The 102,329-nt window shown below is 39.6% G+C and overlaps 2 protein-coding genes across 4 annotated transcripts; one reads left to right on the forward strand and one right to left on the reverse strand.

Moving 5' to 3' along the window:
• Positions 1 to 8,677: 8,677 nt before the first annotated feature.
• On the reverse strand, positions 8,678 to 32,446 carry LOC139466707 (cell cycle control protein 50A-like). Of its 3 annotated transcripts, XM_071248338.1 has the most exons (10): positions 32,368 to 32,446; positions 28,820 to 28,953; positions 27,450 to 27,596; positions 26,101 to 26,296; positions 24,370 to 24,483; positions 23,273 to 23,491; positions 21,984 to 22,149; positions 17,174 to 17,202; positions 13,785 to 13,833; positions 8,678 to 12,452 (listed from the first exon to the last, which is right to left on the reverse strand). In XM_071248338.1, the coding sequence occupies exons 1-9, from the start codon at positions 32,429 to 32,431 to the stop codon at positions 13,814 to 13,816; spliced, it is 1,089 nt and encodes a 362-aa protein (XP_071104439.1). In that variant the 5' UTR covers positions 32,432 to 32,446; the 3' UTR covers positions 8,678 to 12,452; positions 13,785 to 13,813. The 3 variants fall into 3 exon arrangements, with proteins under 3 accessions (XP_071104439.1, XP_071104440.1, XP_071104441.1); XM_071248339.1 differs by lacking the exon at positions 13,785 to 13,833; XM_071248340.1 differs by lacking the exons at positions 13,785 to 13,833; positions 17,174 to 17,202.
• A 24,302-nt stretch (positions 32,447 to 56,748) lies between these two features.
• Positions 56,749 to 101,957, forward strand: LOC139466708 (ras and EF-hand domain-containing protein-like). Its single transcript, XM_071248341.1, is given in 19 exon segments — positions 56,749 to 56,918; positions 69,718 to 70,145; positions 84,939 to 85,088; positions 85,917 to 86,007; positions 90,910 to 91,005; positions 91,587 to 91,780; positions 92,236 to 92,304; positions 93,581 to 93,683; positions 93,844 to 93,870; positions 93,872 to 93,924; positions 94,682 to 94,824; positions 95,758 to 95,906; positions 96,863 to 97,087; positions 97,600 to 97,738; positions 98,171 to 98,252; positions 98,364 to 98,478; positions 99,294 to 99,413; positions 99,900 to 99,976; positions 100,763 to 101,957. Coding segments are annotated over 18 exon segments (2,274 nt in total). The 5' UTR covers positions 56,749 to 56,918; positions 69,718 to 69,804; the 3' UTR covers positions 100,863 to 101,957.
• The last annotated feature ends 372 nt before the right edge of the window (positions 101,958 to 102,329 follow it).

Genomic DNA, 102,329 nt, shown 5'->3' on the forward strand with positions numbered 1-102,329 from the left:
GAAATGGGTTTCACACATTGTATCCATGTGGGGAATTGAACTCGGGCTATAGCGTGACGAGCGAACGCCATAACCACTTGGCTTCCCTACCGCCCCAGCAAGACAATGATGGGTAAGTTCCAGTGCTTATTTCCTTATCAGAGAATCTTCATCCGAAGCTTGAGTTAGTACAAGCAGGTAGTCTACACAAGCACTGACAACACGGCACACATACAATCTGTCGATGAGCGTATTTGCCCAAGCATTGAGGGTTTCATTTGTTTCCGGATTACGAGCAGTGCGCTCAAACGGAACTTAAGGAGTCGCTGCAAGCTTGGCCGATGAGTGTAAGTACGTTCGCCCACTGTCACCGCAGCGGACCCGTTCGTAAACAACATCATCCAACAGCCAAAACAAATGGGTTCGTTTTAAAACACAGACTTGTTACTAGAGATATCCGAGTGTTATGGGCGTTCCCCAAAAATTAAAAAAAACAAGTATTTGATCCACAGATAAGTAATTTTTAAAATAATCAACAAAAAATAAACATGTTGGAAGCATCTTGTGCTTTTTGTGATTATGACGTCATCAGAGAACGGTACATTTGAATTGTGATAACCTAGTTGACGAGAAAATGTGACTGTAAACTAAATGGTCACTTCAATGGGAGAGATACAGACATCACGGTACAGACTCGATCAATCTGTCAACAAGTGAGTGAATGTACAACTGGCAGCTTGTTCAACTGACGGTTGTCACATTCCACGTTACATGCCCCGGGACGACTTACCTTCCTTCACCTTAACGACCTTTGCATCAGCGTTCGTGTGCGCCTGGGGGTCCGATGCATTTAGCCGATATAAGCGTTGGTATACCGTTGGTTTATGTGAACTATTTTTCCATAATGTATGTCATTTGCGTTGATCTATTCTACAGTAAGCTAGTGTCTTCATCAACCCACGCTTGCCGTCAAAGGCGACTATGCTTGTCGTAAAAGACGACTAACGGGATCGGGTGGTCAGGCTCGCTGACTTAGTTGATGCATGTCATCGGTCCCAATTGCTCATGATGTCAATCACTGGATTGTCTTGTCCAGACTCGATTATTTACAGACCGCCGTCATAAAACTGGAATAGTGCTGAGTGAGGCGTGAAACAACAAACAAACAAACAAACAAAATTGTCTCGCATCATTACTTACGGTTCAACCGACCCCTAAATATAAGATACACGATCTATGACACAACAGTCTCCTCATCGACTGTTACCTATATCCAGATTGCAAGTTAGGACACGGTGGCCCAGTGGTTTAGTGCTGCGAAAGTCGATGACCTAGCTCAGTTGTGTCCCTTTGCCGTTCCGGGATCCGCTGGGCGTGGGGTACAAACTCGGGTTAGGCCCAATTATGACGTTTGGTCGGTTAGGACCATACTGTGCTTGTATAGATTTAACAAAAGTTGTAAATGGCTAAGGCATGTACCTGCGTGTAAACAGAATATCATTAAAGGTCTCAACAAGCTGTATAAGTGACCTTCAACACCAACATCTAATGCACAATGTAGGCTCGTGTATGATAAAGGTCTACATCGTTGTGTAAAGAAAATGTCCATAATTTGAAGCGTGCGTGTGTTGGGATTACCGCCGCTTTGAACATTGGTTCAGCTGTATCACGGCGTGCGTGACGCAGGTAATGCAGGCTTGGCCACGTTGTTGAAACCTATGAGCACGGCCATGGTGCTGAGTAACCAAGTGAGTGAGTGACTGAGTGAGTTAAAACACGGGCTATAGGCCACCAGTACCCAAAGCTAGGCCACCTCGCAGGGGATCATTGGGACTTACAGTACCTCTGCTTCCTGCATGATACCCCAGCAGGATTTACGTCATCACTTCAGCCACTGATGGTTGTGCACAATACTAGCCAATATTAAGAAATACTCAGCGTCACCAGAAATGGGCTTCACACATTGTATCCATGTCGGGAATCGAACCCGGGTCTTCGGCTTGACGGGCGAACGCTTTAACCACTAGGCTACCCGACCGCCCCGCGAACCATAGAAACATATAGAGACGTATGTACGTTAAGAAGAGATGCTTCCAATGTGTAAACCAATTAATGACAAAACTAATAATCGTTCAAGTGTTACCATAGTGTCTTTATTTTGTCACGATATGCTGCACGTGAGTTCCAAACTTTACACGCAAATACTGCGCGAGGCAAATGGTGCATCGCGAGTCATGGATCTATGACGTCACATGTGATGCGTTCATGAGTATCGGTTCACCAGTATGTTTGTTTTGTGAATCGAACCAATCTAATATCTCTTGAATATAAGCGGTAAGTACATAATACAGTGGATCATCGAGAATGGGCATACATGGATGTATCATGAATCTGTATTAGGGGTATGGGAATGTGGGGGATCATGTGTTGGTTGGTGTGTTCTGTAGTTATGCAGATCTTTTACCATTTGGGCGAAACCGACGAGAACGGGTATAGTGCTGAAAGATATGATAGACAGAGGTGCTTGACAAAAACTCAAGCACTCACTCTTTATGTTTCCGACATTATTAAACGTCAAAAGGTGACTTGATTGCTTGTTGTCACATGTGAAACAAGTGGATCTTAAATTCGTTATATTGTTTTAAAGGAAAGTGATCAGTGGTCTTGATTGGTCAAATAGGAAACGAATTCCTTTTGCTGAGGCTGCTAAACACGGCGGTTCAGTCCAAAATGATTAAATATTTTCTAAAGTGTTGTTGATATATAAGATCGTATCGTATCAGACCAATCGGGGTTCCGGGAACCACTGCGGGTGCCATTGGGAGGATCCCCTGCACGTGCACCATGTACATCACGTGGATCACAACAAATTACGAATACATTGTGTTTTGTCATAAGGATGTCAGAAACTGCGGAGAACAGTTATTGGCTCTCTTTGCAAGTTGAGACACTGGCTGGTCACAATGGTCAGACGGGCTAAATATCAATGGACATTGGACATCGGGTATTAAGTCCCGGGCCAAGGACAACTGCCCGACAGACAATTGGTAGGGCCGTACCATTCATTCAACGCTTAAAGGGCAAGTTCACACGGAAATGAACCTTTTTTTCTTTTACTTTTTCCACATTAAAAGTGTTAACATAGAAGTGTCATAGACAAAAATATAAAAACATCATATTTAATTAACATATTTTTTGCACTAAAACGATTTATATTTTTCACATTTTCCAAGTGTTCTATTTCCATAACAAAAACACCATGGCTTATGTCCCTTGCAATATGACGTCATTGGTGCCAATTGATAAACATTATGACGTCATCATGCTTTGTTAGAGCCGCTTCACGTGGTGTAGGTACAGTTTTGTGATTCTAGCATCTCAGATGCCAGCCAGAATTGTGTTATGCTGAGTCACCACTGCGCCGGAGTGTGTCGTAGACCATGTTGTTTTACCGCAAACTGGTCCTTGATATCTTTTGCGTTGAGAATAGACAGGGACCCAGTTGAATTGGCACCAATTACGTCATAATCTAAGGGGGATAACTCAGGCCTATTTCGCTCGTAAAACGAAGGCCTCATAACGGCATATCACTTTCACACTATTGTGAGCTTCCTACTTTCACTGTGAAAAAAAATGAGTGTATATTTTCAAACACAGATACTAACTAATTCTAAAATTGCGTTTTGTTTAGAAAAAGAAAGAAAGTGATTTTTGCGTGTACACTTCCCCTTTAACATGGTAGACGACGGATCAGTGTTCCAGCATGGGCGTGGATTACAGCCATACTTCTGTGCATGGATTGAATTGGTCGGTTGGTGAAGGCCATTGGCGCTTGGGCCCACACTCTGAGAAACACCTGACTGAGTTCATCCGCAGTTGTCGGCCTTGGTCGAACGTCATTCAGTGTTCTTTGGGGTGTTAATCTGGGCTGAGTGCAGGGGACTGTATCGTTCGGGTGTCACGTTGTTGCAGGAAGTCACTTGTTGCTCTGGAAGTGTGGCACGTGACGTCATGGTTATCGTGACGTCCAAAATGTGGCACGATGTGAGGTCTGACGACCAGATCGACGTAGCATGCAGCTGTGATACCGTTGCCTCGACCAATATGCTTAAACACCACGCGACCAACTTGCTGTTGGAGAACAATATCACCCCATACCATGAGGCTGGGATCACCCAAGGATTCTCTTTCCATCACACAGCCATCTGAATAGCGTTCGCCACGTCTACGGCAAACTCTCTCTCTGCAATCTGCCGTGGAAACACAGTATCGGCTTTCGTCCGAGAAATGAACGGTTGGCCACTGTTTTGATGCTGCGTGGTCCGCTGTAGTCGGTCATGGCGGTGACGAGTTGTGAGAAGGGGATCGCGCACTGTATCAGCACTGATGCGGCTTTGGTCGGGCAGTTTCTGTAGCTCTGAAACTTTCCTGAAGATATTGTGGTAGTGTTGTGGTTATGTGTATTTTCTGTATTTTTTATATTTGTGTACATATAATGTTTTTTAATGAATTTATGTTTGGACCAATAAATGCGTTGCATTAAATTAAATAAACTCGTATAGCTGCTGTATTCTACAGCGCTGCTGTCATCAGAATGACTTTATCCCTGCGTGGAGTTTTCTTTTATTTGACTTCTACTGGCTGTGGGGTAGGGTGGGGTAGGTAGCTTGGGTCGGTCCTTTGTTTAATTCAGCTTACGCCTGATTGGCCTTGTTTAAAATACTAACACCCAGGATTGAACCAGCACACCAGTCATTACAACATTACACCTTGACCATGTTGACAACCCACAACAGTCATTTGCTTTGTGTCATATTTCATCTCTTGAGACCGTCCTAACAGGTTAGTAATATTTTAAGTCTGTCCGTAAGTTTCGGGAGAAATCAAGCACTGTATTTCTTCACCTTTCCTAAATGTTTCATTTGAGAATGAGTGAGCGAGTGCTCATGTATGCGTTTGCTTATAGCTATGTTATTTATGTATAATATAAAGCGTTCATATGTATGTTATGTGTAACACATAGTTCGTGTTTGCTAAGATTACCAGTGTTTCCTAAGTGAGTACATTTGTCTTTGTCTTGGTATTTGTGTTTAGATGCAGGCATTTTAGTCTGGTCAGCTCATATGTGCTGAACTCAGTTCTCGCCCAGTTTCACCTACAGGGTATGCTTGTATTTTCTTGTGTATTAATGTAATCAATAATTATATTTATCATATCATTACACATGTATCTGTTTGTACATGTGGTGGCCTGGTATCGTTGCTGTAGACGGCTCTCACGTGGACAATAAAAAACATAGGTAACCATTCTTGGAGTCTGGCGAGCATGCAGTCTTCCTAAAGCCTGTTTTCTGAGATGCCTCGCAAGTCTTGGCCTGGCGCTAGTATCCATACAAGAATGGTGTATCCACGTATTGGGGTCCCTTTTATCAGGTAAATGCACACGGAAACACACGTGCATTTTAATTTTCATGGCCAACAAGGTTAAATGTGGATACAGAATGTCAAAAACGAGACACGTTAAAAATGCATTGATATATCAATTGGAAACATTCATGAAGTATTTTCAAGTAGAGACGTTTCTTTTGCGGTTCAGTCCCGGAATACCTGACCAGTTAACTCTACACAAGGATGGAGTCACCCAACATGCTTCATCTGTAGTAAGTACAGGACCAGTCAACTCTACACAAGGATGGAGTCATCCTACGTGCTTCCTCTGTAGTAAGTACAGGACCAGTCAACAATACACAAGGATGGGGTCACCCTACATGCTTCATCTGTAGTAAGTACAGGACCAGTCAACTCTACACAAGGATGGAATCACCCTACATGTTTCATCTGTAGTACGTACAGGACAAGTCAACTCTACACAAGGATGGTGTCACCCTACATGTTTCATCTGTAGTCCGTACAGGACCAGTCAACTCTACACAAGGATGGAGTCAGCCTACATGCTTCATCTGTAGTACGTACAGGACCAGTCAACTCTACACAAGGATGGAGTCACCCTACATGCTTCATCTGTAGTACGTACAGGACCAGTCAACTCTACACAAGGATGGAGTCACCCTACATGCTTCATCTGTAGTACGTACAGGACCAGTCAACTCTACACAAGGGAGGAATCACCCTACATGCTTCATCTGTAGTATGTACAGGACCAGTCAACTCTACAAAAGGATGGGGTCATCCTACATGCTTGATCTGTAGTAAGTACAGGACCAGTCAACTCTACACAAGGATGGTGTCATCCTACATCTGTAGTAAGTACAGGACCAGTCAACTCTACACAAGGATGGTGTCATCCTACATGCTTCATCTGTAGTAAGTACAGGACCAGTCAACTCTACACAAGGACGAGTCAGCCTACATGCTTCATCTGTAGTACGTACAGGACCACTCAACACTACACAAGGATGGGGTCATCCTACATGCTTCATCTGTAGTAAGTACAGGACCAGTCAACTCTACACAAGGATGGTGTCATCCTACATGCTTCATCTGTAGTATGTACAGGACCAGTCAACTCTACACAAGTATGGAGTCACCCTACATGTTTCATCTGTAGTAAGTACAGGACCAGTCAACTCTACACAAGGATGGAGTCACCCTACATGCTTCATCTGTAGTAAGTACAGGACCAGTCAACTCTAAACAAGGATGGAGTCACCCTACATGTTTCATCTGTAGTAAGTACAGGACCAGTCAACTCTACACAAGGATGGAGTCACCCTACATGCTTCATCTGTAGTACGTACAGGACCAGTCAACTCTACACAAGGATGGAGTCACCCTACATGCTTCATCTGTAGTACGTACAGGACCAGTCAACTCAACACAAGGATGGAGTCACCCTACATGCTTCATCTGTAGTAAGTGCAGGACCAGTCAACTCTACACAAGGATGGAGTCACCCTACATGCTTCATCTGTAGTACGTACAGGACCAGTCAACTCTACACAAGGATGGGGTCATCCTACATGCTTGATCTGTAGTAAGTACAGGACCAGTCAACTCTACACAAGGATGGTGTCATCCTACATCTGTAGTAAGTACAGGACCAGTCAACTCTACACAAGGATGGTGTCATCCTACATGCTTCATCTGTAGTAAGTACAGGACCAGTCAACTCTACACAAGGACGAGTCAGCCTACATGCTTCATCTGTAGTACGTACAGGACCACTCAACACTACACAAGGATGGGGTCATCCTACATGCTTCATCTGTAGTAAGTACAGGACCAGTCAACTCTACACAAGGATGGTGTCATCCTACATGCTTCATCTGTAGTATGTACAGGACCAGTCAACTCTACACAAGTATGGAGTCACCCTACATGTTTCATCTGTAGTAAGTACAGGACCAGTCAACTCTACACAAGGATGGAGTCACCCTACATGCTTCATCTGTAGTAAGTACAGGACCAGTCAACTCTAAACAAGGATGGAGTCACCCTACATGTTTCATCTGTAGTAAGTACAGGACCAGTCAACTCTACACAAGGATGGAGTCACCCTACATGCTTCATCTGTAGTACGTACAGGACCAGTCAACTCTACACAAGGATGGAGTCACCCTACATGCTTCATCTGTAGTACGTACAGGACCAGTCAACTCAACACAAGGATGGAGTCACCCTACATGCTTCATCTGTAGTAAGTGCAGGACCAGTCAACTCTACACAAGGATGGAGTCACCCTACATGCTTCATCTGTAGTACGTACAGGACCAGTCAACTCTACACAAGGATGGAGTCAGCCTACATGCTTCATCTGTAGTACGTACAGGACCAGTCAACTCTACACAAGGATGGAGTCACCCTACATGCTTCATCTGTAGTAAGTGCAGGACCAGTCAACTCTACACAAGGATGGAGTCACCCTACATGCTTCATCTGTAGTACGTACAGGACCAGTCAACTCTACACAAGGATGGAGTCAGCCTACATGCTTCATCTGTAGTACGTACAGGACCAGTCAACTCTACGCAAGGATGGAGTCACCCTACATGCTTCATCTGTAGTACGTGCAGGACCAGTCAACTCTACACAAGGATGGAGTCAGCCTACATGCTTCATCTGTAGTATGTACAGGACCAGTCAACTCTACACAAGGATGGAGTCCAGTATACATGCTTCATCTGTAGTAAGTACAGGACCAGTCAACTCTACACAAGGATGGAGTCCAGTATACATGCTTCATCTGTAGTAAGTACAGGACCAGTCAACTCTACACAAGGATGGAGTCCAGTATACATGCTTCATCTGTAGTAAGTACAGGACCAGTCAACTCTACACAAGGATGGGGTCCAGTATACATGCTTCATCTGTAGTAAGTACAGGACCAGTCAACTCTACACAAGGATGGAGTCCAGTATACATGCTTCATCTGTAGTAAGTACAGGACCAGTCAACTCTACACAAGGATGGAGTCCAGTATACATGCTTCATCTGTAGTATGTACAGGACCAGTCAACTCTACACAAGGATGGAGTCCAGTATACATGCTTCATCTGTAGTAAGTGCAGGACCAGTCAACTCTACACAAGGATGGAGTCCAGTATACATGCTTCATCTGTAGTACGTACAGGACCAGTCAACTCTACACAAGGATGGAGTCAACTACACATAAACAAGGGAGTACACAAGCCACATGTACACATTTCGCGGAAGGACGTACAAACAGAACACATTCACAGAATAGATTTATTGAAAACATAACAATTGATAATTACTAAATGAAATGTATACATTGACATAAATTAAAATCACAGTGACAAAGATTGCTATGTACAACAATGTTTCTTATGGAGCAAGAGTAATTGTGAGAGAAAGGAGAGTGTCAAGGTTACATTGCCCTGAAGGATACATTGTCACCTGGCATTGCCTACAGAGCTGAACAGCTCACATGGAATGAGGAAACAAGCACTGCTTTTATATTCCTGCTTTCATATGGTGAAAATAAGGATATAATTTTTCTCTATATATGCTACAATCTGTACTCAATAATAATGTCTGCTTTTCATAACCTTTGTTTAGTTTCACATTATTAATTGTCAGGTCACAAGGCTTTATACCAATAAGGTCAATAGGCAGAAACCATGGAAAGGGAAAATAATGTTAAAATCCAAACAATGTTTACATCGATAGGGAAAACATGCTAATATAAAACAATATTTTTAATGGATAAAAATAGAAATTGATTGCCTTGACAAATTGTGACAGATCAAGTTTAACATGACCTGCATGGTGATGAGAAACATTTAAAAAGCTTTTCATGGTGTGATATTGATCACAACGGTCGAGGACACTAGACTGAGGATATGGACCAACACACAGCATATGTACCGAGTGTACAACAGTTTACAGCAGTAGCAATCTGGTCAACAATAAAAGAAATATACAATTTTACCGACATGTGCAATTGGAAACACAGACTAGCAAGATGTACAACAACGGGCTATCTTAGACAGTATATAGAACTTACATCATCATATACAGTGTTTCCATATTTGTTACACCAATAACCATGGCAACATACACATCACACACACTATTCTCACATACCTGATGTAGAGTACCATACAGATTACCATAAAGAGATTTTAATCAAACCAAAATTGTTATCTAATGAGTCAGCTTAAAACTAGCATACTTTCTCCAAACTGTGGGATGAAGTATCTCTTGTCAACAACTGGTGGAATATTCACGTTACATTCAATGTGAAACAATTGTTTCAGTGATAGATCAGAAAAATATTTATCAATGCTACAAGTCTACAACTTCAACAACATTTTTTTTAACTTTACAATTTTGGACCACTTGCTGGATGAGATCACTACGTCCAATGAGCATCAATGCACGATGCAGCCACATTAAGAGAAGTCAATATCAGCCACTCCACAGAACTGAACTGTAATTTCCTATGATTGGTCATGGAATGTAAAACCAGAGCAGTTCAATAACTTCATGTTTTAAGCCATGTTAACTGTATTTCAGGATGAGGATGCAGTACAGCAGGAAAGGATGCAGGTCACTCTCACTTACCACTTTGGTGATGCCCAAGAGCACAGGATGCTGACATACCAAGGATCATAACCAGGCTGAATCAGCAGATCCTGACGTTACTTAGAAACACAACTCCCCTGCCAACCTTATCTCTTGCCAGTCAGAAAAAACTCCAACTTTATAACCATGGTCACAAAGACCTATAAACAATTGAGTCTGTGCAAGATCATAGCACACACACAAATATCCCATCTTCCCGAGGCAAGGGAATGAACTGACTGTAAAAGTCCTGTTTCCACCCTTGCCGCACTAGGCTGGACAAGTGTCTGTTACAATTTATATTGACCAATATCAGTTGCATTTGCTCAAGTGAAGACAATCTCATCGATAATCAAGATCTATATTGAAATGAAACGGGTCTTAAGTGCATCAAATCATGTGAGCACCTTGATTAAAAGCATTAAAAGATTTAGAAAATTTCTGTTGTCACAAAGTTGGCGGTACACATGCTTGCAAATCCTGCAATCTACTGAAATCTGCACAGTAGTTTACAACCGGATGTCAACTACATTTCCAGCCTAGTTTTATAGTCAGTTAACTCCCTTGCCTTGGCAAGATGCAAATATCTATGCCATCAAAATGCGGCAATACCACATCCTCATTAGTCCCGTTACGCCAAGCATCAGATAAACTGCTTGGGCAAAGAAAGTATACACTTCTAAACAGGATTTGACTTAAGCGTTACAAATGTTATCTGGCTGAAAACAGTCGCCAGAACACTGCAAACGTAAGGTCCAAAACAGGTCCAAGTTCATCACAAAAGAATAACCATTTCTCGTTTGTTCATTCTTAGCCACATAAAACTTGGGTGCATACTTTCTTTTGCCTGGCAGTTTACTCGGCCACCATCCTAACCTGGCATCCTACACAGGCATCCCATCAGACATTGGAAAGAAAGTTTTATATTAAAGAATGAACATCACTTCTGATCACAGACAGACACATCCCGATAAAGCCAATAGCTCAACACAATGCTTGTGACACACTAAGCAATAAGAATAAACAACAATCAAGATAATAAACACCATGTCAATGCTTGGTAAGAGTTTACAACCAATTACATATGCTGACTGACATGATTAAGCTTATCCTTCATTTTTAAAGTGTTTAGGTGAAACTAAAAAATTGACAAAATTTCCCAAATTATCTAGAACAACAGAATTTTAAACAACTATTCGAAGTATACACACAGATACAAAAGTCAGCATAAATTCAGCAGTAGCCGATTAGGGAATGAGTAATTTGAAAAATATGCTTCAGTTATGAGATGAAAATGTGTCATACTTGATATTAGTAATGACATGTATTGTTAAAAGTGCTTCTTACAAAGTATAATTTTTCAATAACTTGTAGAATGCTTAGCAATTGGGAACTCTTATAAATATTGCAGAAAACATGCTAAACAAATTCAGATATTCATTTGACAGAACGTCACAAGAAGCTATTTGAAACTGTTTTAGATGATAATTTTAGAAAGGTGAAAAGTATCAATTGTTCAAAAAAATATTTCCTCGAGGAAATATTTTATTTTATGCATGCACACTAAATATCAAAGATAATTTTATAAATGAGATGTTTCATCATTATGTCAAGTACACAATGCAGAAGTCTGTGACAATACGAAACTATGATCCCTGTTTTAACCCAGTAAACAGCAGCGGAATAAAAGCATTCCAGAATTAGTGGTGATGTAGTAAAGCCAGCAAGGCAAGATGGGTTCTGTGAATTAAAAACACCAAATATACTGATGGAAAGAAATACAGGAACACCTACAGTAAAGCAGAACACTACACACTGTGTTCAAGAAAATGCTTAAAATCAAAAACCGAAGTCAGTATTTGGTATATTTCCAACACTATCTCAATGTTTGGCTACATACCAAACACCACACAAATCATGCTTCCATTCATAGCTGTTCCCTTATATACTAGTATTTCCTTCAGTATATGGTCCATCTTGGAAATACTCAGTGAAGATTCAGTCGTAAGAACTCATGTAACTTGGTCTTTTGAGCTACCAAGCAGAAATAAAAAATAATGAAAAGTCACTCGTGTTCAAGCCAAGTATTTTGACTAATTTCTGTTATCAAACTGGATAGGGAAGTAACATGTTTCTTTCATTACATTTTATATATTTGTTTATTTCAAACAGCCCATGATTCATTAAACACTTCACTCAAAAAATTAAATAAACATGCTTCCTAAATGTGTTATTTTTACCACCAACCTAATTTTAGAGAAGGGAATCTGTTCAGAAGGCTCTTTCTTACAAAAGTTGCTAAAAGACTGTGGTTGGAGATCTTGTTATAGAGGTGAAAATGTTGAGGTCATGACCTCTGGGTTCCAGGTGTTCTAGTTCCTGTTCTAGTAGGCGTCACGGTTGGTCACATTGGTCATGTCACTATGTCTGAAAACAAAAAAAACAACTTAATGCACAGGCCATTTGGTGGAGCTGTTACACAGAAATTGAAAATAAGTAATTCTTGTAGTTTTAACAAATAGTTATGAAAGTGATCACAAACATTGGTATGTGTTCAGTCTACGGCTCAATATTATTCCGAGGTCTTTAAGAATATCATCAGATTATAAATGGGATAACTGCTACAGATACAATATTAGTATAATTTTAATTGTAATACGATTAATATTAAAATAGAATTGCAATACTTCCTGACATGATCAATTATGAACATTACAATTATAAAAAGAATCTTGAAAGCTGGTTATAAACTAAAACAAAGAGCAAATCAACAAGAAAATGATAAATTGAAAATGATAAATTTGAAACAAAATCAAACCTATGAATGAACAGTTGCTACCTAACCACCAATTGTAAAGCTTGACGTGATCAGATGTACTTCTCTATGTAAACAGGACATGACTGTCATGGCATATTGCACGTCATGGCATGTCAGGCAATCATGGTTATTACCTTTTTATAACATTTTCTGTCAAAAATTTCTGCAAAAATTTAGATTTTTGGCTTGATGGATGAGCTTGTTATCATAATTGTAAAGATAAGAAAAAAATAACACATTCTTTTAACAAGCAGAAACTTTGAACATTTTGAAAGCCTCTGTTGGGGAAAATAAGCCAGAAGCCTGATTCATAAGCAGGGATTTTAAAAATAATATCATTTATATAATTTTGAATGAATTGGTGCTGCTTTTACCAAAATCACATCATATCTGCGTAAGGCACAAGGAAAGTCTAAAGTGATGCAGACTGTCAACATTTACTGCTTACGTGTATGTATATGATCAAGCTGATGAGGCCCACAGAAGGATCATGTGTTTTTGGTTTCTCACAATCAGCAAATCCTGACAACTAAGGGCCACAACTCTGCAATTTACCCTTAGTCGGCCCGGACAAAATATCACTTTCCTTCTGTGTCTTCACATCCATTAAACAAAATTTGGTCTAAAATCATAATTTTTGAAGGTTGATCTTCCTCATCTTAGTGGAAAGAAATAATTACCGGTAATGAAATTTTATTTTGTCAATTTGACGGCCATTTCTAAAGAAATTGCAGTTTGAACAAGCTACTAATCCTGGACATAGAATTACGAAACATTGTCGATTCTGCTCATTCGATCAATCAACATTGCATGAAGCTGTTTTGGGCATGCACATGACAAGCAATATATCAATCACAAACAAAGACTAAGTGTCCATGTTTGTCAAAGGGGATGTAGGCATAGCACAAGATGATACACCCAGGTAAAAATACCAAATTTACCAAAGTGAATGAACATGATGAATGAACATTCATGGACCAAACATTGTGTCTGAAATGTAAAGAGATATCTGGCTGACTAGCATCTAGAGAGGGGGGATAACTCTCTTTACCACAGCAAATAAACACATTGAGCTGATGCAGATCAGGACATTTTACAATTCCAAACGGCCATCTTAGATTTCAAAATTAAATTCTTTATTGAACTAAAAACAATGATTACTTATTGAACAATCATAATGAAACAAATTTATAAAATGAAAATAAAACAAATCTGAATTTAGTCTGAAAAATATGTTTTTTACCAAAATTTATAAAAACACAATTTATAAATTCAAGCATGAATAACATTAATTAATGTGTGTGTGTGCTTATAGACATCAAATATGTACATAAATTCTTCATGAAAATGACAGAAGAAAAATACACAAGTAAGAATGACGTTTGGGTGAAATATGCTGATTTGCATAAAAGCTTCTGCTAGATGCTGTCCCATGCCACGGAGCTTGTAGATCTGAAGCTACATCCTCTATAGGTCCCTGTGTAACATGGTCCCAACTGTCTGCTACATCCAATCCTGCAGGGACTTCTAACATACAGCCCTACAGACTAACTATCAATAGCACAAGCATATCAATTTGCATGTACAGGCTAAAACAGTTGTAGACCATATGACCAAGATGACACAGATAAATGATTGAACTTAGTACAGATATAGCAAAAGACGAAGTTTCATGCAAGAACTGAAATCAGAAAGACACATATATTTTTTATAAGAAGCAACTTTGAACTTTTTCAAAAGCATCTTTTGAGGAAAATAAGCCAGAGGCTTTATCTTAAAAAGGGATTATGACTATACAGTAAACTACGGTTATAACGAACTCAAAGGGACCACTAATTTTAGTTTGTAATAACCGTAGTTCGGTATAAGCGTATATATATAGGGAATATATATAACAAAGGACTAAAAAAAAATTTGTTATATCAGTAAGTTTGTTATAAGCGTATTCGTTATAAACATAGTTTACTGTACATGTAAAATCATAAATTCCTTTAGTGAATGAGTTGGTGCCTGAAAATCATCCATGAGTATTTTTACTAAATAAAAAGAAGCAGATGAAGCAGAGAGTGGCTGACCTGTACGGGGCATTGGATTATATGCACAGTTAATGCAGGCACTCACATGCACAGAGGGACGAGGATGCATTAACATTGCTACCGTATGTGGATATAATGGGCTTTCTAGCTCCTTCCTTGACACAGGGAAGACAATGCTGACAAATCCTACATCAGAGTGAAGCAGTCTCTATCTTATCATGTCTTTCATATAACATTTTATATTAACATCAAATAAACAAAACAAAAAATAGCTCCATGGTACTGTAGCTCACCTGGATATGAAGTCAAAAGTTGAAAATGTTGACAGCCACTTAACATTGCTTTTCAAATATTTTGTTCATCAATACTGAGGACAAATATGAAACAAGTATCTCTGTTTCCAAACCACAGGAAACAGCGATAGAAACTAACAATTTTTATCCACTAGTCCTCATAATGATAACATATAGCAAAACCCTCAAAAAGGACAAATTTCTACTTGTCCTTAAGATACTTAACTATTGGACAGTTTGGCAAGGACAATAGACTAGTGTCAATTTCTAACGCTGAGAAACTACTACCAATTACACAAATTTAATTATACTTTGAACAACAATGACCATAAAAAGCTCTTTCAATATGGCTGCCTTGGTGGCCATATTGGAAACTACATTTGAATAAATTCAGGTGACATCATTGATAGGAACAAGCATGTAAAGTTTCAGCTTCATTGGTCAAGTGGTTTCTGGGAATAAGATGTTTACAGACACGCAACTGCTGTGGACAAGAAGGCCTTGACAAAAGCTCACTTGACTTTCAGTCAGGGGAGCTTAAAAAAAAGTAATAATTTGCAACATTGTTTAAAAAAAAAGTCATTAGATAGAATTGCAGATGTTTATGATGCATTAAGAAAACACCATAGAAGAGGAACAAAATATATATAAGATTTTCAGTGTTATTTTTTAATTTCAATATGGAAAGAGGACTGCTCCAATCTAATCTAACATTTGTCTACATTAATCCAGTAACAATTGACAAAGAAGTCAAATGAAAGACACTGAAAGCCCGTATCATATATTTCAGTCAACAACATAGAGATGACAATACTTTAGCTGAAGCGATTACCACCCAGAAACATAATTTTTTCTCAGAATACTTAATTTAATACCCTCCTAATTTAAAACAAATCCAACATTTTTCAATAATGCATCATTTCTTTTACATGGTATTTTCTAAAATATCTATCACTTCCAAACAAAACATACATGACATTTACTTGAAAATACTTCAACATAAATCACAATAAAAGAAAAAGAAGACGTCTTGTGTCCATTATTCAAAGTTCTGCTGTCAAATTACTTCCTCTTGTGAATCTATTTTCCTCCTTCCTTTCTAAGTACACCTCCCACCCCTCACCCCAAGACACTGGGTTGAAAGGCTTCTTTTTTCCAAATTGAATTTTATAGAATAAAAATGAAAGGTTTTACCACCACCACATATAAATCAGTAAAAATGAACTCTGTAGAAGGTATTTCTGGGGAATGTCTGTGACGGCCTACAACTGTTACCAGCTGGATGAAGCAGGGCTGGAGAGGGCTAGTCATGCACTAAGGTCCAAGTGTAGTGTTGTAGCAGACAGTTGCAAGCTGCATGTTACACGCCCCTGTACAACTCAAAGGATGCCACGGAATTCGTGTACACAGCTACTGAAATACTTTAGGTGCTCCTTGCTCACTGACAGATTTTGAAAGAGGGTCCGGAAATCTACTTGTAAACGGCATAATTAATATCAGCATCGTAATATTGCTTCGAACATTTACTATATTAATGTCATAGTTTAATCAAATACAATATCGCCCTTGCATATTCATCAGATGTTCAAATTCAGATTATGTCAATAAGGAATTTCTCAAATTGAACTCTTTGATGGATTTTCTAAAAATTAATACTGCATCGGCAATATTTCAGCCATGTACATATTAAAATATATCCATGACTTATTTTTCAACAAATAAATTTATGACTACCACATGTAATTTACAAAAAAGTTTTCAAATTGAGATGCGCTGTCAGAAGAAATTTCACTTCTGTTTTAATTCTGGGCAAATGTTCCTCAAAGAGTTCTTTTATGATTACTTTATCTCACAAGTTATTCAGTTATGATAAAATCAATGATAATCATAATAAGAAGCAGATACATAATAACGAAACATGAAACAGATCTTTCAAAATCTGTATTGTAAAGCAGTTGTTTGCAAATAAAGCTATTTCAGTAGCTGAATTCATACTGGTACCTATTGCAAACGAAATATCTTGACTTTTTCTTCAAGTACAGGGAAAAAGAAAAAGAAAAAAATATCAATCAGTATATTGTGACATCAATCAAGACACATGACACTGCCATTGCATAAAATATGCATTTGACAATATCCATTAAATTTTGGACATGTTAATTAAAAATGAAGTTTAAACATGTGCAAAACATTAATTCTGTGTGTGTGCCTTTTCTTTTTCATAGAGGTGATATCTACAATTGAAAGGTAATGTTCAGAGATAATTATGAATTAATAAACACCCATTAGAGTGCTACATAAAGGACAGATCTATCAGGATATATATCAAAGGGGGGTAACTCTGCACTGACAGATAATACTAGGTTGCAGCAGAGATCTATTATATGGTCTCTGGTTGCAGCAAATGTAGCCATGTTTTTGTACAAAAATCTGTAACAACTCCATTCCAGTATCGCTATTAAAAAAACACTTCATTGCTAGTATCATTTAATATCATAGCCAATATCTGTATTAATATGTTACAGATAACATAATGGGCCCAATGCAAGAGCTAAAAAATTTACTTTTTGCACTTCCTTGATTGAAACAAGAGTGATACACTTTGATTTTACAAAATGAATTTGCAGATGATTAACATGATCAAGGCTGGAGACAATCTAAACATAAATAGTTGCTATTGGGTTGCAGATTCTTAAAGGCCGCTTGAAGAGTGTAGGATTATGATATATACACCATAACTCCATTGTAAGCGGGTGAGGTCATGCATGGCTGGGTTATATGTTGGGGGCCTCAGACTGTGTGTTGCTAGGGGTAACAACATGCATACCACAGTCCCATCTCCCAGCCATGTTTCCATGGTAACACTGCCATCTCAGAGTAGTCATGCCACGTGAATACAAGCAGAACTCAGGTTCTGTTAATTACCGTAGCTGTTCTTGTGAACTCCAACAGCTCTGTTCAAGAATTAAAACTACTGCAGGTAAAATCTCAAATATTAACTCACGAATACAGCATTAACCTATGGGCTAGCACTACGTCTTAGGACAAGGTGATCAAAGTCATCACTTTTACCATTCTACATTGGGTATTGTGTGCCTTAAAGTTCAAATTGTCATCTTCGGGAATCACTAGTATTGGATGTCTGACTTGTTTGTTTGTTGTCAGAGATCACACTTAGCAATACTATATGGCAGCCTTCTTATAGTCGAAACCAGAAATAGTCCTTGATATAATGTGCAACATCCCATGCTGTCAGGGTATGACAGGCAATTAACCAATTCACCAAGCCAGAGTCACGTCTTCTGACAAGCATTGATTGCTGGGGACCTATTCCAAGTCGGACTGCCCACAAGGGACGACTGACATTCACGGCTTATACTAACAGATGGACATCAGGTAGGATTGTCATCGACAGAATGGCATATGAATACAAACTGTGTCGACTATATATATATATATACATTGTATTGATACAATGTGTGGCAATGATTTATAGATGCAATGCGCGTCATATATCTATAGAATCTTTTGGCAATGCTGTATCAATACAATATGTGGAGAAGCTGTATTGATATAATGTTTGGCAAAGCTGTATCGAAACAATGTGTGGCAATGCTGTATCGATACAATGTGTTGGTATGCTGTATCGATACAATGTGTGGCTATGCTGTATTGATACAATGTGTGGCTATGCTGAATTGATACAATGTGTGGCAACACTGTATCAATACAATATGTGGATAAGGTGTATTGATACAATGTGTGGCAAACCTGTATCAATACAACATGAACAATGAATGGCAGCGCTGTATCGATACAATATATGGCAATGCTGTATTGATACAAAGTGTGGCATCACTGTATCTTTTCAATGTGTGGCATCGCGGTATCGATACAAAGTGTGGCATGTACCTATAGAATGTGTGGCAATGCTGTATCAATTCAATGTGTGGCAAAGCCGTATCAGAATTATGTGACAATATTGTCTGATACACAAGATGTCATATCCTTACACAAATATATTTTGAGCATGAAAAATCTCTGAAAAACTTGTCATTTTTCAGTTATCTTTATCATCTGTTTATAAAAAACAAATTTGTAAAGAAAAAGGACAAACACATCATGTACTGCAATCGATATCAAATCCTTCACAAACGTGACATTTATTTTCTATTTTCAAACACTGTTTTAAGATAGTCAGTCTGTCTGTTGAATAGTGTTTACAAGGTAGACACAATTTTATAGATAACAACTTCTTTAATACTGTAAAAAACGATGTTTTGTTATAGATCCTTATACCTCGCTTGACAACGGTATAAGGATCTATACCGAAACGTCACTTTTTACAGTATTAAAGAAGTTGTTATCCATAAAATTGTGTCTACCTTGTCATCCGTCAACTTCTAAGCAATTCCTATAAAAAAAAGAATAGTGTTTAGCACTTTGTGAACACTGATCAACACTAATTCATTTGAATCCAAAGGCTTACATCCGTCGTAACCCCGACAACCCTTGCAATTACTCCCCAGCAACATAAGCTTGTCATCAGTGGTGACTTGGAGGATTGGGTGGCGAGACTTGGTGACCTGACTGAATGAGTGTCATTGTACCACAGCGGCGGAGATGATATCATAATATCATTCACTGGATTGCCTGGTCCAGACTCAATTATATACCCCATGTTAGATAACTGTTAATAGATTGTTTAACAACAAACAAACAATACAAACATGTTATAAAAATATTGAAATATCACAAATGATTTTCCAGTCATATTGACTCTGTTACTTCTAATCAGACAGACAACAGTGCTTGTTAGAGCTCATCAAACAGTGTTCAGTGAGCTGATAAATCCAGGCTTTGTGCACAGGTACTTCAAAAGTGGGTGCAAAATGTTCCAATAGCAAAACTAAATGGTAATACTATTAACGTTTTGATGTGAACAGCACAGCAACTCAACGACTAGTTAGTAAGAAACAGATCAGAAACACAATACATCCTTACCACCATGCCACTAAGTGACTACCAGGCATCGAATCGGCTGTCGCATAAAACACACAGTTACTTAATGAACAACAACATACTACAACTGTAACAGAAGACAAATTCAGCCATGCCGTAACTAAAAACAGGTGCTTATTATTATCAATTAAAACTACAAAGACACAGCATGTCTCGGCAATAAACAGGTGCGTCCTATCTCTGTTCACATGATTTTAGAAACTACATGTATAATCTCTGAAATTTCAGTTTCAATTTTGAGTAATGATACCAGGAATAAAAAAGGTTAATGCACCATCTACTCCTGATTTACATCTGTCACCTCATTCATTTGAGACCTTTGACTGTTAGGATATTGCAACAGCTATTTTCAACCAAAAACGAAATCAATTGCTTTGGCAAAGGCCAAGAAAATTGCTAAAACAAGAAACATGATTGGCCTTAAATGCTTTCATGCAATAAATATTTCTGATGACAGGGGAACAAATAATAATTCAACTTCAACATAATAAAAAATTCAACAAACTGGGCCCCGTTTCTCAAAGTGATCTTAGCGCTAAGTTCATCCCAACTCCCATACCTTAACAAAGGCTTATGATAGCCGTAGCGCTAAGATGACCCCAACTCCCATACTTTAACATAGGCTTATGATAGTCATAGCGCTAAGATGACCCCCACTCCCATACTTAAACATAGGCTTATGATAGTCATGCGCTAAGATGACCCCAACTCCAATACTTTAACATAGGGTTATGACAGCCATAGTGCTAAGATGACCCCAACTCCCATACTTTAACATAGGCTTATGATAGTCATGCGCTAAGATGGCTTTGTGAAACGGGGCCCTTGGTTACTGCAAACATAACCCTAACTCTGCTAAGAGAAACTTTGTTTCAAGATTAAGAATTTCTGAACTCTCAAGTAAGCATTAGAACTGTTGGCAAAGTATGGAACATTCTTCTGAACCAGGAGGGAAAACTGCCAAATACCGCTGTTTGTCCCAGGCTGGGTGCATCATCAATACATTCACACGCCAACTGAAAACAGCATCCTCCTCGTGATCAGTTGGCAACAGAAGTTACATGATTGGCAATAGTGATGTCTGGAAATCATGGGAAATATCTACGTCAGATTTAAGTTGTGTTCACAAACATGGGATATTAGGAATCTAGTCTGCTTTTGGAGTCCCATTAGGGATGAACATGCTGAACAGAGCTGATATATGATCATAATCTAATCAGCTCAGGTCACTATATATGATACACCTCTCCTCGTATGCTTGGCTGTACATGTGTGAGTGAGTAGGTTTTTATACCGCTCTTAGCAATGTGCCAGAAACATGACAGAGGACCAGAAATGGGCTTTATACATTTCACCCATCTGGGGAATCAAACCTGGACAAATGCTGTCTATTTCTCCTGACATAACACTGTCTATTTCACCTGATATCACACTGTCTATTTCACCTGATATCACACTGTCTATTTCACCTGACATAACACTATTTCACCTGCCTATTTCACCTGACATAACACTGTCTATTTCACCTGACATAACACTGTCTATTTCACCTGACATAACACTGTCTATTTCACCTGACATAACACTGCCTATTTCACCTGACATAACACTGTCTATTTCACCTGACAAAACACTGTCTATTTCACTTTACAGAACAATACACTGACTACAAAATAACAACATGAGACACAGATCACAGCATCTATGACATCACAAACACACGAGCGTGACAACCTACTGATCTAACATACAAGTACCTTCAAAAGTGACTGTGGTGATGTGTACTTACTTTTTGCCAAACTTGAGGTGTATGATGAGGAATACAATGCCCAGGATGATGCACAAGCTGCCCACGACAAGGTAGGCGATGCCCAGGAAGGGGTTCTTGCCACCCAGCCAGGATGTGGTGGTCAGGATGATGCTCTTCCTTCCCCCAAAGGCCTCTACAGGGTATGCTGGAAGCAGATATAAAACTACTTGAAAAACAAATAAAAAAACATGAAATATGGTGGACAAAAAATATGAAACCATCAGCCTCCTTAACTCACTTGGATTGTTTTATTCCAGCTATATGAGGGAGGTCTGTAAATAATCAGGTCTGGACCAGACAATTCAGTGATTGACATCATAAACATCGATCTACGCCACTGGGATACGAGGACATGCATAAACCAAATCAGCAAGCCTGTCAGTTGCCTCTTATGACAAGCATTGTTGCCTCTTACAGCAAGCATGGGTTGCTGAAGACCTATTCAAATCCTCGGTGGGAAGAGATACCCACAATGCTCACAGACTGTACATGCTGCTGAAACACAATGTTTCTCCAAATATTTATCATATAATATGATTATAAATTTGTATAGCACACTTTTCAAGTTATAACTGCTCACAGGCACTTAGACGAGGATAGATCTTATTATAACTATGGTAACTGGATCAGAGTGCCCTTGATTTTCATTTACGGCTCTGTGGGGGGTATACAACCAAAGGTGCTAGAAGGCTAACAGTCACATTACCATATCTTCCCACCGGGTACCCATTCACTGCTGGGTGAACAGAGGCACATTTCAATAAAGTCACCTGCCTAAGGAGACACCACATGTGGTACATGTGCTTCAGTGTGGGGCAGGACCGAAGCCATGCAAACTCTCGGGAATCAACCGGCCAAACACGGTCACCCACCCAACTACTCTCCGTGCCCAACATTGCTTAACTTCACCTGATTTGTGACCTGTGTGCTGTAGACAGGACCGTGCGCCACCAAACAATTGACATAGCACTGTATAATTGACAGACAACATGGCACAAGCATACAATCACAATGAACAGTATTAACATCACAAAAATGTGCTTTCCATAGGCAGTTGATTATGGTATTAACATGATTGTGCAATTGTTGTTTTTTGAAACTGTGGTCATCACATCAAGCATGTTGCATCAAGAAACAAGCTTGCCATTGAAAATCTGAGAAAAACTAAAATTATACACATCATATACATATATATGAGTTTAATATCTTGGAAAATGACATTTTGTTTTCAGAGTCAAATAAAAGTTACATGTATGAATTGTACAAACCATATGTGATGGAAATCTCATAGTCGCCAGCGGGAAGACCGCTGTTGAATGTGCCCTTATGGTCAATACGCCGATACAGTTTGCGGAACGTGGGGAGAGCGGCAGTTCTCATCCACACAATCAGGTCTTCGTTTTCATACCCGTTGTCGCTGGTGTCATTGGTGTCAAGCTCCCATACAGGTTTGGGCCAGTTCGGAGGCTTCCTATAGCCAGACCAGGCTGAAACAGGCACACCATGTAACGGGTCAAATAAGGTCAAACAGAGGGTGGTATTCCATGTTTTTATTCAACTTTTGTTTTTGTTTGTTAGTTTGTTGTTTATCAAATCTTAACATAGCACTCAGCAATATTCCAGTTATATGGCGGTTTGTAAATAATAGAGTTTTGACCAGACAATCCTGTGATTGACATCATGAGCATCGATCCAAGCAATTGGGATACAATGACATTCATCAACCAAGTCAGCGAGCAGAACCACCCTTTAGTCGCCTCTTACGACAAACGTGTTGCTGAAGATCAACTCTAACCTGGATCTTCATGCAGGAAGTCAAACATGGTTGCTGAAGACCGATTCTCACCCATATCTTCACAGGTGTGAATTTAACTAGTATATTATGTTAATCAGAGGTCACAACATGTCAATGTCTGATCATGTTTTGACAACACCTCAAAATTTAACAACCAAAACCTAATATTGAAAATGACATTTAGCATCTTTTCTTCATAAAAACGAACAGGAATGGCCTCCCTTGATTTCCCAGTGAAAGCCTTAAGATGCTATTTCGAACCATGGGTATGGAACACCATTGCTTTGTAAATAGAGCAGGTAGATGTTCTAAACTGTAATTGGTTGAAGGCAGGCTCCAGACAAACAAGTTCCTGGCTAGGACTGTTCCTAAGATCAAAGTACTTGTTGTGGGATGATACATCGATGCATCAGTGGATCGCGATTTTAAAGTATCAATCACAGTCACACACTCAGTTAAAAATATCAATTCTGACACTTTCACTATGAAGCGAATGTCTATTCAGCTGTTCGAGGTGGTTATTATAATTTGAAACCTCTGATCAATAAATCCGAATGAACAATATCTCACAAGCGGGGTTGTTGAACTTGACATTCTTGTCAGACACCCAGGCTATTCCGGTTTTCAGCAGGGCGACATTCTCAGTTGTTGTGCTGTTCGCTTTGAAGGTCAGTGTGAATGAGTCTGCAGACATTTGAAACAGACTTGAGTATGTTAACCATGTTAAGGCACAATGCAATAAACATGAATGGCGTGGTAACGATTCACCAAGAAAGAAAGTGCAAGAAAGTGAATTGGGCTAAACTCCACTATGAACAATATTTCAATAATTATATATTATTTCCACAAAGTGTGTTGGTTGTTTAACGCCACACTCAGCAATATTCCAGCTATATGACGGCTGTCTATTAATAATCTGGACCAGACAATCCAGTGATTGATATCATAAGCATTGATCCACGCACGGATACGATGACATGCATCAACCAAGTCAGCGACCCCGACCACCCGATCCTGTTAGTCATCTCTTACGACAAGCATATTCACCTCTTACAGCAAGCATGGGTTGCTGAAGACCTATTCTGACCAGGAACTTCACAGGTCTGTTTCCACAAAGTTTTTGACTGAAACTACAGACTGTCAGATAATGCTTGTGACTCAGGGAAACTCAGAGTAAGAGTGTGAGTGATTTAGGTTTAATGCTGCTTTTAACAGTATCCCAGTCATATCACTAGTGTCAGCTTAATGTGGGAGGAAAGCCTGAAGTGATGCAGGTCTAAGACGTTTGCCTTGGTGAAACCCATGAGTACAGGTATTGTCTTGACAAACCTAGAAACATAATCGGGGTGAACTGGGATTCAAACCCATAAACATAGGCTTTTGGCATGCTCAATGGATGCAATGCTGCAGAGTAGATTGTGGCCCCTTAGATGAATAGGCATCTCGATCCCCCATATATCAACCAGACACTCATCCTAAACGTGGTACAACGCCTCCCCTATCGGTCAATAACTAAGGTATTACCAGAGAATGGATCACTGTTAGAAAGAATTTATATCCCAACACAACAGCATACTTTTGGTGGAGAGGCAGGGAACATAGCTATAACATGGCCAATCTTATTAAAATTAGAATTTAGTTCTCTCTACCATTAAGCAAAGATCGGAGGACATCCCATTACGGAGCACATCAGAATGATCTTTTCATCCAAAAAATCAGAGCATTGCTTACCAGATCAGGAAAGTGACTGTCCGAATGTGTTTTGTAATCATGCAACCTTGAAAAGGTTAACACACAACAGCTACAGGCTGCATTCAGTCAAACTCATTGTCTATCTCTCGTTTGGGATAGACAGGAGAGACTTTCCATAGCCCATGTGAAGTTCATGTACTGCTATACAATCTCGAACAACTATTCTTTTGTTCAGTTTTTAAATTTTGAATCAAGATCATTTAAAGCGTAGCCTGGAATGGAAATCACAAGTTTGAATCTGGTGCAGTAAACCTGGATAACGCTGCTTTCAGATTGGCTAATGGTGACTTCTTGTTCTTCATTTCATTGGTCGGTCAAAGGTGGTGAAAGGTCATTCTGATGGGATGACCTCAGATCTTTGTGTAGCAGTAGCAAGCAGTAAGATCTAATTTTAATGTTGCAAGAAATTGCAATGTGGCTGACCAGAGCATAAAACAACATACATTCTCAAACTCATCATACTATTAAAACGGTTATAAGATTTCAAGTCCTAGAAGACGGTTGAATTATTTCAAAAATGGTTTATCAAACAACTCTAACATTTCTTACCATTGAAGAGGCTGTTTGCAATGGCGCCACAAGGAGCGATACCTGTGTTGTTGAAAACCCTGTATGGATCGCAGTCTTGGTTCAGACTGCTATGGGCGATTGTCTGTCCATTGAGCTGGTTGTCATCACGTGATCTGACATAACGACGGTGATTCTGGTAGAAGTTGGTCAAGCCGTAGTACATGTACACATTGCCCTGAAGTTAGACGATGCCCTTGAATATATACTACACCTTCACATCATGCTTCCATAGCGCACCTTTTCAGTTATATTGTAAAAAAAAAAAAAGCATGGGTCTCTTTAGCTAACCAAATGCCTCATCAACAAATTATGCAAAGGATAAACATCATCATTGAATTTGGATCACGTGGTTACAATCCGGGTCCGAATCGGCAGTCAAGTGACAGCGGTCATATTCAGCAGTAAACTTTGTCAAATATCACGACTATAGGGTAACGAATATGAATATTAAATCACGAATACAATAACAAGTCAGCAGTGAATGTATTATTTGTCATATTCAGTGAAACATTAACAACATAAATTATTTGACATGGTTTGTTAATTATTTATATCATATATTTATATACTGCACTTATCCAAGTACTAGTATCTGCTCAAATGCAACAATGACCAGTGACCACAATACTGTTAAATTAAATATTATAAGAGTGTTGTCTTTGAAGAAATCTATGCATATAATATGTTCTTATGGATATGTTTAGGTACAGGGTATGCACATGCTTGCATATTCATAAATATTCGATTCTAGTGGCCACAAATAATGAATTCAATTCATGAATGGATACAGTTCGATTCAACGAACAGGGTTAGAAACTAACAGTTTTTGTCCACTAGTCCTTATAATGATAACAAATAGCAATACCCTTAAAATGGGCCAGTTTATACTCATCCTTGGGATACCTTTACTATTGGGCAGTTTGGTAAGGACTATAGGACTAGTGCCAATTTCTAACGCTGCCTAATACGCGAGTGAATCGTAACAGCCCTAGTAAGTATGCTGCACTGCACATGCTGCTACATATCCGTCTGCCAAGCCTCAGTTAGATTGCACATGTTGCAACCATGTGATCAAAACTCACTGATGATGACTACGACTAGCATAATGAATATCTTGAAAGGCGCACTTAGAAATTTTTGTCATTACTGTTATCGCGATATTCCTTATCGCTGGAATGGCTTGTTTTCACTTTATAAGTATTAGCACACATACGGCTAACTTCAATAATTAATCAGCTCCGTATTTTGTGATTTTATTTTAAGTTGTGATGACAATAGAGTCAGATTACATCCCTGCTACCTCCAACCATGACAGATAAAGAACTGACCTCGAACTTGTCAAGTGTGACTGTTGCCTTGCAGGTGCAGGTCATGTGGTAGGTGGTGGTGTTGGGGTCACTGAGGAAGTTGGAGCAAGTCTGGTTGGGCACATTGGAGTTGTTACAGTTTGTGTAGTCCAACACATATTCCTTAATCTGAAATAGAGAGAACACATTTTATCATGTTAATATTCATAAATTAACTGCTGGCATCACATCCATTTCTAAATTGTTCGTTTGTTGTTCAACACCGCATCAGCGATATTTCAGCTATATGACGGCAGTCTGTAAATAATTGACATCATCAGTGTTGATTCATGCGATGGGATACGATGACATGCATCAACTAAGTCAGCGAGTCTGACCACCTGATCCTGTTAGTTGCCCCTTATGACAAGCATGGCCTTTCTACAGCAAGCATGGGTTGCTGTAGATCTATTCTAACACGGATCTTCACAGGGCCATTTCCTCAAATGGATTTGAAATGATATGTATACAAGCAGTGAGGTCAGGGGAGGGGAAACTGACCTTATCATTGAGTTCAAAATTGTTGCACTTATATAGTGACTTGTATGCACATGTACTTGTGTGTGTGTGTGTGTGTGTGTGGCTGCTTGTACTTGTCGGGACGAATGCCTATTTTATAGTGCCAGCACACTGAGATATCATGCCGCAGTTTAACATGAACATCCCACTCAGACACTGCATTCTGACCCCGAGCCAACAAGTCCTTGTTTTAGCCCCTGAATGCTGAGCGCCAGAAAGGGTAACAACAAGTACCATCCTTAAATGTCTTTTGACGTTGCTGGGGATTGAGCCCCCAACCTTCTGCTCTCTGGGTATACGCTCTACCACCAGACAACGGAGGCAGTCATATACAAGAAGTGTGTGAGTGAGTATGTTTTACGTTGCTTTTGGCAATATTCCAGCAAAAGCATGGAGGAGAATGCCAGAAGCAAGAAGTGTACTTTACACATTTTGCCTGTAATGTTGATATGACATAAAGACATCCGTGTTGCTTGTAACATTCTGTGTTCTCTTTAGTCTAACAACGTGGCGGCCACATGTTCCATGAATGATGCATTATGGGACATCATATTCTAAGAGTAATAATGATGACGCATTACAGGATCGCACATTGACCTACGACATGACATCAATACTATCATGAAGAATACAGTGCGCATGTTGGGAATCGACCCCAAGACTTCGTCATGACATTTATGTAAATTATTATCTCCATGTCATTTTCATATTTTTTCTATTGCAACTGGTACTCTTATTCATTGAACAGATGATGACAGACATAGTTGTTAATGGTTTCTGAGATATTATTTTAAGTCCCCCCCACTGTGATCCAAGTTATGTATCATAGTTACATTATCTGACGTGACAAGCAGGGCTACGCCGAGAGGGATGAAGGCAATGCCGATGGCGAAGAATGCCGGGAGAACTGTGTTCGCTGTCAGGATCGGCTGCCATGCTGGAAGTTTCTGCTGCTTGAACTTTGTATCTGAAATCATGGTAAGCAAAGCATCTTTAAGATAGTTATCCGATACCTATGGCTCCAGCATTGCATCAGTCAAATCAAAGACATATTCATGCAAACATTGTCAGACAACTCATGGCGATATCATCCAAGCACCAAGGTTTTGCTGGACACAAAATATTGCATCTTGTACGTATACAAATTGAAAATGGACGTAAATAAACTTCATTGCACATCCCGGGGGACACAAAAAGGTATTGTCTGTTCATCAAAATTGCAGGTTGCAGCGATAGAAATTGGTACTACTTCTACAGTCCCATTACGGGTCATATCAGAATTGCCGTTCATCCAACCAATCAGAGCACTGCTTACCAGATCATTTTGATCATAGCAACCTTGAAAGACATAAACACAGGGTATTCCGAACAGATAAATGCTTTATGACTGAATCTATACAATCTAGGCCAGCTATTAGCCATTCCAGAATATTTGTTTGTTCCCTTATCAAATATTTAACCACGAATTTGTCAAAATATGTTTCAAAGCAAGTCACCAGTTTGGAACTAGTGCCATGAAACACGAGAAAGCGGCTAATGTCAACTTCTTGTCAGTCATTCCACTGGTCAAAATACGAGAAAGGTCAAAAGGATGTCCTCAGATCTTTGTTTAGTGGTAGCAAGGACTAAGATCTGATTTTAATGAGATTGTATACGGTGTAAGTCTTGTTTGTGCCTTGGAACCCTCCTAAATATGACTAAAATAATCGATAGACACTGGAAAATCCTCAACTGAGGACTCAGGGAGTTAACTGATTATAAAAGTCCAGTTTCGACGCTTGCGGAACTTGGCTGGTATTATGGAGTTACATTTTGGCTGGACAAATCTATGCATAGTCCAATCAAAATCTCGAAACGAAATCGACATCTGGTTCGTAAACTTTCATGCAGATTTCGGTCAATCATGTCGATTGCAGGAATTGCAAATTCGCCAATTCAGCATAGACAGATATTTTCCAAATATTTTCATGCTTTTAATCAAGGTGCTCATGGGAATGAATGTACTTTGTGAAGTAAGACCCTTTATATTACAAAATAGATTTTGATTATCGATCAGACTATCTTGACTGGGCGCTGCCCTTTTGTTTGAAGCAAATGCAAATAGTTTGAGAGGTGGAATCTGATTGGTCAATATACAATTGGTAAACTAACAAAATGATTAAAATTGTGGGGATTGAAGAATTTGGGGACCAAGCTGAAAGAAGGACCAGAGACCACTTTGCGAGAACGTGTAACCCCTGCGGCATCGTCAGCATGATGGTACTCAGCATCAGCAGCTAATCATGATGCTAAGGCATTTACTTGCATAACAAGCATGACAAATGCTTAGACTGCAAAGAGATCAATAAGCATGGAAAGACCTGCACAATAAGCAGATCACTGACATTAGTTTCTCAATTGTCAATGACAGCTGAATCAGCAAAAGACCACCTGTGTTTTTGTTGCTGCCTGTTGATTGGGTTCACTTTTCACAATCTGGGACAAAGTATTAATGATGTTATTTTTCTATTTTGTTTTCCATTTCAAAATGACCATATGAGTCCAGAATCATAATCATTATTTTTACATGCATATAGAAAAAATTTCCCACTATTGATTGTTTTATTTACACTGCAGTCAGTCATTGATATGATCCAATATGTATCACGATAATTGCATGTGCTCTTATCTGTTGTGTGTAAGCCATCTTTTTCATAGACAGGATGGCCAAATATACCTGGCACACCTATGATTTACAGTTGGCAGTGTCAAGTACAGCGCAATGGATGGAAATATTTATTTTTTCACTATTAGCTTGATCTACTGATTAGTGTTTAGTGGAACAGTTATTAAAGCATTCATCCAAGGTCAGAATCGATATTTTTTACTTAGTGTGCGACTGTGATCGATACTTGTATCTAGAAGTATAAAATTGTGATCCACCGATGCGTTGTGTATCGTCCCATCACTAATACTTAGGTGAATTTGTATTTTTATGCTGGACTAGAAGGAAGACCCCAGGTTAAGAACTATTAGTAATGATATTAGTTGTGATGCTGATGCATGCCTACTGTTAAAAATGGTTAAATATATTTGTTATGAAATGAATAAAGATACAAAACATTCAATATGTATACATTTGTATATATAATGTTGCCACCTTTGGTTTGTGGCTGTTTTGACTTTTCAGTGTGGCCCAGTTGGTGTGGCCATTTTGACGAGGGGTTTATGGCCCTTTTGACTTTATTTGTGGTCGCTTAGACCAATATGTTTCTGGCCATTGATTTAACATGATATATACCATGTTATGCTACATTATCGGGTAATTAATTCATAATGGATTATAATGGTGCATGCTTACCACCTATTAAATATGACTTTCACAAAATGTTTCTTGTTCCTTGTTTAGCTTTTATGACATTAGGATTAATCGATGCTGACTCTCTTTACTGACTTTGGTAATCAAAGTACCTGCCATTAGCGACTCAAGGACGGGCAAGTCTATATTATAACAGTATCATTATTTTGTGGTGTGATAAGTGGAATATGTGGTTTACATCACTTCCTGTTTTGGACTATTCATAATCAGTATGTATACAACCTAGGTTGGGTCAAAGGACATCATCCGAACAAATGGGATGGGACATTGACCAAACAAAGGAGTTCTTTTAAACCTATTTCGAGTGGAGGACAGGGTAATTCCACTTCAAAAACATTCTAATTTCTATCATAAAAATAGTTAACGTGTATACTTATGAGTACCCGCGACATATCACAATGAATCCTGATTCAATAAGTGATGAACTATCGTGCTTAGACTGGCATAAATAAATAGTTGACATGGGTGTGGATCATGAGAATTACCGTTACCGCGATAAATAATGTAGTCATCATGGTCATACTAGGCCTATACATGCTAATGATGCTATTCCCTCACGTAATAATGATAAACAGATAAATGGTGAAAAGATATGGTAACTGCAGAATGTGCAGTGTGCTCCTGAAATTGCACGTTTGGTCCCCCTTCTCTCCCCCAACCCCAACAAACAAAACCTACACACAAAAACACACACACAGAGACACACCCAACCCAACCAATTGGCAACTGTCACAGATTCACATAATACGGCCACTTTCCGATCATTAGATTAACAGATATATTACGAATGTACACAATATCAACAGACGACAGTTGTTTCTAGTGACATTATCACCTGATTATGCCGGAATTGCGACATCACCATCAGCCGTAAACAAAATGAGAAGACGGAAACAGAGCAACCTGGATATTTGACATCATGCTATGATCGATTTGACATGTTTAATGGACTCACAGATTAGCAGTTTGATCATTTACATCATATACAATGTACAGTTCATAAAACAATAAACTGATCGTTACCTTTAGGCTTTTTACTAGCTGGTTTGTCTTCTGTCGGACTTTCAGGTGGTGAATTCGTCGCCATCGTCAAAACAGGCCGGACTGCACTGCCACCTATGTAGTGAAGGGAGGTAACTCTCGTCCTTAGTCAAAGTATGATTCGTTTGTCGGATGAGCACCTGAATTAGATTTTGAATTATATCAAAATAATAATCAACATATATCTACGCTCTCAAACGTCGTTCCCAAATTATCAGATTTAAATGTCTTCCATGATTTGCATATGAAAATGGCAATACACTGGAACAATATTTCAATAAGATTATCATTTAAACACGACGAGTGGGGTCCCAGATACGAAAATAGGTCTCCAGCAACCAATGCTTGTCGAAAGAGGCAACTAAATGGATCGGGTAGTTAGGTTCGGTGACATGGCCGATTGCATGTTATCGTATCCCAATTGCGTAGACCGATGCTCATGTTGTGAATCACACGATTGTCTGGTCCAGGCCCCATTATTTACCAACCGACTTCATTTAGTTTGAATATTGGTGATTGCGACGTAAAACAACAAACATGTCAAACGTCCAATATGCTTGCAAGACCTGCCCTGTTTGTATGTCTGATTCTATTTTATATAGAAAGTGTCAAAATACTACATTTATTCTCTCTACCCAAGGCAAATATAGATCTGACTACGCATACACGAGAATCAACGACAGAAAAATGTTGTATTGATTCTCTGGTTAAAAAAAATAAGGCTCGGTCAATTCGCAGTGAAAGCAATTTTGATTCACGCCATTCAAACACCCGTCCGTTATCTCACCAAAAAGTCTACCCGCGGCATCCGCGATCAGTGAAGCGAGAGATACAGCCTGCGGACCCAATTAGCGCTATGAGCTGTGCGCGGTAAACTAATGCCCATATTAGCGAAAAATAATTTCAAAAAAGGTTCCGTCTCTTAGTTACTGGTATCGTACACAAGATCGAAGAAACATTAACCAATTTATTTATTTAAGATATTGCTAATATACTGTACCTGTATCGAGAGCAGACAAAACATGAATAAGAAAGAATCTATTGACAGTTTTCGTTAAGACTTGTGATACCTCATTCAATGTATTTGTAAAGGCCATGTTTTTAAGAAAACTCTCAATCTATTCTGAGGCGGCCGGGTAGCCTAGTGGTTAAAGCGTTCGCCCGTCACGGGTTCGATTCCCGACATGGGTACAATGTGTGAAGCCCATTTCTGGTGTCACATGCCGTGATATTGCTGGAATATTGCTAAAAGCGGCATCCAACCATACTCACTCACTCACTCACTCAATCTATTCTTCTTAAATTCATGTTTTGTAAACAAATTTATAAACTACTCGTTGTGTAATGATTCACGTATATTTCCCCCATATATTTTCCAGATGCTATTTTAAAAAAACATCAGGACTTACAGTATTTATAAGGTATGATTGAACACGTTTAACTGTATCTAGGGTATATTTTTAGATGCAAGACATGTTTAAAATAACAAAAATTCTTGAGGGATTCTTTGACCGAGGTACGTGAAGTCATACGCGCATTCTGATTGGTTGGTCGTATTTTCGCACATAACAATCACTGATAGGGGCACGAGTCTTCTTGCAGGTTACGGAAAGAGGCGAGTGGTGACGAATGAGGGGCACGAATTGCTATTCGGCTTGTCCAGGAATAAAACGAGTTGGTCACTAATGTTTGTTAGTCTAGAGTTAAAGATACTTGTGTAAACAATAGAGATAGGGCATCTGGATAATTTTTGTTAACTTTCATCCAGTTCTCGGGAACCAATCCAGAATCAAATAATTTGTTGAACAAGTTCCCTATTAAAGGAGTTATACTATTTTTCACAACATTTTCTCATTTCAATAACTGCGATTTACCATTTTTTAAATGGTTTATAGCTTTTTTGATTTCTGAGTCGGTATTTCTTCATGATATTGACATTCGACTTCAAGACTTTGCGTTAAAGCCCGAAATGCATCATCTACACGTGCACCTGGCCGTCACTTAAAGCACGTGCAGGGGAGAGGCATATGTAGGGTAAGCTATTGCCAACGACCGCCCTTACACTCAGAGCTATTATTTACAGATTGCAACCACGGTCGTTTCTGAAGAAATTGTGAATTTCAGTTATCCTGTCGTTTTTAACACCTACATGTTATCGGTGATGTCCGTCTTGCCCCACGAAGCAGTATATGTGTTGAAACCATTCGTGCAGATATAACACTTTGATCTACTGTCCTCGGAGTAGGGTCGTTAGTAGAAAGTGGCACGTCCTTATATTTACACACAACAATGATATAGCTGTATGACTAGGCCGCTGATAAAGACATCGCTTTATTTATAGCCATGTAGATCACTAGGGCCCAATCTGAATTTGTTATGAGACAGTCGAGTGACACGTGTGGCAGCATTAAAGTATATTCCGATCGTTGAATTCCTCAGTAATATTTGAATATGAAATATGTATTATTGAGCCTATCTATCTATGTATCTATGTATCTATGTATCTATCTATCTGTCTGTCTGTCTGGCTGTCTGTCTGTGTGTCTGTGTGTGTGTGTGTGTGTCTGTCTGTCTGTCTATCACCGCCGTGATATTGCTGGAATATTGCTAAAAGCGGCGTAAAACAATACTCACTATCTGTCTTTGTCTGTCTATCAGTAAAGTCTTTTATTTGTAAATAGGCCACTGGCCGTAAATAAATAGATTCATTTGAAATAGCGTGGTACATGACAAAAAGGTACAAGTTTACAGATTTCCTGGCTTTGAAGTAATTACGTCTTCTTTCCCAGCTGTAATAGAGGTATTTACATAGTTGTCCCAGTAATTGGTTACATGGGGATAGGACCGCCTCCGTGGTCTAGTGGTAGAGCGTCCGCCCGGAGAGCGGAAGGTCCGGGTTTCGATCCCCGACCGCGCCATACCAAAAGACGTTAAAACATGGTACTTGCTGTTACCCTGTCTGGCGCTCGGCATTAATAGGACTGGTCGGCTCGGAGTCAGAATACTGTGTCTGAGTGGGGTATTCATGTAAAAATGCGGCATGGTATCTCAGTGAGCTAGCAATATAAATCGGCATCAGTCCGGACTAGTACAAGCAGCCACACACACGTGCATGCACGTCGCTATATAAGTGCAATAATCTTGGACGCGACGTTTAACCCCATTTCACCTCACCTTACATGGGGATGTCAGCAGCATTTTAAATTTATACATATTTTGGGTTATGGCAAAAAGTTGTTGGTAAGTACAGTTGTCTTATATCATTGTGATATTAACATTCTAAAGTAAATTGATCGTCATTCTCCATATTTGTTTCACATGTAGGGCAGAGCCGTAATCGTATATCAACATCAGCCCATCTACCTTAATTTACCTTAGGGGGCACTGGTGGCTGTGCAGAGTTACGTCCCTTGGGCACACCAGGAACCAATGATTGTAGGTTCGAATCCCGGTTCGCCCCGATTATGTTTCTAGGTTTTTCAGCACCATACCCGTGCTCTTGGGTTTCACCGAAGTGGTAAACGTCTGAGACCTGCATCACTTCGGGCTTTCCTCCCACATTAAGCTGACACGCCGTGATATAACTGGAATATTGTTAAAAGTGGCGTTAAACCCAACTCACTCACTCACTCATTTACCTTAAGTTGTAGCAGCCCGGCTCTAAGCCCTATCCTAACATTTCGATAGTTTATTTCAGCAATAAGAGAAATGTATTTTTCTGTTTCCAGGAGACTTTTAAAGTCTTTATACATGGTGTACACAGAACTTGGCATGAATGTACTCTTCCATGACTGAGAGAAAAATGTTATCAAAGCATTTTTAAAACTATTAATGAATAATGGTTTGTCGCCAAGTGACTGAGACAGACTCCAAATCCGTGAGAAAATGATATGGAACGAATAGAAGAAGCAAACTTATGATGGCCACCCTTATCGTTATCTATCTATCCACCCACCCATCAATCTATTAACTCTTGCATGGAGCGTGGATGTCTATTCATGGGGGGTAAACTGGGAATACACTTTTCATCTTTTCTAACAGTGCTAATGACGAAGTGGCCTACTGGTTATAGGAACGGAGTGACAAAACACTTTAGATTGAGTTACTCACCATATATCAGGAACGCTACGTAAAAACGTACTCACTCATTGTATCTCACACGCCTGGATCAAATTCCGCTTTATATCACGTTAATGTCACATGACGTCAACAATGCCTTCCGAATGACAGAAACAATAATCTGATGCGCTAGAAGTGATTTTTGCACTAGTGCGTATACGATTTGTATGAACTTGGTTATGTCTAATTCTATGGGTGATAAAGAATGATTTCTAACCGTATCAACTCTGTACGTGAAAGCTGACATTGACAGACGAAACATTCCTAAATCATATCGTCCGTATGTGTTGCAGCTGTAACCACATTGAGGACTTGTATTACTTTGTGATAATTTGACCCTAAAATTAGAAAATATCAGAAGGGAACATGTAAACAGTAAATGGCGTATTGGCATAGTGGAAACCACCTCAATAGGTTTCTTTAAAACTTCATTTTTCCAAAATACCTAATTGTTTCAATGTTTTCAAAGAGCACCAACATTCTATCCATATAAGTTGATCTGTAGATCATTTGCTTTGCCTAATGTCAACAGAACGACGAGATGTGACGTTCTTCAACACAGGGGGCGGTGGAGTAGCCAAATGGCTAAAGCGTTCGCTCGTTACGCCGAAAACCCGGGTCGATTCTCACATGGATACAAGCATCTTCCCGAGGCAAGAACTTATCTGACTCTAAAAGTCCAGTTTCCACCCTTGTCAAACAAGGCTGGAATACCTGGGCTCGATCGTAGCGCCACCAGTGGCTATTACGAGTTATGTCCCTTCTATGCCCCACCTATAAGCCAATCAGTTCAACCTCATATCACATGCATTTGCTTCAAACAAAATGTCGACGCCCAGTCAAGACGATCTGATCGATAATAAAGGTCTATATTGTTATATTGTTTTATCTCGTGCAACTCATCAAGTCACGTGAGCACCTTGATAAGAAACACGAAAACTTTTGCAAAACATCTGTTGACGCACAGTTGACTGTACACACCCTGTGCAAATCATGCAGTCGACCGAAATCTGGACGTTGAAATTCATGTTGTTTACGAACCGGATGTCGATTTCGTTACGCGATTTTGATTGGACTATGCCTAGACTCGTTATTCCAGCCAAAATATAATTCTATAATTCCAGCCTAGTTCGGCAAGGGTGGAAACTGGACTTATCTCAGTTAACTCCTTTGCCCCGGGAAGATGGGGTACAAGTTGTGAAGCACATTTGCTGGTGTGCCCCGGCGTGATATTGCTGGAATATTGCTAACAACGGCGTAAAACCATGCTCACTCACTCTTCAACACAGTTCTGAAAACTAGAAATTGTAACCAATGATGTATGCTATCTATTTGACACGACGTTCACAAACACTAATCTATGTATTTTTTTATTTACCAGCGTTTCCTCTTGCAAAACAAAGCTACAGAAGTGTTTACTTGTGGACGTAGTGATACATGGTTGTTTATTTGTCACACGCACGTACTCTGTCTGTCTCACAGTCCCTGGACCATATTATTTTCATTTCCACCAAGCTCTTACTGTAATGCTTTAGCCCTAAAAGAAGCAACAGTAGCTTTTTCTACAAGGTTCGGACACTGGGGCTCCTTTTCAATTAAAATGGAGTTGTTTGTGGCTCTCAAAATTATATGTTTTGGAGACTAAGCGTTATAAGGTCATTTAGATGTCAAAGTTCAATATGAGACGTATTTTGATTTGATTTAGGATGCACAATAATAGATTCATTTCCTTTTAAAAATATGTGTAAGTTAAACATGAATGAATGAACAAACGAATGAACGAACGAACGAACGAACGAACGAGTTACTGAAGTGTTTACTCATGAACTTAACCTCGAGAAGAAACAAGCCACGTCAATAACGCGACCACAATTAGCGCGTTTCACTGGCTTGATATATCCCGTGTGAAAATAACAAGAAGATATACAAAGAACTATTGGCAATTAGCCCTGGGGTTTACAATCCCAATGAAAGACCGAACACATCACGGGTAGGTCCGCTCACCAGTGGTTGACACCCCTTTTCACAATGTGTACTTAACCATGACGTTCAGAGCACGATTGAAGAAGCGTGAAACATTGACAAAATTTGCCTCTCTCTTACGAAAAGCAAGGCATATGTGAGCGGCATACGGGTATGTAGAAGTCTTCATACCACGTCATACCTCTGGTTGTGACATACCATGTATATCTGACACTGACAGATGTAACTTCAGAGGCGCGGACACAATGAGACAGTGTAGTTAGCCGGCGGACATGTCTCTCGCCGTTTACACACAGAGTCACAGCGTGCGCGAAGGACGGCTGTTGGAGATGTTGCTGTTGTGGGCGGAGACGCAGTTGAGACGATGTGTCTCCGTGTGTGCCGAGTCTAACTGTAAGTACAGACTTTTGTTCCTATAGGTAGATATGTGTGTCAACAAACGCGCTATACACCTACGTACCCCGTGAGGATTGTTACTACAATGGAATGTTGTCTAGCGTCTCTGCCGATAGTATACCTGGCGATTCAAGGTTATATGCCCTCAACATAGTAGGTATTTGTAAGGGATTTTTAAATCACAGTGACAGTGGGAATAGCGACTTACTTTTTAACTATATTGTAATGTTTGCCACCGACAGAACAGGAACAGTGCATTTACTGTTTACTGCATTTACTGGCCGTTGATCTAGCTTCTTACATACTTGGACTGTCATGATTGTGTAGATACGGTTATTGGTGCACGGTAGACATCCCTTTACCACCTCACTTCTCTTCATAAGAGAGTGGCTGCCCTTGGATTTAGCTATGAGATTTGCTGATGATATGTTCATGTTCATGATATGTTCATGATGATGTGTTCATGATGATATGTTCATGTGTATATGATATGTCAATATGTTCATGATATGTTGATGATATGCTCATGTTCATGATGTCGATGAGGATATGTTCTTGATATGTTTATGCTGATATGTTTATGTTCATGATATGACAATGATGATATGTTCATGATATGTAATGATGATATGTTCATGTTCATGATATGTCGATGATGATATGTCCATGTTCATGATATGGCTATGAGGATATGTTCATGTTCATGATAAATCTATGATGATATGTTCATGTTCATGATATGTCTATGATGTTATGTTCATGATATGTTTATGTTCATGGTGGTATGTTCATGATGATATGTTCATGGTAATATATAATATGATATATTCATACATGTTCATTTGGACATTTAGTTTGCCCGTGCAGGTGCGATAGCGGGAACATATATAAGTGTCTGTGACCTACCTACATGTGCATACATACCAGCTGAGTTAAGGCAAAAGCTGAGTTTCAGGTTGTCTGTTATGTCCCGATTGTCAGAGTGTGTAGTGTACGTGTTGTACCTGGAGTATATAAAGTACAGTTGTTATGCGTACAGAGAGCTGCGATGTGTACACTGCTGTGAAACCATTCATGAGTAGTTTACGTTATACATTCAGCTCAGCTTAAAGCGCACAGTTTATTTTATCTGATAGTATTATCAACTGAATGTAATATCACACGTTACTGCTGGTTAATACAATTCATTGTGACTGAAATACAGTGACTGAAATACAGAGCTGAGTGAGATAAAATTAATTACAATGATTGATCTACTGAGTTGTGAACATAAGATCGCAACAAAGAATAAAGAACGAAGCGTATGTCAAGCCATTTTCACTTTTAATTCGGAATTACAGATATCTTGAATTGTTTTAAAGATATCTTGAATTGAATTGAAGATATCTTCAATTGAATTGAAAATATCCTGAATGGAATTGAAGATATCTTGAACGGAATTGAAGATACCTTAAATACAGATAATTGTAGATATCTGCAATAAAATTTAAGATATCACGAAATGAATTAAGGATATGGTGAAGCGTATTACTGATATCTTTAAAAGAATTGCTGATATCTTAAAGTCGATTATTGATATCAAAATATGATTTATAGATATCAAAATATCATGTTTTGTTATGATGTCAATAATTCAATTCCTGATATCTTGAAACTAAATACAGATATCAATAATTGATTATTGATATCTTCAATTTTTGCCATTATTAAAGACGTTCCATTAATGTTACTAAATTAGATAACTGATATCAATAATTGATATAAAGATATCATCAAAATTATTAACGATATCTTTAATTGGATATTTGATATCAGTAACGGTCAGAATGAATGATATCTTAAATTGAATTAAAGATATCTCTAATTGAATTAGAGATATCTCTAACTGAATTAAAGATATCTGTAATGTATTTGTTGATATGTAGAACTTATTTCAAGATATCTTGAATTGAATTTAAGATATCTCGAATTATTTCTAATATATTTATGTACAGTAGGATGGTAATTGTTCAATGATATCTTAAATGCAATAAGAGATATCACAAACTAATTTGTTGATATCACCGTAACATTTTAAGATATCAGTAATTGTATTATGGATATCAGAAATGAATTTAAGATATCTTTAATTATTTTTTGATATCTTAAAAACATTAGTGATATCTTTAGATTAAAGACCGATATCTTTAAAACAATTGAAGATATCTTCAATTCCGTAATAAATGTGAAAACGGCTTGCCATACGAAGCGTGGTTTATTTCACGATAGAACATTGTTCTACCATGACGTCATTTCTGGAGATTCGAACATGCGCTCGCAACTTGATGACGTCATAAATATAAATACTAAACGAGCACCCGTGTAATACCAATTTTATGAAACGAGTGAATAGTTCTACTGTCGTTCAACTGTTCACGAGTTTCATAAAATTGGATTTACACGGGAGCTAGTTTAGTATTTTATGTATAACTTGCCATTTATAATGTTTTTAGAAATATCGTGTCGTGTGTGAATAGGCTGACACCTTCACGTCAGCAAACCAAGAAGGTTGCTGGGGTCATCGAGTGTGCATAAGCTCCTCTCAGTGATCTATCATCTCCATTCGCAAAGTCGTTGAATAAGCCTAGGGATGTTGAGAGATTTCAATATTATTTTGTTCGTAAAACTTGTTCCGACAGTACATATGCACGCGTGTTGGTATTACCCAATGTTTAATACAGCTGTTTGTTTATTAAACGGGCGATCCCTTCACGGGCAAGTTATAATTTGGACGACGTTGTTTCTGAGAGGGAAGTGTTTCCCATAGCTGTGACTGGACAGCGCAGATGAAAGCAATGGCCGAACGGTTGCACCCAACAGTGGGAAAGATATGACAATCGGTACAATTGGTGCATGACGTGTGTGTATGTGTGTGGCTGATTGTACTAGTCCGGACTGATGCCGATTTATCTTGATATCTCATATAAGAAATAAACGACGAGTGGAAGGGCTGCGCCCCTCATGGTTTATTTTCCCTGCAGTGTTTTATTGTACGATATACAACTTCCACTTTTATTTCTTAAGTAAATGGAACCCTACTTTAAGTCTGTGTCAGACATGTTACAGTGATTGAGGTGAAGGTGAGGTGAAATGGGGTTTAACGTCGCATATATTGCACTTATACTTGTGTGTGTGGCTGATTGTACTGATGCCGATTTATAGTACTAGCTCACTGAGATACCCTACTCAGCCCCAGTATACTGACTCTGAGCCGACCAGTTCTTAGTCCTTGTTATAGCCGTTTAATGCCGAGCGCCAGACAGGATAACAACAAGTACCATCTTTTAACGTCTTTTGGTATAACGCGGTCGGGGACCTTCCACTCTAGTGCCTGCCAGTAAACGGAGACCCGCTGTAAGAGGTGAAATGGGGTCCAACGTGGCGTTCAAGATGATTGCACTCCTAAAATATGCATGCACGTGTGTGTGTGTCTGTTGATGCTTGTTCGGACTAATGCCGATTTTAAAGTGCTAGCTCACTGAGATACCATGCTGCAGTTTAACACGAATATACAGTTAAGTACAGGCACAGTATATGGACTCCGAGCCAACCTGTCCTTTTTTTAGCCTCTTAATGCCGAGCGCCAGATAGGCTAACAACAAATACCATAAACGACTTTTGGTATGACGTGGCCGGGGACCTTGAGACCTTTCTCTCCCCGGGCGCTCTACCTATAGACCACGGAGCCGGTCCACACTTTAAGCCTGTGTCAGACATGTTCTTCAGAGCTGAGTGATTGTCAGTAAACGGGGGATTATACGCAGACAGGACACTCACATGATCTCAAGACGTATTTTATATGGGTGGGCCCTAATGGAGTTGACTATGGTAAGGTAGTAGTAGGGTGGGCGTGGCTTCACCTTATATTGAGTAATGATAGGGGAAGTGAAGTAAGTGGTGAATGTTGTCTATTTACGCCACACTTCCAGTGATTGAAGGCTTGATCTCTGTCCCAAATTATTGGGGTGCGATTACATGCAGTCAGCCAAGCCTCAAAGCCTGACCACCAAATGTCCCGTTTAATAGACTCTTTTTGACAAGCTTCACGGGGCCAGTTCTTTCCCAGAATTCAAAAGAGACTTTGTAGTAATCCTTGCATATACCACCTCTGTAGTAGTTCCCGTCCGTGCATCTTGTACCTGTGTAGTAGTTCCCGTCCGTGCATCTTGTACCTGTGTAGTAGTTCCCGTCCGTGCATCTTGTACCTGTGTAGTAGTTCCCGTCCGTGCATCTTGTACCTGTGTAGTAGTTCCCGTCCGTGAATCTTGTACCTCTGTAGTAGTTCCCGTCCGTGCATCTTGTACCTGTGTAGTAATTATCTTACGTGCATCTTGTACCTCTGTAGTAGTTCCCGTCCGTGCATCTTGTACCTGTGTAGTAATTATCTTACGTGCATCTTGTATCTCTGTAGTAGTTCCCGTCCGTGCATCTTGTACCTGTGTAGTAATTATCTTACGTGCATCTTGTACCTGTGTAGTAGTTCCCGTCCGTGCATCTTGTACCTGTGTAGTAGTTCCCGTTCGTGCATCTTGTACCTGTGTAGTAATTATCTTACGTGCATCTTGTACCTCTGTAGTAGTTCCCGTCCGTGCATCTTGTACCTGTGTAGTAATTATCTTACGTGCATCTTGTATCTCTGTAGTAGTTCCCGTCCGTGCATCTTGTACCTGTGTAGTAATTATCTTACGTGCATCTTGTACCTGTGTAGTAGTTCCCGTCCGTGCATCTTGTACCTGTGTAGTAGTTCCCGTCCGTGCATCTTGTACCTGTGCAGTAATTATCTTACGTGCATCTTGTACCTGTGTAGTAGTTCCCGTCCGTGCATCTTGTACCTGTGTAGTAGTTCCCGTCCGTGCATCTTGTACCTGTGTAGTAATTATCTTACGTGCAGCTTGTACCTCTGTAGAAGATATCTTACGTGCATCTTGTACCTGTGTAGTAGATATCTTACATGCATCTTGTACCTTGTAGTAGATATCTTACGTGCATCTTGTACCTGTGTAGTAGATATCTTACGCGCACCTTGTACCTCTGTAGTAATGATCTTACGTGCATCTTGTACCTGTGTAGTAGATATCTTACATGCATCTTGTACCTGTGTAGTAGATATCTTACATGCATCTTGTACCTGTGTAGTAGATATCTTACATGCATCTTGTACCTCTGTAGTAGATATCTTACATGCATCTTGTACCTGTGTAGTAGATATCTTACATGCATCTTGTACCTGTGTAGTAGATATCTTACGTGCATCTTGTACCTGTGTAGTAGATATCTTACATGCATCTTGTACCTGTGTAGTAGATATCTTACATGCATCTTGTACCTGTGTAGTAGATATCTTACATGCATCTTGTACCTGTGTAGTAGATATCTTACATGCATCTTGTACCTGTGTAGTAGATATCTTACATGCATCTTGTACCTTGTAGTAGATATCTTACATGCATCTTGTACCTGTGTAGTAGATATCTTACATGCATCTTGTACCTGTGTAGTAGATATCTTACATGCATCTTGTACCTTGTAGTAGATATCTTACATGCATCTTGTACCTGTGTAGTAGATATCTTACATGCATCTTGTACCTGTGTAGTAGATATCTTACATGCATCTTGTACCTTGTAGTAGATATCTTACATGCATCTTGTACCTGTGTAGTAGATATCTTACATGCATCTTGTACCTGTGTAGTAGATATCTTACATGCATCTTGTACCTGTGTAGTAGATATCTTACATGCATCTTGTACCTTGTAGTAGATATCTTACATGCATCTTGTACCTTGTAGTAGATATCTTACGTGCACCTTGTACCTGTGTAGTAGATATCTTACATGCATCTTGTACCTTGTAGTAGATATCTTACATGCATCTTGTACCTTGTAGTAGATATCTTACGTGCACCTTGTACCTGTGTAGTAGATATCTTACATGCATCTTGTACCTTGTAGTAGATATCTTACATGCATCTTGTACCTTGTAGTAGATATCTTACGTGCACCTTGTACCTGTGTAGTAGATATCTTACATGCATCTTGTACCTTGTAGTAGATATCTTACATGCATCTTGTACCTTGTAGTAGATATCTTACGTGCATCTTGTACCTTGTAGTAGATATCTTACATGCATCTTGTACCTGTGTAGTAGATATCTTACGTGCATCTTGTACCTGTGTAGTAGATATCTTACATGCATCTTGTACCTTGTAGTAGATATCTTACGTGCATCTTGTACCTGTGTAGTAGATATCTTACATGCATCTTGTACCTTGTAGTAGATATCTTACATGCATCTTGTACCTTGTAGTGGATATCTTACATGCATCTTGTACCTGTGTAGTAGATATCTTACGTGCACCTTGTACCTCTGTAGTAATGATTTTACGTGCATCTTGTACCTTGTAGTGGATATCTTACGTGCATCTTGTACCTGTGTAGTAGATATCTTACATGCATCTTGTACCTTGTAGTAGATATCTTACATGCATCTTGTACCTTGTAGTAGATATCTTACATGCATCTTGTACCTTGTAGTAGATATCTTACATGCATCTTGTACCTTGTAGTAGATATCTTACATGCATCTTGTACCTTGTAGTAGATATCTTACATGCATCTTGTACCTTGTAGTAGATATCTTACATGCATCTTGTACCTTGTAGTAGATATCTTACATGCATCTTGTACCTGTGTAGTAGATATCTTACATGCATCTTGTACCTTGTAGTAGATATCTTACATGCATCTTGTACCTTGTAGTAGATATCTTACATGCATCTTGTACCTTGTAGTAGATATCTTACGTGCACCTTGTACCTGTGTAGTAGATATCTTACATGCATCTTGTACCTGTGTAGTAGATATCTTACGTGCACCTTGTACCTCTGTAGTAATGATTTTACGTGCATCTTGTACCTTGTAGTGGATATCTTACGTGCATCTTGTACCTGTGTAGTAGATATCTTACATGCATCTTGTACCTTGTAGTAGATATCTTACATGCATCTTGTACCTTGTAGTAGATATCTTACATGCATCTTGTACCTTGTAGTAGATATCTTACATGCATCTTGTACCTTGTAGTAGATATCTTACATGCATCTTGTACCTTGTAGTAGATATCTTACATGCATCTTGTACCTTGTAGTAGATATCTTACATGCATCTTGTACCTTGTAGTAGATATCTTACATGCATCTTGTACCTTGTAGTAGATATCTTACATGCATCTTGTACCTTGTAGTAGATATCTTACATGCATCTTGTACCTGTGTAGTAGATATCTTACGTGCATCTTGTACCTTGTAGTAGATATCTTACGTGCATCTTGTACCTTGTAGTAGATATCTTACATGCATCTTGTACCTGTGTAGTAGATATCTTACGTGCATCTTGTACCTGTGTAGTAGATATCTTACATGCATCTTGTACCTTGTAGTAGATATCTTACATGCATCTTGTACCTTGTAGTAGATATCTTACGTGCATCTTGTACCTTGTAGTAGATATCTTACATGCATCTTGTACCTGTGTAGTAGATATCTTACATGCATCTTGTACCTGTGTAGTAGATATCTTACATGCATCTTGTACCTTGTAGTAGATATCTTACATGCATCTTGTACCTTGTAGTAGATATCTTACATGCATCTTGTACCTTGTAGTAGATATCTTACATGCATCTTGTACCTTGTAGTAGATATCTTACATGCATCTTGTACCTTGTAGTAGATATCTTACATGCATCTTGTACCTCTGTAGTAATGATCTTACGTGCATCTTGTACCTTGTAGTAGATATCTTACATGCATCTTGTACCTGTGTAGTAGATATCTTACGTGCACCTTGTACCTGTGTAGTAGATATCTTACATGCATCTTGTACCTGTGTAGTAGATATCTTACATGCATCTTGTACCTGTGTAGTAGATATCTTACATGCATCTTGTACCTTGTAGTAGATATCTTACATGCATCTTGTACCTTGTAGTAGATATCTTACATGCATCTTGTACCTTGTAGTAGATATCTTACATGCATCTTGTACCTTGTAGTAGATATCTTACATGCATCTTGTACCTTGTAGTAGATATCTTACATGCATCTTGTACCTCTGTAGTAATGATCTTACGTGCATCTTGTACCTTGTAGTAATTCCCGTGTGTGTTTATTGTACCCCTGTTGTGGTTCTTTCATGCGCATATTCTACATCTATAGTTTTTAAATCGAAAATGCAAAAAACAGTTTAATCAGAATGATATCTCTTTGACAGTAATGATAAACAGTATTCGTTTCCAAGACAAATGGTCATTTTTGTCAATCAACTACAAGATCCAAATCAAACTCTGAGATGATAAAAAATCCCTTACAAGGCCTTTTTTTCGACCACCCGAGCAAATATTTAAATCTGTAAACCAAAAATAAATGCTCATATTGATCAATACAACTGTTAAACCAGCCCAGTACATACACTCTTTAGATGTAGACAAACATAGAAGAGGAATACAACCCAACAATACTACTGACTTTATACTTATTTCATCATTCATTCAATGGGGTCAATTGTCCTCGATATACCATTACGCTGAACAATTCCAATAAAGAGCACAAATTACCTCTACTCCTGTGTGCCTCCTACACAGGCGAGTACACACACACTGCTGTTGATACATAGTAGTGATGCTCACAGAACGTTGTACGCTGTCACAGATGGAACATATGTACTCTATGACATACATTCCACTATAATGGCCACATGGCTTGAATTAGAATGTACATACGAAATTAGATTCAATTTTGACGCGCATACCTGTTGATGCGGGCGGTTAATTACAGGTATGTCAGATCAGTACGACTGGTCATGATAGTTAGATGACGAAGGTCTGGGTGACTGAGTTTGTATGGGGTTAAGGTGATATAGTACGTGAAACGGTGTCATCCCGATCGGTCGAATATAAAATTATAATAAGAATAGAAAGTATTGGTTGACCGATCGGCACTGTATATTCAAGTGTATTGGAGTGAGTGAATATGGTTTTACGTCGCTTTTAGCAATATTCCAGCAATATTCCAGGGGGGGAGGGGGACATCTGAAATGGGCTTAAGAAATGGGCTTAAGAAATAAAGAACGAGTGGGAGTTGTTAATCGTACAATAAAACACCGTAGAGAGAATAAAACATCAGGGGCGCAGCCCCGAGTGGTCTTTACTCCCTGCAGCGTTTTATTGTACGATTAAAAACGACCACGAGTCGTTTATTTCTTATATGAGATATCAGTATTGTGTACAGTCTCATATAGGATGTTGATAAAATATGCAAGCTCTAAAAATATTTACCAAAATTTTAATAATGATGAGTATTGGAATTCTCTATTCATTCTCATTGAACGCATGTCGGGAATCGAACCCGGGTCTTCGGCGTGACGAGCGAACGGGTTAACCACTAGGCTACCCGACCGCCCCTCAAGTAATTGGAAAACAGAACAGTTCACTATTAATCAAGTAGGGGTGAAGAAAAATAAAGAGAGATTGTGGATGTCAGCACTGTTTTATTAATGACAAGTAAATTGGGTTATTTAGCTAACAGCATAGAATAAATAGGAATAATTAAAAGAGATACAGTCGCACATGGTGTTGAAAACATGCAGGTTATCTTCACACCCCCATCACCGCTGAGTTCATAACATACGATATTTGAGTTTATTCCCACACGCCCAGATCAATTTTATTCCATGTATTCAACCGACCAGGGTGTAACCAGTTTTTCTAGCTCCCCACCTGTTCCTTTTGTGCAATCATAGACGATAATGGATAAAACACAATGGAACTTTCTTTACAGTAACTCTTTTATTATGTTATGTCGCATCTCTCTTCCATCTGAAACCTATTTAAGAAATAAAGGACGAGTGGGAGTTGTTTATCGTACAATAAAACACCGTAGAGAGAATAAAACATCAGGGGCGCAGCCCCGAGTGGTCTTTACTCCCTGCCGCGTTTTATTGTACGATTAACAACGACCACGAGTCGTTTATTTCTTATATGAGATATCAATATTGTGTACAGTCTCATATAGGATGTTGATAAAATATGCAAGCTTTAAAAATATTTACCAAAATTTTAATAATGATGAGTATTGGAATTCCACCTCGGAAATGTCGGACAAGTCCATTTATCGAACAGTTGGGTTAAGTTTGGTATTTCCCGCATATTCTCACAATCCTGACGTCGATCACCTGTACCGTTTCTCCTAATACCGAGTGTCATATCTCTCCCACTTTTGCGCTTATCTGCGTAGCACGGCTACATCTATGGGAAACAACCTACTAGTAGACACTTCCTCTCAAAAATAACGTCGTCCAATACATGACGTCATCAAGTTGCGAGTGCATTTTCGAATCACCCAAAATGACGTCATACGAGAACAATGTTAAATAAACCACGCTCCGTTCTTCTTTGCGATTTATCGCGTAGATATCTTATATAATATAATATTATATTGGTATTTTTGATGTTGTTATTCATATTCATATTCATTTGTGTACAGAAGGGAAATGGCGGGCCGCAGAAGGCGTTGAAAGTAAGATTTACAAAGGGAAAATAATAGTAACAAAGGGGAAAATACGTATTACATAGAGGAAAGTAAGTATTACAAAGGAGAAAGGTGGTGTAACAAAAAGTAAAACAAGTGTAACAGAGAGGAAAGTAAGTATTACAAAGGAAACAATATGTGTAATAAAGGGGGAAGTAAGTATAACATGAGAGGAATTTGAGTATAACAGAGAGGAAAATATGCGTAACAAAGGGTAAAGGTAAGTATTACAGCGAGGAAAAGGTGTGGTAACAAAGGGTAAAGTAAGTTTTACAAAGGGAAAAGGTGGGGTAACAAAAAGGAAAATAAGTGTAACAAAGGGGAAAGTAAGTCTTACAAAGAGACAAATATGTGTAACTAAGGGGAAGTAAGTAAGTATATTACATAGGGAAAGTTAGTATTATATGAAAGGAAAGTAAGTATTACTGAGAGGAAATTCAGTATTACAATGGGGAAAGTAAGTATTACAGAGAGGAAAGTAAGTGTTTCAGAGGAAAGTAATTGTAACAGAAAGGAAAGATAGTATTACAAAGGGGAAAAGAAGGGGTAAGAAATGGGTAAGTAAGTGTAACAAGGGGATATGTAAGTTTAAAGGAAATAGTAGGTGTTACGTATTTGTAAAAGTAGGAACGTTAGTTAGACGTAAGGAGATTTTACGCCGTAGAAAAGATATATACTAAGTTGTACGACAGATATATTAAGACATGCCGTGGAAACTGTAAGTCATACGAAGTGGGTTGTACGAAAGGTAAACTATTTTGAACGAATGGTATTTGGGGAGAGTAAGAACATGTATTACATATGTTTACGTTATAAACTGGCCTGGTTTGAACGAATTTTACTCATCACATAAATTACGGAGTGCGTATTACGCGATTCCCCCACCTCCCCTGCATGTTGATGGAATGCAGTAAAGTGACACTTTATTCAGCCTTCAGCTGTTACGTTGTAATATATATACATTACACATCTCGCCCATTGGCATATGCATTGAAAGGGAGAGGACGTCGACAGCTGCACGGGACAGGGGACACTCCAGCAGTTGGTATGTATGGCCAGGTTGGGGGCTGTAGTTACACTCCACACTGTTTGGTGGCATCCCTGTGCTTCCATAGATTATTGTCTCGGATTACCCGTGGGACTGACGCATAACGCATCAGAGGTATACAGAACTAATTACATTATGACAACCAGGTACCATACTGAATACGTACTACACACACACACACACACACACACACACACACACACACACATATACATACATAGGTGACGTAAGTGAAATAATATTTCGTGAAAGTATCTTGTTTATGAATTGACAATTCTTTGCAAGTATCCGTAAGTTGAGAATAAGTCTTTAAGTTTTATCCTACTGGACCTTTTGGTATATTATGTAAATAAGATTTGTTTGGTGTAACAAACCAATAATTTATTAAACAAAATATACCACTCATTACCCATGTGCACGTCGGATTACCATGTGCCCTCTGCCAGGTTCAAATGGTATGGAACTGTTAGACCTCCTGTATGTTAATATTTCTCGTCACCACCTTTCACACAGAGATATCAGACAAAGTGAAAAAGTCACTCTACTGTAAATGTAAGAAATATAGTAATACTATTTAGTGTGTCTCTTGATCTGTCTCCTCTTTTAAGGAAGTGAAAAACATTTTGGGAAATCAAGTGCCGAAAATACCCGAGATTATCGGTTATCAGATCCCCTTAATCTGCCACGAGTATGATGTATTAACACCACTGATAGGTGTATCCTTATCGTGACGTTATGTATAGGTTAAGTGTTCAGCAAACATTTGAATGTCATAACACTGTCCCAGGTACCTACATTGTATTCTACCCGTGAAGATCTGGGTTATAATAGGTCTTCAGCAACCCATGCTTGCCGTAAGGCAACTATGCCCGTCGTAAGTGGCGACTAACGGGATCTGGTGGTCAAGCTTGCTGACTTGGTTGATGCATGTCACCGTATACTAATTGCGTGGATCGATGCTCGTGATATCAATCACTGAATTATCTGGTCCAGACTCGATAATTTACAGAACGCCGTCACAGCTGGAATATTGCCGAGGCGTTAAACAATAAACAAACAAACATTGTATTCTGAACTTTTGCCCCCTAATAAGTGAATGCATCCTCATACAAATATAGCGCCGAGAAAAGTTTCAAGACTACAGCCTAGTCCTAGGGTGTAGCATAAATCTTAAAAGAACATAGGCCTATTTGTATATGACATACACTGATATGGTCTACTGGTCAGGTTAAAGGTCAACTATCAAACGACCTCGACGGAAGAGACCCGAACCAATTTCAGTCAGCTGTGGCGGGTATTGAAATTGACAATGATGTAGTGTACATAGACATACATTGGACGAACATGCTTCTTGATGGTATGACACTGATTGGCTTTGTTAACATAGTGTGATTCGGGGTTCAGGGTTGTAGTATTTAGTTAACAATGATAAGAAAGGGACGTTGCTGGTAATTTATTTATTGTCGTTAATGGTGGAAATATATAAAATATCAGGCCTGTGTCAACTACTCGCTGTCGTTTGATCGAGGGTTTGCTAGCACAGAGGCTGTCATCGCCGGGAGCTTCAGTATAGAGTGTGAGTTTCATTTTCATAATTCGCTGTGTAAGATTATGTACCATGTAATATATCTTTTTGGGGTGTAATTGTATAGACAGCGGACACGTTCCTTCTGAATGTTCGTGGTATAAATATCCAGATATCCAGACAATATTCGACATAATGGTAGGATCTGGCATGCTGCCCTCTATATTACAGGGATGAGCGTTGCCAATCTCACACCGTTACCTGAAAAAACGATTTCTTTTCAAAATGGATATACTCCTCCAGGCAGAACCGTTATATTGTCAGAGAGCAAGTATGCTCCTCCTTGCTAAGAGACCGACCATTTCATGTCCGAAGGCTGGGGCTGCGATTGTATCGAAAAAAAATTTGTTCCCGAATGTTCTTGGAAAAAAATAATCATGCTTCAGACTGTTCAAAAATAAAACGAAATTGCCCGCATCAATAATTGAAAAATGAAAGAACTATTGTTATATTTGGTTATGTCTATTTAACCATCACTCCTTCCTGCAATACTTTGTACACAGTAATCTGTGGCTTGGTAATTTTGTGAAAAAATAAACTGGTTAAGAAGACTGGGTTAAGATGTGAAGTTGCAACCACATAACCCTTGCTATGCTGAAAGGAGATTTTAAATCAAATTATATTTTAATAAATAAAACCGTGTAGAAATATTTTCTGAGTGTTGACTAAGCGCCCGTACAGTTCATCTTTTGGATATAATATCGCCAACGTAAGATTTTTTATTTTTTTTAATGTATTGTTTTTATCTGACCTGTTCTAATTTTGAATATACCAATGCTAATGGCATTCCACATACATTTACATTCTGTACAAATTAAGTACTTGAATAATTCAGATTTTGATAAACGTACATGTATATCTGAGCACTGTAAACTTAAAGTTAGTTTATTGTCGAAACTGACAGGCATGGTGTTAAAGTATTAGAATATGACATTAAACAATATTAGAATATAACATTAAACAATGTTCATAATTCCAGGAAGAGTTTAAATAAATACAAGCAAACATTATTGATATATTATACCAATTTAATACATCAGCTAAGGCGTATCCGGTTAAGTGTCTGCCGACCAGTCAAAGTGAACGTGACATGTATTTCCGTGTGTGAATGTCAATACCTTATGTGCCCTTGACCAGGAACGTAAGAGAGGTCAATGGCGTTATAACTTTCTTTTAATAACCTTTGTTTCTTTGTGTCGCTAACTTGAAAGCAACACGAAATTTTGATACTACTCTCAAGGTTCATTTTCAAACAAAGGCCCTGTATTTGCCAAATTAAATGTACCATGCTATTTGAGTATTGGGAATTTTACCGCCGCTTCGTGTAGTAAGGCTCTGTTAATCGACCAACTAGAAAAAAACAAACTTCCAAGGGATCCCTTTGAGATTGTACACTGCCCATGCTTATCATAACACCTGGCAATTGAGGACAGGGTGGTTGCAATGTGTGACGAGGCTGTTTCTATGTTGATTACAACTTTAACTTAAAAGTCTTGATTATCTAGGTATTGGCTGCGACGGTAAACAACATGCGCTCACTCCATCCTTGAAGAGTGAGTCGGGTTTAACGCCGCTTTTAACAGTATTCCAGTTATATCACGGCGTGTCAGCTTAATGTGGGAGGAAAGCCAGAAGTGATACAGGTCTCAGGCGTTTACCACTTCGGTGGAACCCACGAGCAATGGAATGGTGCTGACAAGCCCAGAAACATAATCGGGGCGAACCCGGATTCGAGCCCACAATCATAGGTTTCTGGCGTGCAACTCTGCAGAGCGAATCGCGGCGCCTTAGACGACAAGGCTAATAGTGCCGTCCCCCATCCGTAAAGATCTACGCAATAATTCGATCCTAAAGTGATTCATCAGTTCAGACATATAGGCATATAGCGCATACATAACCCTGTAAAGATCCGAGTTAGAATTGGTCAATTATCCATGCTTGCCGTAAGAGGCGACTAACGGGATCGGGTGGTCAGGTTCGCTGACTTTGTATCCCAATTGCGTAGGTCGATGCTCATGATGTCCATCACTGGATTGTCTTGTCAAGAATCACTGGATTGTCCGGACGCGATTAGTGACAGACCACTGCAATATAACTGACTGAGTGCTGCGCTAAACAACTATTTCTATTTTTTATGCCGACGCGCTGCGCAGTGTGGTACGGCCTTAATCTCAAACCATAGCAACGAATCATTTAATTGCATTTATATGACATCCTTAAAGATTTAGTCAAAATGCGCCGGGGGGAAGGTTATGAATACACTGTAAGAGATTCAAGTCTCCGCATACATGAATAAATCTGGAAATCTAATATTTCTTCATCCGAACGAGAGTCAGGTTATTGGAAATAGATATCTGAATGACCTTAGGCTCTGAAAGCTCTCACACATTAAGAGATCAAAACTTGTTTTCATTTTGTAACGAAATGGCAGTTACTTACAGAAAATCTAAATTTTAGAAATGACATGTAGAAACATATACATACATATTCTCTGGTCGAGCAGTAATATCTGTCTAGTTTGATCAATAGCATCCTCATAAATATATATTGCAAACAGTAAGAATGAAAAAGAGATACCCCGATTCAATTGGCATATCAATGTTTACTCATGAATTGCGAGAAATGGACAAACGTCGTTGTTTAGGTGATGACGTGTGGAAATGATTGTTTTCAATCAATAAAAGCACTTTGCATTTCAAAGCTCTAGTCTACTGTATCTGTGTGGTGTCTCAGAGGGCTAGCACTGTAAATATATACACCCACCCACACATACATGAATGCACATACACACACATACACACGTGCCTGCACGTCGCTACGTAGGTGCAATACTCGTGAACGAGACGTTAATCTCTATTTCACCTCATTTCACCTCATCTCACCTTATCTCACCTCACCTCCGTACTTGACTTCATATCGTTACATCGTAATTAAGCATTCTGGAGCAATCAGTGTCTTGTTTATTTGTTGCTTATCGCTTATACTCAGCTATATTCCAGCTATATGACCCGGTTTATAGATAAACAATTCTGGACCAGACCACTCTGTGATTGACATTATGGGCCTCGTCGGGGTTCGATGACATACAATCAACCAAACCATCGAATCTAACCACCCGATCCCCTAAGTCGCCACTACGACCGCGAGGCAGAGGTTGCCGGGGTCTTAACTCGGAATCCCCAGGGGGTAGCGATCGGTTGACCAGGTCTTTTGTTATCCTTGGAAAATATTTCATGAACCGGAGCCTTAATGTATGAACTACGGTAAGAATGGCCTTCAAACCAATCCAACAGACATGGCATCCTACCTTCACAAGAGATATTGTCAATCAAAAGAAATTAAAACTGTCACAATAAACAAGTCTGCTATGTATGTACAGGTATTGCAATCGATCGCGTAAGGTATTCAAATTGACAGGAATGAAGGTAGTGGCTGGCGTATTAATCAATAACGTGTTGTATTTAAAGGTCAGGTATCTCATACGACGGGCCGATCAATCCCCTTTCAAACAAATCGTGTCGGATACCATCTCCCGCCCTTCAGCCACCTGTTGCACGCAACGACGTTGGTAACGTCTCTTGCGCCACTGCAGGGTTGTAAACAACGGCATAAAATTACCTGAACGATATATGAACGTAAAAGCGTTACAACCACGTGTTAAATACCGCTCATGAAGTGATAGCTGAATGTAAAAACGATCCGGCACATGTCATAAATGGTGGGTTGAAAAATAGGTGCTGATGTACGCGCATTGTAGTCAGTGTTGGGATGAGGATTGTTATTGTCATCAGCACAGCAAACACTACGCTCATCATCATCATCATCATCATCATCATCATCATCATCATCATCAATACCACCACAAGTGTAATTATCATCAGAATCATAACAATCATACATTTATTATGTAAAACTTATGCCGACGGTGATGATGATGATGATGATGATGATGATGATGATGATGATGATAAGGAAGCTGATCATACTCATACTATTACAAGTGTCATTACTAGAATACGAAGGGGTCATCGAAATATATTTCACCGCAATTCGCATTTTCTGAAATAAAAACCACAATCTAAGAAAGCGAATTATAATTTTCAATGTATGGTTAAATAAACTAAATACCATACTAACTTCCACGACAGTAAAATACAGTGTCAATAGATTTAACAACCACTAAATTCTTTTAAAAAATGGCTGTAAGGGTGAATTATTAGCTTTCACTATATTAATTTGCAAGGTCAGATATCCCACGGGCCCTCCATTGAATTGTAAACTAATACTGGATAACTGACTATATTTGTGATACGAACTTGTAGAATTATTAATTGTATATTAACCGCATCAAATTTCCAATTCAGCTTTATGCTGGTCATTGTCGGCCCCCCTTTGAAGTGTCTAGATAATTGACAGTTATTTTAATATCACTTACGCGTTATCTGATAAATTTCATATTGGAACATTTGCGTTGTAATCATCTGAATAGCAACACAACCTCACACAACTGTCGCACAACCACGTCATAGACAGTGCCCGGATGAACATATGCCGAGTGACGTCACGCTCACGTGACCCAAACTTATCGATTCGGCCTGTGGGACGTCGGTTTTGTATGGGGTCAAATGAACGCGTTTACTGCATGTACGCCAAGTTGATTTAGCCAGCGGGGACCTAAAACCACACAGCCCACGGACTGGTTAGATTCACACTGTGCTAGCTAGCTTACACAGCAAAATGGCGTAACGGACCGGGAATACGTTGACAATATACCTGTAAGTTGACAATCAGTAGCGGGATTTATCTACCTGTCAGGTGAATTGGAAAATGTGTGGCGTACCTGGTTTGCTCTGTGCGCCTGGTGTCCTGGTTGGGGTTTGTTTTGGTGATGGTCTGCAGTTTCAATAAAATATCCTATTTCTTTTTCCTTTTGTTTTCTCTTTGCTCTCTGTATGTGGTATGCGGTCTATTTATTACCTTAACAGCTGTTGGGCAGCGACTTTGAAGCTTGTGTCATACCTGGAATTATGTCATTGACGTGTAAACATTGCGGGTGGCAATCATTCATTTTCATATATGCTATGTAATATTTTGCATGTTCATTTTTAACATGGTGAGGAGCGTTTCACCTGCGTTATATTGAGGTAAGATATTGCATGTCGATTTTCGTGTAGCTGTGTGTGTAGTGAAAGTATGATTCATCGCCCGGCAGCGATAAGAGACAGCTGATCGGACAGAGTAAATATACAACCAATTTCGGAATTAACGATGGAGGAAACACCTGCCAAGGGAAAGTCAGTATAATTCCTTTTGCTCATCAGTGAGTGAACGAGTGAGTTAGTGAGTGAATAATATTTTGGCCAAAGTTAACTAAATCTCCGAAAATTGTGACCTTTTTTTGAATGACGGTTAAGTGAGTGATTTAGGTTAATATAGCTCTGAACATTATTTCGATTACCTGTGTATTGGTGTCAGCTCATTGTGGGAGGAAAGCCTGAAATATCTATAGCTTAGACTTGAAGACATATCACTGCAGTCTTACATGAGAATACACTGTTCGGACGTTAATATTCAACCACTATTCAAACATCGTCGATATAATAAAAGCATATTTATATTTTTAATACAAACTGCTGTTTACATTGCCTTTGATGAACAGACAGATGTGGAAATTGCGTAGTTTAAACTTTATATGTACAGATGAATAAAATTGTATTGTATGTTTTGGAAAGGTGAGCCATTTCTTGAATAATTCTCGCAAAATACTATTGGCATCGCTATAGGACCAGTGTTTAATGAACTATGTTAAACCTATAGTGCATGGCTAACACTTATGCCGGCTTCTCGAATGTAATGCAGTCATTAAAGCTTTGACTTCCCGTGTCTATGTGGCCAGAAAAAAAACAAGCGGATAGGCAAAGCATCGTTGATGGAGATCGCCGGTCTCCACATTGGAGCTCCTGCAATATATTAAAAAGAATGACATACATTAAGTCACCGTTGATATGTTAACCGGTTTGTCTGACTGGAGTGTCTTGTATTCACTCATCGTTCACATGTTAACCGACTTGTCTGTCAGGGAGTGTCATATATTCACTTATCGTTGACATGTTAACCAATTTGTCTGTAAAAGAGGGTCATATATCCACTCGTCGTTAATAATTTAACCGATCTAACTGTCAAAGAGGGTCATATATTTAGCTCATCGTTGATATGTGAACCTGTTTGTCTGTAATGTGGTATCACATAATAGCTCAAAGAGTTTACTAGGAAGGCCGCTCAGGAACGCCATATACAAGCTCATCGTTGACTTTTTATTCTGGTTATCTGTCAAAGAATTCCATATAAAAGCCCATTGCAGATCTGTAGCCGGGACTGTATATAAAAATACCATATACTTACTCATTGTGAACATGTTAACTTATTTGCCTGATCACAAGAAAAATAACAACCCTTTTGTTGAAATGTCTGTCTATGGTATCCCAGACCAGATACCCCATTTCCGATATGCTAAACTGTCAGATAAGTTATGTACCATGATATATGTGTGATATGTTTACCTGTTAACCTGCAAGTCATCACTGTTTTCTCAATATCGTCACTGGTTTCGGCAGCACGCAATATCGCTCACTCCAACATAGTTGATGGAGCGCTACAGTCAGAGTATCTGGCATGGGGCCTTTGTTGACCCTGTTAGCAACCACTGCCTTGCCTGTTCCAGTGTCCATGTTGTGTACATGCTTCATTGTCAGGGCTGGAATATTGATGATATATTGCCGGATCCCTAAGGTGAAGTCTCTGTGAGAGCTGGCTTGCATTGTCTGCAAAGTATAGAGTGATCAGAATCCCAGCATTCGAACTACGAGGCAGAAATGTACTTTGAGAAACTACTCACCACTGTCCACGTGTTCCATCTGAAGGTCCATTGTTCCATTTGAATGTCCACGTGTTCCATCTGAAGGTCCATTGTTCCATCTGAATGTCCACGTGTTCCATCTGAAGGTCCATTGTTCCATCTGAAGATTCTTGTGTTTTGCATCTGAAGATTCATGTGTTCCATCAGAAGATTCATGTGTTCCATCTGAAGATCCATGTGTTCCATCAGAAGATTCATGTGTTCCATCAGAAGATTCATGTGTTGCATTTGAAGATTCATGTGTTCCATCTGAAGATCCATGAGTTCTTCTGAAGATTCACTTGTTCCATCTGCTGTCCCATGCTTCCATCTAAAGATTCATGCATCTTAAGGTCCATGTGTTCCATCTAATCTTCCATAATTTCCATCTGAGGATTCATGTGTTCCATCCATTGGGTACACCGATTAATGGCCTTGACTTCATGTCAATTCTTCGCACTACATAGTGACAAAATCTTATCAGGATTTATTCCTAGTTCTTAAAGGGCTTTCACATGTAGTGGCACATATAGTACTACATGCCAAACGGGTCAAATGTAGCCCAGTTGTCTGAGATGCCTCCTCACTCAACTGTGCAGACTTGCGGTCCGTATATTAGCTGCCAGGATCCGCTGACAATTGGTTTGGATCCCATGTTTCACAGATTATGATCTGACAGATCCATAGCCATACCCATGGGGTTCGTCAAGGTAAACGTCACGACTTACGTCATTTCGGGCTTTCCTAAAAGTTAAAACCGATACGTGTTTTTTTCAAAGCATCCCCGTTCATAAAGCCACATCAAATGTTTTATATCGGGTTATCTGTGGTTCGACACAAACGGAGCGCAGATCTAAGGATTATGCCCACACGTTAACGTTACATTTGTTAAACGATCCCCTGTCCCTAGCAGTTTCATTGCACTAGAATAACGTCGTGTACGTTTTCAGAATTAAAAGCCCGTTAATCTCGTTTTCATAACTTTGTGAAAATGTTATATTATTGCTCCAGGACTAATGTTCGGCAAAGAATGTACGAGTAGTACTCTTGTAGTGTTCTAGTCACTGCAACAGATGCAGCACTATTGGGTTATGTCTGTATGAGCTTGAATTAAGCTACATTCGTATAATGTCCTTGAAATATTCACTACTCCATGGGTCTTGCATTCGAAGCAGATACTGTATGATCACGTTCGATGCATGATCAAAGTTTCCAATGTATCGTACATAAAAGAACCAGTTCATTTGGGTCCATTTCTATGTGTGATAATTTTTTAATGTATCATGCATACAATAAAAACCCAATTCATTATTGGTCATTTCGATGTGCCATTAATCTTTGATACATCATGCATACAAAAACAAAACAAATCCATTTCAGATCGCTTCTATGTGGCCCAATTACTTTAATGCATCGTGCATACAAGAGAACAAAACGATAGGGGTCATTTCCAAGTGTACTTTAATGTATCATGTATGCCATAAACAAAACAAACAGTAGCGGCCATTTCGATGTGTTCTAAATACTTTAATGTATCATGTATGCCAGGAAACAAAACAAACAGTAGCGGCCATTTCGATGTGTTCTAATTACTTTAATGTATCATGTATGCCATAAACAAAACAAACAGTAGCGGCCATTTCGATGTGTTCTAATTACTTTAATGTATCATGTATGCCAGGAAACAAAACAAACAGTAGCGGCCATTTCGATGTGTTCTAAATACTTTAATGTATCATGTATGCCATAAACAAAACAAACAGTAGCGGCCATTTCGATGTGTTCTAAATACTTTAATGTATCATGTATGCCATAAACAAAACAAACAGTAGCGGCCATTTCGATGTGTTCTAAATACTTTAATGTATCATGTATGCCATAAACAAAACAAACAGTAGCGGCCATTTCGATGTGTTCTAATTACTTTAATGTATCATGTATGCAAGGAAACAAAACAAACAGTAGCGGCCATTTCGATGTGTTCTAATTACTTTAATGTATCATGTATGCCATAAACAAAACAAACAGTAGCGGCCATTTCGATGTGTTCTAATTACTTTAATGTATCATGTATGCCATAAACAAAACAAACAGTAGCGGCCATTTCGGTGTGTTCTAATTACTTTAATGTATCATGTATGCCAGGAAACAAAACAAACAGTAGCGGCCATTTCGATGTGTTCTAAATACTTTAATGTATCATGTATGCCATAAACAAAACAAACAGTAGCGGCCATTTCGATGTGTTCTAAATACTTTAATGTATCATGTATGCCATAAACAAAACAAACAGTAGCGGCCATTTCGATGTGTTCTAAATACTTTAATGTATCATGTATGCCATAAACAAAACAAACAGTAGCGGCCATTTCGATGTGTTCTAAATACTTTAATGTATCATGTATGCCATAAACAAAACAAACAGTAGCGGCCATTTCGATGTGTTCTAATTACTTTAATGTATCATGTATGCCATAAACAAAACAAACAGTAGCGGCCATTTCGATGTGTTCTAATTACTTTAATGTATCATGTATGCCATAAACAAAACAAACAGTAGCGGCCATTTCGGTGTGTTCTAATTACTTTAATGTATCATGTATGCAAGGAAACAAAACAATAGGGCCCATTTCGATGTGTTCTTATTACTTTAATGTATCATGTATGCAAGGAACAAAACAAACAGTAGCGGCCATTTCGATGTGTTCTAATTACTTTAATGTATCATGTATGCAAGGAAACAAAACAAACAGTAGCGGCCATTTCGATGTGTTCTAATTACTTTAATGTATCATGTATGCAAGGAAACAAAACAATAGGGCCCATGTCGATGTGTTCTAATTACTTTAATGTATCATGTATGCAAGGAAACAAAACAAACAGTAGCGGCCATTTCGATGTGTTCTAATTACTTTAATGTATCATGTATGCAAGGAACAAAACAAACAGTAGCGGCCATTTCGATGTGTTCTAATTACTTTAATGTATCATGTATGCCATAAACAAAACAAACAGTAGCGGCCATTTCGGTGTGTTCTAATTACTTTAATGTATCATGTATGCCAGGAAACAAAACAATAGGGCCCATTTCGATGTGTTCTTATTACTTTAATGTATCATGTATGCAAGGAACAAAACAAACAGTAGCGGCCATTTCGATGTGTTCTAATTACTTTAATGTATCATGTATGCAAGGAAACAAAACAAACAGTAGCGGCCATTTCGATGTGTTCTAATTACTTTAATGTATCATGTATGCAAGGAAACAAAACAATAGGGCCCATGTCGATGTGTTCTAATTACTTTAATGTATCATGTATGCAAGGAAACAAAACAATAGGGCCCATTTCGATGTGTTCTAATTACTTTAATGTATCATGTATGCCAGAATCAAAACAACAGTAGCGGCCATTTCGATGTGTTCTAATTACTTTAATGTATCATGTATGCCAGAAACAAAACAAACAGTAGCGGCCATTTCGATGTGTTCTAATTACTTTAATGTATCATGTATGCAAGGAAACAAAACAATAGGGTCAATTTCGATGTGTTCTAATAACTTTAATGTATCATGTATACAAGGAAACAAAACAATAGGGTTAATTTCGATGTGTTCTAACTACTTTAATGTATCATGTATGGATCCTAGAGACTCTCTTCATTTTCAGAATACTTCAGTAATCTAGACTTGCCAAGCATTATAGACTTGCATGGGCTGTATTGGATATATTTGTATCAGGGTCTCAGTGACAAACTATGGGGTTTCATGTGCGGTCAGTTTTGGGTTGTGGCGCTTTATGTTGACGTATAAACCAATTCAGTAGCATATGAAATTGGCGAGTTCAACATACGATAACCATTTTTCTGTTATCTAACGTCATACAAGGCCAGTCTATCACAGAGTGAAGACAGCACCTCACACAGGGACAGTCTATCACAGAGTGAAGACAGCACCTCGCACAGGGCCAGTCTATCACAGAGTGAAGACAGCACCTCGCACAAGGCCAGTCTATCACAGAGTGAAGACAGCACCTCGCACAAGGCCAGTCTATCACAGAGTGAAGACAGCACCTCGCACAAGGACAGTCTATCACAGAGTGAAGACAGAACGTCATACAAGGCCAGTCTATCACAGAGTGAAGACAGCACCTCGCACAAGGACAGTCTATCACAGAGTGAAGACAGCACCTCGCACAAGGACAGTCTATCACAGAGTGAAGACAGCACCTCGCACAAGGCCAGTCTATCACAGAGTGAAGACAGAACCTCGCACAAGGACAGTCACATTTCCTTCAGTGGGTGTATGGGGCGACTGTCCACGCAACACACTGCAGGAAGATTAACGATCGCATGTGTAGCGGTAGACCTTGCATGTGAAACGTGTCGGCAACAGAAACATGCCCGACTTATATCTCCAGTTTGGTTTGAGTGACAGCTTTGGTAAAATCTTAATCCAAATAATTATTTTGAACACACTCGGAGATAAAGGGTCAAATATAGTTTCATTATCGGGCATGTGTTCCCAATGTAAAGGAGGTCACTGAAACCACGCCCACGACATGTTTTCATGGTGAGGCTCAACCTATCCAGAAATAACTTTTGGATAGGCACTGACATATTCATGGAAGAAATGAAATGGCTCAAAGATGTAATCAGGCTGTATGAACACAAAATTAACAAATTTCATTTCAATTTCATATGAAATAACTCGTGCCGAAATTAATGAGTTTGAGACGCCGTACAAATTGTTTGTCATACACTGTATTGTCGATGGTAGTTTTCTAAACAACCAAGATCCTTAATTTACACAAATTATATGAATTACCTATTGATATCAATAATCATTTTCACATGACCATTTTGGAGACGGGTGACCCAGTCGTCAAAGGCGCCGGAGAGTTGCGTCCCTTGGTGCGCCAGAAACCTATGATCGGTTCGAATCCCGGTTCGCCCCGATTATGTTTCCGGGTGTGTCAGCTCCATACCCGTGCTCGTGGGTTTTAACGAAGTGGTAAACGTCTAAAACATGGTAAAACGCTTCAAGCTTTCCTCCCACAATAAGCTGACACGCCGTGATATACTGGAATACTGTTCAAAGCGGCGTTAAACCCAACTCACTGACTGACTGATATGACCATCTGGTATTCGCAGTGGGCCAGTGTGCGCAAACAGAATGTACAACCACACCATAGCTCAATCTATAGTGAATGAGTGAGTTGGGTTTAACACCGCTTTTAACGGTATACGAGTCACGGCATGTCAGCTTAATGTGGGAGCAAAGCCCGAAGTGATGCAGGTCTCAGACGTTTACCACTTCGGTGAAACCCACGAGCACGGGTATGGTGCAGACAAACCTGAAAACATAATCGGGGCGAACCGGGATTCGAACCCACAATCATAGGTTTCTAGCGTGCAACTCTGCAAAGCGAAACGCGGCGCCTTAGACGACTGTGCCACCCATGTCCCCCTCAATCTAGAAACAAAACTATATGCAGAGAAGACAAGTTTAAGGACGACATGGCTCAGTGGTCTAATGCGATGCATTGCATCCCTTAGGCGTACCCGGATCCGCTTATCAAGGGTTCAAATCCCAAACTGTCCCTGGTCAATACCATTGGCATTTACGCATCATACCTTTTCTGGATTTCGCCAAATTCGTTCACTCTACGACCAGCGACTTTGGTGCCAGGCAAACCAAAGTATACACTTCAAACTGCGTTTGACTGAAGAATCATAAACATTAGGCTGAAAAGAGAACTCCAAACGTATGGTCCAAAACACAACTATGATACAGGTATCAGAAACATCACTATCGAATAACCATGTATTTTTTTTTCGTTTTTAGCCACCATCAAAAATTGGTGTATACTTGCTTTACCTAGAGTTTTATTTTTCTGTTCAAAGCAGCTTTAAACCTCAGTATATTAAGGTCTTTATCAACACTGTTATATCATAGTTAAATATATGTTGAGCTAACACATACCAAAGAAGCACTAAGAATACATCAGTTACATTTTGTGCTACTTCCATGCATTTAAACAGGAGAAACAAGCCATGACCTTGAATACAAGGGTTTCACGTGAAATGTACTATCCCTATTTGTTAGGAACATCCGGGTAACACGGTTAACGACGTCATTACCGACAAGCCTATCAGATGCGTTGCTGTTGCCATCAATCATAAGTCATGTTCATTCATAACTTGTCAGATGTCTCAAGGCTAAACACGATGACGTCTGTGGATTGCCAAACTCAAGTTCTAATCTTGTAACTGCTATCCATATCACATTAATCAATTGATTTAATGAACGTCAAATATTGATAAAACGTGTTTTCATATTTGTTGGACATACGATGCGGGGATTTTTTTCTTTCGAAATTTCTATAACATTTTTAACATCAAACTCCTTTTCTGCTGAGGACAATCAGTGTACAGATAAGTCATTTGGATGTGCTGTATGTAAGTATACATAATACATTTTAATATAAATTAAAGTAATCTTGTTTATTTGGGCGGATATACATATTGCTATAACATACATTACAATGGTATACTTAGTTTTAAGCACTTAATGCCTCAGAGTTTCTACCTTAGGCTTTTCCAACACATTAAGCTGACACGCCGTTCGAAGAGGCGAGCAAATTCACTGTAACCATTCAGAATTCATGAATAACTATTTGTTATTAATTTTATTACTGGTGTCATCGACATATCTATATGTCAATAAAAAACATTTAGTTTATTTGCTGTTATTTCAAGTTCACTGACACAAATTTATCACGGGGTGCTTGTCGTTTGTTATCGACCATATCCTAACCAGCACGAGACATATGTAGCGTCGTGCAAGAACTGATCAGCTGAATTTAATACTGATGAGTGAGTGAGTTGTGTTTAACGCCGCTTTTAACTGTGTTCCAGTTATATCGCGGCGTGTCAGTTTAATGTTGGGGGAAAGCCCGAAGTGATGCAAGCCTCAGACGTTTACCACTTTGGTGAAACCCTCGAGCACGGGTATGGTGCTGACAAACCTAGAAACATAATCGGGGCGAACCAGGATTCGAACCCACAATCATAGGTTTCTGGCGTGTCCAGGGGACGCAACTCTGTACAGCGAATTGCGGCGCCTTAGACGACTGTGCCACCCTTGTCCCCTTAATACTGATGAAACATTAGGTACGTGCTATTGTAAGTTCGATTGTAATTATACTTGGACCATGCTGCATTGATGTACCTATATTGTATTGATGTTCAAATGATTTCATTTCGGAAAACATATTTCATATTCCATTTATTGTTTAATTTATAGGTGTTTGAAGATAATGCGGTCTAATCCACTACATGTATTAGAAAGCGTGAACCAGAATGTAATGCAATGTACTTTCCCAAGAGTAAGACAGGCAGGGATGTCAGAGTAAGACAGGCAGGGATTTCAGAGTGAGACAGGCAGGGATTTCAGAGTAAGACAGGCAGGGATTTTAGAGTGAGACAGGCAGGGATTTCAGAGTGAGACAGGCAGGGATTTCAGAGTGAGACAGGCAGGGATTTCAGAGTAAGACAGGGAGGGATTTCAGGGTGTGACAGGCAGGGATTTCAGAGTAAGACAGGCAGGGATTTTAGAGTGAGACAGGCAGGGATTTCAGAGTGAGACTGGCAGGGATTTTAGAGACATGCTCGAGTTTCAAGACTAACATGATTTCACTGTATCAACTGAACACAATTAGTTTTTTTCTACATCAGATTATCATAATTTCATTCGAAAAACTAAAATTTAGTAAATCAGCACAATCAGTTTCCTATTAATGTAAGATTTATAGGATATATAAATCCAAATGCATAGTAACTCGCATAGGTTTCATGACGCGATTTTGGATCGGGGATTGCACACGCATCAATAATTTGGTGATGAATGTATTTGTTTCCAGTATATTTGCTGTAAAATGTCTTCAAGCTCAGAACAAATTCTCAGTACATCTATGTCATGTACTAAGTATTGACATACAAATCAATACTGGTAACCTTCTGGACCCGATATTATCCTCAAAACAACATTGTAGTGGTACTTAATATCTCGGCTGAATATTTTAATAGTCTAGCATCTTAGTCATTGATGTATGTAATTGATACAGTGCACCAGAGACCTACAGGGAGAACTTCTATTGTCCGGCGACTCGGCTGTGTGTATGAAGGGGTCAATACACAGACAATATATCATTTCTAATAAACGCCCCAATGACATTAATGGTCAAATACTCCCACTCAGAATAGAATGTATTGTAATCGAAGCCATGCCACGCGCTGCCTGGTCGTCTGCTTACGGGTGTAGTCGCCTCTTGTTAAAGTGAACTCGATTTATTTACTTTCCTCACTGAACATATCAGATGAAATTAAGCGACATGGTGGCGGAGAGCAGTTGCATGGGTGACTGTGTTCGGCGATCTCATTAAATTCAGATCTCAACTGCCACCGCCAAACAAAGATCTGATATTCCATTACGGGTCACTTCAGAACACCTTTCATCCGACCAATCAGAAAGTCGCTTTTCAGATCAGGAAAGTGACATTCGGAATGTGTTGGCTAATCATGCAACCTCGAAGTGGTGAACACGAGGTATTCCGAACGACAGGTACGGGCTCAAAGACTGATTCCGTCAAAGTCATCGTCTTATCTCATTCGTCACCACTCGACCCTTTCCGTAACCTGCAAGAAGACTCGTCCCCCTATCGATAAATGTTATGTGCGAAAATACGACAAACCAATCAAAATGAGCGTGTGACCTCAAGTACTTCCGTCAAAGAATCCCTCAGGAATACTGTTTGATTTTAGATATCTCTTGCATCTAAACATCTACCCAACATACAGTTAAATGTGTTCAATCATACTGTATAATACCTTAAGTGCCGATGTGTCTTAAATAGCATCTGGAATATATATGACATATGGGAAATATATGTGAATCATTACGCAACGAGCTGACAATTCTTTCAGTTATGCCCGTTTGCGCTTAGACGGAACCCAGTCGCAAAAAAATGCCACTAGAGGGGCACAAGTCGCTGTTCGGCTTGTCCCGGAATAACACGAGTTGGTCACGAATGCGTCTGATCTCTCGCTTCAACAGAATAAACATTTGAAACGGAAGAGACTTTCCATAGCTCGTGGGGAGTACCGCAATACATTCTCGGCCATCTATTAGACATTCCAGAAATTATCGTTTGTTAACTTTTCACAAATTTTGAATCGATATTCTCCAAAGCGTAGTCTGCAACTCGTGCCGTAAAGCTCGAGAAAGCTGTTTTCTGACTGGTTAATGTCAACTTCTTGTTATTCATGTCACTGGCCAATCAAAGTTCGCAAAAGGTCGTTCTGGCTTGACCGGATGTCCCAAGAGCTTTGCTCAGCGTCGAGAACTAAGATTTGATAAGTGCCCCTCCCTGAAGCTAAAGTTCAATAAAAACGACAAAACCTTTTCCATAACCAAAAACAGCTCCCTCGTACGATTCCGACTATTTGTACATAATTAACAAGCGTTTACTCACTTCGTCACTCGCTCGATCACAAAACCGACAACAGTCGTGAACAAATATATATAGATAAACTAAAAGTTTCTAAACTTTCACCACAACGTCTAAAGGCCAAGGACATTTAATGCCCACGATGCAGCACTAACTGAGAAGAAAAAATAACATCTGACCGTCATCGGCACACTCCTTTGTCATCATTGCGTGCAGTAATAGCGTCAGTGTGCTGGAGTCGGCGAAACTCGCCTACGACAAATGATCTTCAAATAACAGAGTTCTATGATTCTAACTTTCCGTGACAGCTATAAGTTAAAATTGGAAAAAAACACAATCTGTCATGGTTTCTATCTTTTTGTTTTATATTTTGCGACGCCTAGAGATAAGAAACGTAAAACACTGATGTGCGGATCTAGAATAGAAACTGTAGTATCAGGAAAAATGTTTTACAGATTGGGTAGACTTTGCAACCTGCTATTACTTGAGCTTCTTCACATGTATACGGTTCGTATGTGTATAGTTTGTTGGTATACTACTCAAAGGAACACCCAATTATTTCATACTACTGTAGTTAATATCAGAGCATGGCAGATCAAGTATAGTAATAATTAAAGAATCGGGTGTCCTTTTCTTTTCTTTTAGGTAGTATATATGATTTGTATGTTTACGGTTGTGCTTCTTGGTGAGCGGTGTTTTGTTTTCTTCCAGGAACAGGGACGCCGTGACCCTGCTGAAATACTGTTCAAAGCTATGTTAAACCCACCCCACTCACTCAGGGAAAGTCGCTGTGTCGTTAATCTTCTAACATGAAAGATACTGTTTACTGTTCCTGGAGTGTGTTAACGCTGCCTTGAACAGTATTACGGTCACGTCACGGCGTTCTTGGCCTTGTGGTGTCTAATCTAGTAACAGTGAAACCCCGTCAGTCCGGAGACTTCGATTTCTGGGCGATATGTTGGGAACGTTCATACAAAGCCCCATACAAAGACTCACTCACTCACTAGTCTTGTATTCGTTAATCCGAACGAGTGTATTCAGAACGTTGTCTCCCAGATCCACTGTATATGATCTTGAGGTTACTACGTTTAATGTGGTTTCGATTAAATATATCTGACATTTCCGTTACGGTGTTTTATTTTATTAAATGTTTTTAATATTTCATTTCAGAGTAGCATAGTCGTCGCACACCACGTAAACCAACCATATCAGAGACAACGATCGATTCAGCGCCAACTGGATTGAGAATCGCCTCCGATGGACCAAAGCGAGGCTGAGTCCAAACTGGGCCAACTGTTTCGGGCTTGCGACTTGGATGGGTCCGGCTACATCGACCAGAACGAACTCCAGGCCGTGTGTTCCGAACTATCGAAAGACGAACTAGTCGATGTCTTCAGTCAGCTCGACAAAGACGGAGATGGCCGAATCAGTGTCGAGGAGTTCGCCCGAGGGTTCACGGAAATCGGCGAGGCCCTCCAGACGAAGAGTCGAGTTAAGATGCGGGAACGTTTGAAGAGTCAGAATTCAGATGACAAGATCATTGATCAAGAAGATGACTTTGTGGGCATACTGGACGAAGGACTTAGAGCTATTTCAAGGTAAGCAAGCAAATTGAAATATTTCTTTTCTATTTCACCTATCGACAAACGTTTCAAGGAATATACTTTAACTCGTTCCTCAAATTCTCTCTCTTAACCTTGGTTCTTGGGGACCATTTTGGGGGATGATGTGAGTGATGATTTTGTGTGTGTGTGTCCGTTTGTGCGTGCGTGCATGTGCGTGTGTGTGTATGTGCGCGTGCGTGTGCGCGTGAGTGTGCGTGTCTTTACTGGGATGTTTGCTTCATATCTTTTTGAATCAATGTTTTATCCACAACATATTTCCCCAGAACATCACTATGTCAGGTAAACGATAAATTATTTTTTGCTTTTTAATATATTTCCAGCTGTTTCGAGAACAGATTATTGTTTTAAAAAGATCGATGTTCGCACCATCGTCCACTTGTTTGATAGATCCCCGGGGTACTGTGAAGCTGTTTAGATGTTGTTGGCCGTGTGTCAATGTCCACTCACTTTCACAGAGCACACCGTACCCACAGCACATGTCGCTCTGCAAAAACACCAATTCACACAGGCTTCTTTTGTTTTAAACAAAAACAGTGGCTGCTTATCAGGATGAATTTCAACAGCTGTGGTAGATAATAAATTATACTTGTGTGACATACTATCTGCATCAGCTGGCATATAGCTTTCCTTTCTCATAATTTAAAATAGTACAGGTGCTTTAATGAATATTTATAAACATTTGTCATATGCATGTAACGTGGCGTGACCTTGAATGTGTTGATGTGCTGTAATATACACAGGTTAAGTTTAATGCTCCACGCTGTCAATATGTCCTCTTGGTGCACAATTACAATAAGGGCTGGCAGCTCGATGGCGTCGTCATAAGTAGTGAGTGAGTGAGTGAGTATTGTTTTACGCCGCTTTTAGCTTTTCCAGCAATATCACGGCGGGAGACACCAGAAATGGGCTTCACACTTCATGTCGAGAATCGAACCCGTAATTTCGGCGTGACGAGCGAACGCTTTAACAATTAGGCTACACGAACGACCCCGTCATAAGTAGAACCGTTGATATAACGCTGTATGCTGTTGTAGTAGTCGTGAAGGGCATGGAGTGCCCGGAGCCGCCACTATTGTAAGGTTCATAAATTCAAAGACTGCATGTTGTGATTAAATTACCGCTGCATGTATTGAACCTACACAAACCAAATATCAATGGATTTGGAAGCGTAATTTAACAATACGAGAGTGTATTTCATCCATTATGGTATGCTGTTTTCGAATCGACTGTAAAACGTTGTTCGGAATCGTCACCAATTATTGTGATACGCTGTTCCCCAATTTCTTTTCATCGGCGTATGAAATGCATGTACATTATATGGCACGATAAACCCGTGGTCTGAGCGAGTTGCGGCCCCTATCCGAACCAGAATCTGCTTGTTGTGGGGTCGAATTAAAGTTTGGTCCCGATAATGACCCATAATCCGTCAACACAAACAGTTGCGCCAAAGTTAAGACCAGTCTTTTTGTGAGTTCACTCCTCATCAATTGTTACTCAAACATACGACTGAAGTATTGTTCAGTCCATCTTTACCTGCAGTCGTCCTTGACTCGTTATATAGTTCATACTCTTGAAATTCCCCAAATCCAAGAATAGATCAGAAAAATTACAACGAAGACTCCGCATATCGTGAGCTTACGTTAAATCATGGATGTTACGATCACCTTAGCGCTGAGATGGTTTGGGTAATATGGACTCTAAGTTAATATACGCCTTGTGGCGGCACTGGTTCCATTGATAATCTCTTGCTACATTGACGTCTGTGTTATTTCGAAGGTTTTGTTATGCTGTCATTCTGGTCATCGGTTAACAATTGCTGTCCAGAAGGTACTGTTATCCTGCCTCCTAAGTATCTAGTCGTCGGAAAACACTCGTTTTCTTGGCGCCCTAATCGTCGGTAAACGCTTGTTAACTTAGCGGCCAAGTCTTCGGTAACCACTTTTCATCTTGGCGCCCTAGTCGTCTCTAAACACATGTTATTATGGCGCCCTAGTCGTCTCTAATTATAAACACATTTTATTATGTCGCCCTAGTCGTCTCTAAACACAAAATATCATGGCGCCCTAGTCGTCTCTAAACACGTTATCATGACGTCCTAGTCGTTGATAAATACATGTTATCATGACGCCCTAGTCGTCTCTAAACATGTTATCATGACGCCCTAGTCGTTGATAAATACATGTTATCATGACGCCCTAGTCGTCTCTAAACACGTTATCATGGCGCCCTAGACGTTGATAAATACATATTATCATGACGCCCTAGTCGTCTCTAAACACGTTATCATGGCGCCCTAGACGTTGATAAATACATATTATCATGACGCCCTAGTCGTCTCTAAACACGTTATCATGGCGCCCTAGACGTTGATAAATACATGTTGTCTTTGGTCCCTTGTCCCGGGTGGCCGTTTGCTATCCCGAGTCCCGAGTCATCAAGACGTCATTGTTAACATGGCTCAATAGTCATTAGGAGTGAGTGAATGCGTATGGTTTTACGCCGCTTTTAGCAATACTCCAGCAATATCACGGCGGGGGACACCAGAATTGGGCTTTACACATTGTACCCATATTGGGAATCGAACCCGGGTCGTCGGTGTGACGAGCGAACGCTTTTAAACACTAGGCTACCCGACCGCCCCATAGTCATTAGGAAGTGCTTGTTATCTTGGTGGTCTTGTTATCCTGCACCCCTAGTCATCTGGAAGCCCTTGTAACCATGAAGGACTTGTTAGCATGGTTTCCTAGTCATAAAAAACTTCATTCTTCTTGTCTTTGTTTGTAATCCCCAACCTTCTGTGATTGAATTACGGCTTGCCTAAATCCTATCTCGAACCCCCTTAACTCGAAGGTCTGGATATTTCGAAGATCTGGTGATTGCTAACATAGGCTCTAGCTGCTAGTTATCAGCAAATGGGGTCAATCGTGTATTTCATATGCTCTGTCGGATATCGAGAACAATCAATAACGTTCATTGCCAGTGTATGTTGGTTATCATATGCACTGAACTGAAGACAGAAAGTCGGTGCCATTCAATTCAAACTGGGACATTTCAACGTCAATAAATGATTTTATCATCCTCTTTCCTGTAACCTCTCCCGGAACAACAATGGAGCATGTTCTGCCCCGTGCTCGCACTTTGTTGACGGATAGCCTACGTGATCGAAATATATGGCGTATGAATCTCCCACCTGTTGCCATCGTATTGGAATTTTAACATCACTACAATAGAACTGGCAAACCTGAAACACCATCTCGAGTTCATGTCATTTTTATAGGTATCCGTTCCTTCATATTGTTGTGGCGTGGCTCTTGTTGTGAGATGTCACCCTGGCAGTCACAAGACGTGAACATACCTCTGGATGTACACCCGGATCTAAACCAGGAATAGCCGTTGTTCTACTCACCTTCTGCATCAACGGCAGCCGATGCTACTAGCGGGAACATGCATTTATATGAGTCGTTCTGTACCAGGAATATTAACACACGGAATGAATATCTCCTTCAGCAAGATTTCACGGAATAACTTTTCAATGAGAACTTTGTACAGTGTACCATTTTGCAACCCTGCGTTATCTAGTCTTATCTCCTCGGGTCATTAACAGTTAATTATAGAAATGTCTGCGAGACATGTGATTCTAGGACGTTTGTGGGAGCGTCTAAATCATTAGGAAAACATTGGTGATAATATGTGGACGATCACCATCCTCGTTAAAAGGACTTGTGAACTGACGAAACAAACCAGGGTGTCGGATGAACTGCCATTCGGAACAATAGCCACTTCGCATTGTCCTGTGAGCAAAACTTTCTTCGTCGCGGGAGTCTGACTGTCAATGAAGATAGAGCTGTGACGCTGAGGCGCACACAAAGCCTCACAACAAGGTGTTGACATTGGGACTGTTACGTCGTTAGTGAACCGTGTCGGTATGAGCTTGTGTCTCTGATTGGGGATTGAAGGACAGATTAGAGGGTTTAAACATCAGCTATCGGCCTCGCCTCGCATCTTTACACAGCCTCCTGACGGGACCTGTTGCAGTAACCGGTGACCTGAAGCTTGTCGGATGTGGCGTTACGTGCCCATGTAGACATTTACATGTGTCTTGAGTTCAGTCATACTGGAAGAAACAGGACTTGTCGACAGAAAGGGAAAGGAAACAAACGTGAACAAGTTGAAAGCGACACGGAATAATCGCGAGTGACGGACCATTTGGAACATACAGAACGGACTCCTTGTCATACACAAGCTCAGCATTTGGTTTAACGGTTGAACTCGGTTCGCTATAACCGTACATCCACGTGCTGTGTTATAACTCAGGTTTATAACTTACAGTCTGTGTTGTGTTATCAAGAAAAGAGACTGAACGAGACATAAAAATATGGACGTTCACAAGTGGTGTCGTCTGTCTACAGTGTTTGCCTTCAAGGTGTAAGCTATTCTCGTTCGACCTGACCTCGATCTTGAGTCAGACTTCGAGAGGTTTTGATAGAATACAGTCAAGCTGAATCGTGTCCTCGTCAATAGACATACTGAAGAACTGTTTGCTGTCTGTTAAATCGATCTCATGAACGATTTCTGACCTTCATTCACGGGTGTGCACGGCAACAACGTCGCTAGCTTGGAGATATTGCATAGTGTGTAGATATTAATTTGGGACAAAACTCTTGTATTAATTTCACCAGACTGACCTTGGCTTAACATGGCAGATAGTAACTAAATCTGGAGTTTACTTTTTCAAGCGGAATGACACACACGAGGCTGAGGGAAGCAGACAACAGCAGTTTGAATGACCTGATCTTCTGGGATGGCACATGAGCCAGTCTCGCCGGAAATAAATAAGTTGTGTGGTGCTTTGAACCTTCACGATCTGAACCAATCCATTACAAAGGAACAACTAGCAGACATCTCCCAAGTATTGCGTCTTTCCTCGGACGAACTGGACATCATATTCGACGCCTTGGACCACGATAACAAAGGGCATATAACTCTAGAGGACTTGAAATTTGAAATAGCGGACAATAAAAGTTCGACCCCCACAAAAAGGCGCATATCACAAGGACATACACATTGGACAAATAGGGCATACATAAACCTATCCCCGGAGGATCTCGATGTGGGTGTCTTCTCGGAGACTAGGTGGGTAGAGAGATCATGTTGAGCCTTTTCTGTATCAAAACCATCGGTCACAGATTCAGCTACTCTACTTGGCCGCTGATTGAGGTTTGGCCATATGTTTTATTGTGCTGCTTACAACAAGCTGTCGCGAGTCATAATGTACTTTAGATATGATTTTTTCGATATATATTTATAACAAACTGCTTACAGTACAGTGTTTTTTTTTGCTATAATTTTAAAACACGTTGTTGCAACTTCAAAGTATGTGATGCTTTTAAATATTTCTAGCTCCGTCTTCGAATCAGTGTCGGCGAAAGAGTTGGAGTTGAGGATAATTTCTAATGTACACATGGCAATCAACATTAATCATTTGTGTCTGCATCCGAACCTGTAGGTATAATTCAATGTATTGCTTGTTTGGAAAAACAAAGCGAAAATTAAGGTGCCATTTTTTCTTTGCAATAGTAACCGTTTTGTCGACGTGACCGTTTTCGCCAGTTGGTTCCGTTTTCGCTCGGTAGCTATAACCAAATTGTAATTTATACCTGAACATTAGATAATTTGTTTTATTTATCACCTGTCATCTGCACATGACTTACTGTGTTATGTGCCACTGATACGTTGTAAGGTCGTAATGACATTTGCCCGATGACATCAGATTAGCTGTTAATGTTTGCTCCGACGGGTCAAGATCTGCTAAACAATGTTTGCAGGTGTTAATTATAACAAATGATCCACATGACCTACAAAGCCATATATCAACGATACATCCTTCAGTTAACGTTTCTTGTCTCAAATCACATTACCTCGGTATAAAACAACCATTGCCTCGATATAACCCAACTCATTAGTCAAACGGCTATGTCCATTTGGACTTGACCCCGGCAAGATGGCAGTCCTAGGGAGTTTGAATCAGGTCCGTAAAATCTTTTTTATTTACAATTTATGATATATATCAATCAAAGTGTTAACAATTACCATATTTATTCAGACAAATGTCTCAGTTTCAAACATGGCACTGATTCAACGTCTAAATCTAGACTAGCAAAGGACGCATGGTCGTGGAACAGAATTTCCCTTTCAGGGTATCGCTGATGGGTCTACAAGCGAGTAAAAGGGGTCCCTTCCTCCCTGCCATGACTGTAATCCTAAATTAAGCAAGTCTAGATTTACCTCAGGTTCTGAATCTCCCATCTCACTTAGGCCCCTTTCCATTTCATATGTAGTTGTTTGTTTTATTCAAAGTAATATATTTTCAGAGCCTTAGCGTTAGTCTAGGACTGCACTAAAACAACCAGTAAAAAAGGGATGTTTTAGAAGGACCTGCTAACCCTGCTGGGTTTTGTCAATACTGTCTTTCCTGAAAATTCCGCCATTGACCAAGTCGTATTATTTAACACGTGTTAAAGAACTGTTACTTGTTCAATGTACAACATTATTTACGAAGTAGCCGAAACCTGTTTGACCAGCCATAGGGCCCTGGGGACATTCATGTTTTGCAATGGTTTTAATGGTTGTATACTGTTATGTATGTGTGTGGGGTCAAAATGGAGGGGGTCAGTTTTCGAACATATTTATACCCCATAATGTAAATAGAGGAAAAGGACTCCGAATACATAATACATGAAAAAAAAACAATACTGATACAAACCATGCGTAAAGCAGATGCTCAGTTGAGATCCTATCACGTGACTGTCAATTGAATGTCACCATAATCTAAAAAAATCTGTCTAAATGGGTAGAATGTTTCACGAGCACAGAAAACCTACTGATACACTTCACTGCAAACGTTATATACTTATCAGAAATCAGATATACATTACTTTAAAGAAGTTGATAAGCACCGTGTTTTTTCATATTGTTATGATTGATCTGTCACGGTATGACAGGTTAACTACAGTAATAGGAAATAATCTGGTGTTCTTTAACTTCCTTTGAGTAGTATATATGGTCTAACATTAATTTCCATTGTTTATCTAATATTTTATCAAGAAATGTCTGAACAATAGATCGAAGGTCTAACGAGTAGTGTTATGTAATAGATAAATAAATAATAGTAGCTGACAAGGAGATATGCTTGAGCATCCCTAATTACATAACGTGACAATTAGTGCAGACATGCAAAGACAGGGTTTTTGCTTCAATAGAAAAAGCTTCGTCATGGCGTAATAGGCACATTTCTTTGTGAAACCTTGAGAAATGACACATGAGATTTCACACAGTTGAACTACACCACCTGCGGGGCATCCCAGCGCTAGGTGGTACCATGCTGGGTGGCTATATATGAGGATTAACTACGTCCTACGTCCTATGTATAGGCAATTACAATGATGACTAGATTCACGAAATCCTGTTTTTACTGTCTTTACATAAATCAATGTCATCATTACTCGCAGTACGTAATTGTGAAATAAAATTGCTCTTATGTTAATGAACGTTGAAATATGTTCTCTATTTTAAATGGTATGAGTTCACAGTAAGTATCTGTTTAATTTAACGCAGTAAAAGAGAATGCATCTGCACTCTGCATGCCATTTAAAGTCAATATTAATATCTTTGTTATGTCACTGCGTACATATTAGATTCTACATATCTGTGTTGTGACTTACGTCTTTGTAGCGCGTAGGTATTATTTATAACTTCGCTATGCACACGACAGCATAATTTCTGATAATATGTTCACTGACATAATGTTTACTGGGTTTAATATGCATACTATTTTGTTGACAGCTGTGTGACAATTAATATTGTAACAGTAAATTACCCACATTTAATTCTTCTCGTGTAATCATCCAATTCCAACCGAGGTCTGTTAGTTCAATACTTTTTTGTCAACGATCCACGGTCTATGGATCAAAGAGACAAACGCTTGTATTTTTCTAATAGTCACACAGTGTTTTGATAGTTGTATAAACAATCCCAGACATTCCACGATGGCAAGCCACAATGACCACTTAAACGGATAATCGCCGCACAAACCTCTGTATAGCAGCTTAGTCATTACATTAACAAGACGTAAGTAAACCCGTGATCCGAAACAGTAAATGTTCACAGATACATTCATCTAATTGGTTTGACCCACTAAAGCAAACAGCAGCAGTATCTCTTGTGCCCATTCAACCATACATTAAACAACCCCAGGCATTAGCATATGGCTTCACACATGGCGTGATCATGTATAAGGTTGGAGGCGCGGCAAGTAGTTGCGTTTATAACTCGGACACAGCCTATCCCTGAGTGACCAATGTAAGCCCTACAGCGATGTCCCATGCTTAGTTGAAACTGATGCAATGCTCTAGCCCTAACTGAAGCAAGTCTAGATTTTCTACAGGTTTACGGAGTTTCACTGAGGCTTCTTTTCCATTTAAATGTAACGGCTTGTCTCTATTAAAATTATATATTTTCAGCGACTAAGCGTTAGTCTAACTGCACAGGTGTATCCTATGTTCGAGGGTATGTTCATGTCTCTTTAAAACGGTGGCTATTCTCAGGGTAATTGGCTGTAAGGAACTGATTGTCGCAAGCTCCGACGTTCATACAGTTTGGCCCTCACTCTATGAAGGTTCATACTCCAATGAACTCACACAAGTGAAAGTCAATTCTTAAGTAAACGATCCGAACAATTATCGCCCCGATTGTAAGATTTCCGGTCTAATCGGTGACGAGGTGTTAATGTATAGGAACATCAACACATGGGGCACATGTATGATACGAATATAAGATATGAATCTAATGATTTCCGCTACATACCTTCGAACAGACTAAAGTGGTATCAAGTAATTATTTAGCACGGAAAGGGCCGGGGTCGATAACTAAGTTCAGTATCGCGACGCTCCGTTACAAAATATTGTCACGTGGAAATGCCACGTTGTATGCAATACTTGTACCGTGACGCATCCGACAAATATAGTTCACGTTATAGTTCAGGGGACACAGGTGGCCCAGTCGTCTAAGGCGCCGCGATTCGCTGTGCAGAGTTGCGTCCCTTGGACACGCCAGAAACCTATGATTGTGGGTTCGAATCCAGGTTCGCCCCGATTATGTTTCTAGGTTTGTCAGCACCATACCTGTGCTCGTGGGTTTCACCGAAGTGGTAAACGTTTGAGACCTGCATCACTTCGGGCTTTCCTCCCACATTAAGCTGACACGCCGTGATAAAACTGGAATACTGTTAAAAGCGGCGTTAAACCCAACTCACTCACTCACGTTGTATAACTCAGGGTTTCTGTCCCATCCGCCATTGTCAAATACGCAGTTGAGGGTAATCGTACAATATATGTGTAAACGACAGGATATAGGTCAGTACGAGATGGTCAAGACCCCCCAACCACCCCTACCTGCTCGTATACAGCAGTATTCTCTAACATTAATGTGTACGCGTGATTTATTTTAGGCCATATCAACACGACTGTCGATTAAGGGCCATTCCCTTTCGATCTCAAAAACACGGTAGACGATCAACTTCTACGGATTAGGCAAGCCGCTTTAGGTTAAGGTCAATGTGTCAGTCACGGAACACAAAATGGTTTATTTACTACGTCAAGGTCCTCTGACAATCCCCCGAGAAAGTATCCCTCGCTAAGTATGGATACTGTTGTGAATGTATTACCCATGGATCTTGAACTTTTGAAAAGGCCTGCAAACTACCGCCCTTATGTACATATACATTATATAGCTGACACGGACCAGTAGAGAGTTACGCCCCTTAGCAGTATCAGGATTCACTGGTCTTATGTTCAGTCCCTGTTTTGTCCCGATTATAATCCTTGTTTTGTAAGCACCATACCTAAGACCGTGGATTTCCACTTTTAAGTTCCTGTCTACAAACTGTGTCAATTCGGGTGCACCCACATTAATGCGACTGCACGATACGTGCAACGGTTGCACCCATATTAATGCGACTGTTCAGTATGTGCAGCGGATGGCAGAACTACAATATGCTCATAATGGCATTGAAAACCAAATACTAAGAATGATAACATTTTGAACAGAAGCTTATTTTCAAAATCCCCAGGTTCACACCTTCCTTCATTCTAGGCAGGCAATTAAATCAACCATGACTAACGGGATCGGGTGGTCAGGCTCGCTGACTTGGTTGATGCATGTCATCGATCCCAATTGCGTGGATAGATGCGCATGATGTCAATAACTGGATTGTCTGGTCCAGACTCGATTACTTACAGACCGCCGTCATACAGCTGGAATATTGCTGAGTGCGGCATTAAACAACAAACAAACAAACAAACAAACATAGTAAGGTCAAGAAAAGATAAGTGTTAAAATCAGGACGATATCAACATGGCCAGAAATAGAATTAAAACCAGATTTTTGAATCGTACAAAACCAAACATCGCACTGGTCGACCTTAAGATATCGTTGATGATGCATGAGGACCCAGGACATAATGAGAACCATTTATAAAAATATATTAACATCCCGTCAGGCCTCGTGCTCTGACTGACACGAACAGGCTATTGTGGTTTTGCTCGCCGTGTCACAATGTTAATGGCGGGATTAACAAGTTAGCGCCATTGTGCTTCTTAATGGTTCTTTCACTATGTCACATTCAGTCTTATGATACGTGCGAAACGGCGCCCAAAGCTTAGTGTTAATTACCTTACAACATCTAAATCCAACCCTTTCTGTCAAAGAATGTTGAAACTTTCAAAGAAAAGCCGCACTGGCCGAACCAAAGTGAAAATAGGTCTTTAAGAAATGCCCACTGGCAAAGGTCGTAGAAAGGAAGGACTATCATAACACAATAGATTAAGATGGCGATGTAATGTTCTCGAGGCCTACCTAACATATGATCAGCTACCATTCGTGTACGAGTAATATATGCACGGTCTACTGTACGAGGGAAGTCGGCTGTTCCTCCCTATGTGTGCACCCCCTGTACGTATACACTGACATTTACCGAGCATCAACGTGGCTGGCAGCGTGCAGGGATGAGGATGTTTGTCAGATGGGCGAGAAGCCTGCGTGTGTCACTATGTAAACATGCATACGGTAGAACCCAGGTGCGAACCACGGGACCGTGCTTGTGCAGTATTAGACTTTGTAAAAACGTCAATTCAGTCCAGTTCTGTAACAGTTCAGCATATTTCTCCGAAAATACACCAACGGTGGTACAATAGTATATATATATGTATGTAACAGTTAATCCGCAAAATGACACTTTTCACTTTGGCAATTTACAAAACGCCAAAATATTTCAGTCATTTTACAATTATTGTTCCATGTATTGTTTAATAATAACGAATTCCAAACATTTTTATGATCTATTTCATCCCCCAGTGACTGAAAGAGATAGGATTAACATAAAACGATGTATATATCTATTCAATATGGATCAAGAGACAACATACTAATGTGATTTAGACATTTTAACGTAACAATATATTCATATGTACAATGAATCTGGACAGATTTTCCAATGTGGATATATGTTTAGGTAATAATGTTTTACGTAATGTATGGCCAGATATATAACAATTCTTTGTGATTTAAAGAAGTCGTTGTTGGACAAGAGCTTCACATAAAAAAGAAAGACAAACTCGTCTCTGATAGCAGATAAATATCATAGTGTACAGACACAGTCTTCTCTCATTTACAATGGGCAAATATTGATTCGATGTACTTTTAAAATCAATAAATATATTTTTGGGGAAGAAATAGGAAATTTTCTAATTTTGGTTATAGTTTAAAGTTTTGATATAATACACGTTTTAAACCTGATAAAATATTTTCTCGGTACTATTAAAAAAACTGATCTTTAAGAATTCTTTACATCTTCGAAACCCAAAATGACGTTGAGCAAATAGATGGGTTTATGAATACTTCTACAATTCGACGTAAGTTTGTGTTTGGTTTACTGTTTCTATCTATTTACACCATATCGAGGCTATGTTTCATCATTGCCCGACTTCAAGGACCGGTGATTTGAAAAACAATAATTTATTACTAAAATTATGGCAGAAATACGTTGTCCTCACGTTTTACACCCCCAAAATATATCGTTCACTGAACATGCTGGACACTCGGAAACAATAGGTGTTGTGGGGTCGACAATACGTGTCCCCTCTTTCCAGAGTATTATTTTTTGGTCCCTAATGGATACATGTCCTGAAAGAGGTACTGGTGTCCTTTTCAAGTCCAGGGTACCGTTGTACAAACTTTAGCGCTAAGGTGATCGTAGCTCCCATACCTTAACAAAGACTTACGACAGTCGTAGCGCTAAGGTTGTTTTGTACAACGATATCCAGATCCCGATTCCGTTGGACGGACTACCGATCAGGCCAAGTTAGTGTATCTAGTTTATATTGGGATACGGACAAGTTTGTCGGTTTAATGATGTGTACTTGGTATTCGATTGAGCATGGTTGTACGCCGCTTTAAGAACTAATACAGCCACATCCTTACTGATGACTAAAGTACTATAATGTGAGGAATCGAACCCCTTTAACCACAAGGCTGAACCACCACATCACAATTTATTACAGTTTACGAATATTAAATCAAAATGTGGTTTAGTAGGTCCATATTGAATATGATCCAAGCCCTCGCGTCCATCCATGATATACTGAAGTACAGTGTAACATATGAACACGTTATGCAAACGTTATATATTTATGTACATAATAGTCATCATGGAATTTACCTTTTTATTTACTATTGTAACAAAAGTAAACAGTATCAAAATATACGAACATGCAAGCAACCGTGGTTAAGGTGTCTATAGCACTTGCACTGTTCTGAATGCATATAACGCTTTGTTTATTTATTAATTTTCTGGCAAGTAAGAATATATTAACTTATTTACTCTTTCGGTTTCAAAGGACCAACAAGTTCTGTCAATACACAATCATTTTTGACCCATATCGCACACACTCGAATAAGTCCCGATAACAGATTCAAATTCTCACACCACAAAGGGCTATAACTCCAGTGAAAGATGATATTACGATCAATAACGTATCACGCCATGTTGCTATAGTAACCTGTGTCAAATGCAACAGGTGTTGAATACCGACGTACATGAAAAGCGACTATCTATCGCCTACGTAACCGTGTCCTAGTGACGTCAGGAACGGAAGAAGTTGTAAGCAACGTCATGGTGGACTGGTATTGAATTTGTTGTTGATGACAACAACAACAAACGTAGTTATCAAATGGATAGTCACTCCCACGATAAATATACATAAGAGATATAATGTACATTGATATGCCAATAAACAATCAATTGTATACATTTCACTAAGAGTGCACACGGTATTCAAGCAACCCATTTAAAGCATGTTGTTTACTCGTCCGTTGAAGGCACCACTGTTTAATAACAATAAGCTGGTATTACACAGTGTTTAATACCAAATCCAATGCTTACATACTGCCGGAACTAGATTCACAACAGATATTGAAATCTCTCAACATCGCGGGGCTTATTCAATGACGTGGCATGTGAATATGATAGATCACCGAGAGGAGCTTATGCACACTCGATGACCCAGCAACCCTGTTGCAAGGATGACGTCATAGGGCATTGTTTCGCTGGCGTAGCTTCACATTACAGTGCAGTGATGTCAAACACTTAACTTGCCCCGTGTAATACCAATTGTATGAAACCAGTGAATAGTACTGGTCAGATACCAGCTACTCGTTCAATAAAATTGGTTTCACACGGGAGCGAGTTTTATTATTCTATATGTTCAAACACATCTCGCGTATACAATAGACATTACTCTTTGTCCGTGTCCCACCGTAGTGGACAGCTGGCTGTAATTTGACCTCAACACTCCGGCCTATACAAACGTGTTTCTAGTAACTACAAATGTATTCAGGGGAGCATGCTAAAATATTCATATATACGCAGTTTAACTTATAACGCGACGCAAATTTGATATCCATGATATTTATGTATCAGATTCACAATGCATTCAAACTAACTGCCACAGATGACAGTGATATGTGTGTTCAGGAATCATTATTATTTTGCAACCGATATCCCGTATGGGTGAAACCCGTAGGATGTGTCGCGTATGCTCTTTGATGCATCCCGTGTGTTGCATCCTGTATCTCGTACCCGTATACTGTATATTGTATCCTATATCCCCTATGTTGTATATCCTGTATATTGTATCTTCTACGTTGTATCCTTTATCTAATGTTGCAGCCTGTTGTCCTGTATGTTGTATCCCCTATCCCCTACGTTGTATCCTGTATGTTGTATCCTATATTCCCTATGTTGTATTCTATATCCCCTGTTGTATCTTCTATGTTGTATCCTATATCCTCTTTGTTGTATCCTTTATCATGTGTTGTATCCTATATCCTCTATGTTGTATCCCGTATGTTGTATCCTATATCCTGTGTTATATCCAATATCCTCCATGTTGTATCCTGTATCCTCTAGGTTGTATCCTTTATCCTCTATGTTGTATCCTATCTCCTCTATGTTGTACCCTATATCCTCTATGTTGTATCCTATCTCCTCAATGTTGTATCCTATCTCCTCAATGTTGTACCCTATATACTCTATGTTGTAGCCTGTATGTTGTATCCTATATCCTGTGTTATATCCAATATCATCCATGTTGTATCCTCTAGGTTGTGTCCTATATCCTGTATTGTATCCGATATCGTGTGTTGTACATTCAGCCAGGAGCAGGTGATCGAGTTGTACCAGACGCTGCACGCCAGCGAGAACCCCGAGTTGCTGACTCAGTTCGAGAACATCATCCTGGGTGTCATCAAGGACATCCGGGTCTACCAGCAGGAGAATGACAGGCTGGAGAAGACCTTCAAGAGGTGAGCGTCATGTTGCCATAGATACGGAGGGTAACCCTCACTGTGCTTCAGTGGTGTATATGTTAAATTAACCATGACAATCTACATTGAACGATGAAGAATGTGTCACATGCGCAGGGCTTTACGTTCCAAGAGATACTGATGTCGTTAAATGTTTTGGACAATCCGTTTTAAGACTTGCTGGTGTTGTCAGATATTCATGACAATATGCTTTGAACAACGAATATGTTGTCAACCGCAGGACAGTATGTTCTAAGAGATAGAGATTTTGTCAATTGTAAAGGACAACGGGGCTTAAGAAATAATGTTCAGGGCCAAACACTTCACGGTGAAGATGAGGTAGACAGACGTTTTGTTCACTGCTGTTGTTAGTTTCTCAAACGTGGTTTTGGAAGTATAGTCAGTTTAAAGGTTATGCATGACTTCAAGAAGCCATACATGGTTATTCCGATTCTTCTACTTAATGTACTTTACAGAGTTTGTAGATATGTGCAATCGACCCACAAAGAAAGATCGGTCCAAGCCTCGCATGGGTGTTCCCAGAATTAGGGAACTCTGCGATATGTATGAATACATTTTCTGCAAAGTATCTGTTAGTGTCTGTTGATATTCGTACGTGTCTGTTGATATATGTAAGTGTCTGTTGATATCTGTGTCTGTTGATATATATCAGTGTCTGTTGATGTCTGCACGTGTCTGTTGATATGTTAATGTCTGTTATTATATTTTAGTGTCTGATAGTGTCTGTTTATGTCTGCACGTGTCTGTTGATATGTTAATGTCTGTTATTATATTTTAGTGTCTGATAGTGTCTGTTTTTGTCTGCAGGGAGAAGGAACAGCACGAGCGCCACCTGCGGAGTCTCGAGGACGAGATGGATGTCCACACACAGAAAGTGGAAGAACGCGTCAAAAAGGCGGTAAGGATGCTCACTAACTAACCTCGTGACGCACCCGCTATAAGTTGAACAAAATGTCATAGTAGATGTCACTAAATATATATGTAATCTGGAAACCGATAGTGAATGTATTCCATTGATGTCGAACTGAGGGCCTAAACCAGAAGACATACTGCTGTCCCGTGCGACCATTGCTAAGCCAGTAGTGTCCGTGGTCGCGACCGGATCGCGAGTCTGTCGCGTCAAAATCGCCAACGAGTTAACATAAAAGTAAATATCACCTTATCCCAAGAAAAATATGACCTGCCATTTCAACATGAATGTATCTGTATATAAGCATGCACACCCCCGCGAGAGTAATTGCTATGAGATTGATACATAACAAAACTCATAGTTCAGGATTTAATTTACCAACGTGATCCGCGATGGCTGAATATGGTATATCAGTTTCCGCCTACGGGTTTGAATTACAATTAATGTTGATTTTCCACCTCCTGTTGTCTATTTACATCACGTGTTTGTCCCTTTCACGCCATATGTGACAGAGGCACAATTAGCATAATCAGTATATGTATGTTATAAAGATGACCTATATTTGTTACATGTTTTTGTTCCGCGGAGTAAAAAACATTTTCGGATACGTTGGCCATTAGCACGTGGTATTCGGGCCAACCTAATAAACAGATCATCGACCTGATTATTGTATGGATCGATAAGTTTGGTTATTATTAATACCTGAAAAGACACTATGATTAATATTATTATGGAAGTCAAGGCTAACAATGTTCTAACTAAACGTTATAAAGATGCCCTATTTTCGTTATTTGTCTGTGTTCCGTGAAGTCGAAGACATTTTCGTATGAGTTAGCAATTATCACACGGTATTCAAGCAACCTGATACACAGACCATCAACCAATTTTCTACATTTAATGCTGAGAACATGTGATAAATAGACATATACGTGTACATTAAAACTGCAGCACGTTGTTGTAATAACATATTATGATATGTTCAATAAAGACTACATTGCACATTTCGCGACAACCGAGACAAATCAATATGGATCGATAACTATGGTGATTGTTATTGTTGCCTGACGAGACCATTATGATTAATATAATTTTGAAAGTCAAGGCTGACAATATTCTAAACTAACGTGTTACCTATATATTACATATGTCAATACTTTCAAGTGTCGACGCAAGGACAAATTAATCATTTTTCAACTTACAACACTTCGACATTGTGTCATTCGAGCTATAAGGCTAATAGGCGTCCAGGAATGAAATTTCTGTACTTATTAAAATACGCAAGGTCTCAGTTAATAACAAGTTCCGGTTGTAAGTGCACCATCGACTGGAACGACATGCTATTAATTATATAATATGACTGACAGCACTGAGCAAGTGCATTTATTTCTATAAAAATAAAATGTATCAAACGACTGATACTGTAAATCAAATATAACGAAGGGGAAGCAATATACATTTGAAACGAATGAATGATATAGAATTATAAAATTATTGAATAGATATTTTGATACAATCGCAACAACAACGAAGAGAAAATATATACCTAATATTTTGGTCCATTTAATTTTAATGAACAGACTGGTTGGACATAAAAGTGATTGTACGTTTAGACAGGATCACAAACTCAGAATAAGAAAAGAATGCAATATATATTATTTGTAATCACGGCTCGATGTTGATCTTATTATAACCAAAGACATTATTTACTGTAAAAAAATGTATACTGTTACATTATACATAACGATTTATAACAAAAAATCGTTAAATTACCCAATATAAAGAGGACTGCGAAAGGCATTTCTAAAAATAATATTTCGCCTTTTTATGAATATACACTTTAATGTGTACATGTAGGAACCAGAATATAGACTTTAATATAAAAAATTAAGAGACAGAAGGAAGGAGTTGAAATGATTAATCTGTTCCCAAAAGGATTAAAACAAATAATTTGACCTCAGGATATGCAAAATACAAAACTTCGTTCACTGGCCATACATAATATTTTGAAAAATCGCGTGTTGTTTGTAATCCATGTTTTGGCGCCTCTTTCTCAGACACACAAAAATAAATGTTTGAATCGCTGACTGAACGATCTGTCTCAGACACAACTCCCAGACACTTCAATATTAAATCGTCGCTCCATGATAAAAGCTACAATTGAACATGCCGAGGCTGCCATTTTGACCTGGCGAAGCTCTTTAAAGTAGGCCACAACGCCTACACAACGCTGGTCACTCGACATAGCCAGTACCCGAGGCACATGGTACCACAGGGACAATAGACCATGTTAGACATTATAGGAATTAAACATGGAGTCCAACAATGTCAGGATTCTATAAGATCATTTAGTATATCAGAAGTGTCTGGTCAGCAGATTTCAGCAGATGGCAGTCTGTCGGTGTTTTGTCATATCAGATCGATACTGAAATCTACCTCGAATAGTTTCTCGAAGGACAGTTTCAGGTCACTCCTCTCTATGTTACACGTTCAAATATGTTTTGTGAAACTACTTTGTCCTTACAATTACATGAGATAAAGAACATTGTCGTAAGTTCCATAGACATAAGCCTCTATTCATATTTAATAAATAATTACATCATATAAAGGCCTGTGTTACCGATACAGTAAACCAAGCCGATAAACTCGGTATCATGATCCGATAAATATGTAAATGAGGAACTACTTTCAAGCTCCAAATATCAATTCGATGCCTTCTTTCTCAATAAACTATTGACTAACGTTCCCAATATGCTTAGTTATGGCTTGTCGACGAAACATGGCCGTAAGTCATTTGACAATAATACATTGCGCGGTTCACTCAAACATTTATATTCATACGAGAATCATAAAATGTAATTTCTATCAAAGAAGTAGCTTTAGAAATATAGCTACTTGTTTGAGTGGATTTACATCTTAAACATCAATTAAATAAAAAAAAGATGTTATATGATGTAGAGATTATTTTTCTTGTTTGTAATCGTAGCCTTGAGATAAGCTCGCATTATACAATACATTTTTTGACATTTACCATACGGAAACACGCTCGGGTAATAATTACTATAAATGGTTAGTTTCTTCAGTCACTGAGATCGCTGATATACATTAGTACAAAATCACATGGAAGGACATCAACATCTAAAAATTGTCATGGATTTTATCAAAAGTATTCAAATGATTACAAGCTGTTATGATTAATAATATACAAACGGTACTTTTCAAACTTCTCGAAAAAAGACAATGAAGTGCGTTATAGAAATGAAAAATTCAAAAATCCGTTTTGTCGCACATTTTGTCACAAAATAAAATCACAATGATTGAACTTTATATAAAAGTCATATGCAATTTTACAATTTTCATTACAGATTTGTTTTAATTTTCTTTTTCAATGAAACAAATGCGAGCTTGGTGCGCCAGATAGAGCCCCTGCCATAGTGTGGATGCTCCACCCAATAACAGGTTGAAAACAAATAATCATTGCCAAACATTTTCCCAGTAGAGATGCCCTGTGCAAACGTAGACACATTGTAATTATTTTGTCTGAACATATGACGGAAAACAATGCATAAACAATCAAAGCGCCGCCACCAAGACATCAAAGCGCCGCCTGATAGGGATGGTATACATGGCTGTACCTGGGTGATGGTGACTCACGCAGCAGCGCCAGCTGTTACGGAATCGTGTCAGTTTCAACGGAAAACTCGCCACTTGTATAGATTTCTATCGCAAGAATGCAGCTCACACCTTATCAATCTATAAACCTGTTTTGTTAGTTGATAAGGAATGTGGAGCTGACATTATATATTTGTACATATGTCAGCTGTGTTTGGACCTGGCGTACGGCTAATGGAATCAATTAGAATAAATATCATATGTAGTTTGAGTGTTTGATTAAACTCTGATGCATATATAGACGCATTTGGATATTAAAATGTACATGTATGCACAAATTTTGAAATACATGATGATCATATATCAAACCGTTACTGCATTTAAATACCTCTTCAAACTAATATCTTACATCTGGGTTACACACCAATGCATTGCCATTTAAATCTTTCAGGACTAAACCATCTCGCATGGACAGTTACATTTTGATTTCGTTGCTTTCTGTTATGAAATAAAAATATTATTACATATAGCTCGATGTCACTATGTATTCATGAACGTTTTATTGAAATGTGATTGAGTGAGTATGGTTTTACACCATTTTTGGCAATATACAAGCAATATCACGGCGGGGACACCAGAAATGGGCTTCACTTATTATACCCATGTCGAGAATCGAACCCGGGTCTTCGGCGTGACGGGCGAACGCTTTAACCACTAGGCTACCCGACCGCCCCTATTGAAATATACCCACACCATTGACCATTAGGCAGATAATTCATCAGGTTGTATGTAACTTAGGGTGGGATGGGCTCGAACCAGTAACCCCTGATGACACCCTGTCCCACTGCACGAAGGGACACAAGTGAGCCTAAGATTTAAAATAGTCACTTGCAACGCTGACTTCAATTGCTGGCATAAATTAATGAGCTCATGGAATATTCAAGCCTGGACCTACTAAACCCATTTCTATACCGAGGTTATTTTATATATTATAAGAACTGAGTGAGTGAGTGAGTGATTGAGTAAGTGAGTATGCTTTTACTCCGCTTTTGGCAATATTCCAGCAATATCACGGCTGGGGACACCAGAAATGGGCTTCACACATTGTACCCATGTCGGGGATCGAACCCGGGTCTTCGGCGTGACGAGCGAACGCTTTAACCACTAGGCTACCCCACCGCCCCTATAATAACTGGAATCTTCCAGAAATAATGCTTCATTAACACTCAATGGGCCCCTTGAAGCTCCTTGTAACGCTGTATATGTTGCTTTACCTGACAGGAGATGGAAAGATCCGACCAGGAGAAGGCAGAGATGAAGCAGCTGATGGATGCTGAGATAGCCATGCTGCAGCAGAATCTCAAGAGGATGCAGAGCGTAAGTACACTCAACTCTATCCTTTCCAAGGAATTTACTAACCCCTTACATATGGAAGTAAAACAAAGGGTTACAAGAGCCTTTTGTTCCGCAGAAACATTTTCTCCATTTTCATGTAGTTACTTCCCTTAGCCATGATGGGATCCGATGATCTCGGTTCGAGTCACAGATTCGAATTTGCCCTGACTATAAGCTCGGGTTAGTTAGCACTAAACCTGTGCTCGTAGATTTCACCGAAGTAGGAATGGTCTAGATTTGCGCCAATTTGTGCGTTCCTCCCACATTTAGCTGGCGCGCCGTGATAAAACTAAAATATTATGTTCTACGTTCTGGAGCCAATATTCAGTGTAGCCTGGACTGTGAAAGAAGTGCCATGTGTGGAACTGGGGCGTTCTCTCTGGGTTGTTAGGGTAATCATTATCATTAAATACAGCATAAATATGTTGTTAGAAGGAAACCAAAGAAGTGCTTGAACGACTTGAATCCACTGATTGTGCTAGGTCTGCCAAATAGCTGAGCATAGTACCCCTTTAAACCCGGCGTCAAGCCCATCTGACTAACCCACCATGGCTGTATTACAGGAGGGTATCGACAGGGTTGGCCGGGAGACGGAGGAGTACATGTGCAGTCTGAAGACACGTGTGGAGGAGTATCAGCTGGAGAACAGACAACTGAGGAGCGAGCTGACAGACACGCAGACAAACCTGGCGCTGGTCAAGGGGGAGCTGGTCTCTACCAAACAGCAGTTCCACGAGAAGAGCCGGGAGTTGGAAGTGTGAGGATCGATGATGATTTTGATCTCTTCTAATACTAGAGATGCTGATGATGATGGTGATGATGTCATGTGTACAAGAATAAATAAATATAATTATGGCCTCCGCCACAACTACTACCACCACTAAAGAAAATGATAATGATTTCACGATAAAAACGATTATGATGATTGTAATAATGGTAATAATGACAACTACATGACCCGTAAACATCCGAGGTAGAAAAGGCCTTCAGCAACCCGTAATAGGCGCCTAACGGGATAGTTGGTCAGGCTTGCTGACTTGGTTGATGCATGTCATCGTATCCTAATTGCGTGGATCGATGCTCATGATGTCAATCACTGGTCCAGACTCGATTAGTTACAGATCGCTATCATATAGTTGGAATGTTGCTGAGTGCGGTATTAAACAACAAACAAACATCACATGAGTTTCACATATGTACTTTATGCTTCAGAGAGAGGACGACAGTGATGGATTGCATTCGAGAACAAGACAACCTCACACGTCAACTTCACATATTACAGTAAGTAAATTAGTATAAGTCCACCGGTACATGGCTGACATACAGGGTACATACCATATACCCCTCTAAAATGAACCCGTTAAATTGGCATCTTGACGGCGGGCTAATGGCATAAACTTATCCAGAGTTATCGCCCTTGCATGTGCATTGAACATTCGTGACCAACTCGTGTTATTCCGGGACAAGCCAAATAGCCTCTATCATGGCCATTTTTGCGACCGGGTTCCATCTTGGCGTAAACGGGCATTTGAAACAATTGTCAACTCGTTGCGTAATGGTTCACATATATTTCCCAATATATTACATATATTTCAGATGCAATTTAAAGCACACCTGGGCATGCGGAATTATACAGTATGATTTAGCACATGTAACTGTGTCCTGGGTATATTTTTAGATGCAAGACATATGTAAAATCAAAAATTATTTCTGAGCGATTCTTTGACGAAGAACTTGAAATCATACGCGCATTCTGATTGGCTGGTCGTATTTTCGCACATAACATTCATCGATAGGGGGACGAGTCTTCTTGCAGGTTACGAATGGTGCATTGAACTGTTCAGTTTCGATACACTAAAATCATACATTGGATTAGGAGCTCGGAATTTACCAGCGGGTATATGCAATTTATACCTGATCTTCCAACGGGGTTCATGGGAAACAATTCATTCAGTAACCAATCAGAAACGACTATCTTAAGCAAGGTAGAATAAATATATCCATATGAGGATAGTACGTCGGCCTTGCTATTAAGCTTTGGTAAAAAATCTGGTGTATCTGGCCCCAAACCCCCTTTTAATGGGTACTATGATGTAGATGGCATTCAATTCAATTGCCGATAAGATAAAACATGAATGATGGTCATGGCACAAGATTGAAGATGGATATTGCATGCGTTAGATGTAACTATTTTGCAACATCGTTTGATCGATGATATGACTAGTGTATAAATATATGTTCTCAGCACACCAAGAAAACATGTGCTTGTGCAATCTCATTAAAATGATATCTTAGTGCTCGCCACCGCCAAACAAAGATCTGAGGACACCTTATAGCGGGTCACGTCAGAACTGTCATACAGAGAACTGTGTTTAGATAACTAAATTTAGGTATTAAAATTAAATTTGTCAACAATGTTTGGAGCGTGCAACACAGGTATTCGCAATTGGTAGAATTCATTTTAGAACTATGGAATGCTTCGGTGTGTTAAAATCAGACTGAAATTTTTCAAAACAATTTATCATATAATGATGAATTTGCATATTCCATGTTTCAGCGAGACCAACCAGAAACTTCTCGACGCAAACGACAACCTGCGAGAATCACTGGAGACGTCTCAAAATAAACTGACGTGCCATAAACGAACACTGTCCAATGATGTACGTCCTCAGCTAAATAATAATAATAATAATAATAATAATAATAATAATAATAATAATAATAATAATAATAATAATAATGATGATAATAATAATAATATCCATGTACTGTTGTTCATGGACCAAAACGATACATGATTTCCATGTTTCGTTTTTTTAGTCTGCGGCCAGTGGACGCAGCACATCACCCCCGACCCCCCAGGAAAGGCTCAGTGATGAGCGACTACTTCGAAACCGCCGGGTGAGTTTTAGACGTGCTTTAGACTTTTGATTAAGTCATTAATAATCGATGACTTACAAAGCGCAATGTTCCTCGGCTCAACGTGGCACACTCAAGCCTGTGACGTTATGAACACGGCCAAGGAATCACTCATGGATGAACTTTTCATCATTGATGTTTCTATTCTGCAAAATCAAAATCCAGTGACTTAAATTATTTGTAGCTGGTCTATTTATAAATAGTTTTCCGAAATATTTATAGGACTAATTGGTAATTTTACAGAAGGTACATGCATTTCAGTTATTTTAATCAACTGTTTATAACATGTCATATTTCGACGTTATCTTACATTTCCCTATATGTTGTTAGGTGTTCAGTTTTAGTTTTATAAACCCTGCAATGCACGACGTTTGTTGCAAGATTTACCACAATAATGGAAGGGAGACAGTGCGAAAGTGCCTATTTACAACTACAGTCCGTGTTTATCAAATTCAGTATGTAAGGGAGGTAATCGCATGTTAGCCAAAACATGGCGAAAGATGCAAAGAGCGAATGCATTGAAATCATATTATTTCAAATCTGACTGTGTTGAGTAAAAACTTTTGGGTCATTATTTTATCGTTAATTCAATTTTAATTTTAATAAATTCATGATCATTTGTTGCCGCCGTGTTGATACATCGCACAAGTTTTCTTGTTCAATTTCTATCACAACATACAAACCTCTTCCTGCCATTGTCCGATTGTAATGATCGAATGAGAGTGACCTCCCTTTTCAGCCCTCAATATCACCGAACTGCCAGTGTCAACTCCTCGCTGGCCGAGGAGATCTGTGAATCGGAACACAATATGATGCAGGTGTCGTCGGTGTCGCCCTTACGACGACTTCGTCACTTGGAGAGCTGTGAAGACGAAGAAATGGGTAAGCTGAATACCTACACACCTATACGTTGAGTGTAGGCGTTGTTTCGACGAGGTGTAGGCTTTGGCGTGGAGTAACTTTTGGCATGTTGCGGGCGTGGTGTAAATGAGGGCGTAGTGTAAATGTGGGCGTGTTGTAAATGAAGGAGGGGCGGTCGGGTAGCCTTGTGGTTAAAGCGTTCGCTCGTCATGCCGAAGACCCAGGTTCGATTCCCGACAGGGGTACAATGTGTGAAGCCCATTTGTGATATTGCTGGCATATTGCTAAAAGCCATACTCCTCAACTCACTCACTGTAAATGTAGGCCTGTAGTTTTGGAGTGGTGTAGGGATGTTGGAAGGGGCTCCGGAAAGTAGTTAGTGTATCTGAAACTCTTAGTGTCTATGGCTACCAACAACTATAGGCCTATACCCCTTAGTAACACCTATACCATGGCAAGTGAATGCTATGTCTAAACGGAGCAGTGAAGTGTAGGATCGCTTGGTAGCTACAGGGATAGTTTTGATGTGACGATGGGGAATGGAAAATAAAGAAAGAATCCAGTTCTCAAGGAAACCAGGAAGATATATTACTAAAATAGTGAACAGTTTATTGTATGCATATTGAATTAAAGTTAACAGGGCATACTCATGCACCTAAATACATGATAACATCCATTCAGCAAAATAAAACCCTTTAATTTGGAAAAATCGCATTCCGAAGGCACGTTTGGGGTAACGTCTATACATAATGCACTAATGGCTTCATCGAACTATTTCAGAAGTCCTGACCGCTTACTCGGGGTATTTATTATCATATAAAATTGCATACGACTTAAAGCCCCTGCGTCACTCATCCGGATTAACGGGGTTTCATTGTATATATTCCAGCAAGATACTGTATCCTTGCAATCAAAGCATCTACCTTGTAGATATGGTCAGTTATATATTTTCAGTCGTGGGCTTTTCAGACAGTGGTCATTCCACCATGCGGGACTACAACGAGCCGGACACCGAGTCGGAGTGCCTGAGTTACGAGAGCGATGCCCGTTCACTCCCCCGGCGGCCGAAGCGGTTAAAGCCAGGCAATATGCTGGAGGAGGAGGTGAGTGAGTGACGCCGCTGATGAGGTTGTCATGGTTACCAGAATGATTTTAATACAATTCCCAGTCCGGACAAAATATCAGTGGAGCATAAATAATTGTTTGTTTGCTAAAGTTGTTAGTTTGTTTTAAAGTTGTATATAGACTTGTTTGGAAGATTAGAATAGATCTTTCGGTTTCTACATTATGAATTGGTGTATCGGAAAATAACTAGCGACTGGAAGAGCGTACCAGGGAGTGAGTGAGTGAGTGAGTGAGTGAGTGAGTGAGCGATTGAAAGATGATCCCCACGGAATAATCCCTGTTCATTTCAACTGAACGCTGTAGTTATCCGTGAGGCTGTAATATAACAGAAGCCATTGTACAGGACCTGACGTATTCTGCAATTCCGCGATCGCGGGATGATTATCAGAAAATGTAGCTTACCGCAGAATCGCCGACAAATCGCCACATGATATCCAAACATCTAACATGCGAATGGAACATGCAAACTATGAATCCAACAATAAACCGAAATTTGAAATAAATAAATTCTCACTTTTAAACGTGCTTGTGGTATTATGACTACATATATCTAACCATAAATACAAGAGTTTAAACATTTTAAAGAAAAAGAATGAGTTTGTATTGATTAGGGGAAAGTATTTATGTTTTTACCTCAGAATATACCGCAGAATTTTGTAATTTAGCCGAAAACTTCGTCTGGGACTGACTGAACTTCTAGTAACAGAAATACAGAAATTAAAGCATCTTAAAAGTGACGTCATGACCATGGAGACCCTGTAATTATTTAATGACCTGAGCCCTGTTAAACAAGGGGCGTCAGCGCTGCGACTGTCGTAACTCCTATACTTCCCATAGTGCTGTCATAGATCTAAGGTCTTTTTGTGCACAGTTATCAGTCCACGTCGGACACCTTGTTTCTTGTGTTTTTCTAGATATGTTGATGTTATTTCAGGAGTTCGACTCCCACGACGAGATGGAAACAGATGCAGAGACCGCCATAGAAAGGTCAGAGGCCGAACTCTTTAGGACCATGCAGAGTAAACGCCTCAGCTCCTCCGGAAGTCGAGGGTCACGTGGCAGTCTCCGATCTTTGCCGACCAACGACACGGGAAATAACCGATCTCCGAAAGGAAATCGTGGATCCACAAGACGACATATGCAGACATCTCCCGAACAGGTAATTCGATAGAAAACCACGACGATATTCATCTTGTAAATAAAATTCAAAAACGTTTTTTCACTTTGCTTTTGAGTATATTTTGTCGACATGTGTATATCTCTCATCGCCAGCTGATGCATTTTATGTCTGTTCAATGGGCCCATTCGTCAAAGGCCGGCATTCACTGTTAAGAGTTACGTCCCCTAGGCGTGCCAGAAACCTATATTCTTTGTTTTAACATACTGGGGGCCTGGTATTTTATCAAAAAATAATAGCCCCCCCCCCCCCCCCCCAAAGATTCTTGAAAAAAATCATTATGCTTCAGATTGTTGCAAACAAACCGAAATTGCCTGCCACAAAAATATATTCCTTCCTTTGTGGCTGTATCTGAAAAAATATCGAATCTTGATACAAATTCCCACCCACCCACCCACCCCCCACCCACCCCCACCCCCGAATGTCAAATGGTCGCCCCCCTACTATTCCTTGCGGCGTCAAACCCAACTGACTCCCTAATCTCTCTTCGACAGGTACTCAGCGTGAGGGTATCGAAGGAACCAGAGAGGATGTACAAGGTGGTGCTTGCCGGAGATGCTGCGGTCGGCAAGTCCAGCTTCATCATGAGGCTGTGCAAGGGCAAGTTCGTCAACAACCTCAGCTCCACACTCGGTACGTCCAATCTATTGTACTGAAGTTAACACCCAAGCTGCTTGAACAATAACTATAACCACGGTTGGCCCAGTGGTCTAAGGTGACAAAATGAGAGTTGAGTCTCTTAGCCTTTGGTTCTGTCGATCGTGGGTTCGAATCCCGGGTTAGCCTGAGTTATGACCCGGTAAATGGTAGACGTGAACGAAGCCCTTTTCTTTTGATCTTTTGTCTCTCTCAATAAGCTGACACACCGTGATATATCCGACATACTGTTGAAGAGGGGTCACTTACCCATGTCAAACTTGACTGCATTTGCAATCCGTGAACTGTTAAGCGAGCAATGGTTAAATAAATTGTTTAGTATCTATATTGTGTATAGTGAAACTTTTAGTGTCTACATTGTGTATGTTGAAATGTTTAGTGTCTACATTATGGTGTATGTTGTGACAGGTGTGGACTTTCAGACCAAGGTGATTGAAGTTGACGGCCGTACCATCGCTCTTCAGCTCTGGGACACAGCTGGACAGGAGAGGTCAGTTACTTTGGATTATGGTCAGTTTCAAGGACAAAAAAAAACCCTCCAATCATATGTCCTCATTCTGATGGTAGAACTTCAACTGTAATGTATGACCTTTGTCCCCAGGTTCCGGAGTATCGCCAAGTCCTACTTCCGGCGTGCTGACGGCGTTCTGCTGCTGTACGACTGCACCTACGAGCGGTCCTTCCTCAACGTCCGCGACTGGGTGGAAGCTGTGGAGGTTTGTAAACAAGTTAGTTGACCCCCATTATACTAGATGTGGCCTGTCCTCCCTCCTGCTTCATAACTCTGTGCTACAAAGGAACCGACCATTTGATATTCTGAGTGGGTATCTTGGACCAGAATGATTTGTTCCGTTTTGAAGGAAATGCATTATCATAGCTCACTTTGAATATTAAATGGTCGGCCCTAAACTCTCTGACATTAACTTACAGAGATATTTCAAAACATATCCTCCACCCGACGGTGTGCTTCTGTGCTCATTCGGGCAACCATCGCACTATACATGAAACTAATCTGTTCCGGATCATCCCGATTATGTTTCTTGGTTTGTCAGCACCATGCCCGTGCTCGTGGGTTTCACCGACCTGCGCCACTTGCCCCCCCCCCCCCCCCCCCCCCCAAAGATTAAGCTGACACGCCGTGGTTTAACTGGAATACTGTAAACGCGGCGTTTAAACCACCTCAATCACTCATGTGGGAAAAAATCCCGATTCCCGATTGGGTGATACCATCGTAAAAGCCTATGGTGCTGACAAGCGACGATCATATTCAGTGTGTGATCCGATCCCATGACGAGCTGATCCTATCACAGAAAAGGGAGGCAACTCTGTACAGCAAGTTGCAGCGCCTCATGGCCTGCGACCGTTGTCCAGTGTACATAATGACATTTCAAATCAAGGTCTTTGCTGCTAATAAAGTTTGATGATTAATAAAGTGGTTAAGAGTCCCCCGTAGTTCTTGCACTATGTGCAACTAATTATTTACAGAGTTCCATGATAAACCATGATTCCTTTTCGGTTACTGGTATCTCAGGATGGCGCAATGAAGAAGATCCCTATCATGTTCTGTGCCAACAAGACTGACATCAGGGACGAGATGCAACAACAGGGCCGACGAGTTGTCCGGTTTGAAGACGGGTCAAGGCTCTCAAGGGTAGGTAACTCCCAAACACACTGCAAGGATCCTGTCTGGATGTGTTGTCAGTTGGAGTTGAATTCGAATTGTATTTCGTCCACTATAAAAACTGATTCCATGAGTCGTTTTTGACTATTTACCTTTATTCTGTATTGTATGAATTCTTTAATAATAGTTACAGATAATGATAAGAAAACAATCCTTGCTTTCAATGAATATTTAGTGACGTCACTAATTATTCGTTGATTTAAAAAAAAAAGATGTATGATATAATTTAAGAAAATGATATAATTGATGTTTTAAATGAGACCTAGACAGTAAAACACCACTTTCCAGTCCAAGATAGGACAGATAGGAGTGGTAATAAATCTAGGTGTTCTGCCATATTAGGGGATGCCCAATTGTTGACTTATAATCTTGCTTTGAGCCAAGAAGCTGATTTAAGAGTGGACGGTGCATGCGCTTATGTCTTGCTATTGTGATTGTATTTTGTTCCATTTTCAGGAATATGAAGGATTGTTTATCGAGACAAGTGCTAAGGACGGATCAAATATACAAGAGGCAGTCATAGAACTAACTAGGTAAGCGGAGCATTACGTTATCGTTTCGTTAGTGTTAAGTTAGCGTTACATTCGCGTTACGTTAGCGTCACATTAGTGTGCCCATTGGTGTGAATTGTTAGCGATCTACCATTGATTTTCATGGTCGATATATATTTATTGTTTCAAACAATACAAACGTCACTGGTTATACGTACTACCCCAAACAAGTAAAAGAACACATACAGTTTGAAGCCTGTGTGTTGCAGTAATCAACGGCCATGACAGATTAACTATAGTCATATGACATCGGGTGTTCGTTAACTTCCTTTGAGTAGAAATAGTGGCGCTCATCAACGTGCTCTTGGAGATTATGCGTACGCTTCAATCAGTGTTGAATTTGACATGTGATACGAAATAAAAAAAAGTTATTTATAAAGATATGCTGACTTAGTTTCTGCAAACACCCTCGTCAACGTTGTCACGTCACTATGCAAACACCCTCGTCATCGTTGTCACGTCACTATGCAAACACTCTCGTCATCGTTGTCACGTCACTATGCAAACACCCTCATCATCGTTGTCACGTCACTATGCAAACACTCTCGTCATCGTTGTCACGTCACTATGCAAACACCTCCGTCATCGTTGTCACGCCACTTTATCACGTTTGTTGAGATTTGCTACATATACAAGAGTCAGAGTACGCATACGGTAAATTTCCTCTCCCTCTGAGGGTAAAAAACAAAAATAAAAACAACAGTTTTCTCGTTATATTGTTTATTGATATCAATGTACTGTGGTTGATACTGGAACTATTTTTGACAGATTACTGCGCACGAATGAGGACATAGAGGTGAAGAACGTGGGCATGCAGCTACAGGACATGAAGATGGTGAAGAAAAGCACCTCCTGCTGCAGCCGATAGGGCGGAAAGACACACAGACAGACGGACGTTTAGTGCAATGTGGGATGTCGTAATTCCAGGCATATATCTGTTACATCCTATTCGAAACTGTTCATGTGACAGTATGTGGACACAGTGTAAATATCGAATATTATTTTCTTGAAATTACATTAAGAAGACACCGAAAGTGAAATGCCGTTAATCGGGATATGCCGTTTCCGGACAATACTGGTTCATAGACAAGAAGATGTTGTCACAATCCTGATTCCTTAAAGGAAGCCACCGAGCGATACAAGAAGGCTGGAAGACCTAAAGTAACACGTGACCAACGTACGTCAGGAATGTCTTTTCTGCACACGACACCAGCGTTAGGTCTGGTTTAGAAAAAACAACAAACACAGCGAAGATAAAAATAGGAAGATAGCTTAAAATGACCGCTCGGTGGGTGTCTTTAATATGAAAGTTTTATCATCGGGACGATTTCACTGGTAATGGTAACGGGATTGTAATGTATATACCCGCTTACTATGAGGTCAGTGGGACATTCAAGCAATATATGCAAGCACGTCTAATCCAATAATATATGCCAATTATAAGACACACGTATCCAATTCACATGCTTTAATATCCCCCAGTCATGCTTATACTGGCTTTATTTGAGTGCTTCCATATTACATATGACTAGACATATACCTTTGTACCTTGTATAGTGTTATTAATGTACATAGTTGTTATTTGTCTCACAGATTATCAATTTCTGCTTACATTTGCAAAATATAATGCATAATTCAATTTTACTGACATGTAGGATCCACAGTTGCTCGTGACCTATGTATGAATATGATTTAATTTGTTCATCAATTTAGTTTTCTTGCGAAGGGACTGATCGTTTATCATAGGGGAGTTGGGGTGCGGTGGGGTTGGGCGTGAGATTGGGAGTTGGGGGAGGTCATAAATAAATGACACAGCGAAAGAGGGGGCGCTATGAAAAAATTACACAGCTTTATATTTTCTAATAAATGTTTTTTTTAAAAGTTTGAACATTCTTTAAGGAAATTGGGTCATGAAAAAGTGTTACTTGTTATGTGTATGTGTCTTGGGGGTGGGGTGGGGTGTGGGGGTGGGGTGTGGGTGGTGGGGGTGGGTGACAGAATATGATACAATCCTAAGGCCATTCTCACCGCCCCTTCACCTATGATAAAACCCAGTCCCCCAGTCCAGTTTTCCGATATTTGCTTATATTCGGTGTTATTACACTTAACTTATATCTTAATAAAGTTCCAAATTTATCTCAGTCGGCGTGGGTCTCCACATCTATATATGTAAATACTTTAGATATGTTTTGATACTGAAGTTTTACCTGATATTTATATTTATAGTTTTCACTATAGTTTTAGGAGTAATTACTATCATTCTATTTTGTACGTGATCTTGTAATTAGCGGGACAATATCGACCATGTTTAACGAATCATAACGAATCTCAGTGT

The sequence above is a fragment of the Haliotis cracherodii genome, unplaced genomic scaffold, assembly GCF_022045235.1.
Source record: "Haliotis cracherodii isolate W230 unplaced genomic scaffold, xgHalCrac1.p SCAF_19, whole genome shotgun sequence".
Taxonomy (NCBI): domain Eukaryota; kingdom Metazoa; phylum Mollusca; class Gastropoda; order Lepetellida; family Haliotidae; genus Haliotis; species Haliotis cracherodii.

Bases quoted from the DNA above. Each gene is read 5' to 3' on its own strand.
- LOC139466707 (XM_071248338.1), bottom strand. From the start codon at position 32,431: ATGGCGACGAATTCACCACCTGAAAGTCCGACAGAAGACAAACCAGCT. The intron at 22,150-23,272 runs GTTTGTACAATT...ATCTGCTTCCAG, and splicing joins TGAGATTTCCATCACATATG to CATACCCTGTAGAGGCCTTT. The intron at 17,203-21,983 runs GTAAGTACACAT...CTGTACTTGAAG, and splicing joins CACCTCAAGTTTGGCAAAAA to AAAAAGTCAAGATATTTCGT.